This window comes from Eptatretus burgeri, chromosome 14 (assembly GCF_056783735.1).
Source record: "Eptatretus burgeri isolate ZD-2024b chromosome 14, Ebu_testis_v1, whole genome shotgun sequence".
NCBI lineage: Eukaryota > Metazoa > Chordata > Myxini > Myxiniformes > Myxinidae > Eptatretus > Eptatretus burgeri.
This window is the reverse complement of record NC_140974.1, coordinates 42,190,266-42,313,400: the sequence shown is the minus strand read 5'-3', so window position 1 is coordinate 42,313,400 and position 123,135 is coordinate 42,190,266. Positions and strand designations below refer to the sequence as shown.

General features: G+C 44.1%; 2 protein-coding genes across 3 annotated transcripts in view; one reads left to right on the top strand and one right to left on the bottom strand.

Moving 5' to 3' along the window:
• The first annotated feature begins 3,568 nt into the window (after positions 1-3,568).
• On the top strand, positions 3,569-67,645 carry LOC147013041 (plectin-like). 2 transcript variants are annotated; one of them, XM_085854498.1, is made up of 23 exons: positions 3,569-3,794; positions 10,293-10,374; positions 10,538-10,665; positions 11,737-11,825; positions 11,937-12,031; positions 17,768-17,896; positions 23,812-23,889; positions 24,566-24,727; positions 25,515-25,619; positions 27,422-27,517; positions 35,785-35,910; positions 38,081-38,233; positions 38,700-38,854; positions 40,175-40,301; positions 40,515-40,719; positions 41,404-41,567; positions 43,123-43,271; positions 50,905-51,043; positions 51,292-51,482; positions 51,812-51,974; positions 55,145-55,228; positions 57,219-57,314; positions 64,089-67,645. In XM_085854498.1, the coding sequence occupies exons 1-23, from the start codon at positions 3,733-3,735 to the stop codon at positions 64,290-64,292; spliced, it is 2,982 nt and encodes a 993-aa protein (XP_085710624.1). In that variant the 5' UTR covers positions 3,569-3,732; the 3' UTR covers positions 64,293-67,645. The 2 variants fall into 2 exon arrangements, with proteins under 2 accessions (XP_085710624.1, XP_085710623.1); XM_085854497.1 differs by having other exon boundaries at positions 11,737-12,031.
• An 18,533-nt stretch (positions 67,646-86,178) lies between these two features.
• The window catches only part of LOC147013040 (protein Niban 2-like), a 218,053-nt gene continuing 181,096 nt past the window's right edge, over positions 86,179-123,135 (bottom strand). The window contains 5 exon segments of the mRNA XM_085854496.1: positions 86,179-88,435; positions 93,775-93,886; positions 106,084-106,191; positions 119,687-119,803; positions 120,334-120,495. Coding sequence (XP_085710622.1) covers positions 87,408-88,435; positions 93,775-93,886; positions 106,084-106,191; positions 119,687-119,803; positions 120,334-120,495 — 1,527 coding nt within the window. The 3' untranslated portion in view covers positions 86,179-87,407.

Sequence of the window (123,135 nt, the reverse complement as noted above, 5' to 3'; positions counted from 1 at the left end):
TTCAAAAAAAAAGAGAAGAAAATGGCTCCGGCGAACTATACCGTTGAGGTTGTTTGCATTGATCAAATAATCCCGTAGAGTACTTGACTGTATCGGGAATTAATTTTTTAATCATTTTTTTTCGTTGCCCGATTGGAACGAAACTTGATATTGCGCGTCAATGTGAAAAAAAAAGAAAAGACAGTCGAAGAAATGATTGTGCATTATCTTCAAAACAAAATTTTATTTATGAATGAACACAGAAGTATTAGATCAAAATGGCGTTGTTTATTTTATGCTTAAAAATAAATCGTTCTTTGGCTATACAAAATGTTTGAGATTTTTAAATAAATCATTTCAAGAAAAAAAAAAAAAGGATAGCTCCAGCAAACTATACCGCTGAGGTTGTTTGCATTGATCAAATTCTCCCGAAAAGTACTTGACTGAATCAAGAATTGATTTTGTAATAATTTTGAACAAAACTTGATACTGCACACCGCAGGAGAATGGTAAGTAAGGTGGGCCAAAAACTTTTGTGCTATCGCGTACTGTTTTGGCTGTATTTCGGGAACATACACACATACATACATACATATATACAAGATGAGAGTTTTCATAATATTGTTATGAATTTGGAAGCTTACAGCACTCAAGATTCAGGTCTTTATAGAACAGTTATATCGGTAAGTGTGTTTATAGTTAGGGCCCCCTACCTGTGTCTAACGGGAATTACATGTGTGCGCTGCGGAGTTTCGTTTACAACAAACCTCCTTCACTTCACTTCACACACCAACGCCATTGCGCACGTGCGTTCGGCCACGTACGTTGGCGGAGATTTCCATCGCCTCAGACCAGGAGTCCGCCCAGGAAGGCAGGGGCGTGCCCCTTGTCCAATCCCGCCACAGAAAGCGACCTTCCCACGGCACCCCGGCCAATGGGATTGAGATTGCCACGGAGAGCGACTTTCCCACGGCACCCCGGCCAATGGGATTGAGAATACGCAGAGAGCGACTTTCCCACGACGCCCCGTCCAATGAGGTGGAGAGCGCCTCAGACGGCGATTTGCTCACCCCGGAGGAAAAAGGAATAAAAAGGAACACCAGGCTGGGTGGAAAAGGGTCGTGGTCGTGGTCATCGTGGTGGTCATCATCATCATGTTGCGGGTTCGTGTCCCGCCGAGCTGAATCATCGTCGCCTCTGATCTTCTCCTTGGTATTGGTCGATTGGTGCATGGCCGGTTGGAGAGCGCGGTACGTGGTGCTTGGAGCGGCATTGTGTTGCGGGTTTGAGTCCCGCCGAGCTGGATCGTCGAAGACCACACGAGGTGGACAGGTCCAAACACAGGCTCTGGTCTCCAGCTCACCTGTCCTCGAGCTGGAAGCCTTCAATAAAGACCATTGAGGTCCATTTATTTTGGGTGTGCGTGTCTGTGTGCGGGCCTGTCTTGTCAAGAAGAATTGTTAAGTGCTTTTGCTTGTACATTGACTGCATTTCTTATAGTCGGATAACTCTGCTCTTCTGTGTTCCCCTCCCTGCCTATTGGTTCACGAGCGCCAGCCAGAGTGACCACTATATTCGTTATGTCTGTGTGTCTGTATGTATGTCTGTCTGTCTGTCTGTCTGTCTGTCTGTCTGTCCAGAGCACAACTTCGTGGGATGTGATCCGATTTGGATGAAACTTGAATATGATGTTGATATCAATGCCTAGTTTTGTTTCCTGGCGATGGGCATCCCACGCCCATTGTGGGCGGAGCCACGCCCCAAAAATAGCCATTTTTAGGGGGTAGTCGGATTAAAAATATATCTTCTGCAAGGGAATTTACTGAATGGAATGGGTTATTCAGTATTTGAATAGCAAAATGAATTATTTTAAACTTGTTGTTGTCCGATTTTTCATTTTCGTCCCAAGGTCAAGGTCACAAGGTCAAAAATTTAGATAATTGCGAATTTTGACATAAAAATCATACGACCGCCCAAACTTTGAGAGCTCGGATGACAATATTTTTATGCATAATCTTGAGGTCATTCTCCACCTAAAGTCTTGAAACCATTTTGCTCTATCTCGAACACCTTGCCCGTGGCGCCCCCTTCAAGTTTGTTTTTACGCCGATTTCATCAAAGTATGGATAATCCGAGGAATGCAAAATGCCATACAGCCTATATGACGTTATATTGTTCCTGGAATGTTCCGGAAGAAGTTTTGCACCAAAGCTCATAATCCTTGACCTTTGACCTTTGAAGGCCACAAAGGTCAAATTTTCAAAGTAGTGGGAATTGAACCGGGTTTTCGACCTTCTTCGACGAACTAACTCCAATAAGCTATAGCACGTATCCTGTTTCCTTATTTTAATGTCCACAACATTGTTCTGTGACCTTTAAAGGTTATGCAAAGGTCAAATTTTGAAAGTTGTTGAACGAAACCGGGTTTTTGACATTTTGCAGCTAATAACCTGTCACTCGTACCACATCATGTTGATCATTTTTATAACTTGGTCAAACATCATCACATTGTCTCATCCTTGACTTCTGAAACAATCTACATCGTCAAATACCGCTCGTGAACCATCGTCGCCTCCCGGCTTGTTACAAATAAATATCCCTTTTGTTAAATGTATCAGCTCGTTTTGGTGCTTCTTTCATTGGCTTGGCACGGTGCGTGTTGGGAAATTGGGAAACGGTAAATTGTGCATTTGGACCGACGGGTCTTGGTAACCATCTATTCGGGTTATGTTACGGTTCGAGCACGATAACGGCTCGTTCCGCTCGAGGCCTGCAGAGGGTGTGAATTCCCTGGTAGCTTTGCTGTGTGGATACTTAGGTATATTGAAGTTGGCAATTAACCCTATTCCACGTGGCCGAATTATTGGCGATTCACGGTCCTGCAAGGGACCCGTGCCTTTCGGAGTTCTCCGGGGAGCACGATCTAAATTCCGGGTGTTTGGTGGAGCTGACTCTACTTCTCCACCTCGCGGTCATGCTCGCCACCGACACTCGGCTCCACAACAATATATATTACACATACATATAATAGACATATTCATACATATATACAGAAACACACTGATTATACATGATTAAACACATCTTATAAACACACATGAATCGTGATTATACATACAAACTCATACACAGCTGTCATTGTACATACGTGATTATATACACACACACACACACACACACACACACACACACACACACACACACACACACACACACACACACACACACACACACACACACACACACACACACACACACACACGAATCGTGATTACACACACACACACACACACACACACACACACACACGAATCGTGATTACACACACACACACACACACACACACACACACACACACACAAACACACACGAATCGTGATTACACACACACACACACACACACACACACACACACACACACACACACACACACACACACACTGCTGCAGCGAGTGTATTGTTGACATAACTCCGTGATGTTTACCTGCCTTCACAAGATGTAACGCACTTGCTCAGCCGTTTCAAAGGCTCGACCTGGAGGGACACGTCATGAGGTGTGGCCATGATACATTGTAATGGGGTGTGGTTATGTGTTCAACTTTCGAAGCTTGAGAGGCACGGAAAGGGGAAAGCACACTCCAGTGTGAAGAGAAGCTTGGCTTCCCTCAACCAACTGAGCTTGGTTCGGCAATCGTGGTGGCGTTTGGACTACGAGAAGAGCTCCAGCGAGCAAGATCTCCACCCAGGACGACCATGCAGATGCCAACTCAAAGGATGCCCTCTCCAGTTTGGGTGAAACAGACTCAAAGCACCAGGTAAGAGTTTGCGTGGCTCAGCCCTTCCTCCTGCAGTCTCCTATCTGATCTTCTGAATTGTCAGGTAAGATATATATATATATATATATATATATATATATATATATATATATATATATATATATATATATATATATATATATATATACATACACATACATATACCTGCTCAGAGTTTGGTTTTCGAATCCATATTAAAGACTTGCCACGATTTGGTGCAAAACTTCAGGGCTGCAAAAACGACATGGCAAACAATGACCTGCCATTTGCTAAGTTTGTCAGGGATCTTTGGTCTACGAGGATGTGGATGTATATAGAACAGCCGGCTCAAGGTTTTTTTTTTCATCACGACTGAGTGATTGGAGACACATCATCCATGATATTGGTATATAGCTCACATGAACAGCAACATGTGACCAAGTCATAATTTGAATTTGAAGCTTCAACTATTAAACTGCCAAACGCACTATGTAGAGCCCGGTAGTTTCCCTTTGTCGGGAATTGAACAAACACGTTTTATGTTTGTACTGAAAGAAGAGATGACGTTGGGGTACGTGTGGGTGTCGTGTGCTTCGAGTGACAAATTCCAGACTTTATGAGATCTGATTGGTCTCATTTCATCACCAGTCTGCAAAGAACCCAACCGAGCATGTGGTGCACACTCCATGTTAGGCTGTAAGTGCATTGGTGACAATTTGTGGTTACAAACCACCTTCGGACTGAATAACTTCCACCAAACGATAGAAGCTTGGACACACCCTCCCCATTCATCACCCCTGTATCCAGTGGCGGATTAATGCACGGGCGTGCAAGGCCCGTGCCCAGGGCCCTGCACTCAAGGTGGGCCCCAGGTAGAGGCAGCACAAGGGCGATTCAACCCATGCAATCGCAAGGGGTCTCACACAACCGATAGTGGTTCACAATCTTTTGAGACGGATCCCCCGTGGGTGGGGTCTCACTTTGCAGATAAAACATATGCACTTGTGAGTGGTGATAAATACAGCGCAAAGGGAATGCTTCATCAAGAGGAAAAAAGCATTGTGACGTCATAAATCGATTAAAAACATGTTTTCCCTGATGTTTAACTGGACAGGACTATTACAAGATTATGGGGTGAGGTTATGTTAGTAGAGAAAGCAAGTGTGATAATAGCTACATTTAATGTTTACAAATGCAACAATAATCAAAATAAAATTTGTAGAATTCCTCATGTTAAGAAATAATCGACATTATTTCGCAAATCCACACTACAATTTATTGTACGATTACAAAACACTCCTCATTCGTAAATGGACTAACCCAAGCACACGGCGGAACGTTGCGGTTTTTAAAAATCAAAGCACCTGTCCCAAGGTTCAAACTGAACGACCCCAGCGGTGCTGGAAATCGAAAAAAGTTCAACAAAAAGGGAGAAAATCGCCAGAAATTTACTTTTTCGTTACACAAGCGACAGAACCAGAAAACTTTCGTTGGACTGCTTACTTGAGTGCTTAAGCCACTTGGTGAGCGCTCTACAAGAAACTTTTTTAGTTCTTTCCAAGAGCCTCGTCTAAGTATTTTAAAAATAAATAAATAAAAAAAGGAGAAAATAAAAACTTGGTCACTGAACAGACAACTGCAAGTGCTGGGGTGTGTTCCATTGCCAATCAGCTTGTATAGCGATCGCCAAGTGGCTTAACACCCAAGCAAGCACTCCAACTAAATGCTTGATAGGGAACAGCTGGATTGGCAAGCGATACCAAGCTGCTTGTCATTGGAACACCTTAACATGGCATTCCCCCCCTCCCCCCAAGGAGGGAAAAGGCAATAAAACATGGGAATTCCTCTACATTTTTTGCAGTCGAGTCTAAAGCAACTTGGAGTTTTCACATTTAAGCGAGTGTGAAATAACACGGAGTCCTCTTTTTGGGGCCGTTTTGGGCGAAAATAACACGGAGTCCTCTTTTTTGGACGAAATAATACGGAATCCTCTTTTTGGGGCATTTTTTGGTGAAATAACACGGAGTCCTCTTTTTTTGGGTGAAATAACACGGAGTCCTCTTTTTGAGGCCATTTTGGGCGAAATAACATGGATTCCTCTTTTTTTGAGGCCTTTTTGGGTGAAATAACACGGAGTCCTCTTTTTGAGGCCTTTTTGGGTGAAATAAAATGGATTCCTCTTTTTTGGACGAAATAATATGGAATCCTCTTTTTGGGGGCATTTTGGGCCCAAATATTTTTTGTGACCAGGGCCCCAAAAATCTTAATCCGCTTCTGACCGTGTGCCTCCCCTCCTCAACCTCCATCCCCCCTCCCTCCCCCTATATCCACCCTCCACTTTGATCCCCCCCTCCCGTTTCGATGATCTCTCACCATTCTCTACTTTAATACCATATTCCCCTAAAATACCCTCTCTCCCTCTTTAAGTTTTTTCAATCCTTAAACCTTTCGTTATTCTTCTCAATCATCTTGCATACGTATTATGGAGATGGATCATTACAAGAAGTTTTGTGGTGTTCCAAATTAGGTATAATATGGCCCCTCTGATGATTAGTCACACACCTATTTCCTCAGTGAAACCCAAGGGACTGTTGTGTGGTGTCCCTTTTGTGTGGTGGGCAAGTTCATGCCTTGTGTCTATTTCCCACATGCGTGACAATGCTTTGCTGTGAATGCAAGTGCAACCTTCGTTGCAATGGCCATGATGAGGATAACTCGTTTTACCGGTCCCACGTACAGTCGGTAGGCGACCTCAGTGGGACATTGAAGGTTTCAGGGGAAGAGTAAAGGGTTACCTGCTTCGCATCTGATCACCGAGCTCATGATGATAGAATTCCGGGTTCAAATCCCATGTACTGTGTTGATACGTCCATACTCTCCAAATCCTGATCCTGCAGGTGATCTCTGTAGAAGCACGCACCTGATCACCATTCAAAAAGGGATCAATTGTGGGAGGTTTTCTCATGTTATTCATGGCAGAGTGATGCATCATGGCTGCAAAAGCCATAAAGGATTTCCTTGATGTCATTTCAGTGTCCCACTGTGGTGAACACCCTTCTGTGCCTATTGTATTGTGGATGTAAAATTTCTTACGTTGTTGTTCACGCAATGGTTTTTGTACTCGTGTCCTCTTTACTTCCTTGTGTGTGATAAGCAAAGGGTTAACCAGATCATCTCATTTGATCCATTCCTAATCATTAACTGCAATAGCTGTTGCATAAGGACCTATGATTAGTGAGCCTTCATGAGTAGCACAGAGGATGAGTGCAGATCCTTCCTGAGTGCAGACTGCAGTCATTGTTAAAGTTTAAAAAACTGATGGAATTCCACATCGAACAAATCACTTTTAGTATTCACGACTTTATTTTGATACAATCAAATGAAAGACCAAATACTGTACTGTATTGGAGTCGTGAGAAGAAACCCCAAAAAGCAAAGATGGAGTCATCAGGAGGACCCTGGATAGGATTCAGGTTTCAGCTGCAACTCCTCTACCCTCAAACCCATCCAGGTGCAGCCAAGTGAGCCTGATTCAAAAAAAAATTTTTTGGAAGAATTAACTTCTCCCTGGACAGACAGATAGATAGATAAAGAAAGAGAGAAAAGTGGAGTAAATGAGAGGGAAATGAACAAAAAGAAAAGAAAAAGCAAGAACTATAATGAATGAAGAGAATGTGAAAAGTACTTCAAAAGGGTTTGAGGTGAATGATCTTTGATTCTGATGTACCATACTCTGTTACAAATCATTGGTTCTGCCGAAGCAGTTTCTTGGCAAGGGTTATGGAAAGTTAAGGAATCCATCATCACAGTTGACATAAAATCTTTCTTTTCCTCCAACATCCTTGTCTCAGATCATCAATTCAGATTGAGACATGGTTATGACCTTGGACATGCTTCTACTCTCCCAACAATGGATGGAGGCCCTCAATATCAGATATAAGATCAGGGCTGTCTTTGGACATATCTCGAGCTTTCGATACAGTCTGGCATCCTGCCTTGCTCTCTAAACTCTCTGCCTAAGGCCAACTCCGCTCTTGGGTTGCTGACTTCCTTTACATTTGTAGACAATGTGTAGCTCTCAACAGAATCCTTTCATCTCTTCTCCTTGTCAAGGTACGGGTGCCCCCAAGGCAGTGTTCGAGGCCCCATCTTATTCATCCATTTCCTAATCTTCATCAACGATCTCTCTGACTCTGAAAAATCCTTTATCTATTTGAAAATGACTCCACCCTCTGCCATGATATCCCTCATCCTCCAGACGGACTGCAGCCTCTTCCCTCACTTCAGACCTTGAAAAAAAAAAAAACACAAACTGGTCAAACACTTGGAATATGTCTTTCAATCCTGACAAATCTCACACTCACTATCTCTCTCTCCAAAAGGACCATCTGGCAAACCCTCCCATATAGTTTCTTAACAATGCTCTTGAAGAATTTCAATCACTCAAAACTCTTGGGTCTCACTATCAGCCATGATCTTTCTTGGGGAAACCACATTTCAAAGTTGGTCTCAAAAGCCAGCCGCCGATAGGGCATCCTCCCTTGTGCACAGTCCTTCCTTAACAAACCTGGACTCTTATCCACCTACAACGCCCTCATCCGCAGCTTGATCAAATACTGCTCTCCCCCCATTGCTGGTGCTCCTGCCTCACCTGGCTCAGCTTGATGCCATGGAAACCAAGGCATTCAAGCCCTTGATTAAGCCGAGTTGATGGGCTGATTGCTTGCCATTGCAGACAGGTCGGAATGCCTCTTCCCTCCCCCCCCACCCCCCCCATCTGTGGAACAAACTTCCACATTCTCTTCAATCTCATTTTTTCCTCCAGATGTTCAAGACAGCTGTTCATCACCATCTTAGATAATCCCCCATCTAAAACCATGACCTTTTCTATACCTGTTAAACCACCCCCACCCCATCAATTTCCAGTTTTTACTTTCCTGAGAGTTAACGAATTCTGTATCCATCTTGTCCATCCCCCTACATCCCCCCCTATCCATCATGCTGACCCACATCCCTTGTTTGTCAATCTCCATCTATTTTGTCCTTTGGCCCTGCTGTTGACATTCCCCCTTCTCTTTCTGCTGTTCCTTTTGTTATGTTGCGTCCTGATCCTGATAATGCACTTACCTGTCAGTTGTCTTGTCCGGGTTCCATTCGCTACATGACTATAACCTGTCCATATAGTGCTTTTAAGGCATGGTGAGGCACCCAAAGTAAAGCATCCCTTGGATGGGCGTTAAGCCGTGTGTCCTGTCTGCTAGCATTAGACGGTGTATGTTAAAGATCTCACGGTGTCTCAACGAAGAGTAAGTGAAGTATCGCCGGCACCCTGAACAAATGACATTCTTGCTTAACATGTACAAGGGCCATCAGTGACATAGCCTTACCTCAATAATGATGCAACCAGCAGGAGGAATTCTTCATTGAATCCTGGTTGAATAGGCATTCATGAATGACAACATGCCTGGCTGTTCACCACAGTGGGACACTCTGAAATGACATCAAGGAAATCCTTTATGGCTTTTGCAGCTAATGACAGGTGATGCAATGTCTTCAAAGTATGAAGTCAGATTCCTTCGCCAGCTCGTCTCGCAAGGCCGACGTTTACCCATTTATTACAGCAGATTAAAAATGCTTAAGAGAGGTTTCTGTGCCAAGCCGGAGTAGCGTTAACGTCGTCCGTGACAACACGAAACGGATTATATAGTTCACACAAGGCTGCACAATGTCCCACAAGCTTGCTGTGCCTGTTTTTGGGATTTGTTTTTGAAACCTCAAGAACTCCCCAATGATGCAACTCGAATGTGGTTCAAACAGTCTAGCTGCGATGATTGCCTTTCCTGGTGAAGATACTTCAATGGAGTTTATGGATGTATGAATGTGAGCGTGAGATGCTCCTGCGTGCTCGGAGCTCATCAATCTCGTCACGTATGTACTTTTTACACAATAAGTTGTATATTTTGTTGAAGTAACTTTTCTCACAATAGTCATTTTAAATGAGCAACACAACTACCATAATAATAACAATAATACCAATAACAACAATAACTAGTTCCCTTACAAGGAACTTCAATGCATGAGCAACACAAGTACCATAATAATAACAATAATAATAATAATAACAACAATAACTGGTTCCCTTACAAGGAACTTCAATGCATGAGCAACACAACTATCATAACAATAACAATAATAACAACAATAACTGGTTCCCTTACAAGGAACTTCATTGCAGGAGGAGGCTGTTAAGCCAATAAAAACCTGCGCTATGGTAACCAACCTATGGTTGTGAGCCAGTCAGTCTTGTATCTTTTTTGAATGCTGAGCATCAAGCATCTCATAAAGGAACAATAACCAAGCTGATTATACTCCAAGTAGCCTTGCAGAATGTCCCTCAAGCTTGCTGTGCCAATCGGTCTTGCTGTGCTCATCGTACCTTACTCGATTAAGTTTCAATTAAGATTAATCTCTTCATCTCCAATTTCTTTCTTGCTCACCATTTTTTTTTCCAACCTGCAGCTGGAGTGTATCCTCTGATGCATCCAATCTGATTGCGATGTTTGAAAATGTCCTGCGAGAGGCGGACACCTTCCTTCAGGCGGTGAGACAGCACGGCCCGTCCATATTGAGATCGGAAAGAAAACTTGCAGTGATTTAGTCATCGCCTCTAAATAGAGCATCTTCAACAATTTCTTTCAATATTTTTCCAATAGAATGATGTGAATGACAAAAGCAAATTCTGTTCTTACCATTCATGTGTGCAGGACCTGCGCCGAATAGAGACTCACCACATGCCCTGGCATATAGCGCAGGCAGGTCGGTGCCTTATGGAAGCTGAGAAGATCGTAAAAACGTTGGCTGTGGAGCGCCTCACCTCCATGGAGATGGAAAGGTACTCGGAGATGGTGGAAAGTCTGTTCAAATCGATAAGAACAACAACATCAATGTCTGCTGTGTACAAAGACCATCTTTAACAAAAAAAAAAACAAAAAAAAAACAATCATGATTCCCGGTGTTTATTTCCTGTTTTGGAACCACCGTCAGTCATCTTGAGGATCCCTGAGGATCCCATAGTGAACTTCACTGACAGCTCGAAAAGGAACCATCTCGATTTAGAAAAGTGAATGTCCTTTTTATTAAAAACATATATGTTTACCAAGAAACCCAATGTTCAAGATTCAACAATTTATTGGTAGCCATATTTGTACTAACTGCCATCCTTGAGAAACAAGTACTGCTTGTCCTGTTGGACAATTGTACATCATTATGAAACCAGTCATATCATTCATTTCATCACCTTTTATTGTGTCCTGGGCACTAAAACATACTGGAAATGCTGCACAAGAAAAAGCTGAATAGTAGAGAGGAATGTTTAAGGTGAGTTTTAAATGCACAGGTTGGGGTATTACGTACAACAGAGGTAAGGAAGTTCTGTCAGATTGGTAAGACAGGACACAGGAGTAATTCAACCTCCAGAAGATTGAACCATGGGATAGCAGGAGTTTGTTGATAAAAAATGACTGTTTTTACAGCCATTTTTCCCTGCTGTGCAGGGGTTGGGCTTTTTCTTGAGGCAATGTTTTTTTTTTATGGCCAGATGCCCTTATTGACGCCAACCCTGGTCGTCTCTTACGAAACACAGGGATATGGTACACCTATTCTAACCGGGGCATACACCGGGACCAGTACAACTGGTACTCACTTCGCCGACCTCGGAAGGATGACAGGCTGAGTCAACCCCCTGGTGTTAATTCAGCAGCCAACGGGGCTTGAACTCAGGACCCTGGGATCCCAAGCCGCCACCCTAACCACTAAGCCAACACCAAGCTTAGTTTGTTGATATTTGGTGTAAATGCCATGATTCAAGGAGGTTAAAGAATAGTTTCTTTGAAATCATTAACATTTAGCCCAAAAGGGGATGGAATGAAATGCTCTAATAAGCATTTTTTTGTTTTCTTTTCAGAGTTATAATGTTGGATAGAGAGTTGCAGGCTCTAAAGGGCTATCAGCATACCATCACACAGTACGAAATGTCGGCACAGAAAATCTCAGGCAAGTCTGCAATGACAAATGGACATCTAACCTCTTATCCAAACAAGGTGCCTGTGTCGATGTATCAAGTGCCATCCGTGGTTCAGAAAATACAGATTGTCAATTGTGTAGGATACGGAGGGACAATCAGGACCAGACCGACATCTGAAATATCCCAGACGTTTTCCTACATCTCAGACCTGCAGGCCTGGATCGAACAGCGAGAGGTGGGTTCATTAACCATGTTACATCACCTGTGTCCTGTATATTGAACATGATAAATACAGCAATGAGTCAACTCGAAGCATCTAAGGACAAGCAGTGTCAGAATAGCTTTGTATGCTGCGATCTAATTTACACAGTAGGTTAAAATGTGATTCTAAGACTGCAAATCGTTTTATACAAGTTGAGTTCTCATCTGAGCCCATGGATCGTGATGCAGCCAACCCAGGTTTAAATCCCATGTATCATTTGTGTTTGGCCTTTGTTTACGAATGTCCTTTTAACTTCTGGAAATGTACACTGATACCTATGGATGTCTTAATCTTGCATGTGATAATGTACAGTGCAGGCTCTCCCATGAGCCATAAATCAATGTCTGGAATTCGATAAAACACCTTGAAGCAGATGAAACAGGATGTCGATTTCAGGGAAGAATACGCTGGAAGATTGTATGTGTGCCACAGTGAGTGCTCGTCAGTGGGTATGTGGACTGAAATGATGGCCTAGAGGTATGCACACTTGTCTGTAAGCTGTCTAGCCTGTGTTAAAATCCAAACCCACCTATAAACTGTCTTCCCAGTGTTTCACAGGCAGGGTGATTCATCAACGTGTGCGCCGTCCCTCGGATGGACTTTAAAACGGGAATCCCATCTTCCAGCATTCGTTGGTGAACGTTAAAGATCCCAGTGTGTCCACAAAGAGTAGACGAGCTATTGCTAGCACCACAGCCAAATTTCATATTCCTGCCCTAACCGGAAGAGGGCATTGCATCAGCGGTACTGCTGTGCCCTCAACCATTGATGCTACACTGAAGCTTTGTGCTGCATACGAACAAGGAAGAAGTGGTTATGCGTCTGTGAGTGGGTATGCATCTGTGAATGGCTATATCAACATGCCATCACAAATGGGTACATGTGCCTGTTAGTGGGTATATGTGCCTGTGAGTAGAACCTTGGGTATGTATCAGACTGTCATTGAGTGGGTATGTATCTGAGTGTCTGTGAGTCGGTATGTATCTGAGTGTCTGAGTGGGTGGATGCCTAGGAGTGCAACCAACTTGCCTGTTTTCCATGTTCCCCCCCCCCCAAACACCCCATTACCACCCTCCCCAACCCCAGCCTCCTCACCAATCTAAAGAATAGAAAACCCAAATAATAACTCTTTTGTTAGTCTATTACCTCCTTCTGGATTATGCATAAAATTATAACCAGTTAAGTTGTGTACACGATGCATCTCAAGGTTGGACATAATATAGGGTTACCATATTTTAACTTTCGAAAAGGGACACTCCGGAGAGGGACACTGCAAAACAGAGGACACTCTTTTCAAGAGTTCCCTTTTACGTGTTGAGCAATCGTATCGGCTATCTCATTAGGCGTGTTCCAGCAGTCTTGAGTTCAGCAGTGAATTTACACTTTCGTTTTGGCATTGCAAAGAGCTCTTGAAGAAAATCAAACAAGTGTGTACGGTGCGGACTCAGAAAAAGACACTGAATTGCGGACTGAGCACGCCACCGGACGTCCATGACATTCATTTCAAACACGTCCATGATGCAATGATGGAGTCGTACAGACTTGTACCAAACTGCCCTGGTCCAAACATTACATAACCACCGAAAGAAGATCTAAAAAAAAATGATTTAACCATTTAAATAATGTAAAAAAAAAGTATCCCAAATCTTAAAAGGTATCCCTTTGAAAATACAAATAGATACAAAAAAGGCAAAATCCCAGTCATTTCTCGATATTAAAAAAACCCTGGCCAGACAGAGATCTAAGGACCAAAAAGCAGGACAAATCTGTGAAAAATATGGCCCGTGGGTCCAGGTCAGTTCCAAATTCATCGATATTGGATATATTCATGAACATTCATTGATTTTATTCAGGCCCTAATGAACTTCATACTCATTTAAACTCATTATCTTTCCTCCTGGACAAAATTCGAAAAAAACACTCAGACAAGCTGTAGACATTGTACCATAGAACCATTATACCAAACCAGAAGCAAAAACTATGAATTGTCTATGAATTTTAGGACCTTGAAGATTAATTGATTGGACTAATTAACTCAGTAAATTGGTGACAAATCTGAAATTTTATTGCGGGAGGTTCTGCGGCGTCTCCCCATGTATCATCCCTCCGAGTTTCAAGTCATTCTGACCACAGGTTGCAGAATAATGATTGAATGACTGACTGACGGATGGTAACCCTACATAATATCAAAATAAACTATGAGGTGTGTGTGTGTGTGTGTGTGTGTGTGTGTGTGTGTGTGTGTGTGTGTGTGTGTGTGTGTGTGACCATTTTTCTCAAAGATGGCTGAACGGATCTTCGTCAAACTTTCAAAGGTTTGTCAGCGAGGGCTGAGGAGTGTTTTGGGCCAAAAAAATTAAAAGTTCATTTTTTTCGATTTTTTTTTTCTTGTTCCATTGCGCCGGAGCCCTTTTGATTAATGACAGTTATATTCAAGTAAACATACGTATAAATAAATCCAAAACAATTACCGGACATTTAAATACAAATAAACCTCTTCCGGAAGTGATCCAAGTTAGTGGTAGATAATCTTCTTCCCTAATGGCAAAATATCTCTAGATTGGGGTCAAACTTAACCCAGAAACATCAACGGCACATTCTCGAGCATCCACGCGATGACTAACATCACATTCCACTTCTAAGTGTTTACAAAGCTTTTACCATGCTTCTGAGCCAATAATCTACAGGGTGTTTACAAAGTCCCATAAGAGAGAAAATGCTGAACACAAGCTTAGTGTAAGACATGTCTGGTGGTGGAGCTGTGTGTGCTTCTCTCAGTTCACTGGTGTTGCTGATTGACCATTAACATTACCGACTGACTCTGCGCACGCACCGCGGGGCTGGAGTCCACGCACGCACCGCCAGGCTGGAGTCCACGCACGCGCCGCCAGGCTGGAGTCCACGCACGCACCGCCGGGCTGGAGTCCACGCACGCACCGCCGGGCTGGAGTCCACGCACGCACCCCGGGCTGGAGTCCGTGCAAGCACTGCGGGGCTGGGGTCCACACAAACTGTGATACCAAGAGAGGAAACTCTCTCTCTCCCTCTGTCGCACTCAGAAGCCTTCTGTTGGGTAGACATGTCGATCCTTGTCGGTGTCGTGAATGAAACTCATAAACCCAATCTGTCCTCCTGTTTTCCTCATTGTGTTTTGTGTATTGTGTGAGGATAAGCATAGAATTTTAAACGTGTTACAACGAACCATGTCGATTGTAGATTGTTCAATTGGAAACGTTCGTTCATTCATCCATTCTCATTGAATGATTCATTCCCCGGGATGAGAGTTTGATATGATCCAAGTATTATCCAGATCAGGATTCTCCTTTGATTTCCCACCTGTTGTTGTGTAGTCAGAATTTGAATTCCTCTTTGTTGTGCTCGTTTTATCCATTTCGTAGAACAATGAACCCAGGATTTCCACATTTTAAATTTTAACTGTAAAAAAAATATTAAATTTAACCTCTCAAACTTAAAATCCAGGATCACTGCTCACCTCCACTCATTTGTTCCTCTTGTTTGTTTTTTTTCCTCCCTGTGGAATCAACTTCCACATTCTCTTCAATCTCATTCTTCCCTTCAGGTCTTCAAGACATCTGTTCAACACCATCTCAGATCATCCCCAATCCAAAACCATGATCATTTTAACCCCATAACTTCCAACCCCAAAGCCCACCTCTTTCCAAATTTCTCGTTTTTCCTTCCCGAGTGTTTGCTTCTGTTTCCACCTAGTCCTGCTCTACATCCTCCCCTATCCCTCTTTAATCCCCACATCCCTAATTTGTCCAAGTTTCCCTCTATTTTGTCTTTCAACCATGCTGATGGAGTGTCCCCCCCCCTCTTTCTACTGTTCCTTTTATTCTATTGCATTCTGATCCATTCTATGTTTGAGCTCCTCCATAAGCCTCGACTTTGTATGCAAAAAACATCCTTGACCCAAGATTTGGTTCACAGGTGTCCCACATGTAAAGGCTGATCATCCTATCCCCAACACTAATTCTGGAGAAAGGTCAGTGGTTAAAAACCCAGCCGAGTTATACCAAAGACTTCAAAAATGATACGTGCTGCTTCCTTGCTGGAAGATAAGCATTTACAAGGATAAGAACAACAGGCAACCCCCTTAGACCAGTGATCTTCACCATTGTTTTAGAAGGAGGCCACTTTTGCCGATAAGACATCAGTGTGGGAGCCGCCACACCGCCGGCAGGACTCCATAATGGCTGCTATTCGATCCCGCATTCACATACTCTTCTTCCTTGTGGTTAACCGGGCTGCAAGCAGAATTGTTTGAATACTGCAACCATATCCGGATGTAGTCATGTTACTTTTATCCTTCACGTTGGTACACTCATTTGAAACCATTGGGTCCATTTGATAGCATTTATGACGGATTATGATGGGGTGTTTTCACATTTGTGTATTACTGTATTTGCCGCACGTCAGGGGCCGCAATTTCGGCCACCTGGGGCCGCCAGTGGCTCGCGGGCCGTGCAATGAACAATAGGGCCTTAGACAGTTGTTCACTACCATCTCAGATAGTAGTGCATGCGCGGAGTCCGTTAGGTTGGCATCCATGGGGAGAAAGAAATTCTTCCTCAGAAAATGCCCCGTTGAGTGTGGTGAGAAAGGCAGCGCCATTGTTGTGACGTCATAACCCAGCATGCCCTGGGAAGTGACAGCACTTCCCCCAAATTTAATGTCTGTGTTTGTCTCATTTCACTGTCCTATAGGTGTCTTGTGTATTCGTCTGCATGTCCATGTATGTGTGGAAGCTACGAGCCTTAGATCCTTTTAACCAAAAAAAAGAAAACAAAGGTCAGCAAGGAGGCAAAACCGCTCAGTGACTCCTGGTGACTCGTTTACAATGAGCTGGTCCATCAGACCTGCCAGGATAGGCAGTAAAACCCTGAACTCGTGACGGTAATTGTGTTCCTGTTCTTCATCGCAACAGATGGCCTGGCAAGATAGTCTACAGGTTTGCGCACTCCCTTCTGAGCTAGCTAGCCTGGGTTTGAATCCAGACCCAGCTGTAAACTCTCATCCTGTTGCTGCACAGGCAGGGAAATTCTTCAATCTGTGCACCGTTTCTCAGTTTTAACATTAAGCTGGCTGTCCCCGTCTGCTAGTATCAGTGAACATTTAAGATCCCACTTTAAGTCAGGCACAATCTTTCTCAAAGAATGTGTGAGCTATTTCCAGCACCCTGAACAAATGACAAATTCCTGCATAAAATACCTCCCAGTCAAACGTTGCACCTAGTCAGCAGGGTTGTCAATGACATGGGCCAAAAATGTTTCCAAGCCGACCCCACAATAAGGTGAGAATAATGGAGCCATTTGTAGTCGTAGTAGTAGTAGTAGTAGTAGTAGTAGTAGTCGATGGCTACATATCACCAGAGTAATATCGGGATGGTGGATATGGTGGCATAACTAGAATTGGAAGAATTTTTTTTTGTTTTTGGTTTAAATCCAAATGTAACAGCTTCACGTTGTCTCTCGTCCCGTGAGAGACAACTACTGTGCATATGTAGCATGTCATGTATAATATACTCTACCATGTGTGATGTGCTTTACCATGCATATGATGCCATGTCATGTGTGGTATATTTTACTGTACTTATAATGCCATACTATGGTGTGATATACTTTGCCACGTCTCTCATGCTGTGCACATCACCGTTGCACATGCCATGTATTTGCCATGCTATCACAGACAGACATATGTGATTGTGAGTGGCCCTCTGATGCGGAGCATATGGAGCAGGCGTACAAACAGCACAGTGCCAATCACAGAACCATCGTAGACTTCGGAACGAAGGTGGAAAATGCGATCCACCTCCAGGTACCTCACTCATTCAGAATAAGAACACTGGCCTAAAGTTGCCCAATGAAATGATCTGACTTGCATTTTGTTATAGATTTTATGCATTCAACGTTGAATTGAGCCTGGAATGTGAGATTGAACACTTGTTGATATAATCATCGTCTCAGTTTATCCACTTTGTAGAACAACCCAAACTAACCCAAACCGCAGCAAAAAAACTACAACATCCTCCTAAACAGAACTCACCCTGATCAAGAAAATATTCTACACCCAATATCAAAATGGTTTAGGTCCTTTTGATCTACATCTTCTCAGATTCTTGCTCTTAGGTGCATGATTGAGGAAATATGTAACCACAAAAAAGAAGCCACTATCGTCTTCATCGACTTTAAGAAAGCCTTCAATTCTGTCGACAGGAATAGACTTTACCAGGTTCTCTATGCATATGGCATACCTGGTCGATTGTTAAGGCCATATAAATCATGTTTGAAGATAAATCTGCACTGGTACTAAACCCTGAAGGAGAGACTGCAACTTTCCAAATCAACGCTGGAGGACTCCAAGTTGACCCGCTTGCTCCTTACCTGTTTATCATTGCCTGGGACTATACCATGAGAACTGTGATAGAAGACTGGGATGGCTTAACTCAGATATGGTGTAAAAGTCACAGATATCCAGAGTAGCACCTTTCTCATCTGGACTTTGCTGACGACATAGCGCTCCACTCTATCATGTTACGAGAAGCTGAACTTCTGTATCACAAGGCTGAACCTGCTGCTAACTCTCTTGGAGTGGTACTCAATGCTGAAAAAGTGAAGTATATGCAGGTCAATACTTCTATTGATCATGCTTTACTTACTGTTGATAGAAGTCTGATAGAGAAAGTGAATAACTGAATACCTTGGCTCCTACACCTGAATGGTGAAGAATCACTTGACAAATCCTCGGATCACAATCTTCATATATATATATATATATATATATATATATATATATACATGTTGAATGCCTTCTTAAAGTCAAGATATACTATGTCCACTGCCTTTCGCTCAACCACCCAATCAGACACTGCTTCATAGAACTCTAATATATTTGTTAGATAGGAACTACCTTTGGTAAACCCATGCTGACTACCTTTAATTGGTGTGTGTTATATATTATATACATAATTTAATACTATGTTAATAGTAATAATAATAATACATTAATTAATAGTAATAATAATACATTTAATACATTAATTTAATACTATGTTATATATTATATACATAAATGTCATTTTCTGTCTGTCTGTGGCTGTATGTAACACTAATCACGCCAAAACTACTGAGCCAATTGCCACCAAACTTGGCACATGGACCAAGTTCAACCTCATGGTGAACATGGGCTATTTGGTTTCACCTGTAGTCGCAGGGGTTCGGGAGGAAAGGTCGATGAAAATGTTATGTTTATCTGTGTATCGTGTTGCACCCTCCGGTGGTGGAAGCAGAGGGTATTACTAGTCAGCTGTGGAGATCACTTTCATTTTTGCACTGGAAATGTCTCCAGAGTGGGAGGCCCAAAAGCCAACCACCTCTCATCAGGAGAGGCAGTGGAAGGGGAGATGGGAGTCTGGAGGGAGGGGGGTTGGGGTGGGAGAAGTCAGGGGGAGGGGAAAGGGCGGGAGGAGGGACCCAGCATTGCCCGGCAATGCCAGGCATCCCTGTACATATCCTTACTGTAATTCATGGACCGGTCGGTATTTGTTGGGTGGTCGCTAGACTACCGTTATTCTCAGGTTTTCCGTCTGTCTGTATGTATGTAATGGACAGCTCTGGAGGCCAGAGGAGTCAACCGATTTTGATGAAACTTGACTGGTAGGTTCATACCAGGATCTAGTTGTATGCTTTTGAGCACGGTTGCTATGGACACCACCGTTGCCTAGCAACGGGATTTTGAAATTTTTGAAAAAAATCCGAAAAATATTTATATATATATTTTTTTCGAAAATCAAAAATCAGCTTCCAGGCTTTTATGCGCACTATAATCAACCTCTTTGTCAAAAATTCTCAGCCCGATCCATCAAAAATTGTATGACTAGTATGCAATTATGTTGCGACCACCCATGTCACCTACCGGCTTGTTTGTCTGTTTGTTTATGGATGTGTTTGGCGTGCTACTCCTCCTCCAGTTCTGGACTAATTACATCCAGACTTGCTACAGAGGATCCCCAATGAATGTATAGGTGTGTTTTTATCTTTACCAGTGGTCTTGGGTGGGAGTGTTAGCGAGGGGGAGTAGGGGGGTGACAGGGTTGCAAATTCTCCATGTAAATGTGTATGATGTCGCGCCACCTCCAGGTGGGCGAGGGTATTACAAGTCCCCACTATTTATAGTCCATTATTCCTGTCCTCACGTTTTCCAGTGCTGAGAGGTGTTTCAAATTATAAGTAGTTGGTATGTTTTTGCCGATACACTCACTGCCCAAATAAAGTACGTGTTGCATGTTTGGAACAAGATCGCCCGTAAAGCAGATACTCTGCTGGTGAAGAATCACTTCAAAAATTCTCGGATCCGGAACTTCACCAAAATCGAATCGCTTCGTCCTTATCATACACTCAACCTGTCCACCACGTTTCATCAGAATCCGTTCATAACTTTGAGACATCATGCTATATATCGTTTTTGTCCCAATCTCTGAATGGTGAAGAATCACTTTAAAAATCCTCGGATCACGATCTTCACCAAAATCGAATCAATTTGTCCTTGTCACCTCCATAACCTCGTCACCAAATTTCTTCCAAATCCGTCCATGAGGTAACTATGACCCCCGAGGTGGCCATAAAAAGTTTTGTTTTTGTGTGCTCAGCACTCAATAAGCTTTCTCACCAACAGGTTGATGACAATTATCCCCAAGTACTATATTTCATCGTGCTTCGCTGTGGTTTTATAAATCGCAGTATATGAGATTTTTGGGCCATTCATTTATTCTTGCTGCTTTACCTTGGTTTTCTTTCACAAAAATTCCATTAAAACAACCTCTGGATATACAGGTTTTGGGACACAATGATGTTATGTAATTGATATCATGCTTATGTTAGACCAAGAGTGATAAAACTTGACCTATTTACAAAGAATTCTTCAGCTGCCACAATGCAACATAATCTGGATGCCTGCGCAGGGACATGAATGGTCACATTCTGTTAGGCCATGGACTTAATGATCAACCCTCATAGCATATCAAACACCTGTCTAGTCACCTGACTCTTGCTTTGCATGACAATTGACTCGGTGACAGGTGTGAATGGCATATAATTAACCTCTGCCATCGAAGATGGACGGAGGTTACTGTTTTCACCCCTGTTTGTTTGTTTGTTTGTTTGTGAACAGTATTACGGAAAAACTCCTCGACGGATTTCGACGAAACTTGGTGGGGGGGATTAGGTATGGTCCAAGGATCATGCCATTCGATTTTGGACTTGGTCCAAAGTCTAATATGGCCACCATGGTGGCCATTTTGAAAAAATATTTGAATTTTTGTTTTTGCATTTCTACATGTTTTAAGTGATTTCCAACCCCAAAAAAAATTGTTAGAGAAAAAAAATTTGCAACTTTTTTCAAAAAAATTTCGATTTTATTTGAAAAATATTTGAATTTTTTTTTCGCATTTCTACATGTTTTAAGTGATTTCCAACCCCCCCCCCAAAAAAAAATTTGTTAGAGAAAAAAACCCAGAAATTTTGCAACTTTTTTTTCAAAAAAATTTCGATTTTTTTTGGCATTTCTACATGCGCATCGATCTAGTTTACTTTATTCAATCGTGGTTCAGTAGAGTCTGATCTGTTTTGACCTAAAATGAATAGGATATCAGGTTCACTTAAGTGACCCAGCAGTATTGGTGGCAGAGGTTTTGCACTCTCCCTAGTGCTCCCCCTCGAGTTTTACTTTTGCTCGTCTCCACGGGAACAAATAATTGTTTGTTACCCTCGCCAAGGGAGAGGGTATTGCATTTGGATCTGTTTGTTTGTTTGTCCGCACAGAACTTTCGTGTTTTTCTACGCAACCGCTTATCAGAATGAGACAAAATTTTCGTCATAGGTGCGACTACTCGTGTAGAATGGTTTAATGGGTAAGTATGACATCATAGGTCATCTGCTGTGGCAGCGATGTTGGAAAAACGGAAAAACCTTGGACCTCCTGTATCTCTGAAACCGCACCAATGAAAAAATTGAAACTTCGCACATAGCAAGTACTCCTCATGGAGAATAAGTGAGTTTTTTTTATTCCCGCGCTTTCGAAGAAAAGCGGGAATATTGTGATTGTATCCGCCGTCCGTCCGTCCATCCGTCCGTCCGTCCGTCTTATCCTTAAACTCCTCCTACACCGTTTGAGATAGGAATTTGAAACTTTGGGACATAGTAGATATATGTATGGGGAAGTGCACAACACTGTCAGATTTTTGATATGACCCCTAGGGGCCGGGCCAGAGGGGGTGGGGTCATGGGGGCTGATTTTTTAAAAGTGTATTTACCATTGTACATGGTAAATTATTTTATAAAGAACTTATATGGCCCCCATGAGTGAAAAACAGTCACAGGTTTTACTGTATTTATCTAATTGATTATGAATGATTTTAATTAATATTATACACAGTTCATTCCTATGATTAAATTGATGCACAGTTCTATATTGCTGGACAGTGTTAAATTAATGTTTCATGAAATGTTGACATGCTTGCAATGACTTCTGATTTAGTAAACATAGTAAGTCTTTGGTCATAAAGCACATCAAATAGAAAAGAATAGTCAATCCATTTTGCAAGATAAAATTTCACTTCGCATTAATGGGACAAAGCAGTGCACGCGGGAATATGCGATGGTGTGCCATCGACAACGTAGTTCTCGTTTAAAATGACATCGTAGGTGCCTTCGTAATGACGCCATAATTACATATGTAGAACACTACATCTGATCAGTGTGGAAAAATTTCAGGGTCATCTCCAGGGGTAAAATGGTCCACAGAAAATTAAAAAAATTGATGACATCGGTCACTTGATTTGGCAGACATATTGGTTAAAAATAAATAAATAAAAACCTTCAAAAATCTCCTTCTCTGAAGTGGTTGAACAGATCGAGGTGAAACTTTATATGTATGACTATATATATATATATATATATATATATATATATATATATATATATATATATATATATATATATATATATATATATACATATACATACATACATACATACAGCCATATTGGATTGAAGAAAAATATTAAATAATGCTTTCTGTTGAACTGCTTAATCAATCGACGTGAAACTTCACAATTATGATCTCGTCGTGATCGGGGAATACATGTTTTAAATTTCAAGTTGATCAGACACATGGTCTGGCAGCCAGAATTATTTAATTGTGTTGATCTGGATTCTTTTTTCTTATTTGAATAAGGCTCACTTGGCTGTACGTGGATGGGATTGAGGGTAGAGGAGTAGCAGCTGAAATACGAATCCTATCCAGGTTCCTCCTGATGACTTCATCTTTGCTTTTTGCTTGTTTGCATTCCTTCTGATGACTCCAATGCAGGACTGTACCGATTTGGTTTTCTATTTGATTTTAATTTATTTTAATCCCATTTTATATTCAATTGAATAATAATAAAAAACGTCATGGGTCAGGGTCAGCTGTCTGATCAAAGCGGGGTTGACTCAAAGCGGGACGTCATGGGACCCGGTCGGTCATCACTGCCAGCATTTACAAAGTGACAGTTCTAATTATGTTTCTTATTAATTGCGAAACACACAAGTACACAAACGCCACACAAAATACATCACTCAAAACTACACAAACATCACACAAAACAAGTCCTGGTGAGGGTGTGCAATCTCTGATTGCTCTTTTTCTTGTTTAAGATTTTGGGGAAAGTTTCATTCCATCCTTGTCTCTACCAGGCCTCTATCCCTCCACACTACAAAGCGGAAATGGACAAGAGCCTGGAAGACCTTAAAGAAAAATACAACAACCTATTGGTAAGTTTTAATGTTACCCTCCCCCACCCCCCAGCACCCCGCCCTTTTAGAAGTTTTAACAGAATCCAACAAACAACCCCCCTTGCCCACCTTGCCCTGTTATGGCATTTGGTTCATCTTGGATGTAAAAGGGACCAAGCTGAAATTACCAATTAGCAATCTCACTCTATCTGTTCATTTATCAAATGCAAATCTGAGTGGAATTTATTTCCAGCTTGTTCTTCATCGTTACTGGAATATGGTTATGCCGTCGATGTGGTTTCCTCGTAGATTAGGACAGGAATTGAGAATGTGTTCAGGGTACTGACATGATGGCCTGCTCTATCAAAATATTGCAAGGTTTTTGAAACCCACTGCAGATGGACAAGAGACAGTAACAACGTGCCAGAAAGCCATTTAACTGATCAGGTGTTCATTTTTGCACACCTGATTCCGGTGAAATGAAACGCAAGCAATTTGCAAAACAAATATTGCAATTCCAAGTGGATCTCCTAATGGTCCCCTGCATCCAAATCTGCGAGCAGAGGTGAAGGCTTCTCCAAGACTTGGAAATGATTCATGGTTTAGATTTTAATTTAATCTCTACACATTCTTTTATACTCGTAATACAGAAGGGTCTTCCTCCATAGAAAACCTAAGTAAAGTATTTTTGTCTCCTACTCTTTTATGGTCACAGGCTGTATCCATGGACCGCAAAGAGAACCTGAACAAGCTCAAGGCATTCATCCAATATGCCACCAAAGAGCTCAAGTGGCTTAACCAGCGTGAGGAAGAGGAAGTGACTTACGATTGGAGCGATCGAAACACAAATATGGAAAGAAAAAGTGAAGACCTCATGGTGACTGGCTCTGGATCAAACATGATCTTCAGCTTGCTAACACAAGTCTTTTAATTTCTTGCATCCAATTGGAAAGTGTTCCTATGATTTAATTTTTTTAGCCCCCATTGTACTTCGTCCGAAACAGGGGCTAATGGGTTTGGTCTCAATTTTTGAGTCCGTGTGTGTGTGTGTGTGTGTGTGTGTGCATCCGCAACCATATCTCGGACATGCATGGTCCGATTTTGTTTAAACGTGGCACAAGCAAAGTACATGATGGCATACACATGCCCCTCACTTTATTTTGCGATCTGATAAACGATGGCCGGCTAGTAGACTAGCTGCCATTTTAGTTGTACATAAATATGGGCTAGCCCTTCAACTCTATAAAGCAAAATTACTGAAACAATGGGGGCTATGACATTTTATGTCTTTTTTTTAACTTGTTTTTTTTCTTTATCATGTGAAACAATCAGATGAATACTGATTAAAGTTGTTCATCTAAATGTATATAATGTTACATTATAATCAATTAAAATAGATGGTCAATGTGGGGTCAAAAGCATCCTTCTGATCCGTTTTGTGAAGACGAAGCATGGAGTTTCAATCAAACAGGTAATTGACTGCTGTTCCAGGTTACACCAAGTATACCAAGCCTGTCCTCCAAAATATCATTTAAAGTGGTTATCTGAAGGTCTTGAAGGTCAAGATCACCTGATGAGTCCTGTTTTTGGATGACCGTACTTAGTTCAGTTACAGGACCATTGGGCACATTTCTATTTTTGCCAACGACTGTTTTCATTATCAGATGTTGATGAAATCCATGGAGCAGGAGGAGGTGGACATAAGTCGTGTGCGGCAGATGGCAGACAACCTCATTGTGGAAGGACACCCTGCAAAATCCACTGTCGAGGTATGCAATGAACAGTTTTACGTTAGGTTCATCACTCTCAATGATGTTGACATACCAGGTCCTCTTATGCTGGTAAAATAACCGATAAAGCTTTAACTAGATTTGTTTTGGTTGTGTGTGATGCTGCATGACGCAAGCCATGATGCATCTACAACAATAATGTGTAAAGGTAACACATGATGGATCGAAAACAATACCTTGTTGAGACAGCATGTGATGTATTTACAACAGTAGCTTGTTGAGGCAATACGTGATGTATCTAGAACAGTAACTTATTAAGGCAGCACGTGATGCATCAGCAATACCTTGCTAAGGCAGCACATTATGTATCTATAACAATACCTTGTTGAGGAAGCACATGATCTATTTACACCAATACCTTGTTGATGGAGCACGTGATGTATCTACAACAACCATGTTAAGGCAGCAGGTGAGGCATCGGCAACAAAACTGTAAGGCAGCACATTGTCTATCTATTACAATACTGTAAGGTAGCACGTGATCTATCTATAACAATACTGTAAGGTAGCACGTGATCTACCTATAACAATACTGTAAGGCAGCACAATGTCTATATATTACAATACTGTAAGGTAGCACGTGATGTATTTATAACAATACTGTAAGGCAGCACATTGTCTATCTATTACAATACTGTAAGGTAAGCACGTGATCTATCCATAACAATACTGTAAGGCAGCACATTGTCGATCTATTACAATACTGTAAGGTAGCACGTGATGTATCTATAACAATACTGTAAGGCAGCACAATGTCTATATATTTCAATACTGTAAGGTAGCACGTGATCTATCTATAACAATACTGTAAGGAAGCACGTGATCTACCTATAACAATACTGTAAGGCAGCACAATGTCTATATATTACAATACTGTAAGGTAGCACGTGATGTATCTATAACTACTGTAAGGCAGCACATTGTCTATCTATTACAATACTGTAAGGTAAGCACGTGATCTATCCAAAACAATACTGTAAGGCAGCACATTGTCGATCTATTACAATACTGTAAGGTAGCACGTGATGTATCTATAACAATACTGTAAGGCAGCACAATGTCTATATATTACAATACTGTAAGGTAGCACGTGATCTATCTATAACAATACTGTAAGGCAGCACAATGTCTATATTACAATACTGTAAGGCAGCACAATGTCTATATTACAATACTGTAAGGCAGCACAATGTCTATATTACAATACTGTAAGGCAGCACAATGTCTGTATGTTACAATACTGTCAGGTTGCACGTGATCTATCTTTAACAATACTGTAAGGCAGCACAATGTCTATATATTACAATACTGTAAGGCAGCACAATGTCTATATATTACAATACTGTAAGGCAGCACAATGTCTATATTACAATACTGTAAGGCAGCACAATGTCTGTATGTTACAATACTGTCAGGTTGCACGTGATCTATCTTTAACAATACTGTAAGGCAGCACAATGTCTATATATTACAATACTGTAAGGCAGCACAATGTCTATATATTACAATACTGTAAGGCAGCACGTGATCTATCCAGAACAATACTGTAAGGTAGCACGTGATCTATCCAGAACAATACTGTGTTAAAGCAGCACGTGATCTATCCATAACAATACTGTAAGGTAGCACGTGATCTATCCATAACAATACTGTGTTAAAGCAGCACGTGATCTATCCATAACAATACTGTGTTAAAGCAGCACGTGATCTATCGATAGCAATACCATGTTGAGCAGCATGTGATATATCTGTAACACTTTCATTTCCCCTTGCTTACCACAGGCTTTCATTGATAGTCTGCAAACACAATGGAGTTGGCTTCTGGAGCTTATTAAATGCATACAAGGCCACCTGAAGGAGAACAAGCGATACTTCCAGGCAAGGACAAGCTTCTAGACAAGTGTAGAACTATGCAGTTTATATTTTAAAATATTTCATGAATAGTTGACCCATCTGTGTTTCTATTTCTATGAGTAGTATTTTGATTCATAGCCGAGCTTGTGTTAAAACACCAAGATGAGCCAGTCAGATAAATTACATTGAGCCAGGCAGACAAAACCAAGACAAAACCACGAGTCAGGCAGATAACAGAATGATGAGACGGGCAGACAAAACCACGATGATCTGAGCAGATAAAAGCACAATCAGCCAGCGAGGTAAGATCGCAACGAGGCCTTTTATTATAATTTGCTCCTCTTAATCCCCTATTAATTTTTTTTTTTTTTTAATCTTGACAAAGTCATCTTCTCTTGATTATGATTCTAAAAAATTGTTGCACATATAATTTAAAGTGGTCATCTGATGGATCAGTCAGATGTACACTCCACCCCCAATCCCCTCCCCCCCCCCAAAAAAAATTCCTCTGTCATGTGGGGTAAATAAAATATATATTTTTAGATATAAATAAGAATTAGGGTCATGGAAGAGGAAGGTTCAACAAGATATCTGCGATCGCACAGCGATCGCCAAGGGTAAGCCTCCCCTGACCGGGAGAGGTTTACTGTTGGTGATTGCCGGCGACTTACCCTTGGCCCGTGATCCAATGATCATGGCCATTTTTTTTTCGAACCACCATATGACCTTGACCTTCAAAATTTAGGGATGGAATGTAAATTAATAAAAACGTGTCCCCATCAACAATCTATCCATGAAACTCAACATCATGAAAATAGGAGAAAAAAAGTGTTCAAGTTATGATCAAAAATGTTTTTGTTAATTAGGTCACAATCCGAAAAAAAAAGTAGGTCAAGGATATGAATCAAATATCAGGTGCACAACTTCAGTGCAGTTACACTATTATGATAAAAGAACATCTTGGAAAGCCAAGTGGTCTTTGAGATTCCACATTGTCAAAATTGAGTGATGACAAAAAAAACATGTTTTTTTTTTTCAGACTGCCATTTGACCTTGACCTTTAACCAGGATGTGGTATAATGTAAATGAAGCGTAAACACGTCTTTCTCAAGGCTATCTAGAAAGGGCAATTTTGTTCCAATCGGACAAACATTTGCCAAGTTATGGTGAAAATGTTATAATGTTTATAATTAGGTCAAGGTCAAAAACTTAGGTCAACTCCATGTACTTTCTATTCGAATTATCACTGCAAAATTTCATTCCGAAAGTCCCAGGCAGCTCTGATACACGGCTCGGAAATCGATTCAGTTTGGATATTTGGAGTGTTGAGAGTGCAGAAAGAATTTTTTCTTTTCTTCTAAATGATGGTTTGGTACTCCTTGGGATCTGAGAAACTCTGTGGTGCCATTAAAAATTGAGGCCAATAATTGTAAAAAACAAACTGCAACAGCAATAAGCCTTCCCCTTTCTTAAGGCCCTGTCACACCTTGACGATTTAGCCAGCGTATGCCGACGTATGAAAAATTTGTCTAAAACGCTGGCACACGTCGAATACGTTATGGGTACGTTTTGTATATGTTAAGAGCACACTGGCATACGTCATAGTACGCTGGCATAGGTCGTAGTACGCTGGCATACGTCGTAGTACGCTGAGCTCATCGACAAATTTTAACATGCTTGAAATTTTTCGACGTATGCCAGCGTATGAATCACATGTTCTGTATACACTGGCCATAAGTTGTAGGCACGTTACGCAATCATTGACACACATCGACACATGTTACTTGTAAGTTACTCATAAGTCGAAACATGTCGAGGTAATGTTTAGCATACCCGAAACTTATTTCTAACCTATGAGTAACGTGTTGTAGGCACGTTACGCGATCGTTGACACACGTCGACACACGTTACTTGTAAGTTACTCATAAGTTGAAACACGTCGAGGTAATGTTTAGCATCAGTGTTCCAGACTCCATGGGTTTTTTTCTTCGGCATGACGGTGATGTTGACACTTCGATTTCTAGTGCGGTTATAATATAATATAATTAATAGGTTGCCGCTCAACGATTTAAATCATAACCACACTAGAAATCAAAGTGTCAACATCAGTCATGCCGAAGAAAAAAAAAGAAGAAAAAAAAAAACCATGGAGTCTGGAACACTGACGGGTTCCTCCTGTGTGAACCCCATTTTTATATACCAATTCCCCTAAAAGCTGCCAATATGCCATTATAGGGTAGCTGTAAGTTGGTAATACGTTCAGTAAGTTCTGTGGTCGTCCGGAAGACGTCAAATACGTCTACATACGTCAATATGTGTTGGAGATACATTACACATAGGTTCAAAGCACGTTACTCATAGGTTAGAAATAAGTTTCGGGTACGCTAAACATTACATGACGTGTTTCGACTTATGAGTAACTTACAAGTAACGTGTGTCGACAATCGCATAACGTGCCTACAACTTATGGCCAGCGTATGCGGAACGTGTGAGTCATACGCTGGCATAGGTCATAGAATTTTCAACATGCTGAAAATTTGTGGACGTACCCGGCGTACTACGACGTATGCCAGCGTGCTTCAGCGTGCTCTTAACATATACAAAACTTACCCATAACGTATTCGACGTGTGCTAGCGTATTCGGCAAATTTTTCATACGTCGGCATACGCTGGCTAAAACGTCAAGGTGTGACAGCGGCTTGACACTTCGATGTCTCGTACGGGAATGATTTGAATCGTCGAGCCGCAGCCTTTTAATAGGCTATGCCACGTGATCGTCGGCGATACGCTGCCGCGCTATGCATAAGTTAGACTATCGTTGGGCATACATTGTGAACGCTGACAACACGCTCAGCATTCGTTGATATAAGTTATCTATATGTTATCGAAACGTTCTGTGTACGTTACTAATATGTTATGCATACGTCCAACTCGTTATGAATACGTCCAAAACTGGAAAAAAAACATCAATAGTTCAGCGTACGCCAGCGTTTTACATACATTTTGATACCTTGCCATACGCTGGCTAAAACGTCAAGGTGTGACAGCGGCTTTACAGGGGAAGGGTTCATTAACAGTCGGATAGTGGGGCAACAATTGGCGAGAAGAGAAGGGAGAGGGAAGGGGAGGAAACAGTGAAACAATCACGTAAGAGGGTTTGGTTAGAAAATGTTAATGGGGGAAATAAAGATAATGGGTCAGGATGGGGGATGTTGACATGTGGAGGTGGTACACTGCTTGTTTGGAGCCCTGGAAAGGAAGTGAGATGGAACAGCCTCAGGAAGGTGGTTCGTTACAGTAAAAGCAAGGAATAAGAGTTGATGCTGTGCAGTCACCTTCCCAATGAATTGGATTGTAACAAGTAACTTGTAAATACATAATAGGTAACTAATTGTAATGTGTAACACTTAACTTGTGATACATAACAGGTAACTTGTAGCCTGCAATACATAACAGGTAACTAATTACTTTCACCACCAAAGGTGGATGGCGTTTATGTTTTCACCTCTGTGTGTCTGTGAGTTTGCCTGCGAGCAGGATATCTCAAAGTTATGGAAGAGTTATGACAAAACTAGGTGGATGAGTTGGTTAGGTGACAAGAACAAGCCAATTTGATTTTGGTTCAGGCCCAGGTCCAGATCCGGCCTATCAGTGGGATATAAAACGTAAACAGGGGTGCAAATTAACGGCCGCCCAGTCGCCAATGGCGCCTAACTTTTGTGCTGGGCGGGTACACAATACTGCCTTACCTGCCCAGCTGGCGAATCACCGGTGTTTCCTGTTATTTTGTACAATTTGTACTAGCTTCTCAACTAGTTTTCTCAACTAGAACTATTGTTTTTGTCCATAGAAATCACCAGTAATTCTGCGGCGGCCATTTTGTCTGTTTTCATCTCGTTCCAAATCACGCGAGATTGCGCGAGATTTGACGGTTTGGATGCATTTTCTCATGCCCAGGTTGGTTAAATGAGTGAATTTCATGGGTGAGGTTAGGTGAATGAGTGAGTTTGATGAGGCTTTTGGGTTAATGAGTGAGTTAGATGAGTGAAGTTAGATGAATGAGTGAGTTTGATGGGTGATGTTGGGTGAATGAGTGAGTTTGATGGGTGAGGTTAGGTGGATGAGTGAGTTTGATGGGTGATGTTGGGTGAATGAGTGAGTTTGATGGGTGAAGTTAGATGAACGAGTGAGTTTGATGGGTGATGTTGGGTGAATGAGTGAGTTTGATGGGTGAGGTTAGGTGGATGAGTGAGTTTGATGAGGCTTTTGCGTTGATGAATGAGTGAGTTTGATGGGTGAGGTTGGGTGAATGAGTGAGTTTGATGGGTGAGGTTGGGTGAATGAGTGAGTTTGATGGGTGATGTTGCGTGGACGAGTAGTACCCCCACCATTGTCCATCACCCACAACTCCCCCCCCCCATAGTCCATCACCCACAACCCCCCCCCATCATCCATCAGCCACAACCACCCCATCACCCACAAAAATGCCCCCCAGCACTACTCACAACCCCCTGCCCCCCCCATCACCCACAACCCCCTCCTCCCTGCATCATCCCACCACCCCCACCCCACTCATCAAACTCACTCATCCATCCATCCAACTCACTCATCCACCCAACCTCCTCCATAAAACTCACTCATTCTGCAAACCTCCTCCATTAAACTCACTCATCCAACCAACCTCACTCATCCAACCAACCTCATCCATCAAACTCACTCATCCAACCAATCTCACTCATCAAATTCACTAATCCAACCAACCTCACTCATCCAACCAACCTCATCTATCAAACTCACTCATCCAACTCACTCATCCAACCAACCTCACTCATCAAACTCACTCATCCAACCAACCTCACTCATCAAACCAACCTCACTCATCAAACTCACTCATGTGAGTATATTAAAAGTGTTTGATATCAAATTTGTGACTTTTGTCTTTATTTTATCGGGCCGGTAGAAATTCTGCTAGGCGGGTAACTTTTTCTAGTCACCGGCCCTGCTGGCCGGTGGATAAAAATGTTAATTTGCACCCTTGGTAAACTGTTCAACATATGGCAGAGGTATGCACTCTTCCGAGTGCCATTCCAGTTGTAATATGCAATACACAACAGGTAACTATAATAACTGGAGGGCTCATAGAACACCTTACCCTGCACAGTCTTGAGAATAAAGTACATAGGGAGGGTTTGCGAGCGACAAACTTGAGTGTTCAAGATGATTTAAAATGCAATAATATTGTTGTGGTTACCAAATTCGCAAACCACCATTCAGGTCCCTTAGGTGAGGTATCTCGGTAAGTGCATGTGTAGTTAGGCCCAAACCCGTTGTCTAGTGGGAATACATGTCATTTATGCGTGCTGCGACTCTTCAGGATAGCCGTTTTTCTTTTACTATCTTTAATTTGGACCAACCGCCATTGTTACCACCACCAACCACCGCTTCACCACAACCGCCACGACCTTCACGTCACACCTCGCAACCGTCGCATCGCCACCGTTCTTGCGCCACCTGTGGGTACCAGTGTTGGACTCGTGCAGGGCGCGCGCCGAACAGCGTGTACAAAATCACGGATTTTGTGCTTCAAAAACGGATCAAAAACGACACACGCCCACTTTTTGCCGTCCAATCGGTGAGCGAGGGGCGATTTGGCCCCGCCTCCAGGGCGTTGGAGGGCGATCGATATATGCAAATTTATGGATCAAAAAGCATTCACGCCCACTTTTTCTCGGGCCAATGGGGAGCGAGGTGAAAGGTCGAAGGGAGGGGGTCAAAGATGAGAGGGCGAAGCCACGGGGCTGATAAAAGGCGACCGTGTTCGTCAGTCCAGAGAGTAGTAGAGTAGGAGAGTCGAGAGGAGAGAGCTAAGACGTCGCAGTCGGTAGAGTAGGAGAGTCGAGAGGGAACAGAGAGTCAAGACTTCGCGGGCGGTGGAGTTGGCAAGAAGGAGCTGGTCGTCGTGTGCGTTGGAGTCGGAACGGAGGGGACGGAGCTGTGGAGAGGCGGCGAGGGCAGACGAGGGGGTGCTCGCGTCGTGCAGGGAGCTGCACCCCAGGGAGGCCGACAGCACGACCTGGCCGAGGTGGAGACGCTCGTCGCGGGGCAATAAAAATCCTCTATACCCCGAGCATCAGCAACCCCCTCCTGTTTCCCCCCGCGCTGAGATAGTGCGACCAAGGGGGCCCCTTTCCCACCCCCTACCAGACACTGCCCGCGAGGCCCGCGGAGTTGAGGCACCATCGCCGCTCCGCGTCTCATCACCAGACGGGTAGGCCCGACCCGGTCTCGGCCTCAGGCCCGCCTCATCCTTGAGGGTATTCTTTCCTTGGTTTTGGGTATGTGTTGTCGGCGCCGTCTGTGAAGTAAAATTGTATAAGTGTTGCCGTGTGCTCGGTAGTCGGTATTAGCTCTGCATTGTGTCTTCGCTTTTACATTTGCTTTTTGTGTAAATTGCATTGTGTTTTTTCTATGTGCTTTTGGTGGAATTGAATATGTGTGCTTTCCGTTCGTCGCGAATAAATGTGCTTTGTGTCGAACTGTTTCCCGCTTCGCTTCGTCATTTCCTTCATTGAATCCTCATCTTGCTTCACGTAAAGGGTTGGTAGTGGGCTGAATACGCCCGATAATTAATCGAACCGTCGAGGTCGACGATAACACCGCTCGGTTATTCTGATAGTACGGAACGGGTCGCTTAAGTGGCCCGTGTCCGAAGTCGACCTGCGGCGAGGTGCGATCGCCCGGTCTACCCTCCGCGTGGGTACTTAGGTAGGTCGAATTTGGCGAGCAACCCTATCCCACGCGGGGGCTGATTGGCTCGATCGCGGTGAGACCGAAAGGTCCACCCATGACTGGTTCCCGGCGTTAGTCCGAGAGGGTCACGACTGGATTGTCCGTCCGGTGGGCGACGTGCCGCGATTCGAGTTACGTGGCCGTCAGCACGCCAGCAGGCGCGAATCCGCAACAATATTTTGTCCAAGTACTGCGAATCGAAAGGGGTTTGAAAGTGCCAAAAGGCCATTTGCGTTCTACACTGTTGAAGCATATAATTAAATTGAAATAAAATAATGATTTTAAAGGTTATCGAAAAAAAAAGACTTATTGGAAGTTTATCGCCGTTGATGCAGCATCTTTTACACCACCTTGTGGTTACATTAGTTAATACGTTAATACATTACATTAGTTATTTGTCTGTTTTATATGTCCTTTATAATGTCATTAAAAACAGCAAGCTTTCTGTTTGGAATGCTTTTGAATTTTGTTTGACTGCCAGACAGACAGAGTAGAAAATTAACTCACCACTCTGAATTTGGCAAAATGTACGGAATCTCACCCCGATAACGAATGTGCACAGAGCCAACGTACTCCTAAACTGTAGGTTTGTTTTCTGATTCATGTTCGAAATAAAAAAAAAAACAATTAAATTTAAATTAAGTAGTTTCTCGATCATAAACTGACATTTGTCGACCGACGGACACACAGAGTGAACCAATGACTTAACCCTGCTTTTCACTTCCTCACGTGTGTGGAATAACATAACAGGTATCTTGTAATACATAACAGTCAAGTCTACTTAACGTCAACAATCTTTGGGACTTTGTTTTCTTCACAACGAAAGATTGAAGGAGATGATTAAACATGTTGTGCTGTTGTCACAAAACTTGTCTCAGAGACTGTTCATTGCAACATGGCTACGGTCGTTTCACCACAAACACTCAAACCGAGGGAAGAGTCTTCATCAAACCGGCAAGGACAACATCTTACAAACTACCTTTGTCCATATGTTGGATTTCCTCTCTGTCCCATCTCACTCTTTACCGAGTTTTGGCCTGGCAGGACATCCTCGAGGTACGCACACTCATCTTTGAGCCGTCTAGTCTGGTTTTGAATCCCGACCAAAATATAAACCCCCATCCTAGTGTGTGTGCGCATCAATGTGTGCGCCGTCCCTTGGATAGACATTAATGCAGCTCCCAGACTGAACTCATCATTGGATTCCAGTCCAATATGCATTCAGTAACAACTGACCTTTCACCTCTGTATTCACAAAACAAATAGCGTCAGAAGTTTCAGCCCCAAAATGGCCTTCACCAGGAGGCAACTCTCTTCTGATTAAAGGCAATTTCTCTTTTTGAAACCTCTCTTTTTGACAATTCCTTGTGACAATTCACTTTTCTCAGAGATTTCCACCGTTCTTTCAATCAATTCCTTCCTCATCAAGTGTCTCGTGGCTTGTGAAGGACCAAACACATTGAGGTTGTTGTTGTTGTTGTTGTTGTTTTCATGGCGCGCAGTTTTTCCGAGACATAGAGGAGGCTGAAAAGCTGCTGAGATCCCAGGAGGAGATACTTAATCATCACTACAACGACAACCACCACACAGCAATCCCTGAGCTTCAGAATATGCTCCAAGAGGCCATGGTAAGGCAGTCGGAATCCCAATAATTACAATAATCAGAGCATTCACTCAATCATTCACACACCAATCCATGGTTCCCAGTACGTACACTGTCCAACACTCCAAACAGTTGTCCACAAACTACACGGCCACATAGAGCATTTGAGTGTGTTTTTGAGCGTTTGACGTGCAGGACAAAATTATTCACATCAGCATTCACTGCACTTCATGTAACCTGAATCAACTTGTAGTGATCACTGCGTTGCACGGTTTGTCATTTACCGTTAAATTATTATATGAATTGTAGTCAGGTGTATGTTTGCGAGAAGGTAAAGAAGCCCCATGTACGAGTCTTGTATTTGGTGTTCACTGGGACCGAACCGAGCTGATGTTCACTTGGTTAAAGAACCATCCGTTTGGTTAATCGGAGTCATTTTCTCCAAAAAGCGAGATTAACGTTGCATCATTTACCTCCTGTAAATCATATTAACACCTGTATGTTATAGCAGGTTTCCTTAACAAATGGCTTTGCAGACAAATGTTTTATACATTTGTGCGACGTGTTTGACATTCATTGCGAATTACAATCCTGAAGACTATTGTACTTTTTTGTTTCCACACCTTTACATCAAGCATGTAATTGAGATGATGAGAATAATCGTCGTCTTCTTGCGTGTGGCAGATTGGCTTCCGGGTAGCTATCATTTTGTTAGAGCATGGCTATGCTATGCCACTGATGCAGTGCCCCTATACCAGTACACTGGTACTCATTTTGCCGACCTCGGAAGGATGACAGGCTGAGTCAACCCCACCTGGTGTTAATTCAGTGGAAAACGGGGCTCAAACTCAGGACCTTAACATCCCAAGCCAGCTACCCTAACCACTAAGCCAACACCAGGCTTATGAGAGCAATGACATTTCATTAAACAAGTTGGAATTGCGAACATACCCCGTGGGAGTTCATTCGTACAACTCTCAGGTGAGCGAGAGCACGGACGACGGATAGTTTTGAAGTTTGTTAAGTTTTTCATCGCAACAGAAAAAGAAACCAGAACACCTCACAAGAGTGAGGCTAGTTTCATATCATCATTTACGACTTAATTTTGCATTGGGCATCACCCAGCACATTTAATTATTTTGTTTTTTAAATAATTTTAAGAAAATGGGCCGAAAGGGGCTGTTTCTCAGCCCAAAGGGCCGGAATCGAATGTTGGGCTCAGTTAATGCCTGGGGAATGGTCTCCAGAATATAGCTTTCAAGTTTGGTTCGGTTCTGTTCATGAATAATGGAGAAATAGACGTTCAAATGAACTGTACATAAGAAAAGAGAGAATGTGAGCGGCGCTTAGACCCCGTGGGGTAAAAACTCGAAGGGCACTGTTCGACATCACGTCACAATGTCACCAGTTATGCCTCCACCCACATTATACATCATTGTAAAACTTGTACCTATTTTGATTTAAATCCTTGAACCCAGATGTAAAATATTAAATAATTCTGGCTCCCAGACCATGTGTCCGATCAGGTTGAAATTTAAAACATATATTCTCCGTCCCTACTCGATCACAAGTGTGACGTTTCACATCGATTGATGAAGTGGTTCAAGAGAAATAATGTTGTAAAAAGATTCTCGTTCAATCCAAAATGGCTGCCAGACCATGTAACTTATTCAATTATTTGTGAACACCTCATATCCCAAGGCTTGGGGAACATGAAGGTGAAGTTTCCTCAATCTGTTAAGCTGTTCTGAAGAAGAAGGTTTTTAAAGGTTTATTCTTCAAAAAAAGCTGCCAAACAATGCGACCTATGACATCATTGGTGGAGAACTTTTTGTTCCTCATGGATAGGTGAGATACAGGGGTCCAAAGTTTATCCTTCTTTTTCCCACCATGGCTTCCACACCGCGTGACTTAGGATGTCATGATTATCAAAAAAACATTCTACAAGAGTAGTCGCACCTATGGTGAAAATTTTGTGTCCTATAGTAAAAAAATTGTGTCAATCGGATAAGCGGTTGCAGAGAAAACGGAGAAAGTTAGCATGGAAGGACGGACAACCTGAAAACGTAATGCTTCCGGCGACTACGTCAACGGACGCATAATAAACAACCAGCCACGAACAGTAAAGAAACACAAAAATTTACACAACTCAGCTTCTTCCACAATCAGCACATTCACGTGACTCTTGCCTTCAGGCAGAGAAGGATGCAGTTACATTGTTCAACCGCACCACGAGCAGCCTCAGCTCGCAAGCCAAAACCATCGTGCAACTGCGTCCGCGCCTGCCAGAGCACCGAGTTCATGAAATGCTGTCACTACGTGCCCTCTGCAAGTATCGTCTGGACAATGTAAGTGAAACAATCACATTTGTTTCTGGCATGGTAGCTTATTGCATGCCCAGCTCACCTTAACATGTTGAAATCCCACCTACGATACCCCATGCCCACTGTTCTTTTTCCCTGTGATCCCTGCCTTTTCATTGCAATTCCTGCTCCACCAATGCCTTCCACACCTGGTCACTACTTTTTAACGCTCTTTCAGAAACGTACACTTGTTTAAGCACGAATAATGGAGCATTTTAATCGGTAATTACAATTTTAAGTTGTAAGTAATATTAAAAAAAAGAAATGTTGAACATTTCTGCCAAGGCCTTAAATTTTCTTTTTAAAATCCCCTTCCCTTGGAATGAAGATGTATGAATAAATGAATGATTGATGATCATTTCATGATACAGACACCTAAACCCATGTTCAATTGCCCAAGCATTCAAAGACTCGTTGTGTTGCCTAAGCTCTCGGTCCGGCCCTTCAACAGATGACCATCCATCCAAACGACCAGCTGTTATTGAAGAACAACGGCTCGCGCATCAACTGGCGATGCACGGCACCTGGAGGGGCCGACGTGAGTGCGCTGTCAGTGTGCCTGCAGATCGCGCCCCCAAACAAGGATGCTCTGAGAGCGGCCAACACGTAAGCATTGGTGTCTGGAACAAAACATTTGGGATGGAAATTCTCTTTGCTTGTACCGTGTAACCGTCTCATCACTTTTATTATTGTTATTATTTAATTATGTCTCATCTCCTTGGTTCCTCTGCCACCGAAGGTGAAGGAGGTTGTTTTCACCCCTTTCTGTTTATTTGTTTGTTTGCCTGTGTACAGAATATCTCAAAAAGTTGTGAACGGATCCGGATGTAATTTTGTGGACAGGTTTGGTGTGTGACAATGACGAACTCATTATATTTTGGTGAAGATCCGGATCCAGATCTGACTATGAGAATCTTTTAAGCGATTGTTCACCATTGAGAGAAAGGGCCAAAAACGATATATAGCACGATATCTCAAAAAGTTAGTGGACATGGGTGTGTGACAAGGAAGAATTGGTTCAATTTTGGTGAAGATCCGAATCCGGATTTGATAATTTTTAAACCGATTATTCACCATTGAGAGATGGGGCTCAAAAACGATATATTGCATGATATTTCAAAAATCTATTGGGCCAGATATGTTCTCGTGGATCAGGCATTACGTATGGAGATGGAGAAATGCGTTCTGCCGAGTGTCCTAGTTTCTTATGTAATAACTCACAAAGGCACCAGGTGTTGCCAATGCATAGCAAGCGGCTTGATGCAGCTATGGCTCAGCACAGCCAACATTTCGCGGCTCGATACGGTCATGGCTCGGCCTGGTTGATATATCACGGCTTGATATGGCTGTAGATGAGCCCAACTCGGGAATTGTTGCTCGATACAGCCATGCCTGGGCCCGCCCGGTCTGATTGTGATTCAATAGAGCGCAGATGGGCTTGGTCTGTGGGTAGCTCTGGTGCAAGAAAAGATGGAATAATTTTAACCTCACAGTGCCTTTCATCACATTGAAATCTGATCCCGCCTTGCCGACATGAGAAGGTTACAATTATGTCTATGCTCTCCATTAGATCGAAGCTTTTAGTTTGATGGAAACATTTAAACAAAATTAGTCAAAGCATAGATTATGCCAACAATATGTTACGTGCCGTTGGCCCATTAAAAATTGCACAACACGATAACAGATTGCATACTTTGTTTCCCATAGCCATTTTTGGTTTTAAATGGATTGTAATTGATTTCCAAAGGTATAAATGCATAAAATTCAAACAATCCCAAGTTATATAGAATCCTTCCAATAATGGAGGGGAAAGGGTGTAAATGTCTCTCAACCCAGACACCAAAAAAAAATATAAGCTGGCTGCCTTAGCACAGGTTTGCGTACAACCTGTGCTTCCATTTTGTCTAACCCTGCATACCCACACAGTATCGAGATGATGCAGGAGCAGAACCTTTCTCTGTGCCAGAACATGATCATTCGGCTACGCTGTTCAATGATGTGGCAGTGTCTCCTACGTGATGTTGATATCATCACGTCATGGACTGTGGAAAAGGTAATATCACGTTGGAACAAACAGGTTGTATATACAACATTCAACATCTCAGAACATCCCTTTTTATAGGATTAATTTGACTCGTATATGATTCATACGATTATATGTTCAACACTGTGTTGCACTGGAACAATGTACAATATTTGAAACGAAGATGATAAACAAGTAAAAGCAATTTTTTACAAGTCTTCTTTCCACCCATACCGTTTGCAGTGTCCTTCCCAGGATGAGTACAACCAGGTCGTCAGCGAGTTTGAGTCCAACTACAAGGAGTTTATCCGACTGACACAAGACACAGAGTATTTTACTCCTGAAGAGCTGTATCAGCTGAAGAAGGATTACAATGTCTGTATCAAGAAACGAAATTACATCATCGCCAAAATTAACCCAAGCGAAACCATCGAACCTTCAACCAATGGTTCTTACCGCAAACCACGACCAAAACCAGTAGTATACAAGGATGCTTCATGGCTTACCTGAACTTTATTATTCTAGTTGTAAAAGGACCAGACTCGGTGTCATAATGGTTAGACTGCTCTCTATGAGTCTAGGAGGTCAGTGGTTCCATCCCCGGCCAAGTCATACCAAAGACTTGAAAAATGGTACATGCTGCTTCCTTGCTTGACGCTTGCTCAGCATTTAAAAATATAGAGCATGGATAAACAACGCTGGCAATATAATGGCAAACCACCCAGTGTAACCCTTGCCAAGATACTGCTTCAGCAACAACAACACTCTGTAAAGAGTATGGTACATCAACATCAATTGTAAAAGAATAACAGATTGCTAAAAAATTAGAAGGCAAAGAGTTAGCAACTTGCATCAAGTGATATCACAGCTGTGCACAGCATTTTGGGTTTGTTAAACATGGCAGTAAACAGTTTATGATGTGTTGTACGACAGTTTGGTGTGATGAAGTTTCTGTTGAACTAAATGTCTAACCACCTGAATTTTAAGGAGATTGGGAGTTCAAATTAAATGGCAATGCAAGTAAGTGCAAATGCTGTGCAATTCTAAATCGATGAAAGGTTCAAATTACTTCCCTTACTTTGTATGACAATGAAATTTCACCCCATTCCAAGTTATTTCTGCCCAATTTCAGGTTCTGTAACCCAGCAACCAAGCCCGAAGTCTGCATCTCATTACGGCACAATCATCCTGCCGTCTATCGAACCTCTTGAGCAACAGATGATGACGGTTATGAAGACACCATTGCAGAGTGCACGGCTGTTGGCACACAGCGAGGAGCGTCTGGCACAGCTCTCAGTACGTGGGCAATATTCAAGTTTTGTGCTGCAATCATGCTGGGGGGGGGAGGGGAGGGGTTAAATATTGTGAACAATGTGTTGAAATTTAATTTTAATAATCAAAATCACAATTCAAGCATTTTGAAGATACATGGGGAGTTCGTATAAACGAAAATAAACAAGAAAATAGATGATAAAGATGCAATTCAGAATATGGTGAGCCATATGAAGAGATCCCCCAAAAATTACATATTTGTACCCATGATCATAAAGCCACACAAAACTTTAGATAAACGACGTTTGTTTGCAGTACAGATATATAGACGATGTTTGCAGTACGGACATAGAGATGACGTTTACCAAACAAGGTCGGAATGACACCACGTTACAATGCCACAATACGACACCACGATCCTTTTATGGATTACCATCACAACAGCTTTTGACATTTTACTTTTGTTGTGGGTTGTGATGGATGAAGAATAACAATGAAGAATGACACCACATTACAATGACACAACAATCCTCTTATGGTTTCGCATCACGAAGTCTTTTGACATTTTCCTTTTGTTGTGGGATTGTGATGGAACAACGTCAAAAGATATCGTAATATCTTTTGGTTGAGTCCACATTTACATTTGATTTCGTTTCATAATAAAACGATTAATGTTTTTTTTTTTTTAATTTTGGGTTGCAAGCACTCGCCCAAAGACAAAGTAACTTCGTCATGTTGGAATCTCCATCATGGCTTCAGCAGTTGCTGAGCTAGGTCAGACTACAGTTTTACATTGGTTTGAGAGGTGACCAAGAAGAAGTACAAATTGGCGATTTAGCGATCTCTCATCGTGGTAGTCGAGTGATGTATTTTGGCATCTTTTTAAGTCTTGGGAGTTCAGAAAATTCTCGAGAATAAAATTATGACTTTTAAATGCTTTAAATGCTTCTGACACTTAAGACTTCACTCTTTAGGAGTTTATGAGCGTATCATTGTGTACACATTTGAATGGAAAAGAGTGAGCAAACTACAGAAGCTATAATATGGCACAAAATCTTGACACAAGTAATAAGTTAACAGTGCGAGTCGGTTTTGACATTTTATTGTCTTAATTTATGTAAGCACAAATATTTTCATGACTTTACAATATACTTTCGGCACAGGACATGAAAACAGAATGTCAAGGACTCGGAATCAGACTGCAGGGCTCGGTCTCAAACTCAGACAGTTTGGACTCGACTACAACACTCATAGATGCAATGGGGGTTTTCTTTGTTAGTTAGTTTGTTTTAACCAAAACAATTTAATGTAACAATCTTTCAAACATCGATACTGGTAGCTTGATGTGGTTACTTGGTTATTAGCTTGTAGGCCTTTGATAACTCATGTACCATGTACACGACACGTAAGACTTTAAAACATTACCGAATGGAGAAAGATGATTAAGTAAAATTACTCCAGTGATAACATTCAGGTTTCCACCACAATGATGTGTATTACATAAGCCTTTGCTATTCCTCTCTGAAAACACCATCTAATTCTACTCCATTAACTTCTTGACCTCACCTGATCCCGACAGCAAATTCTTCGGCAGTGCAGCATCACCGGTGCCGAGTTGGAGGCAGCAGGTCGAGAGAGGGACTTGTCCAATACTCAAAGAACCTCCTTGGGGAACGTGTCCACAAGGCTGCAAACATTACAGGATAACACGGACAGAGGGCTCAAACAGTGAATAACTCAACTTTATTCAATTTGAGTTGATGGCAAAAAGGTTTTTTTTTGAAAGCTCATAGAGCATAGAATATAAATAAGTTCTAATGGGTGAATTCAGGGAAGGTTCAAACCTGGGTGAATTCAGTTGGGACGAACAAATATACTGTTGCGGATCTGGGTTCGAGGTCAGCCATGAGGGGAAGTGCTCTGGTTCCTCCCGAATGCCTGGTCCTGTAGGCTGACATGCCACGGAAAACTCCGCGGCCCGGCGGGTTGCTAAGCAACCACAAACATCAATTAACCTCGCCAACTTCGACAGGGATATCCATCTAAACTTTGTTTACCTAAGGAGGTGACTAAATTAACTGAGTTTTGTGCCCTCAGTGCACACTCGGATTACTGCTGAGGAAGACAGTGAGTGTACGCTGGCTAACAAGAGCAAATCACATGGGGTAAAACTTCACAGCTTACAAACTTACAGACTATGCTGGATCAATGGAGGAAAGGACACTACGAGCTGATTGAATGCAATAACAGAACATTTATTGAAAGAAAGTGTGAGGAAAGGTATGTGGGACAGTCAAGCAATGGGTTTATTAGTCCCCGTTGGACGTAGTCCGAAACGGGGCTTATGTATTTGGTCTCGATTTTTGTGTCCGTGAGTGCATGCGTGCAAGTGTGCGTCCGCAACCATATCTCAGACATTATGGACCAATTTTATTCACACTTGGCACAAAGACAACACATTATGCTGTACATAAGCATGTCATTTTTTTCGACATCAGATCCAAGATGGCTGACTGGCGGCCATTTTGTTACTTGAACTTCTCCCGTCCAAAGGCAGAACCTAGTAACTCACTTCTAATTGATTTTGAGAAAACAAAGAAAAACTGCTTATATATATATATATATATATATATATATATATATATATATATATATATATATATATATATATATATATATATATATATATATATATATATTAAAGCCGTATCCATTCAAGAAGATTTGATTATTCCTTTACAGATGTTAGAGCGCTGCCATTTTGGTGTCATGTGACTAAAGCGTGGCATCAGATTGGTCCATTGAGATACGAGGTTTTTTTGTGGTATTTACCGAATTCTGTAGGAGTTGCTAGGTCCTGCCATGAGTGTACAAGCTTACGTAGGGAACAAATTACAATAACTTATACACTAACATGAAGCCTATAACCTAGTAACTCCAAAATTAGTATTAGCTCAGTTTTGATCAAAAAATGAGTGACTAGGTTTTGCCTTTGGACGGGAGACTTGTCCCCAACCATTTCTCTGACATCTGTGATGTACTGAAGAGAAGATGCTTAGCAGGCAGACACGATGCGGAGGAACAGTCGAGCCGGGCTGTGGTGCACAAGCGCGAGCGCGGGCGTACTCTGCCCGTGGCTCCCCTTTTTTGCGTATCAGCACACTCACGAGCCGGGCGACTCCAGCATTACTACAACGCCTCAGGCGGCGCGCACACCTTATATCCCTTGCAGACCCGATGACCACGCCGACCCCTCCTCCCATCATCATGCCCATCATGCATCATCATGCTCCGCCCTGCATGCCCGCAGGCTACACCACACTCCTCCCTCCTAAAACCATGATTATGAAATGATCACCATCATAATAAGCATCAACAACACGAAGGACTTCGGTATAATAATCATGAAAATAAAATGAAAACAGCGAAGTATAACAGCACACCACATCATATAATGCGTGAAAGCGAGTTAATGGAGCTGCCACGGCCAGATTCCGAAGACACAGCACCTCCCAAACTCTGGCCGCGTTCCCGATATGAAGCAGCAAGGCGAAAAGCACAGCAGCCCTACACAGCGGAAACGCCCCCAGGCGGCTCATGCTGACATGGCCCTCGCCGAGCCCGTGGCGATCTCTCGAGCCAACCTCCCCTGGCACCATCAAACGCCTCCGGCCCACTCCCCCCAGGCAGACCCGACGTAGATAAACATTCCGAGGCCGGAAGCCCGCTGTCTGGAAACCGTGGCGCCAGCGCCAGCCTTGATCGACCTTGGCCGGGGGCACTGAACAGCGCCGCTGGCTGTACGCACTTAATGCTCCAAAACAACCCACGCACCACAATCAGTTGAGACGCCAACGCCCGTCTAAACGGCCTTGAGCGAACACAGAGAGCTGCGCTCGCAACCAGAGGTGGGGGTAACGCCGACCAGCGCACCAGTCTTGGCTCCGAGTCGATCTCCGAGACCCACACGGCAGCTAGACGGTAGCAATTCCATTTAAACCACACTTCAATCATAGGCTCGTTATAAATCACTACGAACATCATTCGAAGCATTGCAAGCTCATTTTTCCGTACAGCGCGTTCTTTTGATAAAATCCCAGCACATGACAAAGCAACTACCTGCGGCCCGGGACAATGGAAGGCCAACCCAACCTTTTTATTCGCCACCACCGCTCCCAAAGCCCCCACATCACATTGATCATAATACAAATCCCATTGACTGATCTCCGCCAAACCCACTCTCACATGGGAACTGCTGGCACTAATTTCAACAACGTTAAATTGCATCACTAGAGCAAGGAAAAACACATATGCCATGAACAACAACCCACAACCCACATCACGAGTCCGTTTCTTGGTTGTCAACTCGATGTTGTGACTCTCGACTCCCTTTAACGCCACGGGCTCACCGCAACCTGTCGCAGCTGCCCGAACAACACCGGCGCGCATTGCCTCACGAACGCTGCCGAAACGCGGGAACTCATCGCGAGAGCTGATACGGCTCTCGCCGCTCCCGAACCGCACATCACTGCCGCAGGCAGCAACGAACGGCCGCTCCCGTTGCATCGACGCGGCCCCCGCCGCCAGAGCCTCGCCCTCGGTACTCGACGAAGGCCTCGAAGAGAGCACTGGCACATCTGGAGGTACGAACCGGAGATCCAGTCCGAGGTGCGCCAGCCAGTCCCGACCCAAAAGGGCGGGCCCCTCCCCTCGTACAACGAACACCGAGAGCCGGGCGCGTCGACCCCGGTAGCGCACTGAGACGTCGGCCCTCGCAAGTGGTGCAATCGCTTCACCGGTGTACGTGTACAGCGACAAGGCCGTCTTGACCAGGCGAATACCGCGAAGACCACGAGCCGCCTGCTCACCCATGACCGACACCGCAGCCCCGGTATCCACGCAAAACACGGTCGGTTCGCCATTCACTTCGACCTCCACCGTGAAAGGCGTCGTCATCTCCGAACCAACGGAAAACAGACTCAACCGTGGTTGCATCTCCCACTCCGGCTCGCCGGCATCGTCATGCCCCGGTTGCAGGCCGATCTCCAGGTCACTGGGGTCCTCCCGCACCTCGTCATCCAAGACCCCAACGGAGGCCCCCGCCATCCGACACACACGCTTCAAATGTCCCACCTTGTGACTATGCAAACACACGGTGTTCTTATATGGGCACATTTGTCGCAGGTGCGGACCCCCACACCCCCAGCACCCCTGGAAAGCCCCTTCGCTCCCGGTGCGACCGTGCTGCAGTGCGCGCCCTCGTCCCGCACCGCCAAGCGCGCGTGCGACTTGCGGCACTTGAGCCATCGCGCAGACTCCAGGCTGCGCGACCTGCGACATCTGTGCGGTCACCGCGTGGACCTCGGGATTAGCCGCCATGCCCCAGCTGGAGCTACTCATTACGTCCTGGCCAGCAATGGTGCGGACATCCGTGAGTGTCTGCTCGACAGACGAAGCAGTCGCGACCGCCGAGTCGAATGTGATGTCGGTCAACCGCAGGATGGCTGCTACCATCTTTGCGTCTCGCAGACCAGAAATAAAACGATCTCTGAGCCGTGCCGGACGCTCCTCTGTCGTGAACTTGCACGGCACAGCCGAATGCTTCACCCGTGCTACAAAGTCTGCAACGCGCTCCTCGCCACCCTTAGCGAGGTGATCGAACTGGAACCGCGCGAGATGTAACAACTTCTCTGGTGCCAAGTGGGTCTTCATTTTCGCCACGATGTCCTGAAACGATAGCCCGTCATCACTGGGCCTATTTGGAGCCACCAAATCACTCAGCAGCCGGTAGTGCTCCGTTGATAGCGAGGCGAGCAAGATCGCCTTGCGTTTCTCTTCATCCTCTACATCATTCATGCGAAAGTAGCAACCTAACTGTTCAGAAAACAACTCGAATTCATCTCCCCCGAACACGGGTACATGTCCGTGCGCCGTGCCCCGACCTTCTGCCATGCTCGTGCTGGCGAGACCCTTGGCTCCGTAGCTTGGAACCGCACGGGTTACTTGCCGCCCTGCACACGCCGAACCGAAGATCCTCGTCAGCCAACTGTGATGTACTGAATAGAAGATGCTTAGCAGGCAGACACGATGCGGAGGAACAGTCGAGCCGGGCTGTGGTGCACAAGCGCGAGCGCGAGCGTACTCTGCCCGTGGCTCCCCTTTATTGCGTATCAGCACACTCACGAGCCGGACGACTCCAGCATTACTACAACGCCTCAGGCGGCGCGCACACCTTATATCCCTTGCAGACCCGATGACCACGCCGACCCCTCCTCCCATCATCATGCCCATCATGCATCATCATTATGCCCCGCCCTGCATGCCCGCAGGCTACACCACAACATCCATGGTCCGATTTTGTTCAAACTTGGCACAAGCACGGGACACAATGGCATACGCTTGCACCTCACTTTATTTTGCAATCTGATCAAAGATGGCCGACTGGTAGACTGACAGCTATTTTAATTGTAAAAAAACCCAATGTTGAACACGTCCTTAACCATTTCTCGGATATGCATTTATTGATGTCGTTGAAACTTGGCACACAGACAAGGAATGATGGCTTACATAAGCACATCATTTTTTTTCGACATCAGATCCAATACAGCCGACAGGCAGCCATTTTAGTTGTAAATAAAAATAAAAAAAATAAAAAAATAAAAACACCCAGTGTTGAACACGTCCTCAACCATTCTCAGACATGCATCTACTGATGTTATTCAAACCTGGCTCTCAGATAATGAATGATGACCGACATATTCTCGTCATGTTTTTTTTCGAGATAAGATCCAAGATGGCCGATTGGTGGCCATTTTTAGCTCGCCTGTTCGAAGAACAGAGAGCTATAGCGATACCCCGGCGTGAGCGTGAAAATGTTAAAGTTTTTGGTGCAAGTTATTTCCTTTCTAATGTTTTTATCTACCACACTATTTTTTACTGATTACAATATACAAATACATATATTGCTTTAAAATTATTTGGATCAGACTTCACTGCAATGCTTTATAAAAAATATTATTGGACTCGTCTTTTAAAAACGATAAATGTATAAACAGGCGAGCATTGGGTGGCTTTGACACCAACTCTGTGGTTTTACTTAAATGTGTCCCCAACCATTTCTCAGACATGCATGGTCTGATTTTCTTCAAACTTGGCACAAGCACAGTGCTTGATAGCTTACACGTGCCCCTCACTTTATTTTGCAATCTGATCAAAGATGGCCTACTGGTAGACTGGTGGCCATTTTAGTTGGACATAAATATGGGCTTGCCCTTTAACTCCAGACAGCAAAATTATTAAAACAACGGGGGCTGTCACATTTTATGTCTTTTACTTGTTTATGCGGGGAAGATTCATACAGCAGAGACATGCAAAACAAGTGAGCTACGGCAAAAGAAATAGTTATACAGTCAGCAAAAAAGACAAAGTGCAGAGTTAACCCGATACTAATACGAACACAATCTTACTTACTCACTAACAAAACAGGCGCCATCAGAGTCATTCCGAGGAACACCCAGAGAAAGGATGAACTTTGCTCACCAAGCAGGGTTGGCGAACCTGCATGGCCAAATCCCTGAGGAGGGGTAAAAGAGGAGTACTGGTGGTGTCTAGGGTGCGTATTTGAGGTACGAGTGAGGGTGTGGGTGAGGTGCAAAATGAGGTACAGATCAGGTGAAAGAGGTGTGTATCTGTAGGGTCGCTCTGAAAAGAACGGTTGGTTAGGACTTGCCCTCGCCGATCGCTCTTGTGCGTCCACAGTAGACGAGATGTAAAAGGGGGACAGAACGTGGAAGAAGAGAGCTTACTTATGTGTGAGATTATCTGTTCATGCAAATGTTATCATTGGCTTGGCCCTAATGAATGTGCTCGATACGCACCTGGATCGCTCACTCACCCAGCACTCTGTCCCACAAGCTCCATTCCACAAGCTCCATCCGCAAGCTTTGATCCACTCACTCCGTTCCACAAGCTCTATCTTCCTGCTATGTTCCACCTTCCCCCACGTACCGCCGACTAAACCAAGAAAGATCTCTCTCGCATACGGAATGCATTACTTAAATTGTCACTTGGTGGGAGTGGAGCCTAGATGTGGATCAAACGGGTCATTCGGCAGAGTGTCTGTGTCTTACAACACCCCCATTGGTGCACACACAATTACCCCAGTGCAGGCACCACCCATGCGGGGCCTCAGCCACAGAGGTGCTGCCATTATTCTAGGCTTTCCCACATGACATACCTCTGTACTTAACATGGCACTGGGGTCTTTAGCTGCGCTCTCCGGGTGCTGAACACCCAATGGAGGCCACAATTAAACGGAGCATCAGGACAAGCCATACATTGTTACATGGCGATAAGTGCACACTTGCGCTTCGACTTTCAGGTGTCTGAACATCCTGGTCCAAAGTGTCTGCAAATTAGCTGTAACTCAAACTGTGTAACTACGGTCAAAATGAGTGAATTGAACAGCTGTTCACGGTCAGAGTCTCTTTACACAACCTATCTGTCTTTGTAACATGCTCTGCATCACAGTCGAGACCATTACTTGACCACATTGCTCATCTGAGAGAGATTCCATCATAGTTAACATCGACTTGTTTTGAATAAAAAGGATTGTCCACTTGGTGCATTCGTGGCTTAGAGTCGGTTCTCCTTCACGATCCAGTGTAATGGCAGATTAACCAATTGATTAACTCACCAACTTAAAAGTGACTTGAGCCTACTTCCAAGTGCATTATTGTATTAATCAGGGAATGAATAGCCTTACTGTTTCCACTCACGTGCTGTTCATAATCTACAGTTGGTGCTCTCTGTAGCCCTTGTTACCCAGAGGTTGGTAGTCTAGAACCACTAAGGCTATTCCAGAGATCATTCCTGAAATTAGAGCATGTATTTGGAAGGAAATGCTTCTCAACATTGTTAACAGGTGGGACAGGATGAAGGGTACATTCTCCAAACATTTTACTCTTATTACCTCTGCCACTGAAGGTGAAGGAGGTTATATTTTCATCCCTTTCTGTCTGTTTGTGTATCTCAAAAAGTTGTGGACTGATCTGGATGAAACTTTGTAGACAGGTTGGGTGTGTGGTGGGGTTGGGTTGGGTGTGATACGAATTGATTCAATTTTGGTGACGATCTGGATCTGGATATGAGAATTATTTAATTTTAAAGTGATTCTTCACCATTAAGAGACAGGGCCAAAAACTATATAGTACTGTATAGCATATTTCAAAAATGTATCGGGCCCGATATGTTCTCGTGGATCAGGCATTATGTGGCGGAGTTTTGCACTCGACCGAATGCCTTTCTAGTTTACATGTTGGGTTCAATACCCCAACCTATCCATCTTATGCTCATCCTGCAGCATGAAGGTCATCGATAGCGCAATGAACAGTTATCTGGATGTGGAAGCTCTCACAAAGGCGTACGAGCTAAAGTTGGCTCGTGGAGAGCTGGTGGTGACCAGTGCCGAGAGCGTGCATGCTCACACTCAACTTCTCAAGGTCTGAACGTAACCTCAGCATGACACCTTCCTCACTCAACACACATTCCAACCTCTCTTGGTTTTTTTTTTCTTTTCATCTGTACCTTTGATTTATTTTACTTTTCTAACCAAACCTACCTTTATTCTTATTGAGCTTTCCTCCTTTACGACCCCAAATCAAAAATGTCATTCTTATGAAGAAGTCCCCTTTCCATACTGGTCCTCTTTCACAACGCTAACAGCTGATATTGAACATCCTTTCACCAGCAATGGCAGCTGGAACTGGACCGAGGGCGAGCAGTTCGGACGATGCATGAACAATGGCAGAAAGCATGGCAGGCTGACGGAGAGAACGCAAGGGCTATGAATCTGCATTACCCTGATGTACAGAATTACGGGCAGCAAGCTCAGAAGCTTGAGCACCGTTGGGATGCCATGCAGCAACATATTGGCACTAGGTATGCGAGAGTCTCAAACCAGGTGAGTATGTTACTGTATATTAGGGAAGAAAACCCTCAAACAAGCAGATTCTACGTGGATGGAAATTACCTTGAGTTGATTTAGGCCAATTTAGAATCGAACAGTTATTTCAGTAAAGAAATAGAGGACTTCGAGAGAAAGATATAAATTGTTTCCTGTGGAAGTCATAAGTTTTTTTTTTAAATTTGTTTTAAACAATGCCATCAGGGACATCTTAACTTAAACATGGAAGTCAGGGGCTGATGGACGAATCGGATGCCACACGACACTGAGGAGGCAGAGCAGATGTCTCATTTTGTTTCTGCAGGTTGGAACGAATGAACGACTTGTCGAAAACGTTAGAAGAACATCGTCAGCATCGGCGATTCCTTGACAGCTGGTACGAGGAAGCCACAGGGGTGTTACAGAGGGCACAGAGCTTGAAGGGGAACAACAAGGATGAAGTCAAAGTCATCATCTCTCAGCTAAAGGTTTGCTCATGTGCCACATTTGCTGCAATATCACATGCTGTTTTGTTCTACCTGGAAATTCACTTTGTATTCCTGAAGTGCTATTCTCAAGTCTAACTTGGCACTTACCAAGAGAGTTTTGTGAAGTCACTATTGTTGACAACATCTATTTTGAGATCTCTTAACCCTGACTATGAGTCTACCCATCCATAAAAATCAGTTAAACATCAAACGGAGCCGCCTATCCAGATTTCAGGCTTGTTTGCCCTCATCAGGACAGCATCCCGATAAATATCTAACCAATGATAACCACATTCATTGTTTAAACATCAGACACGCCTCATGTCTCACATGGTAAAACCGCATAATCCGCAAAGAACAACCGTCCATCTGCCACCCAGACGATTGTTCCCGTTAATGCAAACCATTCAACCAAAAGACACGTAATGCGATCGGCAGGTAAATCTTATGTTCAAACGATGATTGTGGTCATCATTGGTTAGATATTTATCGGCATGCCGTCCTGATGTGGGCAAACAAGCCCGAAATCCTCCATCTATTTGCTGATGACTCCGTCCTCTGCTGTACCATCTATATTCCCTCAGATCGACAAGCAACAGCCTCTTCACTCTGCAGATGTGGATAAAATCACAAGCTGGTCCAGCACGTGGAACATCTCTTTCAATCCTGACAAATCTCACACTTCACTATGTCTTCCTGAAAGGACCGTCTGGAACCCCCCCCCCACCCCCTGCCCCCATCAACTTTCTCAACAATCCTCTTGAAGAAGATCTTTCATTCAAACTTTTGGGCCTCACTATCTGTCATGATCCTTCCTGGGAAAGCCACATCTCCAAGTTGGCCTCCAAAGTCAGTCGCCGATTGGGCATCCTCCATTGTGAAAAGTCCTTCTTTGGCACACCTGAGCTCCTGATCATGTACAGAGCTTTTGTCCACAGCATGATGAAGTACTGCTCTCCCCTCTGGGCTGATGATCCCGCCTCTCACCTTTCTCGGCTTCACACTCTGGAAACCAAGGCATTTAAGATCATTGTTATCTTCCGCAATGAGGCTTAGTCCTTGGTCTTTCACTCTCTCACCACAGGCAGGTTGGTGGTCTTTCTATCTTCTATTGTCTCCTCTCTGGCCTCCCCCCCCCCTGCTCTGTCTGCTATCTGTCCCACCCATATTTATGCAGAGCGATCAAGGTCTGCCAGCAACCCCCTTCTGATAAAACTACCAAAATCAAGAATCACTGCTCATCTTCACTCTTTCATTTCTCTTTTTCCTGCCCTTGGAACAAACTTCCACATTCCCTTCAATCCCGCTCTTCCCTCCAGGTCTTCACAACAGCTGTTCACCACCATCTCTTGTCTTCCCCATCCAAAATCATGATCTTTTCTACCCATGGTAATCCACCCCAAACCCACCCCCTTCAAATTCCCAGCTTTCCTTCAAGAATGTCCTTGTCTTGTACGGACCTGAAAGTTTCTGTAATGTCCACCTTGTTTACCCTGTGTACCCCACCCCATCCCTCTCCCTTCCATAGATTTCCTAATGTCTCTCTTACCCACTGTTTTGTCCTTCACTCTCCCACCCCTCTCATCTCCTGCTCTCCTTGTTGTACATTCTCTGTGTGGTAGCTCTCATACAAGCCTCGACATTGAATACAAAAATAAAAAGTAAAAATCCAGATATGCGGCTCCATTTGATGTTTAACTGATGTTGACCATGTAATCTTTGTCTGTTTGACAGTCGCCGGGCCGAGGCCTCTGGATTGGAGGTGACGCTTTCGCGTAGGACTATGTTCAATGGAGATTGGGGGAGCGCTCATCACACTCCACATGTTATATATATATCTTCTTCTTCTTCTCCTTTCGGCTGCTCCCGTTAGGGGTCGCCACAGCGGATCATCCGATCCGCATTGTGATTTGGCACATGTTTTACGCCGGATGCCCTTCCTGACGCAACCCTGGTCGCCTCTTACGACACAGGGATATGGTACACCTATTTTAACCGGGGTATACACCGGCCCAGTACACTGGTACTCATTTCGCCGACCTCGGAAGGATGACAGGCTGAGTCAACCCCCTGGTGAATTAATTCAGTGGCCCAACGGGGCTTGAACTCAGGACCTCTTGGATCCCAAGCCGCTGCCCTAACCACTGCGCCAACACACCAGGCTATGTTATATATATATATATATATATATATATATATATATATATATATATATATATATATATATATATATATATATATATATATATATATATATATATATATATATATATATATATATATATATATATGCTTATTTGGGGTGGGGTAAAGGGGAGGGTGGGTGAATCATTGTACAAAAGTTAATTTTAATTTATTTTTACTGACCAGGAATTATATTAAAGGATTTTTTTAACTTACTGCTCACCCCATATCCATTTTTCAAATCACTGATCCAATATGAATTAACATATCTCAGGGAACATCAATTGCTAGTACAAGGGGTAATCAGTAAGTCTGTGCCCTGAAATAGTCATTTATGAAAAATAATCTTTTTGATTTTTTTTAATCACACTTTTTCAACAAATTGAACTTTTAGACTAAACAATTGGCCCTGGATGGTGACCCTCCCCCCCACCACCACCTTCCCCATTTAATTTATACTTCTGTGTTAGTACATGGCATGACCGAACAACCGCTGAGCTGTTAGCAATGTGAGCTGAGTTATGAAGGCATGTTAGCAAAACAAAGGACCCAAGTTTGAGTAGATTCTTTTTTTCCAATAGACTGTACAGAGGTCAAGGTTCACTGAAGGGAGTGGAGGCATTTACATGCAGGGCCAAGGCTCAAATTAGTCTATTTCATTAACAGACTAAGAAACAAAGTTCATTGATTTGAAATATTTAAGGATTATTCACCTCATCACCTTTGATGACAACACACCATGAGGCAATTATCATGGAGTATGGTAGTACTCCACATGGGGAGGAAAAATGGCCGCCCATAGTATGTTAGCCTCATGAAGGATCGACTGAAGTAGATAATTTAAAGCCATTAACAATGCCTCTCATGTCAAATGCACCTTACACACTTTAACAAATTGCATTTTTGTAAAGGAACTTGATTCATGAGAGTCGAGTGAAATTGTAACTTTTATCTGCGTTACTCATACGATGTACTCATGTCTGCAGAAATTGCAAGAACAACTTGGTAACAACGAAAGGAAACTCTCTGATTTCCAGAAATCCTGCGACATCATTTCTGCTTCCATGACGGTAATTTGATGGTTGAAGTGTAAAATGAAAAACAATTGTGATCCTAATGATCCACAAATACCTTGGTTAGTGAATCAGAGACTATCTGTAACCGCCTCTAATACACTACATCGATACGTTATTGACCCCCTACCGGTTTCACTGGAGGGGACTACAGGTTTGCTCTCTGCCTCTCTGTCCCACCTGTGGTTTTTCAGACTGTTTTCCCCTTACCAATTAACATATTCAACTGAAACTTGGTACATGGCTTTGTAATGACAAGTTGAAGAATAAGTTCGAGTTTCAGGGCGTTAGTCAATTTTTCACAGAGTTATTCCCTTTTTGGACTTAAAAAATATCACGTCGGTAAGGAGATATGTACTGCAAAACAATTTTCGCTGTTTTTACATTTTACTTCATTTGGCAACTCCGTGGAAGTTATTTCAAACACAAATAGTCCAGAACGTATTATTCATATACATAGAAACTAGCAGGGGTACCCAGCATTGCCCGGTATATTTTTGTGGGGGGCAAAAAACACTTCCCTACACCCACAAAGGAATGTGGTTGTGGATCATTCACTATTACCTTTCACGTAGCTACAAAGGCTTAGGCACTATGGAGAGATTTCAAAATGGCCCCGCCACGGTCACCTGTCCAACTCACAATCCCGTGAGATTTGCGGAAACCCCGTGGAATTACAACTGTCAAGGAACCATAAGATCCGACACCAAGAGATCGTAAAATCAACTTTGCACATAAGGAAATATACTGTACCCTACAAGGTGGTCACAGAGTCCCATTACCCCCTCTCCTCTCCCCTCCCCCATCATCATCTACATCTCCCCTGGTACGTTTCACATTCAGTCATGGCCAAAAATATTGGCACCCTTGCACTTTTTTCAAATAATGCACCATTTCTTCCAGAAAATTGTTGAAATTAAAAAAAAACCTTTTGGTATCCACAAATGTATTTCTTTGGTTTGCAGCGGAACAAAACAAAAAAAAGCTGAAAAAAAATTATTAAGTCTTCGCTTATTCCACACGCAAATCCGAAAATGGCCTGGACAATATTATTGGCACCTTTTAGAAGTTGTTGGAAATAATTAGAGTTCAAGCAGGTGATTCTCCTTTACTTTGGAATTTAACTCACCCGTCGTGAGTTGCAGGTGCTTGCAATATAAAAAAAATCCCTCATTCAACCAGTTTGAGAAGAGAAAACGAGTCATTCTGCTGTTTTGTGTCACTGTGTGTACCACAATGAGCATGGACAAAATAAAGAAAATCAGAGAATTGTCTGAGGAGGTCAGACACAAGATTGTAGCCAAGCATGGACAACCTCAAAGTGACAAGTCCATCTCCAGAGACTGCTTCGCCAGCTCCAATGCCCTGTACAGAGTATGGCCCCAATCGATGGATGGAATGTGTGATGTCATTGGCATTTTGTACAAAATGTGGAAACTACAATGCGGGATATCATTTACATCGAGTTATCATATCTGAACTTTCAAAAAAACAAGAGGACACTCCGGAGAGGGACACTCTTTTCAAGAGTGTCTTCCTTTTCAGAGTTTCCTTTACGTACTGAGTAACCATATTTCACAATCTGAAGAATGGTAAGTTGAGTGCTTGGTATGCAGAGCTGGTACGTATGTCCCTCTGTGGCAAATAAAGGTGTTATTGATGTACATTCTCATGTGGATCTGGACAAGCACAGTATTTCCAGTACTATTTCAGTATTTCGACTGGAAGAACAGCAATTTGCAGTCAAATTGAATCTGAACATTCTGAAAAATCTGAATCTGAATCTGAAAAAATGAGAATAAGGTTCGGAACATACCTGAAACGAGATATGTTGTACAAGTTTACACGTAGATAGGTATTACGATGCATGATATCATTTACATGTCAATGCTGTAATGGACAATATCATTTACATGTTGTACAAAGTTACATGTAGATGCTGTAATGGATAATAGTCATTTACACGGAGCCTTTTATGAACCTTTAGGATTACGAAGGTCTCCTTGTGAGGTATCGTGATACCATCGTCAAGCATCATGGAAGTCTGCCCCCCCTTGACATCCGTGGAGATTTTGTTCAAGAGGTACGTAACTACAGATTTAAAGAACACTAGTACTATATTATCATTATTATTAGTTGCGAGATTGAAGATTCGCTAGTCTTGTTTATTCGTTTCCTGAATATGTTTGTCTACCTGTCAGTCGCCGACAGATCGTAATTCTACACCGTTCTTCATTAAACTTGGCCAACTGGTAGAGCCGGTCAAAAGCTAGAAGCCTATTTGTTTTAAGGTCAAAAGTCACAACAAGGACATACTTTTTGAGATAACTTGGCACAGTGTAATTGTTGAGATTTCTGCTTTGTCTTGCATTTTGAGCAGGATTTTCTTAATATTTTCACTGAATTTGGATATATTTAGCTGTTTTGACATGACAATGGTTTCCATGACAATTTCACCCCATTATGATCAAAAGGGATTTTTTGTGATTTTATTGTTGCCATACCTCAAAATGTTTTCAAGACATAAAATTGAAATTTACACATTATTTGTGCCTCTGTGTAGTATTATGTGGGTAAAATATGGTCAATAAGTCAAAGATTATTACGAAGGTCGCCTTGGTGTCTCTCTCCAATAAACTAACTTTGTTTTGATATTTGTTTTGACATTTGTAAACTTTGTTTTGATATTTCAAAAATAGAACATCCCATTTCATAAACTGGTAAACTTTCAATGTGGCTGTTCAGCACCACAACCTCCGAAAGGCAATTCTGTTCGCAACCTTGTATGCATCTCATTAGGACAAGCACTAAATATTGACCAGGGTTGCAGGGCCAGGCTGAATGGCAGAGCTGAGCTGTTCAGGGAGTTGAGGCATAAAACTGTATGTGCACTGAGGGTGGACAAGGAGGCCTATGTGTGAGGAATCTGTGAGGGGGTAGAGCATCACCTGTAGTCAAGTGATTCTCATCCTGCTTACAGGGGAATTCGCGCATTGCATTCCTCCAAGCCGGTCCCTCGATGTACTGCAGTTAGAGCGGAGGGTGGTGGGCTCTTGAAAGATGAGTCAAAAGTGAAGGCCTGATGGGCTGGTTACTTTGAGCGGCTGAACCAGGCTGATCCACCAGCTGTTGAGTTGGATGTCAGGGGTGTTACAATCACTGTTGCTGACCCTCCAATCAACTGTGATCCACCTTCGTTTATGGAAACACAGACTGCGGTGAACCGGTTGAAATGGGGTAAAGCTCCAGGGATCTGTGGCATCCATTCTGAACCTCTCAAGGCTGGTGGAAATGCTGTACTCATGCCGTTGCATGCAGTTCTGTACTCTGCCTGGAACACAGGCATCATCCCAACTGATTGGAAGAGGGGCCTTGTTGTCCCTTTCTGGAAAGGGAAGGTTGATCGCCAAGACTGCAACAACTACTGAGGGGTGACGCTGCTCTCAGTGCCGGGCAAGGTCTTTGTTCGGATAATTCTTCGGATAATGAAGGCCATGACTCAAGACATTTTAACATTTTTCACCATAATGCGACAAATTTTTCCAATCAGAACAAAATTGCCCTCTCTAGCTATCCTTGAGCAAGGCGCATTTATGCTTAATTTACAATTACATGATACCCCATCCGAGTTAAAGGTCAAGATCAAATAAATGGCAGTCTGAAAAAAAAAAGCATTTGTTTTGTCATCGCTCAATTTTGACGATGAGGATTCTCAAAGTCTGCTTGGCCTTCCAAGATGCTTTTGCATCATAATAATGGATCTATACTGAGGTGGTGCACTTGATAGTTGATTAGTGTCCTTTCCCTAATTTTTTAGGATTGTGACTGAAACAAAAAACACCTTTTTGATCATAACTTGAATAATTTTCCTCTGATTTTTCATGATGTTGAGTCTTTTCGATAGATTGTAGATGGGGACACATTTTCTTCATCTAAACTCTTATCCCTAAATGTTGAAGGTTGAGGTCACATCGTGGTCCGAACTTAGGATCAGGTGTGCTTTAGAAATCCTGCGCCGAGTCAGTGATCTATGATAACGATGCCAGTATGAAAGCCATACAGGTATGAACTATGAACTCGTTCCTGTTCCCAGAATAAGATACATCTTCAATCTGCATGTAGAATAGACTTCCATTTCCCACTCATTGTTTAAGCCGCTGTCACACCTTGACGTTTTAGCCAGCGTATGGCAACGTATCAAAATTGATCTAAAACGCTGGCGTACGCTGAACTATTGATGTTTTTCTCCAGTTTTGGACGTATTCATAACGAGTTGGACGTATGCATAACGTATTAGTAACGTACACAGAACGTTTCGATAACATATAGATAACTTATATCAACGAATGCTGAGCGTGTTGTCGGCGTTCACAACCTATGCCGAACGATAGTCTAACTTATGCATAGCGCGGCAGCGTATCACCGACGATCACGTGGCGTAGGCTATTCACAGGCTGCGGCTCAACGATTCAAATCTTAACCGCACTAGACATCGAAGTGAGAAGCCGCTGTCACACCTTGACGTTTTAGCCAGCGTATGCCGACGTATGAAAAATTTGCTGAACCAAGCTGGCACACGTCGAATACGTTATGGGTAAGTTTTGTATACATTAACAGCACACTGGCATACGTCGTAGTACGCTGGCATACGTCATAGTACACTGGCATACGTTGTCATACGCCGAGTACGTCGAGAAATTTTCAGCATGTTTAAAATTTCTCGACGTACGACACACGTTCTGCATACGCTGGCCATAAGTTGTAGACACGTTATGCGATCGTTGACACACGTCGACACACGTTACTTGTACGTTACTCATAAGTCGAAACACGTCAATGTAATGGTTCGCGTCAGTGTTCCAGACTCCCTGGTTTATTTTTGTTTTTCTTCGGTATGACGGTGATGTTGACACTTCAATTGCTAGTGCGGTTATGATTTAAATCATTGAGCGGCAGCCTATTAATTATATTATATTATAACCGCACTAGAAATCGAAGTGTTAACTTCAGTCATACCGAAGAAAAAAAATATAGATATACCATCAGAGATGGGGAATCCCCTGCCATTGAATGAAAAAGGTCATACATATTCCAGATAATGAGGGAGGTGAATTGGAAACAAGACACCATTTGGTCATCATCTCGAAAAAGTTCCCCAGGGGTAAGGAACGTAGTAACCAAAAATAATTGAAATCAGATAAGCGGTTTTCCATTAATTACAAAAAACATTTTTTTCAAGATGGCCACCCCAGTCGGCCATCTTGGATCCGGCCACGCCCAAGATCAATAGGATTCTTCCTTTTCAGGTGGTACATGTGTGACTCAAATTTCAAATCGATATGGCGAAAAAACATTTTATTGAAGATGGCTGCCCCAGTCGGCCATCTTGGATCCGGCCATGCCCAAAATCAATAGGATTCTTCCTTTTCAGGTGGTACATGTGAGACTCAAATTTCAAATCGATATGGCGAACAGTTTATGAGTTATCGCATTCACAGCTATAAATGTTGACGCCCGGACGGACGGACGGACGGACAGCCGGGCGACCTGGGTCATAACAATATCCCCCTTCCGCCACGTGGCGGGGGATAAAAAAAAAACCAGGGAGTCTGGAACACTGACGATAAACATTACCTTGACGCGTTTCGACTTATGAGTAACGTATGAGTAACGTACAAGTAACGTGTGTCAACGTGTGTCAACAATTGCGTAACGTGCCTACAACACGTTACTCAGGTTAGAAATAAGTTTTGGGTACGCTAAACATTACCTCGACGTGTTTCGACTTATGAGTAACTTACAAGTAACGTGTGTCGACGTGTGTCAACGATCGCGTAACGTGCCTACAACTTATGGCCAGCGTATGCGGAACGTATGAGTCATATGCTGGCATACGTCGGAAAATTTCAAGCATGGAAAATTTGTCTAACAGCTCGGCGAACTACGACGTTTGCCAGCATGCTCTTAACGTATACAAACTTACCCATAACGTATTCGATGTGTGCCGGCGTTTTAGCCCAATTTTGCATACGTCAGGCATACGTTGGCTAAATCCTCAAGGTGTGACAGGGCCTTTAGAGGAATGGGGGGTGGGGGGGGAAGGGAAATGGCGTTAAGTTTAATGTGTTTTATTCCCCAAGTAATATCACTGGTCCCCCAAGTGTTGACTCTCCAACTTTTGTCTTTTAGTCGAACAATTCATCTTTCAATCCCTCTTTAATCCCTCCAGCCTCCGTCTATCAATCCATCTTTCAACCCTTCTTTAACTCTGGCTACCCATCTATCACCAGTCCCTCACCCTTTAACTTCCAAAAATTAACTCACAAACTCCTTAGTCTTCACGATCTCGCCATTTTTGCCTTTCAAACCCCATAATTCCGATGGGAAACTTCCCTCACCTGAATCCACCCTTTCGTTTCTCCATCTCAAACCCCTCTCATCATCCTTCCACCTCCCAACCCCCACTTTACACCATCCCGTTCTAACTCCCCTGTTCATTCCACATCCGAACCCTCCCCCCCCCCCCAAACCACCATGTCATGAAGAGTAATTACCAGATTATCTCGTGATTTAAAAAGTTCTGATGAACTCGGCTACATCTGGAACAGTGAAACGTATGACATCAGTACATAACAGGAAGTATGTCCAGTGTGTTTTAACTTTTAACCCTCAGCATCTGAGCACACGTACAAGGATTCATGTTTTTCTTTGCCCTCGGGGTTGGTTTTAAAGAAATTGCCAATTGGTTATTATTTATATGAATCGGGTGTGCTTTCGAAATCCGGTGCTGAGTTGGTGATCTGTGATACCGGTATGAAAGCAATACCAGAACAGCGTTGCGTGATAGTCATACCTGTACGGCGATGGCGATGGATTCTGACCTGCGTTGATTACCAATACTGATCTCACTTTAAAACAAAATCATTTTTAATACAAGTTGAAGTTGGAAGTAAAATAACCATTTCATCATAGGGGGAAAAAGCCCCGTGTGGGAACACTTTGAAAAATTTGTGTCAATGATGTGTACGTCATATATGAACACGTAATAGACCATTGGACTATTGTACATTTTTTGGAACCTGAGTTTAAAAAAACAAAAACTATTTCTTTAAAATAATATTGATATACCGGTATATGGGCTGTTTCACAGTCATGGTCATTTCTGGTATTTTGTACCCTTGCATGCTAAATAGAAAAATCAGAGGCTGTAGTATCTCTGTCATTAGAGCCAGTAGTTGGTACTAGTGATGGCACAACTTGGACCACTTTTTATTTGACAAAAAAAATGTCAATTTTTGGCAGAATGGCATAAAAATTGCCATTTTTTTGACAAATAGCTGTCTCATTTTCTCCAGGTACACTGCATTCACAGTGTATAAACAAATACAAGCAGAAATTGGGACTTTTATTTGTTGTTGCATCAATTGAATACCTCTTCTGTACTTTGTCCACAACATATTATTCATTTCAGACTATGAATATTTATTTCACCCTCAATAAATATGTCCCACCGTTCGTCCGTCAAAAAATGTCCTTTCCGGAAATGCATATTGTAGAAGAATTTTTTTATATAAATAAAGGGTCTTTTTAAAAGTTTATTGTGTGTTTTACCAAGTATGTATATACCTGCACTGATATTATGCTACAAAGTTTGAGTGTAACCAATTACCTTCTATTTGCATGGCCTGCACTGATTGCCTTACGTGTGTCCGTCAAAAATGTGTCCTCTCCGGAAACACCTAAACTGCCACGAGTTATAAGGAAACTACTTGCTGGCTATAAATTTTGATGTTTTGTAAGGTTGACATGGTCATGAATATCCATTATCAGTAAAAGGTATTTACATTTATGTAATTTATCTTGTTACAACACTGATTGAATGTCCATATCAAAAATGTCCTCTCCGGAAGAAATATGTGATTTTCTTCATTTTTTCATTGTGGTGGTAAACTTTTATTTTCAGAGATAAGTAATTTTTTTCAGAATATGTAGAAAAGTACATGTAGTTTTAAAATTTTGTGCTAAATTCCATCATATGCAGTGCTATGAGTGACAGTGGTAATTGAAACATCGTTTTTCTGGATATTTGAAACTTAGTTCAGTCTTTTATTGATATTTCCACAAATATACTTCATTTGTATACTGAATCATAATTGCAGTAATGGAATAATACTTGTGGAACATATGGAAATCACTGAAGTTTGATAGTGTTGTTATTTTGTGGTTATAGTTGAATTGTATTAATGACTATATATGACCGTTTTTACAGCCATTTTTCCCTGCTGTGCAGGGGTTAGGCTTTTTCTTGAGGCAATGTTTTATGGCCGGATGCCCTTCCTGACGCCAATTGTATTAATGACTGTTGTAGTTTAAAAAAATACTCTCCTAACATCCTTGGGGTATTATTTTTAATAAGAAATATTCATTCAGATGCTCCAAAAATTTGGATTTAAGTATTGTAATTAACAATGTTGGATTTGGAGAAATAAAAATATTGAGTTTGAATTTTTAGTGGTTGTGAGACAAACTTGGTACCCTCATTGTGAAACGGCCCATATTGACAACAACAAAAAGTCGATATCCATGGAGACTAATCAATCCTATCATGCATGTCAACAGACTTGATATGGAACTGTAACATCCATAAGCAGAAAATTCCATTCCTTTAATCAAATTATATCATGTGAACGTTTAATTTACAATCATTTCATCTGGTTACAAGGTTTACTTTCCATGTACAAACCATTGAGAGTGAGTTGAGCAAAAGGAAAGAAGTGACATTATATGATGAATAATAATAATAATAATAATAATAATAATAATTTCAGTAACATCTTGCTGCATCATTCCTCTTCAGCAAAATGACTTGAGGATTTACCTGCAAAAGCTGTCCCAGCGTGTCACCGAGTACATCGGTTTGGTGGACAACGTCCATCAACTGGAACGACGAGTGAAAGTCTCGGTGGATGGACAGCAGATTCCATTGCTGGAAGCCTTAAACAAGGGCTACATCAGCAACGACAAGTACAACCAACTTATTGATTGGAGAAACGACATTTGAGAACAGCACTTTAGTCGATAAAAACTTTCAACATCAAAATTACTTCATAATATAAAATTGGCAAAGGAAGAAATATCTTTTCAATAATCAATCAACTCTTGCATTACGAGGGGACAATCCTTAGATTGTTAAACTTCTATCCACGGGTTCATAATACAGGTTCTCAACACAGATGTTTAAGGCATAAATAAAGAGGAAACTGAGTTATGGTTAGACCATATAATGCTAACTAACCTGTGACCCACAACTACACACAAAGTTATGGTTAGAGCATATAATCCTAACTAACCTGTGACCCGCTAACACACACAAAGTTATGGTTAGAGTATATAATCCAAACTAACCTGTGACCCGCTGACACACACAAAGTTACAGTGAGAGAGTGTAACCCTAACTAAACTGTGACCCACTAACACACAAAGTTATGGTCAGAGAGTGTAACTCCAACTAACCTGTGACCCACAACCACACACAAAGTTATGGTTCGAGTATATAATCCAAACTAACCTGTGACCCGCTGACACACACAAAGTTACAGTGAGAGAGTGTAACCCTAACTAACCTGTGACCCACTAACACACAAAGTTATGGTCAGAGAGTGTAACTCCAACTAACCTGTGACCCACTAACACACACAAAGTTATGGTTAGAGTATATAATCCGAACTAACCTGTGACCCGCTAACACACACAAAGTTATGGTCAGAGTATATAATCCAAACTAACCCGTGACCCGCTGACACACACAAAGTTACAGTGAGAGAGTGTAACCCTAACTAACCTGTGACCCACTAACACACAAAGTTATGGTCAGAGAGTGTAACTCCAACTAATCTGTGACCCACTAACACACACAAAGTTATGGTGAGAGTATATAATCCGAACTAACCTGTGACCCACTAACACACACAAAGTTATGGTTGGTGTATATAATCCAAACTAACCTGTGACCCGCTATCACACACAAAGTTATGGTTAGAGTATATGATCCAAATTAACCTAAGACCCGCTAACACACAAAGTTATGGTCTGAGCGTGTAACTCCAACTAACCTGTGACCCGCTAACACACACAAAGTTATGGTTGGAGTATATAATCCAAACTAACCTGAGACCCGCTAACACACACAAAGTTATGGCTGGAGTATATAATCCAAACTAACCTGAGACCCGCTAACACATACAAAGTTATGGTTGGAGTATATAATCCAAACTAACCTGTGACCCGCTAACACACACAAAGTTATGGCTGGAGTATATAATCCAAACTAACCTGTGACCCGCTAACACACACAAAGTTATGGTTGGAGTATATAATCCAAACTAACCTGAGACCCGCTGACACACACAAAGTTATGGCTGGAGTATATAATCCAAACTAACCTGTGACCCGCTAACACACACAAAGTTATGGTTGGAGTATATAATCCAAACTAACCTGAGACCCGCTAACACACACAAAGTTATGGTTGGAGTATATAATCCAAACTAACCTGAGACCCGCTGACACACACAAAGTTATGGCTGGAGTATATAATCCAAACTAACCTGTGACCCGCTAACACACACAAAGTTATGGCTGGAGTATATAATCCAAACTAACCTGTGACCCGCTAACACACACAAAGTTATGGTTGGAGTATATAATCCAAACTAACCTGAGACCCGCTGACACACACAAAGTTATGGCTGGAGTATATAATCCAAACTAACCTGTGACCCGCTAACACACACAAAGTTATGGCTGGAGTATATAATCCAAACTAACCTGTGACCCGCTAACACACACAAAGTTATGGTTGGAGTATATAATCCAAACTAACCTGAGACCCGCTAACACACACAAAGTTATGGTTAGTCAAATTGGTTTAAGTACAGTATTACTATGTTGTGCTGAAATAATTAGTTTTGATGGTTTAAGGATATTTAGCTTGGGAAGGGGATTACTGGAACAGAGACATTGTGTGCATGTGTGGGGAAATAGCTTCTGCATAGGGAACAACTTGTCACTGGAGAGATGTTTACAATACAAGCTTTCAATAAACATTCGATCGAGTGCAACAAGATTTAAATATGCATTTCGCAAATGGACATTATCAAAGGTTTTCGACTTGCACTCCTCAGGATAAAACCACAAGTGGATGAATAAGTACCAAACTCTCGTTTATGAAGTTATAATGTCACATGTCCTCAACGTTGATTGGTTGAGAGGAAGCAAGGATGGGATTACCCGATTGGTGGAAATGAATCACCAAAGTACCAGCAGAAACATAATGCTAATTAGCTCAGGGTTAGTGGGGGGGGGGGATGTGGAGGTTTTCATGATGACTCGATGTTGACTGTGCTAGAGTTGTGACACAGTCAGGCCATCGCTGTACGACAACTATTCCCTGTACCTCTGCAATTGGTCACCATTTCCTGAATAATCCTCAGTGTGCAGAGCAATATCGTATCGGCTGGTATAAAATCCTGAGTAGAGGACGCAGTTTCGCTCACCTTCGAGCAATGGAGGCCACATTCATCAGGTCAACCAATCCCATTCGTTGTGGACAGAAAGAATTTGTCCGAACTTTATATCTATTCTGACTATGATGGCTTGAATGTGTGACAACTCTACCGCAGTCAACATCGAGTCATCATGAAAACCACCACACAACCTCCTCTACTAGCCCTCAGCTAATTAACATTATGTTTCTGCGGATACTTTGGTGATTCATCTCCACCTAATCATTATTCATCATGCTCTGTGGTTCCACCAATCAGGTAATCCAGTCCTTTTCTCTCAACCAATCAACGTTGAGGACATCACATTATGACTTCATAAACGAGAGTTTGGTGCTTCTTCTTCATCTGCTTGTGGTTTTATCCTGAGTAGTGCAAGTCGAAAACCTTTGGTAACATCTATTTTATTGAAAAGCTTTCAATACTTACCAAATGTTGCTTAACACATCACTGAGCTCAACATGGGTTTGTTGTTATTGTTGTTTGTTGATTTGCTACATGTTACTGGGATGTGTGTGTGAAAAAAATGAGATAATTAGGTCAACAAAAGGAATAAAAGGGTCTTGCTTTCTTCCAAATCCACAGCAATGCTCGTGAATGAAACCGAGTTAGCATTCAAGGTCCATTCGTTTGTTTGAATGTTAATAAAGATGGAGCTTTAAATCACCTTTTAATCTCTATCTTCAGTTTGCATTTGCTGGTAGAAAGTGTGGGTGATTGCTTAACTGTCGATAACTGCTATAATTATCATTTATTTTCTTTTGTATTCACTGTCATAGTGTTGCTTTGCTGACTTTCAGTCGATTTAAACGTAATAAACAAGCTTGTGGGTGCATGAGTTTGGTTTGACTAATTGAATGTCACACCTTTGGTTCAGGAGCAGAGATAAAGTTCCCTTAAGGATCTGCAAAGATCTTTGTTATTTAATTATTGACAAGGCAAACGGTATTTTGAATTTTGTTGATTACACAATTACCCTGGGAGGAAAAAAAGGTAAGTGTGTGTGTGTGTGTTGCAAATGTGGGGAGTGAGGGTGGAACGAGTGTCAGGGGTGATGGGGTGGAACGAGTGTCAGGGGTGATGGGGTGGAACGAGTGTCAGGGGTGATGGGGTGGAATGAGTGGTGGGGTTGGTGGGAGTGAAACGAGTGTCGGGGGTGGTGGGAGTGAAACGAATGTCGGGGTGGTGGGGGTGAAACGAGTGTCGGGGCTGATGGGGTGGAACTAGTGTCGGGGGTGATGGGGTGGAACGAGTGTCAGGGGTGATGGGGTGGAATGAGTGGGGGGGTTGGTGGGAGTGAAACGAGTGTCGGGGGTGGTGGGAGTGAAACGAATGTCGGGGTGGTGGGGGTGAAACGAGTGTCGGGGCTGATGGGGTGGAACTAGTGTCGGGGGTGATGGGGTGGAACTAGTGTCGGGGGTGATGGGGTGGAACTAGTGTCGGGGGTGATGGGGTGGAAGGAGTGTCGGGGGTGATGGGGTGGAACTAGTGTCAGGGGTGATGGGGTGGAACGAGTGGCGGGGGTGGTAGGGGTGAAACGAGTGTGGGGGGAATGGGAGTTGTGGGGTTACAGCCAGTGGCAGGAGCGGTGGGGTTTTGGGATCAGTTTGGGTGTAGCAATGGGTAGAGGGATGTAGGGAGTGTAGGGAGTGGTGGAGGTGTCGCAAGTGTATGGAGTGGTTGGGCCGTGGATAGGTGTGGTGAGTGGAGTGCATGGTGTGGTATAGCAGTGTATACAGTGGTGGGAGTGAAACTAGTGTGATGTGGGAGTGGCATGGTGGGGCAGAGTGGGTGGTGGGGGTGCAGCAGGCGGTGGGGGCGTTGCGAGTGTCTGGGGTGGCGAGGTGTAGGCGTATATGCAGTGGTGGGGGCGTAACTAGTGAGTGATGTGGGAGTAGTGAGTGGTGGGGGTGTCACGAGTGTCATGAGTAGGGAATTCAGTGGGTGTCATGAGTGTCAGGAATCGCGAGTGGTGGAGTTGTTGCAAGGAGGAAGTAGTGGGAGTGTAGCCAGTAGGGGGTGTTGGGAGTGAATGAGATGTAGCGAGTGTGTGGGGTGGTAGGGAATTGCATGAATGAAAACTGGATGTTTGGGTTAATTAAAACACCTCTTTTGAAGATAATTAACAGCCTTATTTAATTATATTGTTGTGGGCTGGGGATTGGATGAGAAGACCACTGGGGGGAAAGCAATCTCGGCTCCCACCAGACTCCCCGGAATTGTCAGCCGTCGCACGCGGATAATTCTGTGACGCGGCGGGTTGCTAACCGACCATGGACACCAATAACTAAACCGCATGACCCAGGGTCCGCTCGTCTATGGGTAAACCGGGTTACCTAATTAATCACATGATTTAATTACCAGGGAACACGCCATCGGTACGCCTTGTCCGAACCGGATCACTTTACCGGACTGGATGCAGACGAGCGACACTGCCAAGGACGTACCGGCTAAAAGGAACCGGTCGTTGGGAATAAAGTCCCGACTAAACTAGGATTCGGACCATGATGGATCAATGAAAGAAAAGACAAAAATGAGCTGGAAACATTTCTAATAATGATTTCAAATAATTTATTAACAAGCAGGTGAGGAAGGGTATGTGGTACAATCAATAGATTTATTGGGGTGTGCAAGCAGAGATAGGGAAGAAAGGTGTGGTGCAACAATAAACAAGCAACTTATGAAAGCGGACGCAGAGCAGACAACGTGAAATAATAACAATAATAATCTTCTTCTTCTTCTTCTTCTTTTGGCTGCTCCCATTCGGGGTCGCCACAGCGGATCATCCGTTATGATCCGCATAATGATTTGGCACAGGTTTTACACTGGATGCCCTTCCTGACACAATCCTGGTCGCCTCTTACAACACAGGGATAAATAACATAACAATATGCAGTAATAATATAATAAATAAATTATAATAAATAACGATAATAATAATAATAATAATCTTCTGCAGTCTTACTTAAGTGGACAGGCGTCAGGACACACACAGACAGAGAAAACCCGATGAAGAGGAGGTATTGCAGCAAGACAGGAGAGGAGTTGAGGCTAAGGTCTCTCAGTACCTTTGCACGCTTACCCGAACACGCCACCAATGTGTTTGGGGGGGATGCTCCGTTGTGCGGTACCCCCTGACAGCTGGTGGGTCGTCTCTTGCTGCGTGGCAACTCGTGCAAAGCGTCATCCAGAGAATGCGACGCGACCGTCGGCGTGAAGGAGGGGCTTGGGTGGAGTCAGCATTGTGTAGGCAGAGTCCAAGCGATGACGGTAGAAGGCAGAGTCGAAGTCCAGCTTGAGCGGGAGGCGAGGCAGGGCAGAGAGAGATCGAAGGCTCCGCTCGGACCTTTATAGGCCCCGTGGCGGGGGCCCACCCCGAAGCGCTGTGTCGTCACCCGAATCGGGCGCTCTGATTGGCTCCGACCCCCTGCGCGGCCCAGCCGCGATGGCCAGAAACTGCAACATTCCATTTCCGGCAAGACGACCCCAAGCCGTAAAAAAGATCCCGCTCCGCCCCCACGACATGACATGAATCGCCCACACCGAACTCCGCGCCATGAATTGCATTGCATTGCTGAAACAGCCAGTCCAGAAATTGGCCGAAAGGAACGCGCCGCTTGTGCCTTTCACACTCGCATCCCGCCCATCATGGCGTGGCTGCCGTTTCTCTACCATTGGCCTCGGTACGTGTTCTGTGCAGCGTGGGCATCGTGCCGGGTGTGTTTCCTGTCCATTTGGTGGAAATTACTGCTGGCGTGCGTTTGGCAGGCTGTGTTTTCTATGGAGGGTATCCAGCGTAATGCCTGCTTGGCCTTTGCTGAGGATCCATCTCACAGCAAAGGGTGCACATGGCTCAGATTTACCTCAGGAATAATCAGAAAAGAAGAGTCGGAAAGAAGTTAGAAATGAAATAAAGAAGAAATGATGTAAGCAAACCGAGCTACGAGATCCTCGCAACGCACGGCCCTGTTGTCCCGCTAGACAAAAGGGAAGGGACTATCTACACGTATATTAATGGAATAACTGTCTTGGGACCACTATATGTTGGATGCATGTGGTTCCGAGAACTGCAACAATATTCTTTATCAGGCGCCATCCTCGGCCGCCTTGCTCTCTGGGGTCTTAAGGCATAGCCTGGGTAACCTCTCTGGGGTCTGAAGCCACCATATTTTTGGCCTGCTCAACCATGCCTCGACTTGGAACAGGCCGCAACGATTTGTTCACGATAAAGTTTTTTTTTTCACTTTCCTCACTCATATTATCGAATGCCTGTTCATCATAGCTATGAATCGCTGCACACATCGCATTTGCAAGTTCTATAGTTTTCAAAATAGGAGCTTGGAGCGATTTCATGCATTATGTGAGATGATTTTCCATGATCTACTCTCATGGACGAATTAAAGTATATCATCAAAATATTATTTCGGCTTTGAGGATTGGATATTGTCCGGACTAAATGATTGTTGAAATCTGGAGTGAAATCTGATAATTTAAAGAAACTAGTGCGGGCCCGTACATGCGTGCCCGTACGTGCGTGGCCGTAGTGCAAAAAAAAACAAAAAAACAAACAAAAAAAAAACTTTCAAACCGCATGCCAGAAACAACAACCACACAGGCCATTCCTTTGCTCTCGCGTGCCTGTACGTGTGTGCCCGTACGTGCGTGGGCATACGTGCGTGGGTGTACGTGCGTGGGTGTACGTGCGTGGGTGTACGTGCGTGCCCGTACGTGCAAAAAAAGAAAAGAAAAAAAAAGAATCGTCACGTCAATTGTGACGTCATAGCACCGTGTCCTGTCATTGGTTTGGTAAATAAATGGCCATAACTTGGGAAGCACTTGTCCGATTAATATCAAACCTTGAAAAGGCACATACTCAGGGCCCCAGCAATATAGCTTTTTTTTTTTGTATACCTTGGTCGAGGCTCATATGAGAGCTAACACACAACTCACAGCAAGGAGGCATGAGACAAGAGGGGCGGGAGTGGAAGGGACAAAACAGTGGGGAACAGACACATTAGGTGAACTGTGGAAGGGAGAGGGATGGGGATGGGACGGGGAACATGGCGAAGAGAAGATGGACATTTCAGGGACTTTCAGGAAGGAAAGCAGGAGAAATGAAGGAAGTGGGCTTGGGTGGATTATCGGGGGTAGAAAAGATCGAGGATTTGGATGGGGGAAGATAAGAGGTGGTGGTGAACAGCTGTTTTGAAAGCCTGGAGGGAAGAATGGGAAAGAATAGAGTGAGGAAGTTTATTCCAAAGGCGGGAGAAAAGAGGAATGAAAGAGTGAAGGTGAGCAGTGATTCGTGATTTTGGTAGTTTTACCAGAAGGGGGTTGTTGGCGGACCTTGAGCGCCCTGTGGAAATGTGGTGGGGACAAATCGCAGAGAGAGCAGGGGGGGCAAGGCTGGAGAGGAGTCGGTAGAAGACAGAAAGACCACCGACCAACCTGCGGTGATTGAGTGAGAGGCCCAAAGACTCAGCTTCATTGCGGGAGATGCCGATGATCTTAAATGCCCTGGTTTCGACAGCGTGAAGCCGAGAAAGGTGGGAGGCAGGAGCACCAGCCCAGAGGGGAGAGCAGTACTCCATCAGGCTATGGACAAAAGCTTTGTAAGTGGTCAGGAGCTCAAGAGGGCCGAGGAAGGACTTAGCACGACGGAGGATTCCCAGTCGGCGACTGGCTTTTGAGGCGAGGTTGGAAATGTGACTTTCCCAGGAAAGGTCATGGCAGATAGTGAGACCTAGAAGCTTGAAAGAAAAGACTTCTTCCAGAGGATTGTTGAGAAAGTGGATGGGGGGGTTTTGTAAACGGTCCTTTCGAAGAGACATAGTGAGAGTGTGAGATTTGTCTGGATTGAAAGACATGTTCCACGTGTTGGACCACTTTGTGATTTTATCCAGATCTGCAGTGAGTGAAGAAGCTGCTGCTTGCCGGTCTGAGGAATGACAGATGGTACGGCAGAGGGTGGAGTCGTCGGCAAAGAGAAATAGAGGATTTTCCAGGGAGTCGGAGAGATTATTGATGAAAACCAGAGAAAGAACAGGGCGCAGAACGCTACCTTGAGGAACTCCAGCCTGCACAGGAAGAGGGGATGAAAGAACTCCATTTAGGGCCACACGTTGACTGCGACAGGAGAGGAAGTCTGCGAGCCATGAGTGGAGATGGCCTTGAATACCATGGGAAGAGAGTTTGGTGAGTAGGGCAGGGTGCCAGTTTCAGTAGCTGGCAAGTTTCAATTAGATCGGACCAGTGGTTGTCGAGAAACACCGGTCACAGACACACAGACACACAGATTGCTGGAATTATATATATATATATATATATATATATATATATATATATATATATATATATATATATATATATATATATATATATTTTTTTTTTCCTTATAATTTCGTCTCCCTAACCCCCTTTCTGTCTTTGTCCGGCTAACCGATCCTGTCAACCTAACCTACTCCCAACCCCTAAAATCCTTTCTGGAGGGGAATAAGGACGAGGCTAGCGTCCTGTCTCGAGGCCCAACAAAGCCTCAGAATGGCCTCCCACAGATTTCAGCAATCTACCAAGGTGAGTGCAGCGGCCTACGGAGAGCGAAGGGATGGATGATGTGAAGGGGGCCACGTTTCCTATCTACTCTATCCTTTATTATCCTATCCTCTATCCTATTATTATCCTATCCTCTATCCTATCTACTCTATGCGTGCCCGTACGTGCAAAAAAAAAAAAAAAAAAAAATTCAAACCACGTTCCAGAAACAACAACGACACAGGCCGTTCCTTCGCTCTCGCGTGCCCGTACGTGCATGGCCGTATGTGGAAATAAAAAAATAAAAAAAGAATTGTGATGTCAATCGTGACGTCATAGCACCGTGTACTGTCATTGGTTTGGTAAATAAATGGCCATAACTTGGGAACTGCTTGGCAAGTTTCAATTAGATCGGACCAGTGGTTGTTGAGAAACAGCGTTCACAGACACACACACACACACACACACACACACACACACACACACACACACACACACACACACACACACACACACACACACGTAAGATAGTGCATGCACAGACACACACGCACACAGAGAGTGCGTGCCCGTACGTGCTCGGCAGTATGTGCAAAAAAAAAAAAAAAAATTGTGACGTCAATTGTGATGTCATAGCAACGTGTCCTGCCATTGGTTGGTAAATAAATGGCCATAACTTGGGAACCACTTGTCCGATTAATATCAAACTTTGAAAAGACACATCCTCAGGTCCCCAGCAATATACCTGGCAAGTTTCAATGAGATTGGACCAGTGGTTGTCGAGAAACAGCGGTCACAGACACACACACAGAGATTGTTGTAATTATAGATAGACAAGTACTAGTATGTGGAAAAAAAAAAAATAATAACAACTTTAAAACCGCTTGCCAGATACAACCACACAGGCCGTTCCTTCGCTCTTGCGTACCCGTACGTGACCGTACTTGCGTGACCGTACTTGCGTGACCGCACGTGAAAACCCCAAAAAAACTTTCAAACAACCACACACCCCGTTCCTTCACTGTCGTAAACGACGACTGGATTGTGGCATTGTGTTTATCTATAAATGCGCATAAGAAATCGAGAAATTATTTGAATACAGTAAGTCATCACAATCCAGAAGTCCGTACGTTGTAACCCGTAATGGGGAACGTGGCTGAGAATCTCTTCCCCATCGGCCACGCCTACGCAGCAACGTGTCCTGTCATTGGTTGGTAAATAAATGGCCACAACGTGTCTTGTCATTGGTTGGTAAATAAATGGCCATAACTTGTGAAGCACTTCTCCGATTAACATCAAACCTTGAAAATGCACATCCTCAGGTCCCCAGCAATATACCTGGCAAGTTTCAATTAGATCGGACCAGTGGTTGTCGAGAAACAGCGGTCACAGACACAGACACACACACACACACACACACACACACACACACACACACACACACACACACACACACACACACACACACACACACACACACACACACACACACACACACACACACACACACACACACACATTGCTGGAATTATAGATAGATAACGAGTGTTCTAACCAAGCCGATATGCCTATTTACTTCAAGCAAGCTTGGCTATGGTGCCTCCTTCTCCATATGTACACATAAGAAAATGTAAAAATTTCCAAAACATTAAATTTTCTTTTTCTCCTGTTTGGAGAATTATATTGAGTGAACAATAGATTTAACAATGAGTCAAAATTAACCAACTTCATTGAGCTATATTATTTAATGTATTCAGTGCTTGACATCACATTCTGTCCCCCAGAGGGACTGCTTATCCATCGCGTCTGCCAGATCTGTGTCGATATTTTCGTAGTTTTCGTGAGTTGCTCTACTGGCAATCAAAGTAAATCTGGTGAAAAACGGATGTTTTCAAATAAAGTTATAATGTCAGCGCGGAGCCTGAAGCGATGTATCACGTGACATGCACACAGATGAGCAGGCAACGTGTGAGATTATCTGCAATGTTTATTTCATGGATGATTAAACTTTGCAATGGCTCCAGGATTGTTATATGTAAAAGAGCAACTCTTTTGTGGATAAAATCATTTTATTTCATTGATTAATTTTATTTCATTAACTGCTGTGTGCATGGTGAAGACCGGCTTTAAATTTAAAGGAATCATTTTTATGTGATGCAGCGACAGACTGGCCAACCCTTCCTCATCAACCATTGAATTGCAGTGCTTGCTTGAGTGCTTAAGCCACTTGCCAAGTGCCCATTGTCGATAGCAGTACCATGCTAAAAGCGAATCGTTTACTCACTGCAGACGCTTTTTCCGCACCACGTCATTCAAAGCGAGTGGTTCATGCTCCGTCACTCTGATGCAGTACTCCGTGCTCCGTCACCCTGATCCAGCGGTTCGCGCTCCGCTACCCTGATCCAGCGGTTCGCGCTCCGCCACCCTGATCCAGCGGTTCGCGCTCCGCCACCCTGATCCAGCGGTTCGTGTTCCGCATCCCTGATCCAGCGGTTCGTGTTCCGCCACCCTGATCCAGCGGTTCGCGCTCCGCCACCCTGATCCAGCGGTTCACGCTCCGCCAGCCTGATCCAGCGGTTCGTGTTCCGCATCCCTGATCCAGCGGTTCATGTTCCGCATCCCTGATCCAGCGATTCGCGCTCCGCATCCCTGATCCAGCGATTCCCCCTCCGCCACCCTGATCCAGCGGTTCGCGCTCCGCCACCCTGATCCAGCGGTTCGCGCTCCGCCAGCCTGATCCAGCGGTTCGCGCTCCACCACCCTGATCCAGCGGTTCGCGCTCCGCCACCCTGATCCAGCGGTTCGCGCTCCGCCACCCTGGTCCAGCGGTTCGCGCTCCGCCACCCTGATCCAGTGGTTCGCGCTCCGCCACCCTGATCCAGCGGTTCACGCTCCGCCACCCTGATCCAGCGGTTCGCGCTCCGCCACCCTGATCCAGCGGTTCGCGCTCCGCCACCCTGATCCAGCGGTTCGCGCTCCGCCACCCTGATCCAGCGGTTCGCGCTCCGCCACCCTGATCCAGCGGTTCGCGCTCCGCCACCCTGATCCAGCGGTTCGTGTTCCGCATCCCTGATCCAGCGATTCGTGCTCCGCCACCCTGATCCAGCGGTTCGCGCTCTGCCACCCTGATCCAGCGGTTCGCGCTCCGCCACCCTGATCCAGCGGTTCACGCTCCGCCACCCTGATCCAGCGGTTCGCGCTCCGCCACCCTGATCCAGCGGTTCGCGCTCCGCCACCCTGATGCAGCGGTTCGCGCTCCGCCACCCTGATCCAGCGGTTCGCGCTCCGCCACCCTGATCCAGCGGTTCGCGCTCCGCCACCCTGATGCAGCGGTTCGCGCTCCGCCACCCTGATCCAGCGGTTCGCGCTCCGCCACCCTGATCCAGCGGTTCGCGCTCCGCCACCCTGATCCAGCGGTTCGCGCTCCGCCACCCTGATCCAGCGGTTCGCGCTCCGCCACCCTGATCCAGCGGTTCGCGTTCCGCATCCCTGATCCAGCGATTCGCGCTCCGCCACCCTGATCCAGCGGTTCGCGCTCCGCCACCCTGATCCAGCGGTTCACGCTCCGCCACCCTGATCCAGCGGTTCGCGCTCCGCCACCCTGATCCAGCGGTTCGCGCTCCGCCACCGTGATCCAGCGGTTCGCGCTCCGCCACCCTGATGCAGCGGTTCGCGCTCCGCCACCCTGATCCAGCGGTTCGCGCTCCGCCACCCTGATCCAGCGGTTCACGCTCCGCCACCCTGATCCAGCGGTTCGCGCTCCGCCACCCTGATCCAGCGGTTCGCGCTCCGCCACCCTGATCCAGCGGTTCGCGCTCCGCCACCCTGATCCAGCGGTTCGCGCTCCGCCACCCTGATCCAGCGGTTCGTGTTCCGCATCCCTGATCCAGCGATTCGTGCTCCGCCACCCTGATCCAGCGGTTCGCGCTCTGCCACCCTGATCCAGCGGTTCGCGCTCCGCCACCCTGATCCAGCGGTTCACGCTCCGCCACCCTGATCCAGCGGTTCGCGCTCCGCCACCCTGATCCAGCGGTTCGCGCTCCGCCACCCTGATCCAGCGGTTCGCGCTCCGCCACCCTGATCCAGCGGTTCGCGCTCCGCCACCCTGATCCAGCGGTTCGCGCTCCGCCACCCTGATCCAGCGGTTCGCGCTCCGCCACCCTGATGCAGCGGTTCGCGCTCCGCCACCCTGATCCAGCGGTTCGCGCTCCGCCACCCTGATCCAGCGGTTCGCGCTCCGCCACCCTGATCCAGCGGTTCGCGCTCCGCCACCCTGATCCAGCGGTTCGCGCTCCGCATCCCTGATCCAGCGATTCGCGCTCCGCCACCCTGATCCAGCGGTTCGCGCTCCGCCACCCTGATCCAGCGGTTCACGCTCCGCCACCCTGATCCAGCGGTTCGCGCTCCGCCACCCTGATCCAGCGGTTCGCACTCCGCCACCGTGATCCAGCGGTTCGCGCTCCGCCACCCTGATGCAGCGGTTCGCGCTCCGCCACCCTGATCCAGCGGTTCGCGCTCCGCCACCCTGATCCAGCGGTTCGCGCTCCGCCACCCTGATCCAGCGGTTCGCGCTCCGCCACCCTGATCCAGCGGTTCGCGCTCCGCCACCCTGATCCAGCGGTTCGCGCTCCGCCACCCTGATCCAGCGGTTCGCGCTCCGCCACCCTGATCCAGCGGTTCGCGCTCCGCCACCCTGATCCAGCGGTTCGCGCTCCGCCACCCTGATCCAGCGGTTCGCGCTCCGCCACCCTGATCCAGCGGTTCGTGTTCCGCATCCCTGATCCAGCGATTCGTGCTCCGCCACCCTGATCCAGCGGTTCGCGCTCTGCCACCCTGATCCAGCGGTTCGCGCTCCGCCACCCTGATCCAGCGGTTCACGCTCCGCCACCCTGATCCAGCGGTTCGCGCTCCGCCACCCTGATCCAGCGGTTCGCGCTCCGCCACCCTGATGCAGCGGTTCGCGCTCCGCCACCCTGATCCAGCGGTTCGCGCTCCGCCACCCTGATCCAGCGGTTCGCGCTCCGCCACCCTGATGCAGCGGTTCGCGCTCCGCCACCCTGATCCAGCGGTTCGCGCTCCGCCACCCTGATCCAGCGGTTCGCGCTCCGCCACCCTGATCCAGCGGTTCGTGCTCCGCCACCCTGATCCAGCGGTTCGCGCTCCGCCACCCTGATCCAGCGGTTCGCGTTCCGCATCCCTGATCCAGCGATTCGCGCTCCGCCACCCTGATCCAGCGGTTCGCGCTCCGCCACCCTGATCCAGCGGTTCACGCTCCGCCACCCTGATCCAGCGGTTCGCGCTCCGCCACCCTGATCCAGCGGTTCGCGCTCCGCCACCGTGATCCAGCGGTTCGCGCTCCGCCACCCTGATGCAGCGGTTCGCGCTCCGCCACCCTGATCCAGCGGTTCGCGCTCCGCCACCCTGATCCAGCGGTTCGCGCTCTGCCACCCTGATCCAGTGGTTCGCGCTCCGCCACCCTGATCCAGCGGTTCGCGCTCCGCCACCCTGATCCAGCGGTTCGTGTTCCGCATCCCTGATCCAGCAGGTTGCGCTCCGCCATTTCTGAGTGAGATGTGAAATAACACCCAACCTCCGAGCCATTTGCCATATTAACGTGTTTTTAAAATTATCGAGCCAATTGTTTTTTCACCCGTCCCATGCAGCTGTTTATAAAGATTAATGTTTGTGAACATATCCCTGAAATGTCGATATAAATACAGCGTTGTTTTATGGTAAAAGCGACTCAAGGTTTGTGGGTCGTGCACAGTAATGACTGTAGTTGGTAACCACACTGATTCCAACCTGCCGATTCCTGAAAAATGCCAATATCGGGCAAGTGTGTGCGTTGTTCATGAAGCATAACATATTCTCTCTGCTAACTCCCATACCCCATCCAGCTCTCTCTCTCTCTGTCTATGGACGTGTCCAGGTGGTGTTTATCTCCAGATGGGTGTTTGTCTCTGGACGCGTCCTGGCAGTGTTTATGTCTGGATGGGAGTTTATGTTCGGGCAGTGTTTATGTCCGGATGGGAGTTTATGTTCGGGCAGTGTTTATGTCCGGATGGGAGTTTATGTTCGGGCAGTGTTTATGTCCGGATGGGAGTTTATGTTCGGGCAGTGTTTATGTCCGGATGGGAGTTTATGTTCGGGCAGTGTTTATGTCCGGATGGGAGTTTATGTTCGGGCAGTGTTTATGTCTGGATGGGAGTTTATGTTCGGGCAGTGTTTATGTCCGGATGGGAGTTTATGTTCGGGCAGTGTTTATGTCCGGATGGGAGTTTATGTTCGGGCAGTGTTTATGTCCGGATGGGAGTTTATGTTCGGGCAGTGTTTATGTCCGGATGGGAGTTTATGTTCGGGCAGTGTTTATGTCCGGATGGGAGTTTATGTTCGGGCAGTGTTTATGTCCGGATGGGAGTTTATGTTCGGGCAGTGTTTATGTCCGGATGGGAGTTTGCCTCTGGGCTGTGTTTATAGTGTGACTGGTAGAAAATGGATTTCAGACATTATTTTGTTTCCATCTTCACTATTATTCTACGCAGAATCATTTAGATGAAACAGTATGAATCGTAATTAATGCTCCACCACGCGTCTTCTTCCCTTCCCCCACCCCTCCTCTCTCCCCTCCCTTCTCTCTCCTTTCCCCTCCACTCTCCGTGCTCTTCTCCCCCACCCCCTCTTTTTCTCCCTCCCCCCTTTAGTATTCCCATCAGCGAAGTGATGGGTGGCGTTTGCTAATAATTCTAATAATACAAGAGTTTGGTCTATACTCAGTTCCACATTAACCTCCTTTTCACCAGATTACATACGACATCAGAGCTAATTCAAATGTGGAGTACAACTTCACAAATTTAATCTTCATGGCATTTTTCTTGACCTCCCGCTACGTCTTGGTGGTGGGGTAACGTCTCCATTTACATTCGTAGGTGGACCATTGTCTTGGTCAACAGAAACAGGAGGGTAATATGTGCATAGGAAATGTTGGAGAAGCGTTCCTCCACATAACTTGACCAGAAGCAGTTTTGAGAAGGTAATCCCACCCGGTATGCCCCTTTCCTACTACTTTCCTGGCAGTCCCCTATTTCCTACTGATGGGATTTTGAACAATGACCTCTGAACCAATGGTGAGAGGTTTCAAATGCTTTGCACATTTATCATGCCACAGAGCCTGCTGACGGATCGTGCCTCATCTGCTGCTGTCTGCCACTCAAGTGAAAATGCACAGCGGTGACCAGGTACAGCAGTACGTGTCGGTTTATCAAACACAATTTGGGCAGGTGAACGGCCGCCGACACGTGGAGTGTTACTCCACTCCAGCAGTCCGAGATAGAACTCATCATCATCAGTATTACCATTGTTGGTCGTCTTGGAAATTAACGTTTTTATGGCTTTCACGGCCGCCTCTGCATGTCCATTTGATTCATCCGCCAAGTGGTGGTGAAGCTGAATGGTGTAAGTTTTCCCACAATACGCTGCAGGAGAGGGTTCTCAATGGCCTCCAATGTATACGAGTTGAAGATAGGCACCAGAGTTCTATAGTCTACAACAAGGTTGAACGACCAAAGTCCCATGAGGTACAGCTTACACTTCAAATGGGGCTCAAGCTATGGCCAAAGCTTCGAGTTCAATCATGGCATACCTGAATTCTGTGTCTGAAAGGTGACGTGACCCACACTAGACCAGTCTAAGATGCTCACCATGTAACTGTAACAGAGCAAAACCGAGGACAGTGACCGAGATGCGTCCGTTTGAAGCACGGTGGGTAACTTTGGATCAAAATAGGCCATGATTGGTGGTGATGCAATAATGGTTTTAACGGGGTTGAATGCCTCGTCATGATCAGCAGTCCAGTCGAAGACAGATCCTTTCTTGAGCAGTCCACGTAGTGGTTCTGATGCACAGGCAATGTCTGCCAAAAAATTGTCCAGATGGTGAACCATGCCAAGAAATGAGCAAAGATCTGTGATTGCGTTCAGCTTTTAGGATCTGAAGCAATACCATTCTGTCCAACAACATATCTGCAGAACTTCACCTGGGCCTGAGCAATCTGGAATTTCTCAGGGTAATATGTGATCCCATGCATGCGACAGCACATCAAGAACTGTCGTACGATTGTAAGTGTTCAGGGAACAAATTCACAAACATCAGGATGTCATCAACCACTTTCACAGTGTTGTGTAGACTTTCCAGGGTGATGTCATCACAGTAGCAATATTTGTCACCACAAGCATTAATCCCATTTGTATCTACCCCATGGTGTGATGAAGACTGTGGTGAGCTGGCTCTTTTTCTCGAAGAGGGTTTGCCAGTACCCGTGGATTGTGTCAGCCATTCCGAAGAATCTGGAAGCGGAAACACGCGATATTGCTTCGTTTGGCATTGTCATAGGGTGTATAGGTCACTCGACATGACAGTTAAGATTACAGAAATCGACACATCGGAATCTTCCTGTTAGCCTTGGGTGCGACGATGTGGGGATGGTACCACTGATGGTTCACTGCCCATCGGTGCAGTGATACCTTTTTTGTACATGCTATCCAAACCGGATTTTACCTGGTCTCTCCAGGCGCGTGGGATTGGCCATGCCCTTCGTAGCCGGAATGGCACTGCATCGTTGCAGAGATTAATGATCATTGGTGTGCTGTTCATCAGTTGAAGAACCGTGGCATTGAACACATCGCTGAATTCAGCCACAAGGTCTACCTTTACCTGGTTTCATAGCTCTGGTGATGGGTCAGTATCTGGATCGATGTCCAGTACCCATAGCGAATGCGTGGTTGTACTGGTTGTCTGCTTCTTGCACAAACACCAATGTAGGTCTTGGAGGCGCTGAGAAGCTAAACATGCCATCCGCACACCGTGGCACACGTACATTGTTTCAGACGTCTTTGAAGGATCGAGTGTATTGTTCCCAGGCACTACATCGAGGAACCGTCTGCAGAGGTAGCTCTCACATCACCAGGTACATCGTCCAGATTATCTATGTCGATATCCAGCAGCTTCAGATGAGTCGGACCAGTAACTGTGACCTCCGATCCAGCATCGGGCAGAAAAGTCACTTGTCTGAGTGGGTCGTCAAAATCTGAGACGTCGATCTGAATACATGGTATGCTGTCCAGGTTAACCTGAGTGGTACCTGCTACCAGCAACATGTGGTGAATGGCTGATGATTTGGATGTTGATGTCCCGATGGCTCTGGATTTCTGCCACACTTTTCCAAAATGTCCAAAAATACCGCATTTCTGACACTTCTTGCCTTTTACAGGGCACCTGGTCATGTCAGTGTCAATTGCCACACCTGCCACAATGATGGCAGTCACATGTGGGTCGATATACTGCTGTCTTGCTGATTCAGGGTGCTGCCTTGGAGACAGATTTCAGGTTAGTCCCGTGAGTGCCAGAAACCATGTCAGCCTTTTTACCTGCCTCCTCTTGTCGGCATGTAACAATTGCTATTTTAAGGTCGAGGCCCGGCTTTGCAAGTAGTTTCTGACAGATGTCCGGATCAGGAATCGGGGTGATAATCCAGATGATGAAATGGCGATCGACCGTCATCTTCTCAAGGTCACAGTTCGCTGCTATTTCCCTGAGAGCAACAAGGAATGTCAAATGTCTCACCTTCCTCCTCCTTGTGCTCGTGAATATGATGACGCTGTGCCCACAAGTATGCGTGGATGGCAAATGGCGGTGATCACTTCATCAACAGGTGTTGCCAGTCAATTCCACAGCGTTCTTCAGCATGGATCTCATCTGGATGCTCAAACAGTTTCTGAGGGTGGCGAGTTGTTCTTCCACTGCATTCACCTCCTTGTGTTTCGTTGTGATCTTTCAATGACCTGATCTAACATATTGTTGAGGTTCTGCGAAGCCGGTACTCCCTCAAGGCAATGGCACCCAACATAAAGTGGTCTCAAGACAGTCATTTCATTAGCATTCATTCAGTTGCCCTTCCTTATGTCAACTGGGTATATGGGACAAGATGCGATGCGTCGGGCTTTTAGTTAGGTCTTCAATTCCATTTGCTATTCTTTCATCTATTTTATTTTACTTAATTTCATAGATGACCTCTCCTTTATGATGATGCACGCCACAGACCAGACTACACGATAGCCTAATTTGCATACACGTGCAATTTCCCCATTCAAACTGTGCACCTTTCCCCCAATGAACGTTTCACCTCAGACCCTCAACACGATGCTACAACCTTCGTACAACACCCCAACACCTTCATAAAAATCCCCACAGTAACCTTAGCTCGACATCCTCGCCACAACTGCTACAAGGTCCTTACCACGAACACTATTTCACCTCACCCACCTCACAACCACGCCAAGGCACTGCGACCACATTCGGCACCCTGGACGCTCACTGCTGTCATTTGGGATGCCGAGGAATGGAGGACATTACAGAGCCTACGAGTCGGAACATATTGGCATGTCGCTTGAAGCACATGTATGCGCTGGGGTCTGTTCAATATCGTCTGAGTAACCCTGGCGCTCCGCTAAATAGTGACCCTCATTTGGAGCCCAGTGCATGTTCATGGCCAGAAATGCTCCCAAAAACCCACAGCCCATGTTAATCTTGGAACTCCATTGCATGGCTGAGTTTGGAGGTAAATGAGACCATTTTCAGTTTTGGAGTCTGGTGAGGTGGGGCAGGCTACTTTCTTGAGGAGGCATCTGCGCACCAATAGGAGTGCTCAGATACACCGATAGGGCATTTTGATCCAATTTTTGGCTCCTTTACCCAGGCTCTACAAAAGAGCCGAGAGAGCAGTCGTTGAGTCATTGCCGAGCAGTCGCAAAGTCATCTGCGCTCTGCTTAGTCCTCGTTCCCAGTCGCCAGCTTCATTCTGCAGCCAGTCTCCGTTCACAGACGCTCTCACATGCCACGTAAGCCATCTCCTCTCACGTTCTGCCTCTCCCATATTCTCATCTGCTGTGGATGCAAAAATACTGAAAGAGCAATTACAGATACGCACTCCTTCTCTCATCTACATTGCATTTGCACCTCCCACTCATGCACCATAGACAACCCCAGTCCCCCCCCCCCAATCCTACCCCTCCAAGTGACTGGGAAGCATAGGCCTGTCAACCATGCCAGGTGTTGAAAGAGGTCATAAACAACTCAAACTACATCTTTCTGTGCTCTCTAATTTCCTCAGGTTTGTGTCTGACTGATGGCACCTGTTGTGTTTTATTAAAGATAAGATTGCAGAAGTTTATCGGTGTAAGCCTGCTCTGTGTCCCATCTTGCCTCTTTGGAGATATTTGCATACCTTTTTACTGTCTGTTAATAAAGCCTTTTTTGTTGTTTAACTGTATAATAAATTGCTTATGTTATAAATGTACCAAGTTCATTGTGTCTTTTCCTCCATTGATCCAGCTTGGTCCATACGTGGTGTTAACAGGGAAGTTCTACCCCATGTGATTTGCTCTGTGAGCCAGTGTACACTCACTGTATTGCTCGGCAGTAATCTGAGTTTGCACTGAGGGCATGAAACCCACTTGATGCTGTTGTCCAAAGGCAAGGTAACTACGCAAAGTAGTGACACCCTTCCAGGATTGACAGTACCAATCGTAGATTGTGGTTGCTCAACAATCCACTGTGCCATGGAGTTATCCGCGTCTGGTGGCCTCAGGACCAGGTGTTCGGGAGGTACCCGAGCGCTTCCCATCGTGGCGAACCTCGAATCTTGGGCCGTAACAACATTATAATGTCATGCACGGTCTGATCGTTTCAAAGACCTGATGTAACATATTATAATGTCATGCATGGTCTGATCGTTTCAATGACTTGATGTAACATCTTATTAAATATTAAAGTGAGCCACTTAGCGAACGCTTTACAAGCTGATTGGTAATGGAACACATGCCTTCTCAACACATCGATCTTTTCAGCCAACAAGATTTTAATATTTTTGAGGTTTAAATAAAGACCAGCCTTTTCACTTTCCTTCTTTACTGTTCACAGCAGTTTCATCAAGTACTCTTTACTTCATGCCAATAGTGTTATCATCAGCATACCTTAGGTTGTTGATACATCTTCCAATCCAGACTCCAGCCTCTATGTCATCAAAGTTATATTTTTGTCAAAATTATTCTAACCACAAATTAATCTGTTGATTCCATCCAATGATAGTGGCATAATAATAATATTGACATGGCCGCTGGCAGGATGGCCTCAAAATAGGCACTCTCTCCTCTAAGCTGTCTAGCCTGGGTTTGAATCCAGAACCAGCTGTCATTCCAGTGTTTCAAAGGCAGGGTGATTCACCAATTTGTGCCATTTCTGGGATGGGTGCTAAGCTGGCATCCCATCTGTTAGCATTAGTTTGTGGACATCAAAGATCCCACAGCGTACTTCATGAAGAGTATGTGAGCTATTGGTGGCACCCTGAACAAATTACAAATTCCTGCCTTAACCTCAGTCGAATGTCAGGTCTGGCCAGCTGGTTCGTGGAAGACTCAGGCCAAGTCTCCCCCAGCTAATGCCTCAACAACGTGGGAAAAAATTGTGGTCATGAAACAAGGACATTATCCGTATGGTGCGCAGGCACACAAGATCCCCTTCTCCCACCAAACCATCTCCCTCCCCACTCCCCCCCAACCCCACCCTCCAGTTGCTCCCATAGGAAGTGGGTGTACAGAGAGACAGACAGACAGAGACAGAGACAGAGGAGAGATATAGATTAAGTGGTGGAGACTGATAGAGATAGAGAAACACTACTGCAAACAATCTCAATCACTGCGGCATGGATACACAACAAATGAATACTTGCACACTTATTGACGACTCATTGCAATACTCGTGCAAAGTGAAAAGCTGGATTTATAACATTAATAAACACAATCAAACAATTCAATTCTTTATTTTCCACATACTTTACATAAGCGATTGTCCAGCAGTGTTTACCCAGCACCATTGATGCATTAACAGTCAGGTGAACTCTCACACACCAATTTCAAGGAATGCAGGTGTGTATGGGTTTCCTGTCCACAACATAGCTACGGCACTCAGCGTGCCCACGGAATGAAGTTATAAACTGTGCTCTCTTTATAAGGTGCACTCCTTTTGCACAATAACATTATGCTTGACTGAGATTAGGGTAATAAAACAACACCAGAGAATTAATGTTGAACCCAAAAGATAACTGCGTTGGAATGGCAACCCATCCAGGATTTTAACCATAGCCAAGAAACTGCTTCAGTAGCACCAACACAGTGTAGAGCATGGTGGATGATTATGCAAAGGATAAATACACAAGGGCATGATATCCAAAGTATTGCGATTCAAAGCTATAGCCAGTGGAAGCATGCTCCCATATTAAGTTACGTCATCATATAAGCTTTCCCAACGAGAGCAGTGCTACGGCAACGAGAGTCCTGTGATTACTCACAAAAAACCTGTGAACACACCAAACTGAAGGCCCAGTGCAGTCGACATTAAACGCAACGTGACATGACGATGTTCGTCTGTGAGAGGGATGTTGCCTGGGAGTGCCACCACCACTTGCACCATTACAGAAAAAAAGCATTTCAGACCTTTTGGTGACCAAGTATAATGTTGGATCTGCATTCAGCATAGTTTAACCACAGGATATTTCCTTGCTATAAGATCACTTTGGTTCACTATTTGGTCAGCTCATTCATTACGGAGCAAATTAAAACGGGTCTCCTTCCACGAGTGACAATGAACACTTTGTGCATCGGTGTGTGGAAGACCTAATCACTGACCGTGCCTCTGACACTGAATTCGGTGATGTCCATCCCAGATAATTAGAAACTTCTCAGCTGTTTCTAAAGGCACGAATACGAATGAAAAGCTTTTGCAAGAAAGGCAACCGAATAAGGTAAGGCTTTTTGGTAAAAGAAAACTGCCATTTAAATTTTTTTTTAAAAGGTCTCCAGCATCATCAGGCAAGAAGAAACAAACATGGTGAGAAAACCAGTGGGTGCATAGGCATATTGATCCAAGTGAACATGAAATAATTTTCAACTGATCATTGAAATCCAGGAGTTCAAAGAACACTATGTTGCTCATTCTGAAATCATCAAAACCAGCAGAGATATCCATATGGTTGTTCACACAAAAACGGGTTCTCTTTCATGAAGGCAATCAGATAGTTCAGTCCCTTCTTGCTTCTCCCGCGACTCTCCAGCATTTGTCTTTTTCTCCATCAAATTCCCCTTCTGCTCACTTTCTTCCACTGCCTTTTTCTCCAGTTTTTCTTTTTGTTTCCTGTCCTCCTCCATATTCATTCTATTCAAAGTAATAGTTTCTTGCTCTCCATCCATTTCTTCCACTACAACACCATTCAACTTTGCACATCCTTGTTGTTCTGTGTCCTTCGCAGAGCCATTCTGTTGGTCCAACAATTCCTCGATTTGTTCATCTTTAGTATCTGTTTCTGCAATAACGTGTATTTCCTCCCCTTTCTGTTTGTGTTTCACTTCATTTTGTGACTGCTCAATCTCATCTTTCTGTTCCTCAAACTCGTCTCTGCTTCCATTACTTACTTCTTCACTTTCATTTTCCTTCCCCACTGTTGGGGAATCCTCATTGGTATTTGGAATATTTGTTGCATCCGTCTCATCATATTCCTTTAAAAGCCTGTCTTCTTCCAGCACCTGTGGCACATTCCCTTGCTCTGCTACCGGCAATGATATTCCAGATTCATCCACTAAAGCTGGCATGACCTCTTCTGTAGGTTCTTTCCTTTCTTGCAGCAACCCTTGCTTTTCTCCTTCAGCAGCCATGTCTTCTTTCTCCTCTTTTGGAAAATCCTTTATATATACTTCCTTTGGCTCATTCTTGGCACCAATGTCTTCTGAAACCACCGCTTGTTGCTCTTCATCTTTTGCTTCCGCTTCTGCCATTTCCTTCACCGAGTCACACTCTCCTTCATGCACAACACTCTGCTTCTCTGGTTGCTGCCGGCTCACATCGTTCGTCATTTCACCGGCTTCAACAGATGTGGCTTCCAGCATGGCACGCCAATCAATGTTGGGATCTTCACCTAGTGCTGCGAGATTGAAGTCTGAGTCTGCAAGGAAGACTATGCTGTCTCGATAAAGGTTGTGCCGGCTTTGCACAGCTGCTGCCTTGACAACTTCCAGATGCAAGTTGAAAGTCAGGTGGGTTTGGGAGAGAAATAAAAACATGGATTAAGGGTTTGCTCTTGGCTCGTTTGAGCATATTCCAGCATTACATTGATTTATTACATCACCAATTCAAATTCAAATTAATACATCTCTACTTGCTGCACAGAATATCAAGCTGTACCAGTGAAGTGGGGAATGCATGGATATTGTCATAATTTGCCCTGAATTACATCAAGTAATGATTTAAATCGCATGACAATATATTTAGAGAGATACAAGACCATGTTTGATTGGGCTGCAGTTATTGTATCACTTTTTTCATTGTGCAGGTCAAGTAACTGTGAAAGTGCTGCTTGACATGCGCATTGCATGGGGGTGGATCACTGTCACCTTTATTCTGGCACTATTAAAGCTCAGGACTGTATTAAATTCTTCAAAGAGCAGTTAAAAGCAACTTTTCACTTTGGAGATGCTACATTTTCAAAAAGGATTATGCTTCTTGCCACATGGCCAAATTGCTTATTACTATCAAATGTATTTTGATTAGTTTCAAAAGAAGTTTGATGCCACATGGTATTATTAGTACTGCACAGGCATCTTTTTAACTGTATTGATGTACATTCTCCCAATCAAGGTAAAAGACTACATGTATGATGTTTGGCCTAGAAACAGCCCAGACCTCAACCCAATTGAGAACTGCTGACACAATGTTGGCAGAAAAGGCCAGGTCGGGTCTGGAGGGGAGGGGGGGGTGCGCCGGAGCAGCGCATCACTGCGTTCACTTTCTGCCAGTACTCCAGGGGCTTGGCAGATCCCACAGGCAGATGCCTGGCCCATTCCCATTTCCTTGAGATGCTGATCAATATGCTGCAACCACGAGGCACGTGGTCATCCCAATGGCCTCCTCCACTCACGAGGCTCCCTTGCTGAGAGCATTTGGTGAGCAGGAACAGCGTCAGGAAAAACGAGTAATATGTCCATGCAGCCGCAGGTGATGCTCACTGGCTACACAGGTAACAAATCTCATTTGAGTCTCTCTCAGCAACCACTCGTTGGACACAAGGTCCGATCATTGACTGCCAAGGTTTCTCCGAAGAGACCTGGTACCAAAGGAATTGAGTCTATGACAGATCCCTTGTCAGAGTCCAAGTCTCACATCCGTAGAGCAAGATTGGAAGCACCAAGGCCCTGAAGCCTCAGACTTTCGTTCTCCTGCACAGGTACCAACAACGCCACACCCCATGATCCAGTGAATCCATGACTCCCCAGATGTCCATTGACCTCTGGCTCACAGCCAAAAGAGACATGAATATCACTGCCAAGGAAAATGAATCTCTTCGTGACCTCAACATCCTTACCACAAACAGGTACAGACAAGATATCAGCATCCAGATGTCATTGAAAGCCTGAATCTTAGTTTTGACCCAGGAAACCCATAATCCTAGCGGCTCCAACTACTCATTCAGCACATCGAGGGCCCCCAAAAGGGTATCCAGAGTCTCCGCAAAGATGACTGCATCATCCGCTAAATCAAGGTCAGAGATCTTGACATTCTCAAATGATGCACCACAGCTTGATCTCTCCAACATCCTCCCCAGAATCCAGTCCATACAAGTGCTTGCAAAGTGTGGGGGCCAGAACACACCCTTGACAAACTCTAAGAACAACTGGAAATAGTTGGAGATGGTATCGCCACATATCACTGCACTCTCAGTACCAGAATATAGTTCAGACATCAGATTGATCAGTTTCGGTGGCACCCCACGAAGACCAAGAATTCTTTAGAAGGCATCCCGATTCACTGAATACAACGCTTTGCAGAGATCAACAAAGACTGCAAGCAGCCCCTGCCGAAACTCTCGTCTGCGTTCAATGAGGACCCGAACAGTAAGGATACGGTCAATCGTTGACCACTTTGGTGTGAAGCCTGACTGCTCTGGGCACTGGTGCTCAAGCAGATGGTGGCGAACGCTATCAAGAATTATCCATGCAAAGACCTTTCCTGGAACTGAGAGCAACGTCACCCCTCGGTAGTTATTGCAGTCATGACGATCACCCTTCCCTTTCCAGAGAGGGACAAGGCCCCTCTTCCAGTCGGTTGGGATGATGCCTGTGTTCCAGGCTGAGCACAGAGCTGCATGAACAACATGTGTACAGCATTTCCACCAGCCTTGAGAAGTTCAGCATGGATGCCGCAGATCCCAGGAGCTTTACCCCATTTCACCCGGTTCACCGCAGCCTGTGTTTCGACAAACAAAAGTGGATCACAGTTGGTTGGAGGGTCAGCAATAGGGATAGCAACACTACTGACATCCAACTCAACAGCTGGTGGATCAGCTTGGTACAGCTGCTCAAAGTAACCAGCCCAGCAGGCCTTCACTTCAAACTCCTCTGTCAAGAGCCTACCACCCTCCACTCTAAATGCAGTACACCGAGGGATGGGCTTGGAGGAACGCAATGCGCAAATTCCCCTGTAAGCAGGAAGAGACTCACTTGGCCAACGGTGATGCTCGACCCGCTCACAGATTTCTCGCACATAAGCCTCCTTGTCCACCATCAGTGCACATACAGTTTTACACCTCAACTCCCTGAAAAGCTCAGCTCTGCCACTAAGCCTGGCACTGCGACTCTGGTCAATGGTATCCAGTGTTCCTTGAGAGACAAAATTCTTCTTTGCCCCACGGTGAGTTCCAAGACATCCACCAGCAACATCAAGGATGGTGGTCTTGAAGGCACGTCACAACTTTAGAAATTCCCCAAAGCACCCAGACCCCTCCAAATCTCCACTCAGTCTGTACACAAACTCCTCAGCTCCCCTCTCATCCTTGAACTTCCTCACATCCAGCCTAGGCTGGAATGGTACCATTTTCCCAGTTTTTTGCTGCAACTTCATAGTTGCTACTACACGCCTGTAGTTAGTATTGAAGAACTGAGCACTCCAGTAGACTCTGCAGTTCTGGTTCATCCACCAGCGACAATCAACGAGCACATGGTCAATCTCCTTTGCCACACCGCCAACGTTGGAACACCAAGTCCAGCAATGAGCCTGTGGGCGATGAAACCATGAACCAGCTACCTGAAATCCATGACTTCTTGCAAAGTGAAGGAACTTAGTGCTATTCTGGTTCACAGTTCCAGACACATGGGGACCAACACATGTCTCATGACCATCCCTATCAGTTCCAGTCAATGCATTGAAATCCCACCAAGATGAGAAGAGTATCTCACCTGGGACACTGATCACCCACAGACTTGAGCGTGGCATAGAATGCATCCTTTACGGTGAGATCACTCACCTCAGTCCGAGCATATCCAGAGACCAGGGAAACGACACCAAAGGAGCGACGACTCCTTCGTCTCATTATACACTCGTTGACCAGTGTTACCTCAATTATCATTGGAGTTAGCTTAATGGACACAGCTACAGCAACTCCTTGGGCATGGTAACCATTGGAGCAACCAGACCAATAGTAGGTATAACCACCCACCATGATCTCGCCACTACCCAGTCTCCGAACCTCAGAGAGTGCTGCAATACCGATGTTCAAACGCTTGAGCTCAGCTGATAACAGACAGGTGATCATCCTCTCTTCAGGATAGGACATTCCAGGCACAGGATAGGACAAAATTGGTCGAAAATATACCAATAACCATGATTGACCTCCACACCTCTTTCGTATGGGTCTGGATTGAGGAGATTAGTCAAATACATCCCTTATCCAAGGGATGGAATCAACTGAATGTCAATTGAAGTATGCTAACACTGTATGAAGAAAGGAGAAGCTGACATTTTGGGTACCAACCCTTCATCGCAACAAAGTTGATATAGGGTGGGAGTGAGTCAGACATGCATCCATCAAAACTGCATGTGGGGTCGGAATGACTCATTTTGACATCTCACTGAAGGGAGTTCAAGGGGTATAGGAGTTAAACATCAAGGGGACTGGGAATGGGAGAAAAGTTGGAATAATAGGGAAAACAAACAAGAAGCAAAAAATGGGGTGAGTGAAACAGATGATAAACTAGAACGGCACTTGGAAGAGCGCATACTTCCACCAGGCTGAACAGTTTACGTTTTGTATTCCACTGATAGGCTGGATCCAGACCTGAACTAAAATCTAATTGGCTTGTTCTTGTCACTTACACAACGTGTCCACCAAGGTTTATCATAATCTGTCCACAACTTTTTGAAATATCATGCTCTGTACCGTTTTTGGCCCAATCTCTCAATGGTTGGTGAAGAATCACTGAAAATTTTTTAATGCTCCCATCAGGCTCCGGGATCTGGATTTCCACCAAAATTAAATCAATTAGTCCTTGTCACACACCTAACCTGTCCAGCAAATTTCAACTGAATGCGTCCATAACTTTTTGAGATATCCTTGTCACAAACAACCACACAGGGGTGAAAAACTTCCATCCACCTTCAGTGGTGGAGGTAATAAATAAACTAAAGTAAAAAGGATTTTAAAAAGGACAGAGAACAAAGGGGATGAAAAGGGAAGAGAAAGAAAGAAAGAAAAAACAATAAAAAAAACGGAGGCCATGAATGTAAAGCTGAATGACTGAACCAATGCCAAATATGCGAGACTTTTGACAAATTCTCTCAACCAAGTGTAGACAGAGGTATGCCAACCACACTAACAGAGATGAAGCGATGTTTTAGGCATGAGCTCTTCTTTAAAGCAAGAGACAATTGAAGATTGAGGGAAGGTATGGCTATGTGGAGGAAGTGTTGGGGGGGGTGGGCTTATGATGAAATTGAGGACGAGTCAGAGGGTGATGCCACACTTTTCTTTAACTAGCACAACCTGCATTGTCTCCCCTCAAAATTTGTTGGTAAGCTGAATATAAATATGGAAAAAACAATTATAAGGAAATTTGCAGAAATTATTTTGCAAATTAAAATGACACCAGATCCTGTGCCAACCATTTTGTCTTGTTTATGGCATGGGATCTGATATAGTTGTTTAAAACTGACTTCGTGTTGGTTTTGATGAACCCATACTGCATATTGTTTTGTGATTGTGGTACATGATAGGGGATTGCAAATATTTATGTCCCTGCATTCTATACCTTATATGAACTGAATGTTAAAAAGATGATGGTACAGTCTGTATTTTACAAGTTTTTAAAAAATGCAGACAAAACAATGGAATTGTTGAATTTGTCTTTACATTACATTTTCTCCAACATGGCCACTCTCATCAGTCTTTTATGCAGCTATGGTGATGATGATGGTTATTATTATTAACTGCTCTCTGATGAGCTTCATTTTAGGCTCTCACTGTACTCAGACTCAACATGACAAAATGTACAAACCAAAGAAAAACCAACTCTGCCTCACCCTGAAAGATGTCTTTTGAGACCGTTTGCAGAATAAGCTCTTCATACAGATTTTCCACATGAATGAATTTTGAGTAATCCTCAAAGATGAGTTCGTTAAACTTCTCCAGGTCCTGAAGAAAAGGCATATGAATGGACAATCCCTTTGCTGCAACTTTAACATTCATGTTCATCCAATAATGTACGTAGCGTTTAATATGCCACAGAAGTTTAATTATATTTTAACTGTTTAAATATATTTGAATTATAAACTTTGGTTTCAGGTGCTATCTGTACAATCTCTCATTACACTTGAATCCTTTTTTCCTTTTCAGGAATGAGACTCATGGAAGAGCAAGGTAGAGGTGACAGTGGGGTCAACATCAATGGTATGAACAAACAGGAAAAGAGGAGAGGTAGGAGGGGAGGAAGCACTGAAACAAGCAAGTAAGATGAATGTGTTCAGAAAGACATGCAATGAAGTCTCAGAAGTTGGAAAGTTCCAATTTCATTGTTATGAAGGCAAAACTTTGGAATGCATGAGCATTTAGTGCCGACTGTTAAATGTACCACATATAGACCTCAAATTAGGCATGGGGAACCGCCGGCCAGATCAGGCCTGTGTGGTGATATCTTGTTCAGTTTTGTATGTCGGTAGCCTTTATCACTGAACTTGAAAACAAATTAAGAATAGCAACACGTATTCCAAGCAATATGGCTACTCTCATCAAAAGGAAGCAATAGAAGTCGCATTAGGCAAGTCACTTTAAAACTGCTATGAGTATTATGACTACCGTCGAACCTCATGGACCCTGTATTCGCGGTATTAGGTTATGATCCTTATTCAACTGTGCAATTCAAAATATACCCTCACTGCCAAAAATTCAACATACCTCACTGCACTGGAAACCATGGGGATAGGAATACTGTACCTTGCTGTACTGTAAAGGGTGGGCCTTGCAATACTCTCTCCCACCTGGAGTGACACTACATAATGCATGTTTACATTCAGAATTTATGTCCCACCCACCCCCCTCTCCAAGACCAAGCATGGGCAAAGATAAAAACCCCTCTGCACTAATTGGGGTCCTGCTGATCCGATGTAGTAACACACACACACACACACACACACACACACACACACACACACACACACACACACACACACACACACACACACACACACACACATACACACACACGTCCATGAATTATAGTAAGGATGTATTACAACACAGAAATTAGAGGTTTTCAATTTTGGAGTAGTTTTCTTCTGAAGTTGTGAAACCTACAAATGAAGATTTGATTAAAATACCGAATCGACAGAGTTCTACAGTTGGTGAAATATAAAGTTATTTTAGAAATCAAAAACAAATCATGTGAAAAATGTGATTGCAGATGTGTGGTTGTCTCGAAATCCAGATGAATATAAAGTGCCTCTAGAAAGTCTACATCCCCCTTCAAAATTTTCACCTTTTGGTGCCATATTAAACGACCCGTGAACCCGTTGGGTTCCCGTTGTGACAGAGGTTGATGAAAAAAATCATTTCAAGAAAAAAAAAAGATAACTCCAGCGAACTGTACCGCTGAGGTTGTTCGCATTGATCAAATTCTCCCAAAGAGTACTTGACTGAATCGGGAATTGATTTTTAAATAATTTTTTTCGTTGCCCGATTTGAATGAAACTTGATACTGCATATATATATATATATATATATATATATATATATATATATATATATACATATATATATATATATGCATACTGTATATATATATATATATATACACAAGATGAGAGTTTTAGTAATATATCGATGAACACGTAAGTATTCGATCAAAATGGCGATGTTTATTTTATGCTTAAAAATAAATCGTTCTTTGGCTATACTAAATGTTTGAGATTTTTAAATAAATCATTTGAAGAAAAAAAAAAAAAGATAGCTCCAGCGAACTATACCGCTGAGGTTGTTTGCATTGATCAAATTCTCCCGAAGAGTACTTGATGAATCGGGAATTGAATTTTTAATTATTTTTTGTTGCCCGATTTGAACGAAACTTGATACTGCACACTGCAGGAGAATGGTAAGTAAGGTGGCCCTAAAATTTTTGCACTATCGTGTACCATTTTGGAGGTATTTCGGGAACATACATACATACATACATACATACATACATACATACATACGTACGTACAAACATGATGAGAGTTTTAGGAATAGAAAGATAGCCTGGAATTAAATTGCATTAAATCAGACTTTTTCCACCTTTATTTACACATCGTAACCCACAACTTCCAAGTGAAAAACTAGTTCTACAAAGTTCAGAAAATTAATTAAAATTACAAAACTAGAATATCTTAGTTGGATAAGTGTTCACCCCCCTTATAAAAGCAATTGTAAATTAGTTCAGGTGTAACCAATCACTTTCAAAATCACACACCAAGTTAATTAGCCTCCACCTGTGTTAAATTGTAGTGATTCTCATTATTTCAGAATAAAATCAGCTGTTCCTATAGGTTTCCTCTGCTGAGTGGTGCATTTCACAGCAACGACTCAACCATGGGCACCAAGGAGCTTTCAAAAGACCTCTGGGATAAAGATGTGGAAAGGTACAGATCAGGGAATGGGTATAAAAATATTTAAAAGACCTTGGATATCCCTTGGAGCACAGTCAAGACAATCATTAAGAAGTGAAAGGCGTATGGTACCACCAAGACCCTGTCTCTCTCCCTCAGATCAGGCCGTCCCTCCAAACTGGATGACCAAGCAAGGAGGAGACTGATCAGAGAGGCCACTAAGAGGCCAATGGCAACTTTGAAAGAGTTACATGCCTTCATGGCAAAGACTGGTCACTGTGTGCATGTGACAACAATATCCAAAGCACTCAAGTCTGGCCTGTACGGTAGGGTGGCAGGAAGGAAGCCATTACTTAGAAATTCCCCCCTTGAGTCCCGTTTGACTTGTGCAAAAAACACTCTGGAGATTCTGAAGCCATGTGGCAAAAAGTTTTGTGGACTGATGAAACCAAGATCACCCAAAGATCACGTTTGGTGCAATCCCAACCCAATAATACATCACCCAAAGAACACCACCCCGGCTGTAAAGCATGGTGGTAGAAGCATCATGTTATGGGGATGTTGTTTCTCATCAGCAGGGATTGGGGCACTTGTCAGGATAGAAGGGAAAATGGATGGAGCAAAATACAGAAAAATTACAGAAGAAAACCTGCTGCGCTCTGCAAGGAAGCTGAAATTGGGATGGAAGTTCATCTTTCAGCATGACAAAGACCTGAAACACAGCCCAAGCTGCACTGGAGTGGCTAAAGAACAAAAAGATAAATGCCCTTGAGTGGCCCAGTCAGAGCCCCAACCTAAATACAATCAAAAATCTGTGGCATGACTTGAAGATTGCTGTCCATCAACGCTCCCCATGCAACTTGACTGAGATTGAACAGTTTTTTTTTTTTTTACAGAAGAATGGGCAAATATTGTCCAATCAAGTGGTACAAAGTTGGTAGAGACCTATCCCAAAACACTCACAGCTCAAATCGCTGTCAAAGGCGCTTCCACCAAGTTGTAAATCAGTGGGGTGGACACTTATCCAACCAATATATTCTAGTTTTGTATTTTTCATTAATTTTTTGAAATCTGTAGAATCTGTGTTTCACTTGGAAGTTGTAGGTTGCAATATGTAAATAAAGGTGGAAAAAGTCTGACATAATGCAATTTAATTCCAGGCTATATGGCACCAAAAGGTGAAAATTTTGAAAGGGGGCGTATACTTTCTTTCGGCACTGTACTGTATATGCTTAATATCCTGTGGGGTGAAAGTGATGGAGAGGCTCAAGGGTTGATAGGGATACCAAAAAGAAAGTTAAAGATGAAAAGGAGGAAGATTGAGATTTAAGAAGAGGAAGATGACGACGACGACGACGACGACGACGACGATGATTATAGTGCTGAAAATGCATATGAAGAGAAAAGCCAGGACTTGCAAGAGGAGTTTGACAGAAATATTAACATTATTAATAATGAAGGAGAGAAATACTCTGAAGAGTTGTTGCTCAAAATTAATTAATTTAAAACAAAAAATAATTTGTGGGGTAAATTCTTGAAGGGTGATTGTAAAGAGTATTCAGTACTTCATATCATCACATTTGGAAGCATTGACAAAAGTTTTTTTGTTTGGCAGCGAAAAGGTCGGAGTGGCGACCCATCCAGGATTGTGCCCAATAGCCAAGGAGACTGCTTAGGCAGCACCAACGCTTTGCACAGAGTATGGTCCCAATGGATGGATGGTGATTGGAATAATACTGCTTCAACAATTAAATGGTACTATGATTTTTAAAATTAAGCATCAAATTCTGTTTCAGTGTTTTGGTTATGTGAGAAATATATTCTTTCAACGAACTATTCATAGAAAAACCGGAGATGAATATTATGGAGCTGGACACAGAAAAGGACACAAATGTGGTTTCTTGTTTGCACACTTGCTTTGTAGGAAAGTTAAAATTGGCTTTTAAAATTCTTAATAGACAAATAAAATTCAGCATCTTTGAATTAAATGTAGAAGGAAAACTGACACCAAAATATCTCGTATATCAAAAGTAAAAAGTTATTTTAAAACACGGAATGTTCAGTGTGTAGGATCAAAAAGTGTTAATATACAAGTAATGATCAGTTTAAGTCGTATCGGTTTACATCTTATTGTTTTAATGTCGATGGCAAATAGGGGACATTATTGGCTGCTCTTAGAGCACCCTTATTCTGGACATTTCCATCTGTCTGTCTGTCCGCGAAACTTTTTATCAATTTAAGTCAATTAGTTTTACGTCATTGACAAATAATATATTGTTACGAATTCGCGCCCACCGGCGTGCGAACGACCGCTTTTCACCAATAGTAGCCGCTCGCCCACCGGACGGACAATTCAGTCGTGACCTTCCGGAACAACACCGGAACCCTGTCACGGGTGGGTTCTTAATCCCACCACAGCCTAGCCAATTTTCTACCCACGCAAAATAGGGTCAATCGCCGAATATCGATATACCTAAGTACGCGCGCGGGTAGCCAACCGGGAGACCGTACCTAGACGCAGGTCGGCTTGGACACGAACCGCTCAAGCGGTCCGTTCCGTTCTGCAGTGATAACCGAGCGGGTATTATCGCCCGACCTCGCCGGATCCGATTCTATTTAGCGGGTGTTTAAAAACCAACTACTATTCCGCAGTGCAAGATGGTATTCCAATAAAGGAAAGAGGACATGATGAACGGGGTACATTTAACCAAGCACATTTATTCACTAAACACGTATACAGGCAAAGCAATGAAAACACGTATGCAGTAAAACAATCATGCACGGGACGGGGACAAAGACATGAGCAAGGTGAAAGCACTACGACCGTCTATCAGCAATTATCATTTACAAGCACTTACACAGTTCTACTTCGCAAGATACGGCGCTTCAACATGCATTCAAAAGAAAAGAAGAGAATACCCTCAAAGACAAGGGAGTCAGACAGAGTCCGTAGACCTTTATGCCGTGGAGCCGTGTAGACCGCAGAGGCTCCGCGAGACCGTTGCAGGTTACCTGCACCCTCGTGGTGCCTTGATGGGCGGGTCGCGACGTCTATCCCCCACGGCAGCTAGGATAGCCACGGCTGACTCGGGCCTTCCACGGGGCCGGCGAGCTCTCTCCGGCGCTCTACAGTCGGACGCTCAGGTTTGCGCCACAGAGCTGGCAGAGCAGCACCTCCAGTCCGCGTCTCTGGTGCCACGCCCGGACTCCCCACCGACCGCGAGCTCCGACGAACGGGTCGTTCCACGGACCGCTTCTCCACAGGCAGGCCACCACGAGCCGAAGATCCCGACGAAGAAGCCCACCAGAAGAAACCACCAACACCCACACACGACTGACCGACCGACTTGGCGCTCTGCGTGCCCTTTTATTCCTATCGCTTCTTGCTCCGCTCTCCATCGAGCTCCTGCGGGAAGCTTCGAGAAAAGGGGCATTGCCCATGTCCAACCCTCTCGCCCCCCCCTCACGGCGTGCGGGGGGGGGGGGTGAGGGAATCGTTACATGGCCCCGCCCTAGGGAGATTCATTCCCCCAAAATGAGGCCCTCCTTCACATGACCTTTGACCTTTGGCTCGAATCGCACTTCCACCACACCAAAGCGCGGGAAAAACAGGCGGGAAAATCCGTGCGCCACTGATGTTCCTTCTTGTTTTTCCCTTCCGTTATCGAAATCCCTTGTTCCTTTTCCTCCGCAGAGATGGTTTTACAAGCGGAGTGGGTTGTAGTGTGGTTTGTGGAGAAGGGGGATCGGTAGTTGGCGTAGCGGGGAAGGTGATTAGATGGCTGAAACGTGGTTGGTCCAAAATAACGATAGTAAAGAAAAACGGCTATCTCAAAGGATCACAGCCCTGTGACAAGAATAATTCCCATTAAGCAATGGTGGGGAAATCTAACTGAACACAGACTTATCGATCTAACTGAACTAAGGACCTTTATGGTGTTCTGCGAATTTCCACAGCCGTAACAATATTATAAGATAAGAAGGTGGAGAAAATAATTAAAAATTCATTACAGAGAAAAGTCCTTATCAACCCTGCTGCAATGTTTCAAGTGCGAGACGAACGGTTTATTATTATTATTATTTTTTAAATTGCTTCTGTATTTCTTAATTTATTTACCACTATCAGGGTTAGCCGGCATTGCTCGGTGATGTTCTAATCCTTTTGGCATTTTGAAAAAAACATAATAATAAATAAAATAATAATAAAAAAAAAATTTGGGGTATATTTCTATTCTTTTGTGGGGACCTAAAACACTTCCCGACACCCACTAAGGGATGGGGTCGGGAATCATTTAATATTAACTTTCACAGAGTTACAAAGACTGAGTCAATATCGAGCGATTAAAAAAAAAAATCCAACTTTTTTTTCAAAATGTTACAATTTTTTTTGGCCAAAAACACTCCCAGCACACACTGATGAACCTCTGAAAGTTTGACGAAGATCCGTTCCACCATCTCTGAGAAAAATGGTGACACACACACACACACACACACACACACACACACACACACACACACACACACACACACACACACACACACACACACACACACACACACACACACACACACACACACACACACACACAAACGGCTCTCTTATTGGGGCTTTCCCATTCAGGGAGGGGCTTCAAATTCAAATCTCCACCATTTTGTTTTCTCCACATAGCTCTGAAACTCCATAGGCCTCTTTTGTAAGGCTCACACTTTCTGACTCTCTCACTGCTTTGTCTTAATTCTAATTCGACAAGCCGGTAGGCGACATGGCTGCTCGCTCTCGATGGAAAGCTGGCCGACGCGACTAGCCGATATTCATGTACATGCTATAAATCAATTTAGCACAATAAATATTGTTACGGCTGTGAAAATTCGCAGAGCACCATATAGGTCCTTAGATCAGTTATGCCGATAAGTCTGTGTTCAGATAGATTTCCCCACCGTTGTCTAATGGAGTTTATTCGTGTGATCAGGGCTGTGATCTTTGAGGTAGTGTTTTTCTTTTGCTATCGTTATTTTGGACCAACAGCATTTCCACCACCACAACCACACCCGCATCTCAACAAACCACGCCATCCTCACCACTTCACCCACAACGGCCAACATCGCCTCACCACCTTCTCCACCCTGCCAACCATCAATCACCTTCGCCACAACAACCACATTTCAACGACCACACCACTACTTCAACAACCACACCACAAACCTCTCCACATCGAATAACATCTACATCACGGATACTCATCAAGAAAGGAAACAAAAGCAACGGTAAGAAAACCCATTGCCCCCGCGGAGTGCGGGCAGAACCACAGCTCCGAAGAGAGAAGTTCCGATAACGCCTGGGATTTCCCCTCCCCCTTTCCCTGCTTTCCCGCGCGGCGGGAGGGTGGAGGGGCGGATCGAGCCAGGGTTCAAAGTTTATGTAAAGGAGGGGCCTCATTTTGGGCGGACAATGCCCCCGGCGACACCTCCCCTTGGGGGCAACAGCAACAAAACTTCGAGAATTCTTCCCCCGCACCTCGCGAAGGGAGGGGCGAAGCGCCGTGGAGATAAAAGGGCACGCGGAACGAAAGGTCGCACTCGGTGTGGGTCACGCTCTGTGTGTGTCTCTCTCTCTCTCTCTCTCTCTCTCTCTCTCTCTCTCTCTCTCTCTCTCTCTCTCTCTCTCTCTCTCTCTCTCTCTCTCTCTCTCTCTCTCTCTCTCTCTCTCTCTCTCTCAGTCAGTCGTCTCTGAGTTGTCGAGTTGGCTCTGCACGGAGGGAGAGTTGTCGGCGCTGGAGGTTGTGGAGGTGTGTGGAAAGGAGGAGAGAGCGTAGAGCAGCGGAGCCGAGGCGCATGGCCTGCCGAGCCGTGCCTTACCGTGGGTCATGGAGACGGGACGTTGCGGGTCGCCCCAGTGAGGTGAAGGTAGCCAGCCCGGTCTTGCGGAGCCTCTGCAGTCTACACGGCTCCGTGTCAATAAAGACCCAAGGGGTCCAGTCTGCCCCTCATCTGTCCTGGGGTATTTCTTTGCTTTCGAATGAACGTTGTGGCGCCTTGTCTGCTAAGTAGAATTGTTAAGTGCATGTACATAATAAATAGACTGTCATAGCTCTTTGACTTGCTCGTGTTTTGTCCCTCACCCGTGTTTGCTGTAAATAACTGCATGTGTGTTTTGCATTGATTGATTCATGACTGCGTACGTGCTTATGCTTGTAAATAAATGTGCTTGTTTAAATGTACCCCGTTTGTTGCATCTTTTCCCTAATTGAACTGCCATCTTGTACTCGGAATATAGTTGGTTTTTAAATAGCCGTTAAAGCGATCGGGTCCAACGGGGGTCACGATAACACCCCGCTCGGTTATCCCAAACGGAGTGAGCTGTATTAAGCGGCTCGTGTCCCAGCGGCCCCGTTGAGGTACAATCTCTCGGTAATCTACCCGTGCGATTAATTAGGTATATCGACAATTCGGCGATTGACCCTTTCACTCGTGGGTAGAGTACGTACAAGGTTGTGGTGTGGTTAAAAACACACCCGTGGCTGGTTTCCGGCGTTGATCCGGAAAGCCGCGACTGAATTGTCTGTTCGGTGGGCGAAGCGGCCGCTATTCGTTAAACGCGGCCGTTCGCACGCTGGCGGGCGGAAATCTATAACAATATGATTATCACAGCCTTCTTAGTTTGCGCCCAGAAACCCGCCTTGTGAAATTTCAGGCATGTTTTCAAAGAGACTAACAAATGGCAGCCCTGGTAATTCCATTTATCTATTCGCTAAAGATTTTATTTTTTTTATATGATGTTGTAAGACATTCTCCTTGGGCACAAAAAAACAGGTCCCTCGGAGGTCCAGTTTCGGAGGTATTGATTTTTTTGTACAGTCCACAATAAGTGTACGATGTACGATAAAGTATTTTAGCTGTTGCTAACAGAGGCGTGCATAGCAACCATTCATTTTTGTGTACATGCTGGCCACATTGCACACATTTCACCCAAGTTTCATCAAAATCAGACTCTTTCTCTTAGAGATATTCGCAATTAACCGTTTGTGAAATGTTTGACATGTACTCGCCCAAAACCTATCTCCTCCTTCAAATATTTTTTGTTAGGGCTGCAAGTTGGCATGAAGAGAGCTCGATAGATTGCGCACAAAACTCTAAGCTTCGATTTTTCGATTTTTTTTTTGGAATATTTTTCGATTTTTTGACCACTTTAAAGGGCCATTGCTACTGTATGCCGTTGCTAGGGCCCGGGGTCCCATATTCGAAAGCACACGATTCCCAGAAATATTGGTCCTACTTACCAAATTTCATTGGAATCGGTTGAGTGGTTTTGCCCCGAGGCTTGACTAAAATTTCACGGACAGACAGACAGATGGAAATGTCCAGAATCAGGGTGCTCTAAGAGCAGCCAATATCCAATTTCATTTTTCATCGTCATGAAGATGGTTTAAGACTTGGCTGCAAAAAATGGGAATAAAATCCAGCGAAAATCAAAGTTTTAAAAGAGAAAATGTATTTTAATAGCCGTTTCTGGTTGGGTGCAATGTGGGGAGGAGCAGAGAGGAGGTGGGGGAGAGAGGGGAGATGATTGGGGGGGGGGGGCAGAGGAGAAGGGGGGAAGAGGATGGACAAAGTGGAGCAGGGTGAGAGTGGGGGAGGATGCGGGGGGGGGGGAGAAGATATGGAGTAAAGGATGGACAGAGTAGGTGGGGGGGGTTGGAGAAGAGAGGGTGGAGTGATGTCACAAAAGCATTTGCAATGCTATATAGGACCCTATTGAAAGCTCTTCCCAGCCAGAGGGTTGAGGTCTTGCAGTCGCATTTTACATTACGTGGAATTTCCACGTTTCACTGCTAGTAGGATAGATTGAGTTTCAGTGTGCCTGTCCAAGGCATAACATTTTTACCATTTGAGATTTTGTCATCAAATCTTAAACAAAACTTTATTTTGAGAAGATGGAGAACACAAACAAATAAAATGTGCAATTTTTTTTAACTGTCGTTTTCGTCATGTTTACTCCCGGGGTGTGTTCAGTTACCAAGCAGCTAGTTAGCACTTGCCAAGCCAGCCATTCCTTATCAACGGTTTCAAATAGACAATAGAGCGTTTGCTTGAGCACTAAAGCCACTTGGCAAGTGCTCCACAATAAATTTAATAACTGAACACACCTCAGGGTTTGGGAAGTGTAAGAGCAGTACAAAGAGGATGAGAAATGAAGTTCTTGACGTATAGTGCAACTCTGCCACCACGATGGGGTTCAGTTTGATCAAATTGGAGGAGACAATAGGCAGGGAGTGACATGAAGGATTCAGAGATGTCCTGTGGGAGGAATGATTCTGTTAAACAGATGATGTCCAGTTTATCAGCAACAGCCTGTGTTGAGAGATCTGTCAGCTTGGAGCGGAGACCTTGGATATTTGAGGTCCACACGTTTATGGAGAAGGGAGAAGGAGCTGCTGATAGTGAATCAGAATGTGGAAAGGAGTAAGTAGAGTGAGGCTGCAGCTGCAATGGCATTTGTGAAAGGACTAGAGAGGAGTAAGACCAGAGCAGGCCATCAATTTCATGTTCCAATGAGGAGGCTGTACGATGATCCTGTTCCATGCTCTCGCTGATGTACAGAAGACGTACTGTCGGACAATGAGGTGGTCACTTCTACCTTTTCGTCTCCATAACCCCACCACTTTTCTTTCCAGCTACCTCGACTCACTCAAGCCACATCGCATCCCCCCCCCCCCCCCCATTGTACATATTTATCTACCTATGAAATTACAAGTACTTATTACAAATCTCGTTTTATTATTTTCTGTAATATATAATTTTTATTATTATGTAAATATATCTTATACTTACTTTCCACTATTATTTGGTATTATTCTTCCTCATTAAATCATATAATTTGTGATTTATCAAGACACTACATATGAAGTGCTGGAATGCATCTCCTGTATTTTAGTTAATTATTATGGGACACTGCTGATCAGTTTAAGTCGTAGCAGTTCAAGTCGTGTTTTCCATGAACATAACCCCGACTTAAACTGATCATTTCCAATATCTTCAAAAGAGATGTTAAAAATAGAACCGGAAACCACATACAAGAGTTAAAAAATATATATATTATTTTCAATCATAAAGCCAATTTACAACAACTGGGATTCCTGGAGAATGAAATCTTCGCTGATATTCTTTCTGTGGATGCAAAACAAACTTAAAAGTAGCTAAGAGATTCGACGAAGTTGGAAACCTTAAGTCTTGGGGCCAGCTGGAAACAGCATTGATCAAATTTGTATGAAATATTATATTTATTATAGTAATAACATGAAAAACATGAAGCTGTCAGAAAAATAATAGATCCTTCATATGAACCAAACATCAAGAGAAAAATGGATGGAGGTCAAATAACAACGCTTACATCACTATATAAGCAACTTGCGTATGCCAAATTTATCGTAAGGCATATAATTCAACCATAGTGTTGACACAATGGCATTTTTTGCCAGCATAATGTCCAGAAAACAACAAATCCTTGACCAGACAGCTGAGATGAGTATTGAGTAAAATACTAAGTGAGCAATGCTGCCAATGCTCAGGCTACAAAACAGACTCTGCTTTAACTTTCAGATCAAATGGGACCAGGTGTCCATTCATACACCTAAATCCTAGGATATTGACAATTGTAAGAGAGAAAAAGTTATACCTTTTGATGTGACAAAAAAAACAACATTTAAGCATTGGCAACATCACCAGGGGTGAACCACATGCCTAATGTGAACTCACCATTTTTGAGTCAGGGCAGAGAGAGCTGAACAGGAATGGGGCAGTGACCTGCAACAGAGCCTCTCGGAAGAACTTTTTCCGCACAGTACTGCTGTCATAGCCATATTTCTTTGGGGAAGAGTTAAAAATAAGTGGGGGAGGGGGAACAACAGGTGACAATGGGAATTCATTTTTGCTCACATAGTTAAAGTGGATGAAGGAGGTCCAGTATAATTTTATTTTCCCCTGCATTACATTTTGGATTCCTTTAGAAAAGCCTCTGAGAATTAAAGGAAAAAAAAAAATCAAAATGAGTATCGATCTCCTGCACTCCAGAAACAAATGAGAATATGGCATCATAAGCAGAGCCAACTTTTCTACACAGTACCAAATGGATATAAATCACAATTTCTCTGACCATCATCATCATATCATATGGAAGCTTTTTGCATGTACAACCTATAAAGTAGAAAAAAATAAAGATCCATAAGAAGTCGATCGAATCATCAATCATTCAGTGTTCCCAGCCATTACAATTTATGCTTTACTAAAATAACCCTTGTACAATTGTAACTGGAATGAAGTCGATAGTACCATCACAGATCCACATGCCATCGATAGCAAAGTTGAAAGATGGCAAAAGGTTCCAACAAGAATGACCCAATATCAAATTTTTAGTTGACAAAAACAATCTTCCGTTTTGACACGTCATCGAAGTCATCAACCCCTGGGGACTTTTTCCATCCAAGTCCCCAATCCCTGGGACATGAAGCAGGGATCAAATCCCCACCAAAATGTTAAATATTTCATGTGTCGCTTATTTGCTGATTGCACATACAAAGTTAAATTGAAAAAATGGTTTAAAATGTGTTTGTGATTGCATTTTTTGGTATTTGAGCTTTTGGCCCTGCCCCAGGACCCCCAGGGGATGAGGTTAAAAATGATACTGCTCGTACAGGTCTGTGCAATGTGGTGATCATAACTACCAAGTCTGGTGAATTTCTGCACAACAGTTTCAGAAGAGATTGCGTGATGGACAGACACACACAGACAGACCCAATTTGCAATATCCCCCCATTTTTTATGTCTCCGCTGATGAAGTCGTCAGAGGCATTATGTTATTAAGTTGTCTGTATGGACGCACGTACATCCATGATAATTTTCTCTGTTTTCTCTGCAACCAACTGTTACAACATTTCTTTCAAAGTCCAACTGTTACAACACTTCTTATCTCCAGTGTCTGAAATCGCCTTTATTGCATCCCTCAAGAAATGTCTTTAGCCGCATCTCTGACCGAAAAATGTTAACCCCAGTTTGCAATGCACGTTCGTTTTCCATCAATCGTCCTTTTTTCCAACTTCAGTGCCAATTCACCCCTCTCACTCCTCCCTCTCAAACCAACCATCACACTCTTCCCCTTCCAAGCTTCCCTCTCACCTTTCTCAAAAACTCCCTCCTCACCTTTCTCCCTCAACTCTCCCCACTCACCCTTCTCCCTCCAATCACCCCTCACTCCCCCTAGTCAAAGTTGCCCCCCCCTCACATCCACAAAGCTGCCTCCTCCCCTTACCCTCTCTCCTCCATCTCATCACTCCACTTCCTTCTGCCCCTCTAGACTGGTCTCCAATCACTACTTTCTCCAACATCAACTCGTCCTGAGAATTCTTTAAAAGAAACTTGCTCTCTCTCATGCACAGATTTATCCCCTCTCGTCTTCAGTTATTCTACCCTTCCTCCCGCCTATGGTAAACTGAAGCTTGTGACGAGGCAGTTGTCCTGAAACAACTTGCCGTTGTCTCATGGAAAGCAAATCCAACCGAGGGTAATCTCAGTTCCTTCCATGAAGCTTGGAACAAGTGTGTGTCTATCCTCAGGAGAGCCAGAAAACAACATCTTTCTAATCTCAAGTCTGAACTCTCAAACCCCTCTCTCTCTCCTCCAAATCCTGGTGGCATCTAATCAAATCTGTTTCTGGTGTATGTTCCTCCTCTATCACTTCCCTTGCCTCAAATGGCTGTACTGCTGATACCGCACGTGAAAAGGCTGAATGCCTAAACTCCGTTGTTTGCAACTAAATCTTGTGTCCGAAACCCATCGCTTTCTGTACCCACTTCACCAAGTCGCACCCTGCTGTCGCTGGACTCTGTGTCCTTTACTTCTGACAAAGTGGAGAGCTTGCTGTCAAACCTCGACTCAGATTCTGCAACCGGTTCAGACGGCATCAGTCCACATCTGCTAAAAACCTGCACCTCTGCTCTTGCTCGCCCTCTCTCTGTTCTATTCACCCTCTCATTTACTCAAGGTCATCTGCCATCTGCTTGGAAATCAGCAAGCATTATTGTTCTGCATAAAAAGGTGCAAAAACAGATCACTGCAACTACAGACAAATTAGCCTTCTCACAATCATCAGCAAGGTGATGGAATCCATCATCGCTTCAGACATTAAATCCTTCCTCTTTTCCAATGGCTTGATTTCCGATCATCAATTTGGTTTCAGACCAGGTCACTCTACCCTGGATATGCTGCTTCTGTTCTCCCAACAAGGGATGGAGGTCCTCAATGCAAGACGTGAAATCAGAGCCATATTCCTAGATATATTGCGTGCTTTTGACACGGTCTGGCACCCCGCCCTGCTCACTAAACTCTCCTCCTATGGTATCCAGGGCCTTCTACACTCATGGCTCGCAGACTTCCTCTCCTGTCACAGACAACGAGTGGCCCTCAATGGAGTTCTCTCATCCCCTCTTCCTGTCCAGGCTGGAGTTCCTCAAGGCAGCGTTCTGCGCCCTGTTCTTTCTCTGGTTTTCATCAATAATCTCTCCGACTCCCTGGAAAATTATCTTTATCTCTTTTCTGATGACTCCACCCTCTGCCATACAATCTGTCATGCCAAAGACTGGCAAGAAGCAGCTTCTTCGCTCACTGCAGATCTGGATAAAATCACAAACTGGTCCAACACGTGGAACATGTCTTTCAATCCTGAAAAATTTCACAATCACTGTTTCTCCGAAAGGACCGTTTGGAAACCCACCCCCCCTCCCATCCCCACCATCTATTTTCTCAACAATCCTCTTGAAGAAGTCCTTTCACTCAAGCTTCTGGGTCTCACTATCTGCCATGATCATTCCTCGGAAAGCCACATTTCCAACCGGGCCTCCAAAGCCAGTCGCCGACTGGGCATCCTTCATCGTGCAAAGTCCTTCCTTGGCCCACCTGAGCTCTTGACCACATACAAAGCCTTTGTCTGCAGCCTGATGGAGTACTGCTCTCTCCTCTGGGATGGTGCACCTGCCTCTCACCTTTCTTAGCTTCACGCTGTGGAAACCAAGGCACTTAGGATCATTGGTATCTCTCGCGGTGAGGCTGAGTCTTTGGGCCTCTCACTCTCTCACCACAGGCAGGTCAGTGGTCTTTCTGTCGTCTATCATCTCCTCTTCGGTCTCACCCCCCCACCCCCCGCTCTGTTTGCGATATGTCCCTCCCCCTCATATTTCTGCAGGGTGCTCAAGGTCCACCAGCAACTCCCATCTGGTAAAACTACCAAAATCATGAATCACTGCTCACCGTCACTCTTTCTTTCCTCTTTTATCCCACCTTTGGAACAAACTCCCACACTCACTTCAATCCCACTCTTCCCTCCAGGTTTTCAAAACAACAGTTCACCATCTCTTATCTTCCCCCATTCAAAACCATGATCTTTTCTACCCGTTAATCCACCCCAAACCCACCTCCTTCAAATTCCATGCCTTCCTTCCAAAAAGTTTGCTGTCGTGTGAGGTCCTGAAAGTCCCTGTGGTGTACATCTTGTTTTCCCCATGTTCCCTGCCCCATATCTCCTAATAGCACTGTTCCCCACTGTTTAGTCCTTCCCTCTCCCACCTCTCTTGTCTCCTGTCCCCCGTGTTGTGCGTTGTGTGTTAGCTCTTCTACGGGACTCGACAATGTATACCAAAAACAAAAAAAACAAAACACATTTATCCGATTCACAAAATGTGCGACGACTCATGTAAAATGTTTTAATATTATTTATGACATCCTCAGACATGTGGTGTGGCAGCCATGTTGGAAAAAAGGAAAAACTTTGGACCTCTTTCTCCAAAACCACTCCATGAAGAAAATTAAATCTTGGCTCATGTCAAGTACTCCCTTTAGAGCCTGGCATTGGCTTGGGATCTTAGGCTCCTGAGTTTGAGTCACATTGGCCACTGAATTAACACCAGGTGGGGTTGACAGCCTGTCATCCTTCCGAGGTCGGCGAAAAGAGTACCAGTGTACTGGTATAGGGGCACAGCATCAGCGGCTTCGTCATGCTCCAACAAAATGATAGCTATCCGGCAGCCAAGCTGCCATACCCAAGAAAAAGAAGTACTCCCCATTGGAAACAAGTGCGATATACATATATATATATATATATATATATATATATATATATATATATATATATATATATATATATATATATATATATATATATTAGGTGGAATCGTTACGACATCATAATTGCATACGTTTAACGCTTTATCAGATCAGAATGAAAAATTTTGAGCCTCATCTCAAGCTAAATTGTGTTGGGGGAGGGGGGGGAGGGGGGGAATTGACGTCATCGGTCACGTGGTTCAGCAGCCATTTTTTTAAAAACATAAAAACTTTTTAAAATCTTCTACGAAACGGCTGAACAGATCGAGGTGAAACTTTACAGGTTTGATCGCCTATTCACGAGGAATGTAAAGTTCTCCACCTATGACATTTCGGGTCACATGGTTTTGCAGCTATGAATTTTTGAAGACTATAACTAAAAATCTTCTCCAGAACGACTTGACAGATTCAAGGGGAAATTTCACCGACGTGTTCCCCAAGCCTCAAGGATACCAGGGTGTTCACGAATAAGTAATGGTCTTGCAGCCATATTGGTTTGAATGAAAATCAAAATTATTTCTCTTGAACCGCTTCATCAATCGATGTCAAACGTCACAACAATTATGATCTCGTAGTTATGGGGAATATATGTTTTAAATTTCAATCTGATCGGACACACGGTCTGGCAGCCAAAATTACTCAATATTTTGAATCTGGGTTTCGGGATTTAAATCAAACTTGGTACAAGTACGTATAATGACACACTGTAATTATGTGGGTGGAGGCATATATGGCAACATCATGACGTAGAAGAGTGCCATTCCAGTTATTTTAAAGCATGGGTATAATATCAAGTTTGAAGTGATGTTGTGAACAGTTTGGTAGGTACATTCTTTCCATAATGGTGCTATTGTTATGGGGCCGGGACATCGGCCATGAGCGCGACCGCTAGACGGAGCCGCAAATCGACTCGACCGATCGCCCAGAATTCAGATCGTACTTCTCTGGAAATGTCCGGAGAAGACGGGTCCCTTTTAGACTGAAATCCGCCAATGGGTAGACCACGTGGGGTAGGGTCGATTGCCAACTTCAATTTACCCAAGTACCCACGTGGTCCAACTACCGGGGAATTTCATCCTCGACGGAACTCGTACGAAACCGAGCCGCTTGGCGAGCTCATTCCGTGGGTGATCCCGAGCGGTTTTAATCGCCGAGAACCGTCGGACCGAATTATCCTGCAACCACGGCAATGGCCAACTAATCCCTCACACACGACATGCTCAGTCAATGAAAGAAGGAATGCGGACGAGCTGAAAATATTTAACAATTGGGGTTTATTTATACTGCAATGGGGAAATGAGGGGAGCACATGAAGCAGAGCTATACCGAATATAAGAAATGCAATGCAATTATATTCAGCACACAAAGCACTTAACAGTTTTCTACTTGTGAGACGGGCCCACGGACACACATACGCGCGCGCGCGCGCGCGCACACACACACACGCACACACACACACACACACACACACACACACACACACACACACACACACACACACACACACACACACACACAAGAAATGGTGGCTGATGCCTTTAATACGGACTTCAGCTCGGAGGGATAGATGAGCTGAAGCCCAGGACCTATCTGGGACCTTTCCACCTCGTGTGGTCTTCCAGCTGTTTGGACCGGGCACCAGCGAGGGTGAGCTGGTTCCAACCACCGCGAGCCGCGATCCTTTCCGAGCTCCGGCGGATCCCCTCGCGCTCCAGAACACGTGCTGGTGAGACGAGGCGCCAATCCTTCCCGAAGATGCGTCGCTTCCCTGAAGAACCACCGACCAAGATGAGGCCAAGGAGTCGCACAAAGTCGGGAACCAATCAGAGACCACGAAGTGCTCCACGAACCAAGAAGAGCCAGCCGAACCAGACCCCAAAGCAGAGCAAAAACCGAACCATCACCAGAACAACCCCCTCGAGCCAAGCAGAGGGTCCCCTTCTTATTCCTCTCAGCCCCGCCTCGTTTCCCGCGTGACTCATTCGCCCTCGTGCGCCGCACCCCGCAACCACGGGTGGGGGCTGTTTACCTTGCTTTCTGCCGGACCCGCCCCAACCGTCATTCCTGTTTACGCTGTTGAACCTCGGGACGGGAGGGTTCTTCTTCTTCTCCTTTGCGGAGGAGGGTCGTTCTTCTTTGTTTTTCTGATTGAACCCGAACTATTAAAATAAATCACAGCGCATTTACATAGATTTACCCATTAAACAATGGAAGACGAGCTATCTATAGAACACGTACTTACTGAGATAACTGAGCTAAAGGACCTGAATGTTGAGTGTGATCTATTTCCAAATTCGTAACACTATTACAGGACAATCCAACAAAACAAGTAAACAAATGAATTCAAACTATATTGCTGTATAAAATTCTTATTTTGATGTTATTTTTCTTTTCCGATTAGATGAGTGAACATGGTTGATAATGGGAGTGGACCTCACTGGTCGACCATTGAGGAGTGTATTTAAATGTTATAAAGTTGCTTTGCAATTGCATGATGTGGTTGCATATTTTGTGAAAAAGAAACTCGGTTAAAGATCATCTGTAAGAAATTGACTATCTGAAAGCATGAACAAGCAATCTACTTACTCAAACATGGACAGCGAGCTTTGATTCCTCTTCGGCAATTTATTTGCACATGGGCCCTATGGAACAATCTCAGTCTGAGACTCCTTTTTGTACACCGCTGCTTCCCAATTCCATATCTAGGCGATGCATGACATCATCGCCAGACGTCAAAGGAAGGGAGTACTCGGTTTTCACTTTGTTCTCTTGTTGGGTCGCTGAAATAGGTGACCCTTATTGTCAGTAATTGTGTGTGTTTGTTTGGATGTTTGTTTGTCATCAGCATAATTGGTAGTAAACGTGGGCGGATTTTGACCAAACTCGGGTTGTAGGTACATCTTATGACATAGTGCTTTGGAAATTGTGATGGTTGCTAGGGACGCTTTGGTTCCCTAGCAACAACCAAAAAACCTTCAAAATCGGTACCGTTCACGTGAAATCAATTCCGAAAGCCATTATCTCACGTAGGGTTATGACATTTGGCACGAATGATCTACAGGTGATGCTCTATCAAATATATTCCGGTTTTTGTGATATATGGAATACTTTACCTGCAGTGCCCCCTACAATTAGGGTATGCGTGAAAATTAAAGGCCCCCTAGCGACCAGGTGAGTGCATCGATACGAATGAAACTTTGCAGGTTCATGGTACTCAATGAGTACTACAACTTTGCCCCAGGACATATTGAGCGATTTCGCTTAGGTCAGGGGTCAAAGGTCAATTAGTGCAAAAATCGATAATATGCGAGACCTGGAGGTGCCTTCGTGCCAAATGCTACTCCTCCTAGGGTTATTGTCGGATGGTCATGAAAATTCACACTAATCGTCTGGAATACATTGTGCACAAATGATCGAGCCGGATTTTCGATTTAGATCTTTGTTCACCCACAGCACCCCCTCGAACTTTGGGGATTTCCGATTTCAAACCGCATTTTCGGTACTTTTCATTCAAATGGATACCGAGTAGTTATCAGTAGATGGAACTGGATGAGATTTGATATGCATAATCTTAAGGTGATTCCCTATCCGCTATTTGACATCCATTTTGCTCTACATCTTGTAGTTTCCATGCTCGGCGACCCATCGCCACCTACCGGCTTGTTTGTTTGTTTTCTTGTTTGTTTGTCCGGGTGATATCTCAGCCATCATTTGAGCAAGGAAGATGAAATTTGGGGACAAAAGTGAAAATGTACTTTGGCAAAAACAATATTTTTTATTTTTTCATCGATTGATTAATTACTTAATTATTATCGATTTATTAATTCCTTATTTATTTTATTTCTCATCCTGGCAATATCTCAGGCACCTTTTGAACTCGGAAGCTGATATTTGGACATGACAGTGACGAAGTGATTTCGCAAAAAAAGCATTTTTGATTAATCGATTAATCAATTAATTATTTTCTTTCTTGCTTTCCTAGTGATATCTCAGACATTCTTTGAGCTAAAAAGCTGAAATTTGGGGAAAAAGTGAAGATGTTCTTTGGCAAATATTTTTTGATTAATCAATTAATTACTCAATTATTATATTTCTCATCTGGGCAATATCTCAGGCACCTTAGTATTTTTGATGTATTGATTAATCGGTTAATTATTCTCTTTCTTGCTTGTCCGGGCGATATTGTTACGGTTGTGGGGGTAGATGGAGGAATTTCACAGGGAAGTTAGGATTGTATAGGGTTGCTTGGTCAGTGGATGTGTTGGAGACATATTGATGTAAATGAAGTCGGAAAACTGTGAGCTTAAGTGTTACTGGTCACCACACAGGAGTTGGTGCTGTGTGAATAAGATAGGGATTAAGACCAATTTCCCCCAGTATGTAATTGCCCGTGTGACCTTTCCCTACGTTTTTGCATTTGCAAGCCAGCCATGAAGGAGTTGCGTTTTTATAGCAACCACACACATAACAACAAGCAAGCAAAACGTGCCGAGCAGGCAGAAGCCCCACCTTCCCGGGTTTCGTGCCAGCAAGCCACGCCCAGAGGTGGGAGAAGTGAGGTGTTTTTTGGTTTGGTTGGGTTGAGTTTGGTGTAAGGGACACACGTGGTCGAGAGATGAGGAAGCTAGGAGATGGCGTGTAAGAACAGCGCATTACGGCTGGCTTTCCCTTTGACGCATGAAGAAGATGGTGTGATTCTCGTATTCATGCTGAGGTGGATTGGCTCGCATGGTGGAGCAAGACACTGGCCAATGACTCTTGGCTGGTCGTGAGAGACGATTTTGAAGCCTCGTATGCAGCACTGAAGGGAGCAGGGCCATTCTGCAGAGAGCAGCGTGATCGACGAAGAAGCCGCACCGTGGTTGGTGTGCCCTGGCATTGAATATCGCTTCACGAATTACCTCACGTACGTTTCCCGCCCAGAGAGCAGCTCGGCACCATTTTGGGGCGCATCTTCCCACACCAGACGAAGAACCCCGATTCCAAAGTTCAATAAAGACCATCTCTGGACCAAGCTAAGTGCCAGAATAAAGGGAGGATTTTCTTTTGTTTTGCTTTCCCCTTGTCTGTATTTTAGTCTGTGTGTAGAGGTGCTTCGACTTTAGGGTTTAGTTTACTTCATGTATTATTATTACATTCTGACTTATACCCTTGTAAATATTTCTATTTTCATTAAATCCCGGTTATTTTAAGTTGCCGTGTCTGTGTATTTGTCGTGGGGTTCGAGTAGAAACCCCTTGTGCTACGCATCCATCACTCTACCAGTGTCGCCTGCCCCTCCTGTATGCGCTATAATCTCTGAGGATCATGTTTCCGCCTCCAAAGGAAAACCGCTCGGCGATCCGGGCCTGGTCGGTGTTAACCGCCCGTCCACCACAATTGGGTCAAGGATTAACCTTAACCGCCAGACCTCAGACAATATCTTAGCCATCCTTTGAGCTTGGAAGCTGAAATTTGGGGACAAAAGAGAAGATGTGCTTTGGCAAAAATGTTATTTTTTGATCAATTAATTGATTAATTACTTAATTATTTGTTTTATTCCTCATTCTGGCAATATCTCAGGCATATTTTGAGTGAGGAAGCTGATATTTGGACATGAAAGTGACCAAGTGATTTGGTGACAAAGGGTATTTTTGATTTATTGATTAATCAGTTAACCATTCATTTTTCAATTAATTACTTATTTTTCACAAAGTTACAGATTCCAATGAAACTGATGGTGGTTTTGGTATGCTATTTGGCAATTGATTGAGAAATTATTTTATGATTATTATTAATTAATTTATTTTAATTCTGCAATTAATCAGTAAATTATTGTACACCACTCCCAATTCTAACGCCATGTGCTACAAGGCGGCATCGCCAGGTGCCAAAGGCACCCTGGCAATGTTGCGCACTGAAGGATTGTTATTTATTTATTTGGCAAGGGGGTGGTATACTTTGAATATACAGTCAACCCCCGCTTCATCGCGGTTCACCTATCGCGCCCCCGGTTCATCGCGGGTTTTCCCTTGGAACGTAACTAATTTTTTTTCTGCGGATTCCCCCGGTACATCGCGGTAATAATATATAAAATATAAATTATTTAAGCAATAAATTATAACGCGTGGCGCTCGAAAGTATCTTCATAATAAAACAAACAAAAAAAAAATTGTATGTTAGTCGACACAACGCACGAGACAAAGACAGAGAGCGCGCTATTCATTTCTCCTTGGTGCTGATTGGCTGCTGCCCATGAGGTGCACTCTCGCTGTCTTGAGTGTTTCGCTTGTGAACGACACAGATATTTTCTACGTTTTTTTCTCCAAGCCCTACGATGCCGCCCAAAGGAAAAACGTTTGCCGCGGTTGGGCGCCATTACGGTTTGAATGAATCGACCATACGCTACATCAAGAAGGACGAAGCCAACATCAGCGCTTTACATTCGCAACGCCCTGCAGCACCTCGTGGAGGCCATGGATTCGACGACAATTTTTCTCTGAGGGCGTATTGGCGTGATTTCACGATAGCAACATGTCTCCAAATAATTCAGAAGGCTTGACAAGAAATGAAAAAAGAAACCTTAAACGCTTGTTGGAAGAAGCTGTGGCCAGAATGCGTCCACGAATACAAGGCCTTTTCTCCAGACGAAATTCACCATTCGGTAATCGATAAGGCGGTCAAGCTGGCGTAAATTCTAGGAGGAGGATTCAACGACATGACGCACGACGAAGTGAATGACCTCATCGAAACCAACTCTGACCCATTAACGGACGAGGATTTGGCTGAGCTTATGAAGTCTGCATGCGAGGAGGAGGAGGAACAATCTGATCCATCGCAGGAGCACGACGACGAAGGCCTCTCACTTGAACGCTTAGCAACAATGGCGAAAACTCTCCTCACCACCATGAAGAAACAACGCCAGCAACTGCCCATCACAATGCTTTTGCAACGTTACTGAGTTTACAGTAAGCATTTTTATGCTTCAAATGTTTTCTTTATGTGTTTAATTGAGATTAAAATGTGTTTAAAACGTGTTTTGTGGAGGCGTCCATTCATCGCGGATTTTCACTTACCGCGGGAGGGTTTGGAACGTAACCCCCGCGAGAAACGGGGGATTACTGTATTGCTACTTGTTGAGTGATTTTTTTTTTGTATTCATAGTCAAGGCCTATGGAAGAGCTAGCACACTGAAACTCCTCGGAGCGAGCACACTGAGAAGGAAACTCCAAGGAGGAATTAATGTAAAATTCGGATGGATTTTTGTTGGGTTAATGAGGGTAGAAAAGATCATAGTTTTGGATTGGGGACGATCTGAGATGGTGGTGAACAACTGTCTTGAAGACCTAGACCTAGCGGAAAGAATGACATTGAAGAGGATGTGGAAGTTGATTCCACAGGTGCAGAAAAGAGGAACAAATGAGTAGAGGTGAGCAGTGATCCTGGATTTCGGTAGTTTCACCTGAAGAGGGTTGATGGTGGATGATGTGAGCCCTGTAGAAACCTGGATGAAACAAACCACAAAAAGAATGGAGGGTGCAAGACCAGAAAGGAGGTGGTAGATGACAGAGAGACCAGCAAGCTGTCTGCGATGGCGAAGTAATAAGCCCATAGATTCAGCTTCGGTGCAGGAGATTCCAATGATCTTGAAGGTCTTGGTTTCCAGAGTGTCAAGCTGAGCAAGATGCGAGGCAGGGGAACCAGCCCAGAAGGGAGAGCAGCACTCGATCAAGCTGAGGATGAGGCCTTGCTGGTGTATAGGAGTTCAGGTGTGCCAAGGAAGGACGTTGCACAATGGAGGATGCCCTGTTCGCCGGCTTGGTTTGCCCAAGAAAGATCGTGGCTGAGAGTGAGACCCAGGAATGTGAATACACCATTCTAAGTGTTTGATCAGCTTGTGATTTTTTAAGATCTGAAGAGAGGGAAGAAGCTGCAGGATGAGGGATGCCATGGCAGAAGATGGATTCATAAGCAAATAAATAAAAAGGATTTTCCAGAGATTCAGAGATCATTGATGAAGACCAGGAATAGGACTGGGCACAAAACACTGTCTTGGGGCACTCCAGCCTTGACAAAGAAAGGAGATAAAAGGATTCTGTTGAGTGCCACACGTTGGCTATGAGAGTCGAGGATGTCAGGGGCCTCAGTATATTTTTGGGCGAGTAGACGTAGCACATTCAAGGTGGAGTGACCAGGTCTGAATCCACATTGGTGACCTGAAATGAGGTTGTTGGGGAAAGGAAGGATTTAATATCAATGATCAATGTATCACTGCACCCTGACCTTGCTGATAATTGTAAGTAAGCTGATAGGTCTGTAGCTTAGGGGATCAGTTTTGCATCTATTTTATGTAGTGCAGTGATATTGGCAGATTTCCAAGCAGATGGAAGATGAGCTAGAACAAATGACAGGGTGAAAAAGGCAGAAAGAGGATGTGCAAGACCAGCAGAGTAAGTTTTAAGGATACATGAGCTGATCTCATCTGGTATAGTAGTAGAGCCAGAGTTGAGGGTTGAAAGAACCTTCTCTACCCTCTCAGGTGCAAAAGACAGAGTCCAGGATACCAGAAAGTGAGGGGGGTTGGGGACACAAGATTTGAAGCAAATTTTTGATTTTGATTCTGACACAAGACACAGAATTGAGGCATTCAGCCTTTTCATGAGTAGAAGCAGCTGTAATGCCATTTGAAAAGAGGGAAGGCATGGAAGTGGAGCATACTCCAGAAACAGACTTAAAAAGATGCCACCAATTTTTGAGGTGGGAGACAAGTTTGAAAGTTCATTCTTGTGGTTGGACAGATATTTTCTGGCTATCTAGAAAGTGGACACACATTTGTTGCAGACTTTTTGGAAAGCACTGAGATTGCCTTCAGTCAGATTTGCCTTCCAGGAAGAGAAGGGAAGTTGTTTCAGAGTAACTGCCTCACCCCAGGATTCAGTGTACCATGGGCGAGAAGAAGAGTACAATAACTGAAGACAAGATGGGATGAATCTGTTCATGAGAGAGAAAGCAGGTTGCTGTGGAAGAATTCCCAGGCTTAGTTAACATCAGGGCTTTGATTTGTACATAAATTTGTTAATAAGAAAGAGTAAACAATCCACAGAACACTTTCACAGGAGCAAGGGGAAGTGATGGGGGTAAGGGAAGGGGATGGGGTAACTGTCCTCTTGTGATGTTTTTTTTTCATTTCCACAAAATTTGTCCATAAAACAATCACCACTACACAAACCTTGAGAACCCTTTCCTGGGCTTTCTGGATGGCCTGTGCTGGTGTATCCGTCACTCCTTCCCGCGTTAAACTTTGATGCAAGTACTGCTCAAAAGTATATGTGGCATCATCCATGAGCTGTGGACAGACAGATGTCTTTCAAATTTGCAACCAGGAAGAGTTCCACAAATATATCCATTCATTTAGGCATTTGGAGAAAGCAATGGTCCGAAAACAATCCATTTTTACAAGCCTTCCTGGAAAGTTTGTGAGAAAAAAACAACATTCAAAATTGCTTTCAATTGTTTCCAGGTAACTCAAAATGGGGGGAAAAAATGCCAAAAATGAAAAATCGGAAATAAAAGGAGTTGCAAAATGGTGGTTTTTCCATCTGAAAATCAGCCAAAATAAAATTTATGATAAAATGGCAGTTAGGCTATATTATATGCAGTTAAGTGAGTAGCTGAAAGCATGGCTGGTTGGGAAAGATAACATTACTTGCATTTTGAATAAAAAACAATGTTAATGCCACCACCACTTTGTGCTTGAAAATAAAAATTTGATCTTGGCATTAAAATCAGAAAATCCCACATTTGCACTTTAAGATAAAGTTTAGGCTTTGTCATCACTGCAAAGATAAAATGAGATTTGTAATAAGGAAGCAGCACCTCCTGCATGAGGCCTTGAGTGCGATGCACCAGAGAGCAAGGAGAACAAAAGCCTAGTGAAGTCTTGAGATGGGATAACTGATCAGGGAGTCGCTCTGCTTTCTCGTAACATGGCAGCATCTTGAGTGTGTTCCATGGCAGGACTTGCAGGTCATGCATGGACTGAGTGTGGGAGAAACAGAGTGAAAAACAGGCAGTATTTAAAGAAGAGCAAGAGCTGAGATGCAACTGCACCACACACAAACATTCTCGTGTGCAGCCTTGAGTCTGTTGGTTGCACCATTGGTTAGGGACGCGGCTGTGCTGCTGATGCAAGTGCCCTTATTACCAGTACACTGGTGCTCATTTGGCCGATCTCAGAAGGATGACAGGCTGAGTCAATTCCACCTGGTGTCAATTCAGCAGCCGATGGGGCTCAAACTCAAGACCCGAGGATCCAAAGCCAGGCTTAACAGCACCATTATCCATTTTAAAAAGTCACATAACAGAACTAACTTGGGAAGTGGCTTTCTACAATATGATATATATATATATATATATATATATATATATATATATATATATATATATATATATATATATATATATATATATATATATATATATATCCTTAAAGAGAACTCACTTAAGACTATGTTTGGCATGTGGCTAATTAAACTACATTTTTACATTGCAAACCACACATAATGCAAACAAAGATACATAGATTCAGGGTTCTGACATTGTTGATCACATATAACAGACCTCATCACGTTTGTATACATTATTGCACATATAACAGACCTCATCACGTTTGTATACATTATTGAGACGTGTGGAAGAGCTCTGGGAATTTGGCCATTCTCCATCACATTTAATTAGAGGCTCAGGAGCAATATTTGAGCCATCCGAGGTGGTAGAGGAAGTCTGGAGAGATTCCATCTTTCCAAGCAGCCTTCCCTCTGTTATAGACATGCCAGCCCTAAGTTCCTCTGGGGAGAAGCTGTCAGAGATCAGAAGATACCAAGCAGCTAGTCAGTGACCAAAGTTGCCACCTGATGTCCTGCTTGTGATTGATGTCGAGTGGACCTTTTGAGTTTGCGACAAGCTTTGGAGCAACAGCGTCCAACTTGACCTGCACAAAAAGTTTCTCCAGCATTAGTCACACATAGTTTCATCAGAAGGCCCCAGGCTCGGCAGCTTGGGAAAGTGAATGAGGGATTCCACACACTCCATCAATCTCCAGCGTCTTGTGGTATCCAGGGACCCGAGCAAAGCTACTGCTAGTCCGGGGTATCCAAGCTGTTGGTATTACCAGAGGAAATTCTTACACTCAGTTGCAACAACAAATATACGTCTCCCTGTATCTGTGCAGAATCTTATTACCACTGCCACCAAAGGTGAAGGAGGTTATGTTTTCACCCCTTTCTGTCTGTCTGTGTGCAAGATATCTCAAAAAGTTGTGGACGGATCTGGACTAAATTTGGTGGGCAGGGGACAAGGACGAACTGATTAGATTTTTGGTGAAGATCTGAATCCGGACCCGGATCCGAGAATTTTTAAGTGATTCTTCACCATTGAGAGATAGGGCTAAACTCATATATAGCATGATATCTCAAAAAGTTGTGGACGGATTTGGATGAAACTTGATGAACCGGCTGGGTGTGTGACCACGACAAATTGATTTGATTTTGGTGAAGATCTGAATCCGGATCTGGATGTGAGAATTATTTAATTCCGAAAGTGATTCTTCACCATTGAGAGATAGGGCCAAAAACAATATACAGCATGATATTTCAAAAATGTATTGGGCCTGATATGTTCTCGTGGATCAGGAATTATGTGGCGGAGCTCTACCGAGTGCCCTTCTAGTATTTTTGCTGTGGCGTTGAGAAGGCCCCAATGCAGTCACACACCTTTGGCATCAGAGGGATTTGGGGATTGTTTTCTCAACTTCAGCTGTGGACTCTGACTCGCTTGCCCTGCCGAGGTTCCACCTCATCATCTGTTTTGACAGCAAAAGAGGGATTTGGCTGATGTTGGTTGTGTGAAAAATTTGAGGACACATTTCTAGTCGAGTACAGAGAGGCATCATCACCAATTCGGATTCAGATGTTTTTCTTAGTCTGTTATGTTCTAGCCTGTTGTGTGTTCCAGCTCTTCCACAAGCCTCAACTTTGTCTTGAAATACAAACAAACCGATTTTAAGGCAATGAAATATGCTTGAGCACGCATGCACAGTTATTTTCCCCATAATGCTGTTCTCCAACATTTATCTCTTATTGAACAGTAATGGCTAAATTAGTTGTACAGTACACCTAAAGTACGAACTTCAGTAACGTCGAAGTAAGTGATTGTTTTTCCAACTGCCGAGATCAACTGGGATTCATTGTTTACAGAGGTTTCAACCCTTTCGGCATTTATTGATAAATAAAATTCAGTAAATAAATGGAGAGATAAAAAAAAGGATTGTGACCTTCATGAAAGGGGAACCCAAATGCAATTTTTTTTTCTTCTGAAAACCATTGAAAATCATTAATCATAGTTTAATTTGAAGGGGGAAAAAAATTGAAATTATTTTAGCCAATCACAAAGCGTCAAAGAAAAATATATATATATTTTAACCGGAGTGTGTCGATTTTCGATTTCGCCGGTGATGTCACACCTTGAAGCCATCTTGATCTGAATGGAGGCTTACGTGCTTATATAAATAAAGTGCATTTACATCTCGGATTCAGATACCGATTCCACCGGTATGAGCAACTCTGATCGTTCTCACTTCTCAGTATGTTGAAACTGATCTGTGCAATTTTGAAGAAACTA

Coding starts and splice junctions, on each gene's coding strand:
- LOC147013041 (XM_085854497.1), top strand. CDS start 3,733: ATGCAGATGCCAACTCAAAGGATGCCCTCTCCAGTTTGGGTGAAACAG. Junction 24,728..25,514: donor GAAAAAGTGAAGACCTCATG/GTGACTGGCTCT, acceptor TTTCATTATCAG/ATGTTGATGAAATCCATGGA. Junction 51,975..55,144: donor TCATCATCTCTCAGCTAAAG/GTTTGCTCATGT, acceptor TCATGTCTGCAG/AAATTGCAAGAACAACTTGG.